We start from the raw sequence: 121,896 nt of genomic DNA on the forward strand, positions 1-121,896 counted from the left end.
AGATCAAACCAGTCAATTTTAAAGGAAGTCAACCCTGAATATTCATTGGAAGGACTGATGTTGAAGCTGAATCTCCAATACTTTGGCCACTTGATGCGAAGAGCTGATTCACTGGAAAAGACCCCGATGCTGGGAAAGACTGAAGGCAAAAGGAGAAAGGAGTGGCAGAGGATGAGATGATTAAATAACATCACCGACTCAAAGCATATGAAATTGAACAAACTTAATCAACTTAGCAACTGAACAACAACTCTATGAAATAGCCTAATTTTGACTCCTTTTGTCATTGTTGCTGCTGTCATTGTTGTTTATGGTAAAATATATATAATTTATTGTTTTAATAGTTCAGTGCATTAAGTACATTCACAATGTTGTGCAAACAACACTGCGTGCATGCTCAATGGCTAAGTCGTATCTGACTCTTTGCAACCACCTGGACTGTAGCCCACCAGGCTCCTCTGTCCATGGAATTTCCCAGGCAAGAATTCTGGAGTGAGTGGCCATTGCCTTCTACCGGGTATCTTCTCCACCCAGTGGTCAAACCTGTGGCTCCTGTTGCCTCTCCTGCATTGCAGGCATGTTCTTTACCACTGCCACCTGGGATGAGTCACTATCCATTTCCAGAATTTCCCATTATTTCAAACATAAGCCCATTAAACAATCACTTCCCCTTCTACTCTCCCGGCAGCCCTTAATATCCACTGTTCTTTCTGTCTCTCTGAGTGTGACAATTCTAGGTATCTCATATAAGTGAAATCATACAATATTTGTCCCTTTGTATCTAACTTTTTTTCACCTAGTATAAGGTTTCAATGTTAATCCATGTTGTACCCTATTTCAGAATTTCCTTCCTTTGTACAATAATTATTCCATTGTATATATGTACCAACATTATAGAGCAAGATTAATTAAGATGGTGGACATGCGCTCATCTTCTCCTGTGAGAACGCCAAAACTACAACTCGCTACTGAACAACCATCAACAGGAGAATGCCGGGTCCCACCAAAAAAAGATACCCCATGTCCAAGAGCAAAGGAGAAGCCCCAGCAAGACAGTAGGAGGGGCAAAATTGCATTTAGAATCAAACCCCTTACCTGCCAGAGACGCTCAGAGGGCTCAAACAAACCTTGTGCACGCCAGGACCCAGAGACCCCACAAAGACTGAGCCAGAACTGGGTTTAGGTGTCTCCTGCGAAGGTACGGGTCAGCAATGGCCTGCCGCATAGGCAAGGGCTCTGGGTGCAGCAGACCAAAAGTGAAAACAACACCCAGTTGTGGATGTGACTGGTGATGGAAGGAAAGTCCAACGCTGAAAAGAGCAATATTGCATAGGAACCTGGAATGTTAGGTCCACAAATCAAGGGAAATTGGAAATGGTCAAACAGGAGATGCCAAGAGTGAACATTGACATTTTAGGAAAAAGCGAACTAAAATGGACTGGAATGGGTGAATTTAACTGAGATGACCATTCTATCGACTGTTGTGGGCAGACCTCCTTAGAAGAAATGGAGTAGCCAGCAGAGTAAAGAAAAGAGTCCAAAATGCAGTACTTGGATGCAATCTCAGAAGCGACAGAATGATCTCTATTCATTTCCAAGGCAAACCACTCAATATCACAGTAATCCATGTCTATGCCCCAACCAGTAATGCTGAAGAAGCTGAAGCTGAATGGTTCTATGAAGCCCTACAAGACCTTTTAGAACTAACAGCCTTTAGATGTCCTTTTCATTATAGGGGACTGGGATGCAAAAGTAGGAAGTCAAGAGATACCTGAAGTAACAGGCAAATTTGGCCTTGGAGTACAAAATGAAGCAGGTCACAGGCTAGTAGAGTTTTGCCATGAGAACGCACTGGTCATAGAAAACACCCTCTTCCAACAACACAAGCGAAGACTCTACACATGGACATCACCAGATGGTCAATACTGAAATCAGCCAAAGATGAAGAAGTTCTATACAGTCAGCAAAAACAAGACTGGGGGCTGACTGTGGCTCAGATCATGAACTCCTTATCACCAAATTCAGACTTAAATTGAAGAAAGTAGGGAAAACCACTAGACCATTCAGGTATGACTTAAATCAAATCCCTTATGAATATACAGTGGAAGTGACAAATAGATTCAAAGGATTAGATCTGATAGAGTGCCTGAAGAACTATGGGCGGAGGTTCATGACACTGTACAAGAGACAGGGATCAAGTCCGTCCCCAAGAAAAAGAAATGCAAAAAGGCGAAATGGTTGTTTGAGGACGCCTTACAAATAGCTAAGAAAAGAAGAGAAGCTAAAGGCAAAGGAGAAAAGGAAAGATATACTAATTTGAATGCAGAGTTCCAAAGAATAGCAAGGAGAGATAAGAAAGCCTTCCTCAGTGATCAATGCAAAAAAATAGAGGAAAATAATAGAATGGGAAAGACTGGCAATCTATTCTAGAAAATTAGAGATACCAAGGGAACAGTTCATGCAAAGATGGGCACAATAAAGGACAGAAATGGTATGGACCTAAGAGAAGCAGAAGATATTAAGAAGCGGTGGCAAGAATACACAGAGGAACTATACCAAAAAGATCTTCATGCCCCAGATAACCACGATGGTGTGATCACTCACCTAGAACCAGACATCCTGGAGTCCAAAGTCAAGTGGGCCTTAGGAAGAATCACTATGAAGAAAGCTAGTGGAGGTGATGAAATTCCAGCTGAGCTATTTCAAATCCTAAAAGATGATGCTGTGAAAGTGCTGCACTCAATATGCCAGCAAATTTGGAAAACTCAGCAGTGGCCACAAGACTGGAAAAAGTCAGCTTCCATTCAAATCCCAAAGAAGAGCAAATGCCAAAGAATGTTCAAACTACCACACATATGCACTCATCTCACACGCTAGCAAAGTAATGCTCAAAAATCCTTCAAGCTAGGCTTCAACAGTACATGAACTGAGAATTTCCAGATGTTCAAGCTGGATTTAGAAAAGATAGAGGAACCAGAGATCAAATTGCCAACATCTGTTGGATCATAGAAAAAGCAATAGAATTCCAGAAAAACATCTACTTCTGCTTTATTGACTATGCCAAGCCTTTGATTGTGTGGATCACAACAAACTGTGGAAAATTCTTAAAGAGATGGGAATACCAGACCACCTGACCTGCCTCTTGAGAAATATGTATGCAGGTCAAGAAAGAACAGTTAGAACTGGACATGGAACAACAGACTGGTTCCAAATAGGAAAAAGAGTACGTCAAGGCTGTATATTGTCACCCTGCTTATTTAACTTATATGCAGAGTACATCATGCAAAATGCTGGGCTGGATGAAGCACAAGCTGGAATCAAGATTGCCGGGAGAAATATCAATAACCTCAGATATGCAGATGACACCACCCTTATGGCAGAAATTGAAGAAGAACTAAAGAGGCTCTTGATGAAAGTGAAAGGGGAGAATAAAAAAATTGGCTTAAAACTCAACATTCAGAAAACTAAGATCATGGCATCTGGTCCAATCACTTCATGGCAAGTAGATGGTGAAACAATGGAAACAGTGAAGACTTTATTTTTTGGGGCTCCAAAATCACTGCAGATGGTGATTGCAGCCATGAAATTAAAAGATGCTTGCTCCTTGGAAGAAAAGCTATGACCAACCTAGACAGCATATTAAAAAGCAGAGACATTACTTTGCCAACAAAGGTCCGTCTAGTCAAAGCTATGGTTTTTCCAGTAGTCATGTACGGATGTGAGAGGTGGACTATAAAGAAAATTGAGTGCCAAAGTATTGATGCTTTTGATCTGTGTTGTTGGAGAAGACTCTTGAGAGTCTCTTGGACTGCAAGGAGATCCATCCAGTCCATCCTAAAGGAAATCAGTCCTAAATACTCATTGGAAGGACTGATGCTGAAGCTGAAACTCCGACATTTTGGCCACCTGACGTGAAGAAGTGACTCATTGGAAAAGACCCTGATTCTGGGAAAGATTGAAGGCAGGAAGAGAAGGGAGTGACAGAGGATGAGATGGTTGGATAGCATCACCAACTCGATGGACATGAGTTTGCATAAGCCCCGGGAGTTGATGATATATAAGGAAGCCTGGCACGCTGTGGTCCGTGGGGTCACAAAGAGTCATACACGACTGAGCAACCGAACTGAACTGAACTGATATATGTACCACATATTGCTTATCCATTCATACGTTGATGGACATTTGGATTGTTTTCACCTTTTGGTCACTGTAAACAATGCTGCTTTGAAAATTGGTTACAAGAATCTGTTTGACTCCTTGCTTTGAATTATATTGGTTGACTCCTTGTTTTGAATTCTTGGGCCTACACCTAAGAGTGGAATTGTTGGGTGATATGGTAATTGTATATTAAACTTTTCAAGGAACTATGAAACTGCTTTTCATAGCAGCTTCATTATTTTGTTATAGTTTTCTTTAAAAAAAAAAACAAGAACAGTTATTGTGGCTTTATTTCTGATCAGAACATTTTAAAAATATGCTCTTTTAAGAAAACTGGAGTGCAAAGATAAGATTTTTATAAAAATATATAATCCCATATCCTCTAAAACTCTTCACATGTTGATAAATGTTCTTTCTGAATTTCTTTTTATGACAACTGTTTCTCTAAATAAAGGTTTTGTTACCATGGAATCCTAAACATGTTTTTGAAGGAATAGTATTTTAGAGTTGTGCTTGCCTTAAATATACACGATTTTTCAAATAATTTGCAGCCGTCAGAAATTACGTTTATGAGAACTGTGTAATAACAATAATAGTAGTAAAAAAAACTCTACCCTCTATTGACTACTATATTTCAGAAACTTTTCACATGCCGACCCTATTCCTTAACCCTGTTTTGGCTTTCCCACTGATGGGCCAGGTTTCACCAGCTGTGTGGTCTTGGACAAGTACCCACCTTGCCTGTTCCTAAATTTCCTCCCCTGTGAAAACAATGCTCCTATTATCACCCACCGCCTGAGTCTCAAAGCATTCAAATGTGATGATCCATGTAAGGCACTTGGAATAAAACCTGGCACACCACAAGCATTCCAGACATGCCTTTTCACCAAGTAAATTCCAGGTCCCCTGAAAATTTAAACATGAAAAAGAAAATCAAACTATGACAGTAGTAGAAGAAAATTCAAGTGAACACTTTTATAACCCTGGGGCTGAAGAAGAGTTTCTAAGCATGCTATCAGAGGCAGAGACAACAAAAGAAAAGGATTATTAGAACTGACAACACAATAAAAATCATTTTTGAATGGCAGAAAACACCAAAAAGTTAGAAGATGAACAATAATTTAGGGAAAAAATTGTAACAAATTTGACAGACTGAAAGCTCTTTAGTATACAACGAGCTTCAATAACTTAAAACAATACAAACGCTGAAAGGTATTTTCCTAGAAAAAGTAGACAGAAGATAATAAGCAGCAAAGCAAGACAGTCTCATGTGGCCAGTTTTTCTGTGGGGACATTCTGATGAGCCCTGCTGACACAACTGCTCTAGTGCAGCTGCGGTTTCCCCAGGGTTCCGTCCCAATGCACAGTCCAATTCAGTCTCCAGGCCTGCTCTCTCTCCTCACCTTCAGTCCAGAGGACTTTCACTTTCCATCTGAGTCCTTTCTGCATTGCTTACATTTTCTTTTCTGAAAGTGTTACTTCTAATCTGAAAACAGTAAAAAAAAAAAAAATCATCTTTATAAAAGAGATTTTATGATACTAAATATATTTGCATACTCAAATCCTGAAAGAAAAGTTGGCTTTAGTTGAGCTTTTTTCCTCTATAGTCTGGAGCTGAGGATAAAGAATCTTATGTTCTAAATGCTTTCCTTCTCTATATCTATGGATACATATATAAAAACATCTAGATAGATAGACATATGTCTATACATCAGATTCATTCATTAATTCACTGATAAGTACCTACAAGCACCTACTGTGTGCCAGGTACTCTGCTGGTCATAGGAAATCTAGTGATGAACTAAAAACAGACCCTCCCACCATGGAACAGACAGTCTGGTTGAGGGAGGAGCAGGCAAAAAGGAAGGAAATATTCAGGTTAATAACATATTATTAAGTGTAAAGAAAAATGAAGCAAAGAAAGGACACAGAGAATGGCAGGGGCTGCTGTTTTAGATTAAATGGTCAGGAAGGCCTCTCTAATGAAATGATATTTGAAGAGAGGCGTGAAAGAGGTGAGAGAGGGAGCTCTAAGGATCTTTGAGATCATTCTAGGCTAAGAGAACAGCAATAGCAAAGGCCGCTAAGCAGGAGTGAGCCAGGTGTGTTTGAGGAACATCCAAATCACCAGAGTGGCTGGAGCAGATGGATAAAGAGGGACGGCAGTTGGAGATGAGCTCAGAAACATAAGAGTTGGGGCAAGCCAGGCAGGGCTGTAACATCCTGGTAACAACTTTGGATTTTATTCTAAGAGTCTGAGAAAGTTGACATTATCAGGAAAGAGCAAACCCACAAAAAACGGAGGTATCTATTCTTCACATTTTTAAATGAAGAAGAGAGTAATTTCCATTAAAACAAATGGCCCCAGGTTATATGTGATTATAGACTCAAATGGTGCCCAATCCCTGACCCTCTTTCACTGCCCCATCACTGATACCTGTGCCTCAAACTGCAGGAGTTAACAATAGGGAAATCTCATGCTTGCATGTTGTGGGTAGAGAGTTCACACAGCAGGCTTGGTAACTTACTCCTTGCCTGTCTCCAACAGAACCATGACTGATCCTTAGCCAACCCAAAAGAATGTGTCTGTCAGAGTGTTCTTTATATCACCAATGGATTGATGATTTTGTTGTGTACACCTGGAGTAGCAGTCACTGTTGTATCATCTTGTTAGGGTTGCTTTGCACAGAAATATCAAGATTGATGACGTGAACCCGTTTTCATTGCTTGAGTCAACTAGAATGTTAGGGTGCTGAGTTTTCTGGTTATGGCCAGTTGTTGACAATGGAAAATTATGAACACACAAATAAGTAGACTTATTGTGGTGAGCATTTTACAATATATACAAATATTAAATCATTATGCTGTACATCTGAAACTAGTATGTTATATGCCAATTACACCTCAATAAAAATAAAAATTCTACAGCTAAAAAGAAAATGAAATCATAAAAATTTATAGAATGTAGCTAAAGCAATTGTTAGAAGAAAGTTTATAGCACTAAATGCCTATACTAGAAAACATTAAGGACTTGGAAACAATGACCTTAGCTTTCACATTAAAAAATTAAAAAGGATTTCCCTGGTGGTCTAGTGGTTAGGACTCTGTGCTTCCACTGCAGGGGGAATGGGCTTGATCCCTGGTCAAGGAACTAAGATCCTGCATGCTTCATGGTGTGGCCAAAAAAGAAATTAAGATAAAAAACAAATTAAAGTAAGAAAATAAACCCAAAGTAAAGATGACAGAATTCAAACACTGTGAAAACAGAAAAACAAAGAAAAGCTGGTTCTTTGAGAATGTCAATAAACTATAATACATAGATCCTACAAATATTGTGTCTAAAATGATCCCCATTGATGCCTGCCTCCCAGTATTCATGCCCCTGTGTAGTCCTCTCCCCTTGAGTGTGAAGTGACCTAGTGACTTGCTTCTAACCAGTAAAATATGGCAAAGGCAGGGGGATGTCACTTCTATAACAAGGCTATGACTCCATCTTGCTACCCTCTATGGCTGACTTGAATGAAACAAGCTGCCGTGCTGGAGAGATAACATGGCAAAGAACTGAGGGCCCCTCTGGCCAACATCCAGCAAAAAATTGAGGACCTCAGTTCAACAACCCCCAAGGAACTGAATCCTGTTAACACTCATATGAGCATAGAATTGGATTCTTCCCTAGTCAAGTCTTCAGATGAGACCCTGGCCCTAGCTGACACTTTGATTACAGCCTTATGGGAGACCTTGAACTGAGGATCCAGCTAGTGAAAGTGAAAGTGTTAAGTTGCTCAGTCGTGTCCAACTTTGTGACCCCATGGACTGTAGCCTGCCAGGCAAAAATACTGGAGTGGGCTGCCATTCTCTTCTCCAGGGGATCTTCCCTACCCAGGGATAGAACCTGGGTCTCCTGTCTCCTACACTGCAGATTCTTTACCGTCTGAGCCACCAGGGAAGCCCAGCTAAGCTGTACCCAAATTCCTGAACTGCACAATCTGTGAGACAATAAATATGTATTGTTTTAAGCTGTTAAGTTTTGGGTAATTTATTATTTAGAAATAGCTAAGTAGTATGAATGTAAAATGATAAGAAAATACTATCAACAGCTTTATGATAATAAATTTGACAATGAAAAGGATAAACGGAAAATTTTGTTTAAATACACAAAGTATCAAAGCTCATTCAAGAAGAAATCAGGAGCTTCCCTGGTGGTCCCGGGGTTAAAATCTGCCTTGCAATGCAAGGGACACCAGTTTGGTCCCTGATCTGGGACGATTCCACATTCCCCAGAGCAACTAAGCCTGTGTGCCATAACTACTGAGCCCAGGCTCTACAGCCTGTGCTCTGCAACAAGAAGCCACTGCAGTGAAAAGTCCATGTGCTGCAATGAAGAGTAGCCCCCACACACTACAGCTAGACAGAGCTTGAGTGCAGCAACGAAGACCCAGTGCAGCTAAAAATATATCAATAAATCTTAAAAAAAAGAAATCAGCAACAGACATATGGAGACTGGTGGGGAGGGTGGGATGAATTGAGAGACTGGGACTGACAAATATACACTAGTACGATAAAATAGATAAATAATGAGAACCTACTGTATAGCACAGGGAGTTCTACTTAATGCTCTGTAGTGACCTAAATGGGAAGGAAATCCAAAAAAGAAAAAAAAGAGATATAAGTATACACGTGGCTGATTCACTTTGCTGTACAGCAGAAACTAACACAACATTGTAAGGCAACTATACTCCAATAAAAATTAACTTAAAATATTTTTTAAAAAGCCTCCAAAAGAAGAAATCAACAACCCAACTAGCCATACAACTATTACAAAAATTAATTTGTAGTTTAAAAACTTTTCCACAAAAGAAACTTTAGGCCCAGATTGCCAAAATCTGCTGAATCATCGAAAAAGCAAGAGAGTTCCAGAAAAACATCTATTTCTGCTTTATTGACTATGCCAAAGCCTTTGACTGTGTGGATCACAATAAACTGTGGACAATTCTTTAAGAGATGGCAATACCAGACCACCTGACCTCCCTCTTGAGAAACCTGTAGGCAGGTCAGGAAGCAACAGTTAGAACTGGACATGGAACAACAGACTGGTTCCAAATAGGAAAAGGAGTACGTCAAGGCTGTATACTGTCACCCTGCTTATTTAACTTATATGCAGAGTACACCATGAGAAACTCTGGGCTGGAAGAAGCACAAGCTGGAATCAAGATTGCCGGGAGAAATATCAATAACCTCAGATATGCAGATGACACCACCCTTATGGCAGAAAGTGAAGAGGAACTAAAAAGCCCCTTGATGAAGGTGAAAGAAGAGAGTGAAAAAGTTGGCTTAAAACTCAACATTCAGAAACCAAAGATTATGGCATCTGGTCCCATCACTTCATGGGAAATAGATGGGGAAACAGTGCAAACAGTGTCAGACTTTATTTTTCTGGGCTCCAAAATCACTGCAGATGGTGACTGCAGCCATGAAATTAAAAGACACTTACTCCTTGGAAGGAAAGTTGTGACCAACCTAGACAGCGTATTGAAAAGCAGAGACATTACTTTGTCAACAAAGGTCCGTCTAGTCAAGGCTATGGTTTTTCCAGTGGTCATGTATGGATGTGAGAGTTGGACTGTGAAGGCGGCTGAGCGCCAAAGAATTGATGCTTTTGAACTGTGGTGTTGGAGAAGACTCTTGAGAGTCCCTTGGACTGCAAGGAGATCCAACCAGTTCATTCTGAAGGAGATCAGCCCTGGGATTTCTTTGGAAGGAATGATGCTAAAGCTGAAACTCCAGAACTTTGGCCACCTCATGAGAAGAGTTGACTCATTGGAAAAGACTCTGATGCTGGGAGGTATTGGGGGCAGGAGGAGAAGGGGACGACAGAGGATAAGATGGCTGAATGGCATCACTGACTCGATGGATGTGAGTCTGAGTGAACTCCGGGAGTTGGTGATGGACAGGGAGGCCTGGCATGCTGCGATTCATGGGTCTCAAAGAGTCGGACACGACTGAGCGACTGAACTGAACTGAACTGAACTTATGTCACTGGTGAATGTTCGTAAACATTTAGTAAGAAATTATTGCAGTTCTACACAAACTCTTCCAGAAAATAGAAGCTACCGAATTACTTTCCAGCCCATTCTGTGAGACCTGCATTACTCCAGAATCAAAATCAAAGACATTATAAGAAAGAAAACAAAGAACAAGATTCATCAAGAACTTATATGCAAAAATTTTTAGCAAAATTTTATTAAGTAAAGTCTGCTGCTGCTGCTGCTAAGTCACGTCAGTCGTGTCCGACTCTGTGCGACCCCATAGACGGCAGCCCAACAGACTCCCCCATCCCTGGGATTCTATAGGCAAGAATACTGGAGTGAGTTGCCATTTCCTTCTCCAGTGCATGAAAGTGAAAAGTGAAAGTGAACTCGCTCAGTCGTGTCCGACTCTTCACGACCCCAGGGACTGCAGCCTACCAGGCTCCTCCATCCATGGGATTTCCCAGGCAATAGTACTGAAGTGGGGTGCCATTGCCTTCTTCAAAGTAAAGTCTAACAATATGTAAAAAAGATGCTTCATCATGACTACATGGGATTTATCTGAAGAATGCAAATTATGTTTGACTATCAAAAATCAATCACTGTAATCAAAACAGTATAGCACTGGCACAAAAACAGACATATAAATCAATAGAAGAGGATAGAAAGCCCAGAAATAAACCCATGCACTTAAGATCAATTAATGCACAACAAGGGCTTCCCGGGTAGCTCAGCTGGTAAATGCAGGAGACCCCAGTTGGACTTCCTGGGTCAGGAAGTTCCCCTGGAGAAGGGATAGGCTACCCACTCCAGTATTCTTGGGCTTCCCTGGTGGCTCAGATGGTAAAGAATCCACCTGCAATGTGGGAGACCTGGGTTTGATCCCTGGGTTGAGAAGATCCCCTGGAGGAGGGCATGGCAACCCACTCCAGTATTCTTGCCTGGAGAATCGCCATGCAAAGAGGAGCCTGGCGGGCTACAGTCCATGGGGTCACAAAAGAGTCGGACACGACTGAATGACTAAGTACACAGCACAGTGTGCAACAAAGGAGACAAGAATATACAATGGAGAAAAGACAGTCTCCTCAATAAGTGGTGCTGGTAAAACTGCACAGCTATATGTAAAAGAATGAAATTAGAACAGTCTCTAACACCATATATAAAAATAAACTCAAAATACATTAAAGACCTACATGTAAAACCGGATAATATAAAACCCCTAGAGGAAAACATAGGCAGAAGACTCTTTGACATAAATCACAGCAACATTTTTTTGGGGGGATTGTCTCCTATAGTAAAGGAAATAAAAACAAAAATAAACAAATGAGACCTTATTAAACTTGAAAGCTTTTGCACAGCAAAAGAACCCATAAACAAAATGAAAAGCCAACCCACAGAATGGGCAGAAATATTTGCAAATGATGTGACCAACAAGTAGTTAATTTCCAAAATACACAAACAGCTGATACAGCTTAATATCAAAAAAACAAACAACCCAATCAAAAAATGAGCAGGAGATCTAAATAGACATTTCTTCAGAGAAGACATACAGATGGCCAAATGAAAAGATGCTCAATGTCACTCATTACTAGAGAAATACAAATCAAAACTATACTGAGGTATCACTTCACACCATTCAGGATGACCACCATCAAAAAGTCTACAAACAATAAATGCTGGAGAGGGTGTGGAGAACAAGAAACTCTCCTACACTGTTGGTAGAAATGTAAATTGGTGCAGTCACTACTGAGAACGGTATGGAAGTTCCTTAAGAAACTAAAAATAGAACTACCATAGATCCCACAATCCCATTCCTGGGCATATATCCAGAGAAAACTGTACTTTGAAAAGATACAAGTACTCCAGTGTTCATAGTAGCACTATTTACAATAGTTAAGACATGGAAGCAACCTAAATGTACATCAATAAGTGGATAAAGAAGATGTGGTACATACAACATATTACTCAGTCATAAAAAAGAATGAAATACTGCCATTTGCAGCAACATTGATGGACCCACAGATTATCATAGTAAGTGAAGTCAGTCAGAGAAAAACAAATATATGGTATCACTTCGTGGAATCTTAAAAAATTATATAAATGAACTTGTTTATAAGACAGAAATAGACTCACAGACATAGAAAGCAAACTTTTGGTTACCAAAGGGGAAAGTAGAGGGAAGGGATAAATTTGGAGTCTGGGATTAACAAATACACACTATTATATACTAAACAAATTAGTAACAAGGACCTACTGTATAGCACAGGGAACTATATTCAATATTTTGTAGCAACCTATATGGGAAAAGAATCTGAAAAAGAATATATACACACACATGTGTATATATATAACTGAATAAATTTGCAGTACACCTAAAATTAACACGACATTAGAAGTCAATCATACTTCAATTAAAAAATCAATTAAAAACAAAAAATTTAAAGAATATGTATATGTATAACTAAATCACTTTACTGTACACTTAAAACTAATACAACATTGCAAATTATACTTCAATTATAAAAAGAAAATCACTATAATTCACCATATTAATAAAAGAATAAAGAAAATACATAGTCATCTCATTAGACACAGAAAGCATTGGACAAAAGCATAAAATTTCTTAGCAAAAGCATAAAATCTCTTAGAATAGAAGGGGTCTTCCTCAGTCTGAAGAAAATCCTATAGCTAACATCATATTTAATAAGAAACTGAATGATTTTCCCTTAACATCAGGAAGAAATCAAAGCTATCCACTTTTACCACTTGTATTCAATATTATACTAAAAATTCTAGTCAGAGCAGTAAGACAAGAAAAAATGCATCTAGGGTAGAAAGGAAAATGTTAAGTTCTTATTATTCAAAGATGATAAATTGTTGAAACTGAAAATTTTAAAGAATGTATTAATTAATACAAGAAAGCTACAACAACTAACAGCATATAAGGCTGTAAGGCTCATTATAGCATATAAAGTCAATATACAAGAGTCAATTGTATTTTCATATATTAGACAGACATTTAGATTTTCAAAATAATTTAAAATTGCATCAAAATATGAAATACTTAGGGATAGATGGAATGAAAAATGTGCAAGACCTAGACATTGAAAACTATAAGACTATGAAAGATCACTAAGCAAAATTAAAGACGGGTTAAATAGAAAAAGATACTCTCCTCATGAGCTAGAAGACTCAATATTGATATGATGTCAGTTCTCCTCGAGTTGAGAAATAGATTCAACACAATACCAACCAAAATCCTAGGAGGCTTTCCAGTAAAAATTGATAAACTGATTCTAAAATTCAAAACTGATATGCAAAGGATCTAGAATAGACAAACAATTTTGAAAAAGAATGGCAAAGTTAAAGACTTATACTATCTGATTTCAAGATTTATCATAAAGGTACAGTAATCAAGATGTAATAGTATTGCCGGAAGGATAGACACAGTGATCAACAGAACAGATGGTCCAGAAGTTGACCCATACATGTACGGTCAACTGATTTTCCACTGAGGTGACAAGGATAATATTTTCAATAAATGATGCTGTAAAATTGGATAATCTTACACACACACAAAAATCACTTCACTCATTTTATGTTTCATATAGCAATAAACTCAAAATGAATCATAGACCTAAAGGTTAAATATTTCTTGAAATGTTATGTAGCAGTTAATTTCTGATACAAAAGGATTCTATGGTATAAAAAATGTAAAGAATTAGATTCTTCTCTTGAAGATGAATAATTTATAATATCCAATCAAAAACTGAGAAATTCAACAATAAACAAATCTGCATAATTTGGTTTCACCCAGTAATCACAAATATATTTGATCATGGAGCTGTGTGATACTAGCACACTAGTAATATTCTATAAAATACACTTTGGAAACCATGGTCTTGTTCCAAACTTTTGCTTTACACACGAGGAATGGGATATCTAGATAGAGTGATTCACTTGACCAAGACCACTTGAATAATGGAAGATGTCTCCAGGCCGAAATCTTCTGCTCCTTGTATTACACAACAGATTATCATTTTCTTTCAGTTTAGTGTATGCCTTGAAGGCTTCATTAAACAAGTGTTGCTTGTATTTCTGTGTTTCCACTACTCCACGGACTGTCTGTATTATATCACTTAACAGCATAGAGTACAATCACTTGTCTTTCCCATGGACTTCAAGCACTCCTGCCCAGGGAATGTGGACTAATCATTTTTCTTTTGTCCACGCAGTTCCAGTGACTTGAATACAACAGAATATCAATAAATGTTTCACAAATGAAAGGAGGGGGCAGATTCCACGCAGTTCCAGTGACTTGAATACAACAGAATATCAATAAATGTTTCACAAATGAAAGGAGGGGGCAGATTCCACGCAGTTCCAGTGACTTGAATACAACAGAATATCAATAAATGTTTCACAAATGAAAGGAGGGGGCAGATTTCTATGTAAACAGTCCAAGGACAAGTTGTCCTTGGACAAGACTATCTAAGACTATAAGACTCCAAGATGGAAAAAAGATACTGAGCAAAAGTGATACCACGGAGGGAGATAGGACTGGTGGGAAATTAAGAACAGCACAGCAAGAAATCAGGAAAGAAGAAACAATTAGATACAGTGGTATCTTTAATTCAGAGAAGATATTTGGTTCAGGACAGCTGGTACCTTACTGCATAATTAGCTATGCTAAAGGCCAAGAAAATGCCTTGCTCCATGCAAAAAAAAAAAGGCACAGTAAGACATAATAACATTAAAATAATCATTTCAGTTAGGTAACATTGGATATATATCATAAGTAGAGATTCAATATATTGAAGGAAATCATTTCAAGCTTGTTATTCTCAAAATAAAAGTATTAGAATATATGAAAACAAAAGCACATCACAAAAAGAAGGACTTCCCTGGTGGTACAGGGGATAAGAATCCGCCTGTCAATGTAGGGGACAAAGGTTCAATCCCTGGTCGAGAAGACTCCACAAGCCTGCAGAGCAACTGAAGTCCATGGACTACAATTAGTGAGCCTGTGCTCTAGTGCCTGCAAGCCGCAACTACGGAGCCCGTTTACCTAGAGCCCATGCTCCACAACAAGAGAAGCCACCCCAATGAGAAGTCCATGCAGCTCAGCAACCAGTAGCCCCCACTCATCACAACTAGAGATAGCCTGCAGGAAGCAACAAAGAGTCAGCGCAACCAAAAATAAATAAACGAAAGAAACTAATATTTATTGAGCCTGACAAACTCTTGACAGACATACCCCATTAGGCCTCATAACTACCCTGTGAGGTAAATATCTCCCCTTGCCTTTAAAAAGATTTGAGAAACTGAGGCGTTCTGTTTTCTAATAATCTGAATTCTGCCATAAGAATCTGGGTTGACCCAGTTTTTTTCTCAATAATTCCCCAAACCAAGAAAAACCTCTTAATGTAGGGAGCTTCTCCAATGTCTCTAATTTTACAGACAGTTTAATTTTCCTGACTTACACAACCTTTGGTTGAGCACTTTAAAAAAATGGTTAAGAGGTCCATATCTTGCTCAGAACAAACTGCAGGAATTCAAAACAGCTGCCTCTCCAAGGAGCATCCAAGGCTGTTGAGTTCCCAACATGGTTTGTACCAAAATCAATTTGTAACTTTTCATGGGAACAGAAGTAAAAAGAGGAATGAGTGTTTATAGAGTGCTTAATAAATTCCAGATATCCTACTAAACAATTTATAAAGCTTCTTTTATGTAATTCTCACACTCCCCTTACAGATAAGACAGACCTTGCTTCTGTAATGTTGATAAAAATTTACGTTTCAAAAGTTTGAAAAACAAAGTACAAAAATGGGCTAAATGTTTAATAATGGAGTTAGTCATAAATACACAGAAAGTAAACTTCAAGACAGCACTACTCTAGGAATAAAAATCTCATTTAATTTTAAATCTAAAATTCTATTCATTTGTATCATTTACTTCATTAACATTTTAAATAATAGTCCACAAATATATGGCAAATGCATTGAGTGATAGTATTTCCCAACAATACGGTGGTTCTGTTTTGAAAAACTAGTCGCTTACATGAGAGATTTTAAGATCGTTAAATTTGCATTGTAATTTTTTGCCTCTGAGCTTCATTTCGGAAGAAAGAAAATCTCACTACATTTACTCTACATTTACATATATGCAGTCAAAATTGTGTCCAATGACACTACCACACACAGTGAAGATTCACCATATGACAGTTCGATAGAACAAGTGTTGATTCTGCCTCTTATGCAGCAGTTAACAACAAAATTCAACCATTTAGTAACAAAAAATATCAGCCAAAACCAAGGGGGTTTTTAGGGTATTAAATTATTTCCTGTGTCAAAAATAAAAAGCCAAAACAGTCTTAAAAGTGCCCAGTTAAAACTGGCTGAAAATTCTAGCCCTGTACTTTCTTATAACTGACATCTTTCAGATGTCACCTGCATGCCTGCTAAGTCGCTTCAGTAGTGTCTGACTCTTTGCGACCCTATGGACCATAGCCTGCCAGGCTCCTCTGTCCATGGAAATTCTCCAGACAAGAACACTGGAGTGGGCTATAATTTGCTTCTCCGGAGGAATCTTCCCCATCCAGGGATCGAACCGGGTCTTTTACATCTCCTACATTGGCAGGCAGGTTCTTTATCACTAGCGCCACCTGGGAAGCCCAGATAGCATTAACTGTATTAATCTGATCTTGGAGAAGGGAATTGAAAGGGATACTGAAAAAAAAAAAAAAAATTAACCTTTTTTTCAGATAATACCTCAAATACCTAAATTCCTAATAAGTATCAGGGTCAGAGAGTGACTCATGATTCCACTGTTTTCAACTGGTTAAATCAAATAACCCCTCTGGCAGTCAAGTTTTAAATCTGCAAGTCTAGACATTACATCAAAATTCAGATGTCCGAGTCAGGGAAGCTGGACTCTGGCCCCGAGAACTTCTGCTCAAAGCAGATGGAATTCAAGCTGCATAATCTCCAGATCGCTTTTTTCCCCCACTGTTTTCTTTCCTTTTTTTGTTTGTAAACTTCCGCAGCATTCCAAGATGCCGCGGAAAGTTCTCATACCGAAATGAAGTGGAGCAGGTTGTTCAGCTCCTAGGTCCCTACAGTGGCCACGCGCTGCTGCTGAGTTTCATCTTAGGACCCCTTCCAGCAGGTCCTAAACTGGGGAAAGAGGTTCAGTGAGAGACCACCAAAACCAGAGTGGGGAGTGGGCAGATGGAGCAGGGCGTCGGGAAAGAGGAAGAAGGTTGGGGGCGCCGGGCTGATTCCCAAAGTCCCCTACTAGTTCCCAAAGCGGTGCGGGCGGGAGGCGGAAGAGCCCAGGCCGGGTGAGAGGTCAGTTGGGCATCCCTGCCAGCTGGGCAGCAGCGGCGGCGAGGAGAGACAAGAAGTGACCCCTTCGCCCCTCAAGGATAGAATGGCCCTGATGCTGGGAAGGCGCCTGTGGCAGGGCCAGGTCCGAGCGGCCGCCGGATATCCTCAACGGTGCCCTGGAGTCGGAAAGCGGGTCCAAGGAGCGTTGTTAAAAAGAAAACAACGTCTCGCTGTCGCCCAGCATCCTCCTCCCTTGGCTTGGCTTCCTCCCACTTTTGCCGTCGTGCCCGCGGCCGACCAGCTCGGCACATACCGAGGCCACAAGGCTCGCTGGGTTCGAAAACCGTGCTCTGGCCCACGCGCCCCCGAGCCCTGGCCCCGGCCCCAGACCCCCACGTCGCCCGCAAACTCGCGATCCTGGACTCACGGCCCCCATCCCTCCCCAGTGCAGATGGGGCCAGGGGTTCCCCGCGGTAGCGTGGGAGTAGGGGCGCGGGCCAGGGTCACTCCTCTCCCCGTCGCCAGTCCGAAACTGCCAGTCGCCCCAAAGTCGCATCCAGCCACCCGGATTCCAGTTCCTTGAGTGGGGAGAGCGCCTCTGGTTCACCCAGAGCAGGGGCTCTAAGTCCAGGCGAGGGAGGCGGCCCACCGTCCGGGTCGCCCCTTCCTCCAGGGCAAGGGGGCCGTCCCCGAGAACAGAGCTGGTGGGCCGCCTCGGGCGGGCATTTTTGTCGCTGGGGTGGTCTCAGCACCGGTTTGGCCCCAGCGCCCGTTCAGGCGGGCCCCCTTCGCCTAGAAGAACCCCTGGTTAACCCATTAGTCCCCGCCTCGCTGGCGCCACCTGCGCGGGGGAAGTAGGGACCCGCCGGAGGCTGAGGGGCGGGGGGCGCAGAAAGGCCGGCGGGAATCTGAAGCGGGGGGGAGGGGAAGGGAGATGCTGCACAGCCGGAGGACAAAGCCGCCTGTAGGGGAGGGCGGGGCGGCCGAGAGGCTTGTAGGCCCCTGGGGAGTGCGGGGCGACGGGCACCGGGGCGCCTCCCCTCTTCTGCTCTTCCAGCTACTTCCTCTGTCCCGAAGCGGAGCCAGAAGGAGATGCAGCTGCGGACGCATCTGGATCGGCTGCCCAGGCCATTGATGGCTGCCGTCCCCGAGCCAGCGGCTCTGGCTGCTGGCGACTCAGGCCTGGGCCGGCTACGCTGCGCTTGGCGAAGAAGATGCGCGCGTGAGTGAAGGGAGGCCAGGCTACCTCGGCCTACCCTCGGAGTAGGTTTAGGTTGATCACATTCGGTGCGGAGCCCAGTGCAGAATAAAGGGCAGAAACTCCCTCAAACTCGACAAAGCAGTGTGGGCTTCAGGTTTCCAAACACAGCACTCACTGAGCCCCTCACGCCCAGAATCATTTCCTCCCACCAGAATCCAACTTTTCATCCTTTGAATAACAATTGATTCAGAGGGAGAAATAGCCAGCTCCCCATAACCGCAGTCACGGGGACTTCTGTGTGGGTACTGACTGGGAGAATTTTTCATAGTTAACATGTCACAGAACTTGCAGTGGGACCAGTCCTTGGAAATGGATCAGGACGGTCCTCTTCATTTTACCATGGAGAACGAGATAGGTTCTATTACATAGCCCCTATCTGGCACAACTTCTGAACTTGGCTTGAGGAAGAACCCGAAAACGGAGGAGAAAGAAAAGATAACTGAACCTCCATTCAGTTCAATTCAGAATTCAGGAAGAAATACCAGTGACAGACAGTCACCTTTGGGGTCAGTGAATTCAGTAAAGAATGGTAAGGCCCAGGCAGAATAGGCTGCTGAGAAGGAAAACACATCCAGAGTAATGAATTCAAGAAACAGCATGGCAAGAAGGAGCCATTGGTACTCTGAGCTGGATGGAAACAAGGAGGTTGATTCAATGGAAAATATACTTTCTTAAAATGGGAGTGGTCCCGCAGGGAAGGCAACTGTAGCTTTGTTGTTGTTTAGGCGCTAAACTGTGTCCAACTCTTTGCGACCCCATGGACTGTAGCCTGCTAGGCTCCTCTGTCCATGGGATTTCCCAGTCAAGAATACTGGCATAGGTTGTCATTCCCTTCTCCAGGAGATTTTCATGATGCTGTCAACAGCTAACCCAAGACCCTGTACCAGACAGACCCTGTGGTAACTTCCCCAATATCCTCTCCTTATCTTGGTGGCCACCTCCTGTTCCTTAATGTCACATCCTTGCCCTAACTCCCTCCTGGAACATATGATTCCAATCTTAGCAAATTAGCATAATTCAAATCCAAATTAATCAGCCTTGTCCCATTCCTTGCCACTGGCTGGCTCTGAGCATAATCTAATTGGGGCAGGTGAGAGTAGCAATTTCCTGGGGCTTTGGAGGAACTTTTTCTTTCATTATCTGGAGGAGTGTTTCAGAAGCAAGCAACCGCCTCCACTTCATGTGCTCAAAGAAACAAAGAGCCCCTGAGAACTGCGGGCAGCCATGTATCGGCAGTAAGAAAGAGCCAAGTCAAAATAAAGCACACATCAAGAAGCACAAGCAGGAAGAAATCTGACTCTGGTCAGATTTTTGAGCCTCTGAATCAAGCAGCTTTTGAGTCTAGGTCTACCCTTATTGATTAGGGTAGTGAGATTTGAGTTTTCTGTTACATTGTCATTTTGCGTTTCTATCTAATACAGGCCCAATGATCATTTTTGATAGCAAAGACCCAAGCATCAAATGAGCAGATGGATTAAATAACTTTTGAGGCCCTATCCCAGTGATAAGAGACTACCACATTTGAGTGGTAGAGCTAAAAGGAAATCCTGGAGAAGGAGGAAGCCTGTAACCTGATCTGAGGGATTCACGTTTGCTTTCAAGAGTAATGAACAGCCAACTTCTCACCCTTTACAGACAACTGATTCAGAGGGAGAAACAGCCATCTACCCAAATCCTCAGTCATGGCGAGTGACTCCTGTGAGGGACTGATTGGTAGAACTTTTCATAGCTATTGTGGCCCACAATATTTTTATTTTATACTTTCTTTTTCTTAGTAGACTGCAAATCCCATGAAAGCTGGGGTTGCCAGGCATTTTTGTATAACATACTACAAAGCAGACACTCAAAAAAGGGGAGCTGGAATGAAATCTATCAATCATTTGACATTATAACAGAAAAAATTTATGCCACAATGCAGTCTTTGCATGTGTCATTTTAAATTATTTTTAATGACACATTTTATTATTCCCACCAGGGGATTTCCTATAATAACTCTGTACGCTTGGGACTAGAGGGAACAATGTGATTAAAAAAATTGTTTAATAGCAATCAAACCCTTCAGTTCATGACATGTCAGTTATCACTGAACTAAAATCCAAGATTTAGGGGGCTTCCCTGGTGGCTCAGTGGTGAAGAATCCGCCTAATGCAGGGGACACAGGTTTGATCCCTGATCTGGGAAGAGCCCACATGCCAAGGAGCAATTAAGCCTTTGTGCCACAACTATACCCTATGCTCTAGAGCCTGGGAGCCACAACTACTGAGCCCATGTGCCACAACTACTGAAGCCCACATGCCCTAGAGCCTGTGCTCCACAACAAGAGAAGCTACCACAATGAGAAGCTTGTGCACCACAACTGGAGAAAAGCCCTCACAGCAACTATATATATATATAAAAGACTTATGAGGTCAGTTAAAAAAAAAATCCAAGATTTAAATCTACGTTATCATAAGCCAGTTGATTCCCAACTATTCTCCTCTATCAGCCAGCAAGAAAATCCCATCTCTGGGATTCCCTGCTAGAAAACTTATTTAGATTTACTCTCTGAACATTGGTAGATACAAAGATTCCTGTAAACCTTGCTAGTATTCTTGTTTATTTTTATTAAGGTAAAATTCACATCACATACAATGAACCATTTTAAAGTGTTCAATTTGGTGGCATCTAGTACATTTACAATGCTATGCAGCCATCACCCCCATCCAGTTCCAAATCCTCTCATTATCCCAGAAGAACACTCCATACCTGGTAAACACTCACTCCCCATTCACCTCTCCATCCATGCCTTGGCAACCACTAATCTGCTATCTATCTTTATGCACTTGATATTCTGGATATTTCACATTAAGAAAAATCATACAATATATGACCTTTGTGACCTATTGCATAGCACATGGAACTCTACTCAATGTTATATGCCAGCCTGGATGGGAGAGGAGTTTGGAGGGAGAATAGATACATGTGTATGTATGGCTGAGTCCCTTTGCTGTTCACCTGAAATTATCACAGCATTGTTAATTGGCTATGCCCCAATACAAAATAAAAAAGTTTAAAGTTTGAAAAAAATAAAAAATACATATGACCATTCTGTCTAGTTTCTTTCATTGGGCATTATAATTCAAGAACAAAAAGATAAACAGTCACGTTAAAAAATGGGTAACGGAAAAAACTGGGCAAAGAACTTACACAGACATTTCACCAAAAATGGCTAATAAACACATAAAAAGATGTTTGACATTCTAATGCAAATCAAAACTACACCGAGACACCACTTCACATCCACTACCATGCATATTCAAAAGAAAAGAGAAAATAACAAGTTGGTGAAAATGCAGAGCAACTGGAAGACCTTTGCATTGCTAACGGAACAGTAAAATGATGCAGTCATTGTGGGAAACCAATTTGACAGTTCCTCAAAAGTTAACACATAATTATTTTCTCAGTCTGCTTGGTTGACTTAAACAATAGACATTTATTTCTCACCATTCTGAAGGCTGTGAAGTCCAAGATCAAGGTGCCAGCCAATTTCATTCCCAGTTAGAGCCCTCTTCCTGGCTCACAGACAGCTGCTTTCTTGTATTCTTCACATAGGAGGAGAGAAATCAAGAGGAGAAGGTTTCTTCTTATAAGGACACACTAATCTCATCATGTGGGCTATACTCTCATGACTTCATCTAAACTTACCTCTCAAAGCCCCCACCTCCAAATACCATCACATTGAGGGTTAGGGTTTCAACATATGAATTTTAGGAAGACAAATATTTAATCCATAGCAAAGCCATACAATCCATCAATTCCACTTCTGTATATATGCTCAAAAGAATTGATAGCAGAGACTCAAACAAGTGTGTGTACACTCATGTTCATAATAGCGTTATTCACAATAGCCAAAAGGTCAAATGTCCATCGACAGATAAATGGGCAAACAAAATATGGTATACATGTACAATGGAATATTATTCAGCTTTAAAAACCAAAGGAGGGCTACTTCTCTAGTGCTTCAGTGGTAAAGAATCTGCCTGCCAACGCAGGAGACATGGGTTGGATCCCTGATCCAGGAAGACCCCACATGCTGCGGAGCAACTAAGCCTGTGGGCCACAACTATTGAGCCTGTGTTCTAGAGCCCAGGAGCCACAACCACTGAAGCCTGCATGCCCTAGAGCCCCGTGCTCTGCAACAAGAGATGCCACCACAATGAGAAGCCCACGCACCACAACTAGAGTGTAGCCCCTGCTTGCCACAACCAGAGAAAAGCCTGCACAGCAACAAAAACTCAACATAGACAAAAATACATAAATACTTAAAAAAAATGAATGGGATTCTGATACATGCTACAACGTGGACAAAACTTGAAAACACTACACTAAGTGAATAAGCTAGACACGAAAGGACACCTACTATGTGGTTCCACTTATATGAGTTATCTACATTACACAAATTTATAGAAAAAGAAAGTACAATAGAGGTTACCAGGCACTGAGAGGCAACAGAAATGTGTAGTTATTGCTTAAGGGTTACAGTTTTTCTCGTTTGGGGTGATGAAAAAGTTGTGAAATAAGATAGTGGTGATGGTAACACAATAATATGAATTCATTTAATGCCACTGTATCATAAACTTAAAATGGATAAAATGGCTTTATGTTATACATATTTTGCCACTATTAAAAATAGCATAATACACCAAAAACCACTGTACGGTACTCTTTAAGTCAGAAAATCCATTATATACAAATTATATCTCAATAAAGCTCTTTTGAAAAATCCATTATCACTCCTTCTAAAAAGGTATCATCAAGGAAAAAGTACTTAAGAATATATTTATATATTTAATCAAGAAATGCAAGATTTGTACACTGGAAAATGCAAACTATTCTTGAAAGAAATTAACAAAGATCTAAATAAGCAGAAAGTCAGCCCAATTTAATAGAGAGATAGTATGGTTAAGACAGTAATTCTTCCCAAATTGATCTTCAGTTTGATGAAAGAACTATCAAAATACCTTTTTTATAGAAGTAGATGGGCTTATCCTAAATTTCATGTGGAATTCCAAAAGACCTTGACTAGACAAAACAATTTTGGAAAAGAAGAACTATGGTGAAGGATTCATACTACTCAATTACACAACTTAGTATAAAGCTGCAGTAATAAAAACAGTGTTGTTTCTCTATAAGGAAGGAAAATATATAACAGTGAAATAAAATGAGAATCCGGAGGTAAGCTATATCAGCAAGGGTGACCCTGATTCAATGGGAAAAAATAGTGTTTTCTGCATATCATTCTGTGACAATATAGATGCTTATATACAAAAGAACATACTGATATTCAGCCCCTACCTCAAACCATATATAAAATTCACTCAGATGGTTCAAAACCTGAAATATAACCTAAAACTATAAAAATTTAGAAGGAAACATAAGTTAAATCTTTGTGACTTTGGATTAGGAAATGATTTCTTAATTATGATACCAAAAGTACAAGCACGGAAAGAAAAAGTAAATGCCTTGGACTTCATCAAATAAACAATGTTTGTTTTTATGAAGTTAATGGTCCCCGAAGATCCTTTCCTAGTTGTACCATTTCGTTAAGGATAATAAAATGATGACATTCTATCATTTCTTCTCCATTTATCAACTAGAATATTTTATAAAGAGAAACATCCTCTTATAACTCTGTGGTTATCTTCAAGTACAATATGCCTTATGAAAGGCAAGATAAATACATCCTCATTCTCTTTTATTTTCTAGTTTTTAAAATGAGTTGATTCCCTAGTGTTGTTTTACAGTATCAATCTGACCTAAAGCACTGAAATAGATTTGATATGTTTCAATCCAATAGTTACTATTCTCATTGATATTCAGATTTTCCCCTCTTTGAACAACAGGAGGGATCTTCAGGTTGCTCCTGAATTCTTTTTAGCAAGATCCAGTGATCACTGATACTTTTCTGATATGACAAGATGTTTCAGGATCACACTGTAATTTCCTGCTCCAATCCTAGAGACAACTATACCTCCAAGGAGACCTGGAAAAGATGATTTTTAATGGCTACATCTTTTGAATGTACTGCTTATTCAACTAGTCTGCTATTTGGAGGGAAAGAGCTATAGATAGTTTCTGTAACTATTCTATATTATAAATTAAATACTGAGCTATTTTATAGAAATAGCATGTACAAGTGAGTGATAATAACCTTATAACTGTTTTTCTCTATTATTTAACATTGATATTTAACAAAAGCCTAGTCAATTGACCGATTTGGGGCCTAACCTATTGTTTTCCTGAAGTTAGGAGTCTCTGAAGATCTTTTCCTCCTTGTACCACTTCTTTAAGGATAACAAAATGATGACATTCTATCAATTCTATAATGATAAATATTTGTTATTATAGACATTCACCTACTATAGACATTTGCTTCTACAGTGGGACTTGCAAACAATGAATCAAAAGGTGGAAGAAAAAAATAATTAGGAAAATAAAAGGTAGCAGCAAACATGAAATAAAACCTCCAGAGAGGAAATTAAGTATATTTTAGGCCCTAATACTCATCAGCCTCGAAGGATATTCTGCTTTTTCCTGGAACTATAATCCCTCTAACAGCCCTGGACATTTCATCACCAGTCAAGAGGATAACTGTATGCGCGTGTTCAGTCATGTCCCACTCTGTGACCCTGTTGTCTGTAGCCCGCCAGGCTCTGCTGTCCGTGGAATTTTCCAGGTAAGAATACTGGAGTGGGTTGCCATTTCCTCCTCCAGGGGATCTTCCACACCCAGGGATCAAACCCAGATTTCTTTATGTCTTCTCCATTGGCAGGTGGATTCTTTACGACTAGTGCCACCTGGGAAGCCCACTACATGCTATAAGAAGGTCTAACATTGAAAAACTGATTGTACCAAGTGCTAGTGAAGTTGTGGAGGAGCTCTCATACATTGTTGAAGAGAGTGTAAAATCACTCAACCATTGTGGAAAATAGTTTGGTAGTTTCTTTAAAAGTGAAACAGGGGGACTTCCTTGGTGGTCCAGTGGCTAAGACTCTGTGCTCCCAATGCGAGGGGCCAGGTTCCATCCCTGGTCAGGGAACTAGATCCCACATGCCCGAACTAAAGATCTCACATGCCTCAACAAAGATCGGAGATTCCACATGTCGCAGCTAAGACCTGGTGCAGTGTAATATTTTTTGAAGTGAAACATATTACTACCATATGAGCCAGCTATTCTACCCTATGTATTTACCAAACATAAATGAAACCATATATCTACACAAAGATTTGTATATAACTGTCCCAAGCAGCTCTATTTGTAATAGCTTAAAACTGGAACAACTGAAGTGTCTAGCAGAATACTATTCAGCAGCAGGAAGGAAGAACTACTGATACATGCATAAGATTGAGTGAATTTCAAAGTAAGTGTTGAGTGAAAGAAACCATGCAAAAATGAGTACAGTAGAGGATAACACTGGGTAGGAATATAACTGAAAGGTGTTTTTTGTTAACCTTTATTGCAGGGAGCTCACTTCTTGTTCACCTATGCAAGAAGCTTTTACCTAGGAAACTTACCCCTTATTCTTAAGAATTATAAACAGAAAGCACTCTCTCCCAACCATGCCAAATTCCTTATTTGGTTGCTTGGCAGTAGGTGTATTGGCTGAAATGTTAGAGTGAATTAAGCTGTCTTATACTTGAAGTACTCTCCAGAGGAAAGCCAGCACATATTTTCAAATTTTCTTTTTTTTTATGTATTTCTTTATTTAAGATTTGTTTAATCCGTATTTTGAAAGGAACGCAAGTCCGATTCTATGGGTTAAAGGTGTTGGTCAAAGTTAATTAGGTATAAGTAGTTGCAATTCATAGGTCTATTAGGGGAAAAAAGACTTTATTCTATAGTTAAAAGAGAAAGCCACTCACCCCTCAAATTATAAAGACCTTGGAATTATAAATTATAAATTATAAAGGCTTGGAATGCTTGCACAGAACTCAGCGTGCTGGAAACTGTGTAGAGTTTACATGTTCTGCTGTTACGCAATTTTTATCTACCATGTCAAAACTGTTGTACATGTATTCCTCTCAGCCATTATGTTCATTTTCCTTTTTGTTCATTTTCTTAACTGCAGAGAGAGGGGCATGTGGATGAGCAGAGTTGCCAGATAAAATACAGGACATACTCATACTAAAAAAAGGAGTCATTGTTTATCTTGAAATTCAAATTTAACTGAGAGTCTTGTGTTTTTATTGGTTAAATCTGACAACCCTAAGGATCAGTAGAGAGTAACAGTGACTAATCTCGGGAAGTTAAAAAGGACTACATATTGTACAAGGTAGCGTAGCACTTCTAAAACTTTAATAGAGTGTACATATGTATTATCTGGAATGCTCGTTGAAAAACAGATTCTGATTCTGAGGATCTGCAGCAGAATCTGAATTTCTAACAGTTGATGCCAATGATGCTGGTTTCCGGACTACAGTTTGAGCAAGGCTCTAATGGAAATTTGAGTGTGTGAGTGTGTGTGTGTGTGCACGTGTGTGTGTGTGTGCACGTGTTTTGGCTGCCCAGCATATGAACTTCCTTTCTGAGCATAAGGAATTCACCAACATAATTCTTGAAGGAACGTGGAGCCTGGCTCTTACTATGAAAGCAGAAGGAAGATGTCAAATACTCATTTTACCAGACTGCTTTGCAGCCTGGATTTAGTTCCATAATCTACACGGGGATTTAGTTCCATGATATACACAAAGCAAAAGGCAAAGGAGAAAGGAAAAGATATACCCAACTGAATGCAGTTCAGTTCAGTCACTAAGTCGTGTCCAACTCTTTGGCACCCCATGAACCACAGCACGCCAGGCCTTCCTGTCCATCACCAACTCCTGGAGTCCACCCAAACCCATGTCCATTGAGTTGGTGATGCCATCCAACCATCTCATCCCCTGTCGTCTCCTTCTCCTGCTGCCCTCAATCTTTCCCAGCATCAGAGTCTTCTCCAATGAGTCAGCTCTTCACATCAGGTGGCCAAAGTATTGGAGTCTCAGCTTCTGCATCAGTCCTTCAAATGAATATTCAGGACTGATTTCCTTTAGGATGGACTGGTTGGATCCCCTTGCAATCCAAGGGACTCTCAAGAGTCTTCACCAACACCACAGTTCAAAAGCATCAATTCTTCGGCACTCAGCTTTCTTTATAGTCCAACTCTCACATCCATACATGACCACTGGAAAAACCATAGCCTTGACCAGACGGACCTTTGTTGACAAAGTAATGTCTCTGCTTTTTAAATATGCTGTCTAGGTTGGTCATAACTTTCCTTCCAAGGAGTAAGCGTCTTTTAATTTCATGGCTGCAATCACCATCCGCAGTGATTTTGGAGCCCAGAAAAATAAAGTCTGACACTGTTTCCCCATCTATTCGCCATGAAGTGATGGGACCGGAAAACAATAGAATGGGAAAGACTAGAGATTTTTTTCAAGAAAATTAGAGATACCAAGGCAGCATTCCATGCAAAGATGGGCACAATAAAGGACAGAAATAGTATGAATGAAAGAGAAGCAGAAGAGATTACGAAGAGGTGGCAAGAATACACAGAAGAACTGTAAAAAAAAGGTCTTAATGATCCAGATAAGCACAATGGTGTGGTCACTTATCTAGAGCCAGACATTCTGGAGTGTGAAGGCAAGTGGGCCATAGGAAGCATCACTATGAACAAAGCTAGTGGAGGTGATGGAATTCCAGCTGAACTATTTCAAATCCTAAAATATGATGCTGTGGAAGTGCTGCACTCAACATGCCAGCAAATTTGGAAAACTCAGCAGTGGCCACAGGACTGTAAAAAGTCAGCTTTCATTCCAAACCCAAAGAAGAGCAAATGCCAAAGAATGTTCAAACTACCACACATATGCACTCATCTCACACGCTAGCAAAGTAATGCTCAAAATCCTTCAAGCTAGGCTTCAACAGTACATGAACTGAGAACTTCCAGATGTTCAAGCTAGATTTAGAAAAGGCAGAGGAATCAGCGATCAAATTGCCAACATCTGTTGGATCATAGAAAAAGCAATAGAATTCCAGAAAAACATCTACTTCTGTTTATTGACCATGCCAAAGCCTTTGACTGTGTGGATCACAACAAACTTTGGAAAATTCTTAAAGAGATGGGAATACCAGACCACCTGACCTGCTTCCTGAGAAATCTGCATGCAGGTCAAGAAGCAACAGTTATAACTGGACATGTAACAATGGACTGGTTCCCAATAGGAAAAGGAGTACGTCAAGGCTGTATATTGTCATCCTGCTTTTTAACTTTTATGCAGAGTACATCATGCAAAATGCCGGACTGGATGAAGCAGAAGCTAGAATCACGATTGCTGGGAGAAATGTCAATAACCTCAAATATGCAGATGATACAACCCTAATGGCAGAACGTGAAGAGGAACTAAAGTGCCTTGTGATGAAGGTGAAAGAGAAGAATGAAAAAGCTGGTTTGAAACTTAACATTCAAAAAATGAAGATCATGGTATCCGGTCCCATCACTTCATGGCAAATAGATGGGGGAAAAAATGGAGATAGTGGCAGATTTTATTTTCTTGGTCTCCAAAATCACTGCAGACAGTGACTGCAACCATGAAATTAAAAGACACTTGCTCCTTGGAAGAAAAGCTATGGCAAATCTAGACGTGTATTCAAAAGCAAAGACATCACTTTGAGGACAAAAGTCTGTCTAGTCAAAGCTATGGTGTTTCCAATAGTCATGTATGGATGTAATAGCTGGACTATAAAGAAAGCTGAGCGCCGAAGAATTGATGCTTCGAACTGTGGTGCTGGAGAAGGCTCTTGAGAGTCCCTTGGACAGTAAGGAGATCAAACCAGCCAATCGTAAAGGAAATCAGTCCTGAATATTCATTGGAAGGACTGATGCTGAAGCTGAAGCTCCAATACTTTGGCCACCTGATGTGAACAGCCGACTCATTTGAAAAGACCCTGATGCTGGGAAAGATTGAAGGCAGGAGGAGAAGGGAGTGACAGAGGATGAGATGGTTGGATGGCATCATCGACTTAATGGACACAAAAATCTGGAAGATAGTAAAGGACAGGGAAGCCTGACGTGCTGCAATCTATGGGGTTGCAAAGAATCAGACACGACTGAGCAACTGAACAACGAAAACATGGGGCCAATCAGAAGCACCTACATAGGAATTTGAGTCAAGAACTAGTAACATATTAACTATGAAAGTAGTGAGTTTTCTCTCTTGCAACAGCCCCAGTTTCGAACTGGTCAAATTGTAAACCCAAGGTGGCAGTGGTGATAAAGGAAGGGGCAGAGTCCAGGATACCTGGGAACATCAGGAACAGCAGTCTTCCCATTGGGTGGAATCTGCAGTGTGATTTTGAGCATTGTTCCTAGCTGCCCAGCTCTGAGCTTACTTCCTAATCCTCATAATGATTCTGTAAGCTGTTCATTTCCTTTTCTTACCTTAATCACTCAGAATTGGTATTTGTTGCTTGAAACTAAGCACTCTGATCAAGTCAAAGGCTCTGCCAGAGGCTAGCTGGCTTGCACAGCCCCACCAACTGGCATGTGAGATGAGGTCTAGGTCACCACTCAGTGAGATCTTTGCTTCACAGAGTGAAGACATTTCTGAGAGAGGGGCAACCTCCACTTGTGATAGGGTATCTATTTCCTGACATACACGTCTCTGTCCCTTCTTTTATTAGTACCTCTGGTGATGGCTGGACTTCCTAGGTGGCGCTAGTGGTAAAGAACCCACCTGCCAACACAGGAGACTTGGGTTCGATCCCTGGTCAGGAAAATCCCCTAGAGGAGGGCATGGCAATCCACTCCAGTATTCTTGCCTGGAGAATCCCATAAACAGGGGAGCCTTAACACACAGCAATTTAGCACACACGTACGCTGGTGATGACTGGTCTTGGTTTAATAGAACTAGATTCATTCACATGCTAACCCTGTCACTAACTAGTTAGTTATGTGATTTGGGGCAAATCACTTAGTCTCCATTTCCTTGACTGTTAAAGGAGGACAAGATTATCTGATTATTCACTTATTCACATTACTTCATAATTATTTTTACAACCTTATTAAGATACAAATTGCATATTCTAAAATTCACCCATTTCAAGGGGAATTTATGGGAGAATGGATACATGTATATGTATGGCCGAGTCCCTTTGCTGTCCAACTGAAACTATCACAACATTGTTAATTGGCTATACTCCAATATAAAATAAAAAGTTTTTTTAAACTATAAATAAAATTCACCAATTTCAAGTGTACAATTGAATGACTTTTAGTAAATTTACCAAATTGTTCAACCATCACCATAACCTAGTTTTAGAACATTTCGTCTCCCCAATAAGGTCCCTCAGGCCTATTTACAGTTAGTTCATCCCCATATTCACCCTCAGGGCTGAGCAACCACTAATTTATTTTCTGTGTCTATAGATTTGCTTTTTCTGGCCATTTTAAATAAATAGAACCATACAGTCATAATTATTTGTTACACAAGGTTTTTCTGCTCTACAACCAGTTTCCAAAAGGCCTGTATCTAAGGACAGAAATCAGTAAAACTGAAAACAGGAAAACAATAAAGAAAATCCATGAAACAAAGAGCTGGGTCTTTTAAAAGATCGATCAAATTCACAAACCTCTACCAAGTCTGACAAAGAAAAGACACAATTACCAATATCAGGAATGAAGCAGGTAGTTATCACTACAGATCCTGCAGACATCAAAAGGAGAGAAAGCAAATATTGCAAGCAATTCTAGAGTTTAGGTGAAATAGCCCAATTGCTTGAAAATCACAAACGAAACTCATTAAGGACAAAAAAGTTACTGTGAATACTCCTATAACTACGAAAAAATGTTAATTCAAAAAAAAAAAAAAGAATGTTAATTCATAATTTAAAACCTTCTCAAAAAGAAATTCCAGGCTCAGATAGTTTTACTGAGTAATTACGGGGGCTTCCCTTGTGGCTCAGACAGTAAAGAATCTGCCTGCCAGGGTTCGATCCCTGGGTTGGGAACTGAATAATCATACCAAACATTTAAGTGAAAATACCATTTCTATGCAACCTCCTCCAGAAAAGAAAACAGGAGCTAACACTTCTCAACTTATTTTATGAGACCGGTATTACCCTAATACCAAAACCAGACAACGAGCACAAAACAGAAACTACAGACCAATATCTCCCATGAATTTAGACACAAAAATCTTCAACAAAATCTTCCAACAATAGACTAAAAAATTATGAAACAAATTACAACCATGTGGGCTTTATTCCATGTACAAAAGCTGGTTAAACATTTAAAGATCATTCAGTGTAACCAGCCATGTGATCAGTCCCTCACTCCTGTTCTACTATTCGCAACCCCACGGGACTGTAGACCATCAGGTTCCTCTGTGCATGGAATTTTCCAGGCAAGAATACTGGAGTGGGTCGCCATTTCCTTCGCCAGGGATTCTTTCCGACCCAGGGATCGAACCCACATCTCCTGCATGGGCAGGAGGATTCTTTACCACTGAGCCACCTGGGAAGCCCCATAATCAACCACATCAATAGGTTAAAGAAGAAAAATCCAATGAGCATGTCAATTGACATAGCAAAGCATTTGGCCAAATTTAACCCCCATTCATATAAAAAGGAATAGAGAGGAACTTTCTCAGTTTGGTAAAGAATATCTACAAAAACCTACAGCTAACATTATGCTTCACAGTGACAGAACAGCATACTTAACCATAGAAGAATGAATGCTTTCCCCGGGGTCGCGGAATCCACCCAGGAAGACTGTGGCACTAGGAGAGAAGCTGCGGTCCAGTCCACTCGCCTCCCTTTGCCCTAGCCTCTCGGAGAACGACCGGCCCGTAAAGCGGGACTACTTGTCCTTCCGCCTGGTCCTGCGCAGCCGGAGGTATGAGGGTCTGGGGCCCCAGCCCAGTTGTCTGCCGGAAAGACTGGCAGGAGAGTGAAAGTGAAGTCACTCAGTCGTGTCCGACTCTGCGACCCCATGGACTGTAGCCCCGCAGGCTCCTCGGTCCATGGGATTTTCCAGGCATGAATACTGGAGTGGGTTGCTATTTCCTTCTCCAGGGGATCTTCCCGACCCAAGGATCGAACCTGGGTCTCCCACATTGTAGGTAGACGCTTTACCGTCTGAGCTACCAGGGAAGCAGGAGATCAGCATAGGGCTAATCCAGAATCGTCTCATACGAGCAGCCTCAACCCCCATGGACACTCCCCTTCCCACCAGCTTGTTTGCTTGCCTTTTTTCCTTTCTCTCTTTTTCTGTTTTTCTTTCTAACTTCCTCACCGATTCTCCTTTGAACCTTCTCCAGTTGTTGACCCTGTCTTCTAAACACATTTATAATTCTCTCTAAAGTGAAGATGAATGAGCAAAAACAGTGTTCGTTAATATAGTAATTAGCATGTTTGTCAAGGTTTACACTAAGCATTCCACCACCGTCCAGGCTTTCCTAACAGACCGCATGTAAAGCGGTGCCATAGACACTTCTCGTTGAGGAAAAAGACTGTACCTTTCATAATTCTTTAGAGACTCCGTGGACTCTTTCAACATTCTTGAGTGTTCTCTTTTAAGAGAGTCTTAAATTGGTAAATTCCTCACTTGGTTTTCGGCTGTGGTTCATTCAGAACATTTGATATCTTGTTTTTTTAATATCTGAGAGGGGAAAAACAGCACTACCACCTCTTGCACACATTTGCAGACCTATGAGGCAATTGATATACACATTTGAAGGAGGCAAACACTAAACTGTGCCTTGTTTTCTCACTTGCATTATGTTCTCCTGAGACTGTGGCTTACCTGTAGGCCCATGCCATTGGTATGGGTAATTAGCAGCCTAATAAGAGGGAATAAAGAAAGTGCTATCAAAACAAGTAGTACAAAGACCTAAATGTAAGGCTAGCCTCTTAGAGGAAACATAGGCAGAACAGTCTTTGACGTAAATCTCGGCAAGATATTTTTTGATCCACTTCCTAGAGTAATGGAAATAAAAACAAAAATAAACAAATGGGACCTAATTAAATTTAAAAGCTTTTGCACAGCAAGGGAAACTATAAACAAAACTAAAAGACAACCCATAGAATGGGAGAAAATATTTGCAAACAGAAGCTAACAAGGAATTAATCTCCAAAATATACAGGTAGCTCAGGCAGCTCTGTGTCAAAAAAAAAAAAAAAGAAATTAACCCAACAAAAATGGGCAGAAGATCTGAATAGACATTTCTTCAAAGATGTGCAGATGGCCAAAAAGCACATGAAAAGATGTTCAACGTAGCTAATTATTAGATAAATGCAAATCAAAACTGCAATGTGGTATCACCTCACACCAGTCAGAATGGCCATCATCAAAAAAGTCTACACAAAAACCAAAAAAGTCTACAAACAATAAATGGTGGAAAGGGTGTGGAGAAAGTGCTGGTACAACCACTATGGAGACTAGTATGGAGGTTCCTTAAGAAACTAAAAATAGAACTACCATATAATCTAGCAATATCAGTCCTTTGCATATATCCAGAGAAAATAATAATTCAAAAAGATACATGCACCCCAAAGTTCATTGCAGCACTATTTGCAATAACCAGGACATAGAAGCAACCATGGGGTCACAAAGAGTTGGACACGACTGAGCGACTTCACTTTCACTTTTCTTTTTTTTTTCTTTTCACTTTTCACTTTCATGCGTTGGAGAAGGAAATGGCAACCCACTCCAGTGTTCTTGCCTGGAGAATCCCAGGGACGGGGGAGCCTGGTGGGCTGCCATCTATGGGGTCGCACAGAGTCAGATACAACTGAAGCGACTTAACAGCAGCAGCAGAAGCAACCTAAATGTCCATCAACAGAGGACTGGATAAAGAAGATGTGGTACATATATACAATGGAATATTACTCAGCCATTAAAAAGAATAAAATAATGCCATTTGCAGGAACATGGATGGACCTAAAGAGTGTCATACCGAGTGAAGTAAGTCAGACAGAGAAGGGGAAGTATGACATCCCTTATATGTGGAATCTAAAAAGAAATGATACAAAACCTAACTTACTTACAAAACAAACAGACTCACAGATTTCAAGAACAAGCTTATGTTGCTGGGGGGAAGGATAGGGCGAAGGGATAGTTAGGGAGTTTGGGATGGGCATGTACACACTGCTATATTTTAAATGGATAACCCACTCCAGTATTCTTGCCTGGGAAATCTTATGGACAGAAGAGCCTGGCAGGCTACAGTCCATAGGGTCACAAAGAGTCAGACAAGGCTTAGCAACTGAGCGTGCATGCACATTCTAAGAACAATATACTAGGAAGACACTGCTAATTCAATCAGGTTCCACACCTGCATGCACTTCACATTCTGGTGGGGGAACTTTGTTTCTCCCACAAGACTTGACTTGATCTACAAACAATAAATGCTGGAGAAGGTGTGGAAAAAAAGGAACCCTCTTACACTGTTGGTGGGAATGAAAACTAGTACAGCCACTATGGAGAACAGTGTGGAAATTCCTTAAAAAACTGGAAATAGAACTGCCATATGATCCAGCAATCCCATGGCTGGGCATACACACCAAGGAAACCAAAATTGAAAGAGACATGTGTACCCCAATGTTCATTGCAGCACTGTTTATAATAGCCAGGACATGGAAGCAACCTAGATGTCCATTGGCAGACAAATGGATAAGAAAGCTGTGGTACATATACACAATGGAGTATTACTCAGCCATAAAAATAATGCATTTGAATGTGTTCTAATGAGGTGGATGAAACCGGAGCCTATTACACAGAGTGAAGTAAGTCAGAAAGAAAAACACCAATACAGTATACTAACGCATATATATGGAATTTAAAAAGATGGTAACGATGACCCTATATGCGAGACAACAAAAGAGACACAGATGTAAAAAACAGTCTTTTGGACTCTGGGAGAAGGCGAGGGTGGGATGATTTGAGAGGGTAGCATTGAAATTTGTATATTATCATATGTGAAGCTAGTCCAGGTTCAATGCATGAGACAAGGTGCTCAGGGCTGGTGCACTGGGATGACTCTGGGGGATGGGATGGGGAGGGAGGTAGGAGGGAGGGTCCAGATTGGGAACACATGTACACCCATGGCTGATTCATGTGAATGTATGGCAAAAACCACAATATTGCAAAGTAATTAGCCTCCAATTAAAATAAATTAAATAATTTTTAAAAAAGACTTGACTTAATAATCATGGCTCTCTCAGAGAGACCAGAATGGAGACAGAACCTAACAGCAATGGTGAGTCATAAACTCTATACAGTAAAAACCCATATTTTAATCCTTTATGAACAGCTACTATTATTAGTCTAAATTATTTTGATCTTGATATAATTCAGGTGGCATAACAGACTAGGGTTCAATTCCTGGATCAGGAAGATCACCTGAAGGAGGGCATGGCATCCACACCAGTATTCTTGCCTAGAGAATTGCATGGACAGAGGAGCCTGGTAGGCTACAGTCCATAGGGTCACACAGAGTCAGGCACAACTGAAGTGACTTAGCATGCACACATCACAAGTACATTGTCTGACACTACATTTATCTTGTTGGAAACCATAATTGTCTGAAACAATGGCCTCAGTGAAAAATGTGATATGATATAATTCAGATATAATTCACATATATAATGCTCCAAGAATATTGGAGTGTGTTGCCACGCCCTTGTCCGGGGATCTTCCCAACCCAGGAATCAAACCTGTGTCTCTTACATCTCCTGTATTGGTAGGTAGGTTCTTTACCACTAGTCCCACCTGGGAAGGTGGTACTTGTGGTACTAATGCTTTATTAACGATATGCCATGTCATCTGAGTGGGCTAGGCCATGGATGGGTGATTACAGCAAAAATGTTGCCTGTATGTGATCCAAGTTTATGTATAATCAGAGTCATTACCCTTTATCTGCTCATAGTCAGGAATCTACCAGATTATTCAGCAGAATGATTTGTAGATGCATCATCAGGCAATAAAATATTTACTATTACCCACCCTCCTTTGGCTACACTTGATGGAGGATATATAGTAAAATAAAAGTTTGTTTTCTTTTTTTATGCTTCAACATTCACCGAGTTATCATTTCCGTTTTTGCTCTTAGGGAAACAATCTCCAGGGGAAAAAAAAAAAAAAGGACTACATTATATAGAAATAAAAAACTGCTTTGTTGTATTTTGTACTTATAGTATTTCTGCTCCAGATAATATCATGGACCCTTGGTGTCTAATTTATCCTGACAGTGTCTAAAGTGGAAGTAAAGCAATTCAGAAATATGAGTCTGAGAAGGTGGATGCAGCAGAAGTGAAATGAGAACGTTTAAATGAAAATATAAACCACAGTCAATCTGAATGAATTCCTCTAGCACCTTGCTTCAGGAAAAAATCTGTAAGGGTCTTAATGATTGCTTCACTCACAACAAAGTGCACAACCCCAAGTGAGTCACTTAATCTCTGTGTCATAGTGTCTTTGATTTTACAACAGGGTTAGTAGGACCAAAATGCACCTATACTTATAGGAGAAAAGAGAATCACACTATTTCTGAAATGTGCCTAATAATTGTCAATCAATTATCAAGAGAAATTTATGGAGCCCTGGATACATCCTTCATTATATGCCCAAGTCCTGGTAAGCACTTTACATATAAATGCTCAAGAAATCTTTATTGCATGTATGAATGAGAAAATAAATCAATGAGCCATCTACTATGTGCCAGGCACCTGAGATACATTCCTGCCTTCAATGAACTATTTAGTAATTATGTAGCCAAATAAGACATTCATAGATAATGTTATTTAGTCATTTAACATAGTAAACGCCAAATGAATGTTATCATCCATCATCTTCAAACTAGAATTTCCAGATTCTCAACTTCATTTTGATTCCTTCCCTAAAATTTACCAGCTTAAGAATATGCCTATGATTTTATCACAGAGAAATATTTGAGGATGTTTAAAGACTTTCAAAAATAGAAATGTATTTCATGAGGATAAAATTCTGTAGAGAAATGGAATGAAAATGTAAGTTCAAAAGGAAGAAAGAAAAATATAAAACATTTCCATCATTCCCCAAAATTTCCTCATGCCTCAACCTTTTGAATCTCTCCTTCCATCCCCAGCTCAAGTACAGGTACTCATTGATCTGTGCATTCTGTCATTACAGATTCGTTTGCATTCTGGGATTTTAACCAAATGGAGTCACACTCTATGTATTTTTCTAATGACTTCTTTCAGTAAGCATGGTGGTTTTAAGATGCATTTATATTGTTTCATGCATTAATAATTGTTCCTTTTTATTGATGCTTTCTGTTTTGAGGATATACCCCAATTTCCATTGGATACCACAATTTGTTTATCCATTCATCTGTTGATACACATTTGGGTTGTTCCCAGTTTGGGCTCTTACAAACAGAATTGCTACGAACATTTGCATACAAGTCAATTTGAACATATGTTTTCATTTCTCACAGATGCATATCTGGAAGTGGAATAGCTGGATCATATTGTAGGCTTATGTTAAAGTTTTTCAGAAACTGTCAAAATGCTTTCCAAATTGGTCGTAACCATGGTACATTTCCACAAGCAGAGTATGAGATTTCCAGTTGCTGCACATCCTTGCTAACACTTGATATGGTCAGTTTTTAAATTTTTGTCTATTCTAATGGGTATGTGGTGGTATCTCAATGTGGCTTTTTATTTGCTTTCCCCCAAGACTAATGACTTCAAGTATTTTTTCATGACCTTATTGGCCATTTCTCTCTTCTTTTTGTGAAATGTATGTTGAAATATTTTTTGCATTGTTATTTTATCTTATTATTATTGACTGTGTGTGTGCATATTCTGGATATTTTCTTTGATATATGTATTCTGAATATTTTTCCCAGTATCTGGCTTGCCTTTTCTTTTTCTCAATGGTGCATTTAAAAAAAAAAAACTTACTGGAGTTTTGCATTTGTGTTATACCTATAGATTTGGGGAGAATTGTCACTTAACATTATTGAATCATGGTACATTTCTGTACTTTTTAATTTCCCTCAGTTTTGTTTTGCAATTTCCAAGTAGAGAAATTCAATCAGATTTATTTATAAATATTTTACATTTAGTGCTATTGTGAATAGATTTGTTTTTTGAGTTTCATTTCCAATTGTTTGTTCTTGGTATTGTTGCTGTTGTTCAGTTGCTAAGTCATGTCTGACTGATGATCCCATGGAGTGCAGCATGCCAGGCCTCCCTTCTTTTACTATCTCCCAGAGTTTGCTCAAACTCATGTCCATTGAGTCGGTGAGCCATCTGAACAGCTCATCCTCTGTTTCCCCCTTCTCCTAATGCCCTCAACCTTTCCCAGCATCAGGGGCTTTTCCAATGAGTTGGCTTTTCACAACTGGTGGCCAAAGTATTGGAGCTTCAACTTCAACATCAGTCCTTCCAATGAATAGTCAGGACCAATTTCCTTTACAATTGACTGGTTTGATCTCCTTGCAGTCCAAGGGACTCTCAAGAGTCTTCTCCAGCACCACAATTCGAAAGCATCCATTCTTCAGCGCCCAGCTTTCTTTATGGTCCAACTCTCACATCCATACATGACTACTGGAAAAACCATAGCTCTGACTAAATGGACCTTTGTCAGCAAAGTGATGTCTCTGCTTTTGAATACACTGTCTAGGTTTGTCATAGCTTTTCTTCCAAGCAGCAGGAGTCTTTTAATTTAGTGGTTTCTGTCACTGTACACAGTAATTTTGGAGCCCAAGAAAATAAAATCTGTCACTGTTTCCACTTTTTCCCCATCTATTTGCCATGAAGTGATGGGACCGGATGCCATAATTTTAGTTGTTTGACTGTTGAGTTTTAAACCAGCTTTTTCACTCTCCTCTTTAACCCTCATCAAGAAGCTCTTTAGTTCCTTTTGCTTTCTGCCATTAGAGTTGGTATCAGTTCAATTCAGTCACTCAGTCGTGTCCAACTCTCTGCGACTCCATGGACTGCAGCACGCTAGGCTTCCCTGTCCATTACCAACTCCTGGAGCTTACTCAAACTCATGTCCATTGAGTCGGTGAGATGCCATCCAACCATCTCATCCTCTGTCATCCCCTTCTCCTCCCACCTTCAATCTTTCCCAGCATCAGGGTCTTTTCCAATGAGTCAGTTCTTTGCATCAGGTGGCCAAAGCATTGGAGTTTCAGCTTCAGCATCAGTCCTTCCAATGAATATTCAGGACTGAGTTCCTTTAGGATGGACTGGTTGGATCTCCTTGCTGTCCAAAGAACTCTCAAGAGTCTTCTCTAATACCACAGTTCAAAACCATCAATTCTTCAGTGCTCAGCTTTCTTTATAGTCCACCTCTCACATCCATACATGACTAATAGAAAAACCATAGGACTAGACTGACCTTTTTTGCAAAAGTTGGTATATAAGGATGCAACTGATTTTCTACATTAACCCTGTATTCTGTGACCTTGCTAAGTTCACTTATTAGTTCTAACATTTGTTTTCTAGATTCTCGGATTTTCTACATTAATAATCGTATCATCTACAAATAGGGATTTAAAAAATCTCAGTGCTTTCAATTTCTTTCTTTCTTTTCAATGCCTGGGACCTTCAATACCATGTTGAATACAAGAGAAGATAGTAGCATCCTTGCCTTGTTCCCATCTTAAGAAAGAACAATTCAATCTTTTGCCATCAATTATGATGCTAGCTATTGGTGTTTCATAGATGCTCTTTATTCATTTGAGGAAGTATTTTTTTTTTTACTATTTCTAATTTTCTGAAAATTTTAGTGATGAGTGGACATTGGATTTTGTCATATGCTCTTTCTACATCTATTGAAATGATTGTGTGGATTTTCTTTTTTATCCTGTTAATGTGGTGAATTACATTGATGGATTTTTGAATGTTAAATTAACCTTGCATTCTGGAATAAACCCTACTTAGTCCAGAGGTGGTTGATGGGGTACAGTCCATGTGGTCACAAAGAGCGGGACACAACTGAGGGATTGAGCATGCCTGCAAGCAGAGTCTTGAAGTATGATTCTTTATTTAGTAATGTTTTGTTAAGGATTTTTGTGCCTATATATATGAAGGATATTGATATGTAATTTTATTTTTACAGTATCTTTCACATGTCTTGGTGTTAAGGCTATGCTAGCCTTACAAAATGAGCTAGACGGTATTCCCTCTTCCTGTTTTCTGGAATGTGTTTGTAAAATTGGTGCTATTCAGTGATGAAGCCATGCACTTTTCTTTTGGAAAAGTTTTTTAGTAACAAATTCAACTTGTTTAATAGATAGAGGGATACTCAGACTTTCTGCTTCTTGTATCTATTTTGGTAAACTATATTTTTCAATAAATTTGTCCTTTTCATCCATGTTGAATATGTTGACATAATGTCATTCACAACGTTTTCTTATTATCCTTTAACCACTGTAGACTCTATGGTGACAACCTTTAGCTGTAATTGTCATTACTATATATGCATTATGCAATGTATGATAACATGTGATAGATTTATTATTGTTAAAATTAACTAGTATATAAATATTTTAAAAATCTTAATATAAAAATGTTACAAGTAACTTAAATAAACAAAAACTCCTTGGTGTCTTCAATTAAATTTTTTAAGGTTGCAAAGGGCTTCTGAAAACCACTGATGTATATAATATTCCAATGTCTCTATGTGCCATTATTTATCTATCTATTCTATGGCTGATGGACAATTGGTTTTTCTAGAGGTTTTGGTTATTACAAACAAAATACGATGGGTATTTTTGCATATATCTCAGGGTGGATGTATATACTCATTGCTCTTAGATATCTAAAAGTGGAATGGCTAGGTCTCCTGGTATTAGTATTTTTAAATGGATAGTGGTGAATATAAAACTCTGTTGAAATCAGATTCATTTGAATATATTTCAAAGATAATATTCTGTAACACATATTTATGCAAAGGGTGTCAGTTTTAAATTCATCTTCAGCTCATTGCTCTTCTTACTTGACACATTCCCCTTGGTGAGTTCATACACAAGCTGCTGCTGCTGCTAAGTTGCTTCAGTCGTGTCCGACTCTGTGCGACCCCATAGATGGCAGCCCACCAGGCTCCCCCATCCCTGGGATTCTCCAGGCAAGAACACTGGAGTGGGTTGCCATTTCCTTCTCCAGTGCACGGAAGTGAAAAGTGAAAGTGAAGTCGTTCAGTCGTGTCCGACTCCTAGCGACCCCATGGACTGCAGCCCAGCAGGCCCCTCCGTCTATGGGATTTTCCAGGCAAGAGTACTGGTGTGGGGTGCCATTGCCTTCTCCGCATACACACGCTAATCTGTCCCAAATCTTTTTCTCCAACTCAGAATTATCTCTTGAGTATTAGACTTCTATGTATGACAAATTGCTGGACATCTCAATGTCCCATTCATGATCCACAGCACAACAACCCAAACATATCTTAAATGGAACTTGAAACTGGCTATTCTTCCCATATTCTCTACCCAGAAGCCCACACTAGAGAACTGGGCCTCATCTTAATTTTTTTTTTGAGATGGCAGGTGATTTTTATTTTTCTTTCTTTTTTTTTAAATTTTATTTTATTTTTAAACTTTACATAATTGTATTAGTTTTGCCAAATATCGGTATGTTTAAAATGTCTTCCTCTTGGGTACGTCTGGCTTCATTGTACACTGTGTAGACTACACATCCATTCCCCCTTCTTAGCAAAAGTGAGCATTCAAGTTTCCACTTAAAATCTAAAGAAAAAAAAAAAAGGTCAAAGCTTATTTTCTCATAAATTTCCTTGTGACTAGAACAAGAAGGCAAAAAGGAAAACCGTAACTGAGAATTAGCACACCCTCTGAGCTGGCTGTCAAGAACTGGAAGGACGCATCCAGGAAACACATATAACTGGAAAGTGTTGGGCACTCGGGGGAGGAACTGAGGGGGCTGCCAGGAAAAACAACAACAACAACAAAAAGAATCTCATCTTTGTATTTCAAACATCTTGGGCGCCAGGAGGAGAAGGCAATGGCAACCCACTCCAGTACTCTCGCCTGGAAAACCCCATGGTTGGAGGAGCCTGGTAGGCCACATTCCATGGTGTCACTAAGACTCAGACACAACTGAGCGACTTCACTCTCACTTTTCCTTTCATGTATTGCAGAAGGTAATGGCAACCCACTCCAGTGTTCTTGCCTGGAGAATCCCAGGGACGGGGAAACCTGGTAGGCTGCAGCCTATGGGGTCGCACAGAGTCAGACACGACTGAAGCGACTTAGCAGCAGCAGCAGAGCCCCAGAATACCAGTTTGATTTTGGGAGGAGCACACCACGGGGGAGGTAGCCCATTGGGTCCAAACACAGAGAGAGGTTCAAAAACAGACAACTGTGCTCCTGAGAGCGAGGCGAAGCATCCTCCCAGCGCCGTGGGCTGAGATGCTGATGATGCGTGTTGGGATTGCGAGGCCGGCCTAAGCTCGGCCGCCAGTGGTTGGGCCTCATCTTAGGTTCCATCTTCATACTTAATCCCCACAACCAGGCAGTCACCAAATCCTCTCAGTTTTTCTGCCTAAATGTTACTTAAGTTCTTCTTTTCTGCCATCCTATTGTCACTGTCCTTTTTATTTCCTTCTATACCACCACAAAGGTATCCTAATTAGTCTCCAAGCATCTAGCCTTTTTTCTGCTATCTTAACCAATACTTTAATTTTTTTTAAGTTACAAGTGTAAAATAATAGCAAAAGGGAAAAGAAAGATATCAGTTACTGAGTTTCTACACTTTATCAGGTACTGTGCTAGGCACATATTACCTATATTACCATATGTTATTTAAAAACGGTCCTGTGGAGTAGATCTTTTCCCCTATTTTAAAAATGAGGAAACAAAGACTCAGAGTAAATTACTTACAAATACTACTATTTTACAGATGTGGATAATAAATAGGAGAGGTCTAATTTAAAATCAGGTCTCTGGTTGATGCATATAGCCTTAATTCCTTCAAGTCTCTCTTCCACTTTGAGTCCAGCGAGATCAAAGTAAATCACAAATCTGCACTTCATTCTTCCATAAAAATTTTCAATGGCTCCCTATGTCTGTCCACAGGGTTAAAGTCCAAGTTCCTGTGCAAGGTATTCAATGCCCTGGTTCATCTACCCCTCCCTCACCCCCATCTACGTCTTCATCTAATTTCCCTCCACTGGCCCTTACTCATAAGTAATACTGTGTGATTTCTCATTCTCTTGAATATATTTTGCGGCTTTGTGTCAGTTTAATCCCTTGGAAAAGCAGATGTCAGATGGGACTGGACGTGCAAAATATTTATTGGAAGAACCATTTTTAAAGCATAAAAAGGGAGCAAGCAAGAAGAGGTGGGAAGAGCTTAGAAACCATGTTACAAGTCTGACACTTGTAAAAGAAAAGAGGAAAGATCAAGTAGGAAGAGCCTTATAATGCGATGCAGTTCTAAGAAAGTCTTGGACAAGGTGGATGCGGAGTACTCAAGCAAAAATTTCGCATTAAAAGAATCTCATAATAGGCAGGAATGGACTGGTACTAGTAACCATGCTGTGCCCAGTCATATTCTGAGAATTCCCCAGGGGGAAGCATGGCCTGGTGGAAAAGCTGCAATGGACTCAAAGGTACTATAGCTAGAGTCTGTCGGTCATCAATGATCTCCAAAGCAGGTTCTCTCACAGCGAGATCTGAGCGGACTATTGATGTGACTGCTACATGATCTTATTCCTATAGGATTTGTCCATTCTTCTCTCTACTACTATAATTTAAGCTGAGCCATCAGGTCCTTCAGGAAGCCTTCCCTGACACACCCAGGCTGTGTCAGGAGCTCTCTTGGAGCATAGTTCTATTATAGCACTATTATACTTATGCATCTGTTTCTACTACTCGAACACAAGCAACTTGAAGGCAAGGAATGTGTCCCATTTTTCACAATATTCCCAACACATGACCTTGTGCTCACTTAGCATTTGTTCCATGAATGAATGAGTAAATGAATAAATAAATACCCAAACTCAGTTCTCTTACCCCGATGCATATCTGCTCTAAGCAAACTGGTCCATTGATTGAGTCATGGAAGCATTATTTTTGTTTATGTCTCCTTGTTTTCCTTCATGTCTCTCATCTTACCTAATTCTCTTCTCTGTCTTATTGAGTTCTGTTCATCCTGTAAGACTGTGCTTTGTCTAAACTCAGCTTAAGACCGGGTCTTTCACATTTATTTCCATCTGCTCTAGTTTCCTATTCTCTGAATTCTCACTGTACTTGACAGCCTGAACCATATACGTGATCAAAGAGCTCTTGCATTGCTCACTAATTATTTCTGGGGTTTTGAACCTAGTTTGCCAATTGGATGGTAATACCATAAGAGAAGGGTCTATGTTGTATCCCCCCTTCCCTATCCTCCCTTTAATATAGAGCATAATGCAAAGTACTGAGTACAAAATTTTAAACCTTTCAACAAAGTCAGTGTCTGCATACAGTTACCAGAGGAGTGTGAAACTCTCTTTTCCTAGAAATTACTGTATATAAGTGGGTTGACCATCCTTGAAACTTGTTCAAGAGCCCTCTACTGCCAAGAGGTTCGATCAGAAACGTGAAGGACACAGAAACACTTAACTGAGATCTTAGCTGCTGCTGCTGCTAAGTCGCTTCAGTCGTGTCCGACTCTGTGCGACCCCATAGACCGCAGCCCACCAGTCTCCCCATCCTTGGGATTCTCCAGGCAAGAACACTGGAATGGGTTGCCATTTCCTTCTCCAATGTATGAAAGTGAAAAGTGAAAGGGAAGTCGCTCAGTCGTGTCCAACTCTTAGCGACCCCATGGACTGCAGCCTACCAGGCTCCTCCGTCCATGGGATTTTCCAGGCAAGAGTACTGGAGTGGGGTGCCATTGTCTTCTCCGCTGAGATCTTAGAGGCCTACGTAATTATATTTTTCCCACCAAAATTTATCTGACAAGAATGATTTTTTTCTTTTTTAATTTTTTTAAAATTTTATTTTATTTAACTTTACAATATTGTGTTGGTTTTGCCATATATCAAAATGAATCCGCCACAGGTATACATGTGTTCCCCATCCTGAACCCTCCTCCTTCCTCCCTCCCCATCCCATCCTTCTGGGTCGTCCCAGTGCACCAGCCCCAAGCATCCAGTATTGTGCATCGAACCTGGACTGGCGACTCATTTCATATATGATATTATACATATTTCAATGCCATTCTCCCAAATCATCCCAACCTCTCCCTCTCCCACAGAGTCCAAAAGACTGTTCTATACATCAGTGTCTCTTTTGCTTTCTCGTATACACGGTTATTGTTACCATCTTTCTAAATTCCATATATATGCGTTAGTATACTGTATTGGTGTTTTTCTTTCTGGCTTACTTCACTCTGTATAATAGGCTCCAGTTTCATCCACCTCATTAGAACTGATTCAAATGTATTCTTTTTAATGGCTGAGTAATACTCCATTGTGTATATGTACCACAGCTTTCTTATCCATTCGTCTGCCAATGGACATCTAGGTTGCTTCCATGTCCTGGCTATTGTAAACAGTGCTGTGATGAACATTGGGGTACACATGTCTCTTTCAATTCTAGTTTCCTCAGCGTGTATGCCCAGCAGTGGGATTGCTGGATCATAAGGCAGTTCTATTTCCAGTTTTTTAAGGAATCTCCACACTGTTCTCCATAGTGGCTGTACTAGTTTGCATTCCCACCAACAGTGTAAGAGGGTTCCGTTTTCTCCACACCCTGTCCAGCATTTATTGCTTGTAGACTTTTGGATCGCAGCCAGTCTGACTGGCATGAAATGGTACCTCATAGTGGTTTTGATTTGCATTTCTCTGATAATGAGTGATGTTGAGCATCTTTTCATGTGTTTGTTAGCCATCTTTATGTCTTCTTTGGAGAAATGTCTATTTAGTTCTTTGGCCCATTTTTTGATTGGGTCATTTATTTTTCTGGAATTGAGCTGTAGGAGTTGCTTGTATATTTTTGAGATTAGTTGTTTGTCAGTTGCTTCATTTGCTATTATTTTCTCCCATTCGGAAGGCTGTCTTCTCACCTTGCTTATAGTTTCCTTTGTTGTGCAGAAGCTTTTAAGTTTAATTAGGTCCCATTTGTTTCTTTTTGCTTTTATTTCCAGTATTCTGGGAGGTGGGTCATAGAGGATCCTGCTCTGATATATGTTGGAGAGTGTTTTGCCTATGTTTTCCTCTAGGAGTTTTATACTTTATGTTCTTACGTTTAGATCTTTAATCCATTTTGAGTTTATTTTTGTGTATGGTGTTAGAAAGTGCTCTAGTTTCATTCTTTTACAAGTGGTTGACCAGTTTTCCCAGCACCACTTGTTAAAGAGATTGTCTTTAATCCATTGTATATTCTTCCCTCCTTTGTCAAAGATAAGGTGTCCATATCTGCGTGGATTTATCTCTGGGCTTTCTATTTTGTTCCATTGATCTATATTTCTGTCTTTGTGCCAGTACCATACTGTCTTGATGACTGTGGCTTTGTAGTAGAGCCTGAAGTCAGGAGGTTGATTCCTCCAGTTCCATTCTTCTTTTGATTTTTTTCTTAATGAGAGATTCATTCTAATTACTCTATTACACTTCTTCTACATGTAGGTAGCATTGTTTGATATTCCTCTGTTATTTAATATGCCCCCAAGAATCTCCGATCCCAGCATATACGATCTATTCAGTCATTAATTCATTCAACATATATTTGCTGAACATCTGAAGAGATAGGTCAGTATAATGGCTAAGGTTCCAGATACTAGAACCAGAATGTCTGGGTTCAAATCCTGGCTTTATCACTTCCTAGTTGTGTGAATGCAAACAAAGTACTTAGCATCTTTGTGCCATCTGTAAATGGGATAATAAAAAAGAATACATACATTGTATTGAATAATCAATATTATAAATTGCTGAGAACAGTGTTGGCACAAAACAAGTGCTATATATAATTTTTAGTTATATAAACTATCACAATTGTAATCATTACTATATACCCACTTTCTTTACTGCTGCTTCTCCCTTCTTCTTGCATACAACTTCTTCCATTCACTAAAATGTTCTGAGAGGATATTTTCTCTAGAAGGCCCCTCTCTCATAGTCAGCATACATTATTGGGAACTTTGGTTACTCAATCAGATGTACTACTTGATATCTTTGTTTTTCTTCATACAATGAGAAACAGAACAGGAAAATTTTAATGTGTGACCATTGAGTACAAATAGGAAGAGTATTAATTAGATTGGAAATAAGAAATGTGAAAGTTTTAGTCTCTCAGTTGTTTCTGACTCTTTGTGACCCCGTGGACTGTACCCTGCCAGGCTCCTCTGTCCATGAAATTCACCAGGCAAGAATACTGGAGTGAGTTGCCATTCCTTTCTCCAGGGGATCTTCCTAACCCAGGGATCGAACCAGGGTGTCCTGCATTGCAGGCAGATTTTTACCATTTGAGCCACAATGAGTGTATGGAAATAAGGAGACCTCGGTTCTAGTACTTGTCCTGTCATTTTTCTCTGCCCTTTGTGCAATATTGGACAACTCTTTTTAATCTTTTCAATTTTCCGTTAAAAGAAGCAACAGTTAGAACCGAACATGGAACAAACTGCTTCAAAATTGGGAAAGGAGTACATCAAGGCTATGTATTGTCACCTTGCTTATTTAACTTATATGCAGAGTACATCATACAAAATGACGGGCTGGATGAAGCTCAAGCTGGAATCAAGATTTCTGGGAGAAACATCAATAACCTCAGATATGCAGATGACACTACCCTTATGGCAGAAAGCGAAGAGGAAATAAGAACCTCTTGATGAAAGTGAAAGAGGAGACTGAAAAAGCTGGTTTAAAACTCAACATTAAAAAAACTAAGATCATGGCATCTGGTCCCATCAATCATGACAAATAGATGGGGGAAAAGTGGAAATAGTAACAGACTTTATTTTCTTGGGCTCCAAAATCACTGCAGATGGTGACTGCAGCCATGAAATTAAAAGACACTTGCTCATTGGAAGAAAAGCTATGACAAACCTAGATAGTGTATTCAAAAGCAGAGACATCACTTTGCTGACAAAAGTCCATCTAGTCAAAGCTATGGTTTTTCCAGTAGTCATGTATGGATGTGAGAGTTGGACCATAAAAAGGTTGAGTGCTGAAGAATTGATGCTTTTGAACTGTGGTGCTGGAGAAGACTCTTGAGAGTCCCTTGATCAGCAAGGCAATCAAACCAGTCAATCGTAAAGGAAATTGGTCCTGAAGGAAGGGCTGATGCTGAAGCTCCAATACTTTGGCCACCTGATGTGAAGAGCCGACTCATTGGTAAAGATCCTAATGCTGGGGAAGATTGAAGGCAGGAAGAGAAGGGGACAACAGAAGATGAGATGGTTGGATGGCATTACTGACTCAATGGACATGACTTTGGGCAAACTCTGGGAGATTATGAAGGACAGGGAAGCCTGACGTGCTGCAGTCCATGGTGTTGCAAAGAGCTGGACATGACTGAGTGACTGGATAGCAGCAATTTTCCATTGACTCATTTTTAAAATTAGTTAGTTGGTCTAGAACAATAGTTTCCAAACGTTTATTATTTATTTGTATCAGTGGAAACTTTTTTCACATAAATATTAGATAGGAGGTCAAAATATAAACATGGAGTTGCTGCTTTAGTTAAAGAGAAGATGAAGAGCTTCCAGAGACACCTGTTAGTTAAGCATTGGGCCATAGGCACTGGAAGCACAGAATTGAATCAGTGTTGTGCTAGCAAATCAGTTCTCCTAGAGAAAGTAAACCTTGATCAGTAATTTTCCTACCATAACCAACCTTCAAGGCATAAGAATTGCCATGCTCTACTGTGTGCAAACAAACACTCTTTAGGAATAAAACCAGTTCATGAGCCCAGGTCAGCTAATTACAATACCTACCTAGCAAAGAGCAAGTCTCTGAAGGTTATGCTAGAGGTAGGTGAGATTTCAGAGAAAAATAAGGGCAAGCTGCTAAGCTGTTTCAGTCGTGTCCAACTCTATGCAACCCCATAGACGGCAGCCCACCAGGCTCCCCCGTCCCTGGGATTCTCCAGGCAAGAACACTGGAGTGGGTTGCCATTTCCTTCTCCAATGCATGAAAGGGAAAAGTGAAAGTGAAGTCGCTCAGTCGTGTCCAACTCTCAGCGACCCCATGGACTGCAGCCTACCAGGCTCCTCCGTCCATGGGATTTTCCAGGCAAGAGTACTGGAGTGGGGTGCCATTGAGGTAAGAATAAAAAGACATAGAAAGAGACGGTCTCTGGAGAATGCAAACTCGGGGACGTGTCATAAACACACAAAAGCATCATGAATTTCCAGGATACTGGAGTGTGTTGGCAGTAGGGGAAGAGACATGGAAAGGGAAGAAGAAAAAGGCATTGCAGACAAACTTCTTTCACAATGTCACCATTTTGCTTGGAAATGGCCTTTTTTAACTAGTGGAGGGAAAATGGAATCAAGGGTATCCCACAAAAGATGCAACATTCAAATGTTTTTCTACTTGAATTTGGATTTTTTTTAATTTACATTTGAATATATGTTGTAGGAGTTCTCTTGAAAGTAAATATGACATGACTCAGGAGAAGTTGAGTAACTAGTTTTCTTCTCCTGCTTTGCTATTCAATTACTTGCTGAAGCCCTGATTCATGTTATCAACCATTATTTTTCAATTTTATATTTAATTTTTCCATAATCTCCATCAGCCTGCCTATTAGTAGCTACTCCTCCATTTGTATTGACAACTGACCTTTTCTCTTTTTTGTGTAGAGTGCAAAATCTAAAATCTACTTCCAACTAATAGTGTTGAGTAAGCCTCTCCTATATATAAATGGAAACTCAACTGCTCACTTGGCACTTCTTAGTATAGGAAGGAGAGTAATGTGAGATTGAAAGGATGTCTCAGACTTCCCTGGTGGTCCACTGGATAGGTGTCCACCTGCCAATGAAGGAGACATGGGTTCCATCCCCCGTCTGGAAATATTCTACATGCCATGGCAACTAAGCAGGTGCATCACAGCTGCTGAAGCTCAAGTGCTCTACAGCCCATACTCCATAAGAGAAGCCACCGCAATGAGAAGCTGATGCATCAAAACTAGAGAAAGCCCATGTGCAACAATGAAGATCCAGAGCAGCCAAAAATAAATAAATAAATACTTTTTTTAAAGCAAGCAAACCATGAATAGTTACTTTAAATGACTCAATAAATTTATTTTTTAGAAAGAAAGTTTGTTTTTGTAGACAAACTCAATGAAAGGTATAAAGATATCCATGAAGCTGTGGATTAGGTGATTTAGGTATAAACCATCAGTACTCTTATACTGAGGCTGTAGTTGCTCAATAAAGTTATTGATATCAGGACATTGAGAGTATGTGCTAAGTCATGTCAGTTGTGTCTGACTCATTGCAACCCTTTGAACTGTAGCCCACCAAGTTCCTCTGTCCATGGGATTCTCCAGGCCTGAATACTGGAGTGCCCTTCTCCAGAGGATCTTTCTGACCCAGGGATTGAACCCGTGTCTCTTACGTCTCCTCCATTGGCAGGAGGATTCTTTATTACTAGCACCACCTGGGAAGGGAACAGAGAAATGAGGCAAGTGGGACAATGCTTAAGTGTTAAAGCTTTATTTATTTATTGCAATCAGTGACTTTATTCAAACTCAAATTACCCTCTTTATGCTACTGCTGCTAAGTCTCTTCAGTCGTGTCCGACTCTGTGCGACCCCACAGACGGCAGCCTACCAGGCTCCCCCGTCCTTGGGATTCTCCAGGCAAGAACACTGGAGTGGGCTGCCATTTCCTTCTCCAGTGCATGAAAGTGAAAAGTGAAAGTGAAGTCGCTCAGTCTTGTCCGACTCCTAGCGATCCCATGGACTGCAGCCCAGCAGGCCCCTCCGTCCATGGGATTTTCCAGGCAAAAGTACTGGAGTGGGTTGCCATTGCCTTCTCCGACCCTCTTTATTGCTATTGCTATTGCTAAGTCACTTCAGTCGTGTCCGACTCTGTGTGGCCCCATAGACGGCAGCCCACCAGGCTCCCCTGTCCCTGGGATTCTCCAGGCAAGAACACTGGAGTGGGCTGCCATTTCCTTCTCCAATGACCCTCTTTATAGGAGAGGGTAATTACATATTACATATACATATTAACTACCATGTCCCTACCCACCCACTACCCCTCACCACAGTCCTAGGCTACCACTAGTCTACTTTTTAACTATGCATGGTAGTTTATATGTAGAGGATTTCTGGAAATTGACCATGGTGATGGTCATTGATATCTGTGATTATGATTCAAAAACTGAATTGTACACTTTAAATAAATGAATTGTATATGTGAACTGTATCTCAATAAAGTTGTTTTTTTAAAAAGTCTTATACACCAATGTTCATAGCTGCATTAATAATAATAGACCAAAAGTGGAAACAACCCAAATATCCATCAGCTGAAGAGTGGATAAACAAAAAATGGTACGTCTATACAGTAAAATATTATGCAGTCATTAAAAAGGAATGGACTACTGATACAGGGTACTACATGATGAACCTACCTCAAAAACTTATGGTAAGTAAAAGAAGCTAGACACAAAGAGCTACATACTGTGATCCCATCTATGTGCAATGTCCAGAATAGGTAGATCTGCAGAGACACACAATTGTTCCTGGGGATGTGGGTAGAAGGGACTTGGGAGTGGCTATTAACAAGTATGGGATTTCTTTTGGGGGATGATGGAAATTTTCTTATTAGACAATGGAGATAACTATACAATATTGTGAGTATATTAGAGATCACTGTACTATACACTTTAAAATGGTGAATTTTTACGTTAGTTTATCTCAGTTTAAAAACTGCCCCCAAAAAGGCTATACAGGAGTGAATCCTGATTAATGGTTCAGTTCAGTTTAGTTCAGTCACTCAGTTGTGTCTGACTCTTTGCAACCCCATGAATCGTAGCACGCCAGGCCTCCCTGTCCATCACCAGCTCCCGGAATTCACTCAGACTCACGTCCATCGAGTCAGTGATGTCATCCAGCCATCTCATCCTCTGTCGTCCCCTTCTCCTCCTGCCCCCAATCCCTCCCAGCATCAGAGTCTTTTCCAATGAGTCAACTCTTCGCATGAGGTGGCCAAAGTACTGGAGTTTCAGCTTTTAGCATCATTCCTTCCAAAGAAATCTCAGGGCTGATCTCCTTCAGAATGGACTGGTTGGATCTCCTTGCAGTCCAAGGGACTCTCAAGAGTCTTCTCCAACACCAAAGTTCAAAAGATTAATGGTAGTCCTGGGTGAAATAAAGGAACATGGGGACAGTTAGTCAAAAGAACCAGAAGCCTGGAGAGGAGTTTTAAGGACAGACTAGTCAAAATCATCCAAATAATTTCCCATGTGCTTATTCCATTCTCACCAGGCATCTTTTTTTATTATAATTTGGTTTCTTATGTACATTTCCTTTTGAAAGAAAATTTGCTGACCAGAGTTTCCCAATCTTCTTTGCTATTATATTTTTCAATAAAATAAAGGATAAATTGGATTAGAATTTTGGTTTGGTTCATCCCTCTGAGGCAGATTGACTCTCCTTCCTCCTAATTTTAGTTTAGATGTGCAGGCTCAGACACTTATACAGAATTTGAGAAAACTTCATTATTCAAGGGACCCTCACGGAAAACACAGGGGCCAAAATGGTCAGGACTTTCTTGAGAGGCAGAGTGAGTGCATTAGGCCTTTACTGTCTCTAAGGGGTGGGACTCATTAGCTGTAGATTTGCAAGTTTTAAATTTCCCTCTTGCACCAAAGGAAGAAGCAGAGGGCTGGAGAGTTGTGAGTTTGAAATTTCCCACCCGCACTGAAAGAGAACGTACCATGACTGTAAACTTCCTAGTTTTAAATTTCCTGCTGACAACAAAGGAGAGGGCACTGAGCTTTCTTATCAGCCCATCAAGAAGGAGGGGCCACCTGTATGAAAGTGAAAGTGTTACTCAGTCAGGTTTGACTCTGTGACCCCAAGGACTGTAGCCTGCCAGTCTACAGGAGCCCACCAGGCTCCTCTGTTCATGGGAATTCTCCAGGCAAGAATACTGCTGTGAGTTGCCATTCCCTTCTCCAGGGGATCTTCCAGGTCTCCTGTACTGCAGGCAGATTGTTTACTGTTTGAGTCACCAGGGAGTGAAGTGAAAGTTGCTCAGTCCTGTCCGACTGTTTGAGACCCCATGGACTATACAGTCCATGGAATTCTCCAGGCAGAGTGGCTGGCCTTTCCCCTCTCCAGGCAATCTTCCCAACCCAGGGATCGAATCCAGGTCTCCCACATTGAAGGCGTATTCTTTACCAGCTGAGTCACCAGGGAAGCCCATGGCTAATTCATGTTGATATTTGGCAGAAACCAAAAAATTCTGTAAAGCAATTATCCCTCAATTAAAAAATAAATTTAAAGTTTAAAAAAAAAAATAGAGGTGGGAACAACCTATGAATACTTTAAGATTCTGGAACTTTAAACTTTCCATGTTGGTTATTTTGATTATTTTCTGTCTTTCCTTGTAAAGCTTATTATCAGAACCAGTAGCAAACAGCAGTATAGGTGAGAAAGAAGACATTTGCTCAAATAGAATTGGTACAGTTCAGTGGCTGATTGAACTTAACATGCATAGTAGTTCCTTAACTATTGAGGCAAGGTTTTAAGTCTTGGTAACTCTTGTGAGGATGACCACTAGTGCCATAGACCTTATGAGGAAAATCGGGAGAGGAAACTTTATATACTGTTATACATTGTTTAGAATATGTTTCTGCAAGCAGAATCTTGGCAAGTGTTTTTCTTAACATTTTAATTATCATAGACATCTATATGACAGAGTTAGGAATAACTGAGAGATGCAACCAAAATCATATTTTAAAAACATATTTAATCAATTATTTAAATAAATATTCCTCTTACCCAACTGGTTGATGTCTTCACCCCTTGGGTACAGTATTTTTCAAACTGGAGCGTCCAGCTCCTACACACTGGGAAGACCTAGAATTCACGTTTCCACGTGCTCAGATTTGATGCGCAGCCCTGATTTCCGGTTTGCAATGCGGGTTGGACAGTGGGCTGACCGAGGTGATCTGCTTCAGCCCCAGACCCTCGCCCTGACCCACGGCTTGTGACCCACAGCCCACCACCCACAAGCAGCGGACCGTTGACTTCGAGAATGTGTAAAGCCTTGCACATGTCTACGCCCGCCCTCCCTGGTCAATTAGAAAAGAAACCCGGATGTTTGGGGGGCGGGGGGAGAAGGTGGCGTCTACCCATGAGGCAGCGCGCTTAGTTATATACTTCTGCCCTCTTCTGAGGCACTCATTCCGCTCTGAGAGTCGCCGCGGGCCGTCGCTGTGGCTGCAGTCGCCGCCTAATGTTTTCGCGCTCCTCCCTTCCCTCCTCCTCTTTCTCCTCCTCCGAGTCCCAGTCAGGCTGACCTGCCCCGCTCGCGGTAAGTGTCCCCCGCCTGCGCCGCGCGGAAGCAGGCAGGGGCTCTCCCGCGAGGCTGTGGCCACTTTGCTCTGAGGGCAGTTTAGGTGGCCCGGCTATGAGGACTGGGTCGAGGGTCTGGATGCTGGCATAGGTCGCCAGGCTGCCCCAGGGTGCGGGGGAGGGGACGGACTTGGCGCGGTGGCGGGTGGGCCACCATCTTGCGCCAGCCCGGCGGGGGAGGCATCTCGGAAAGGTAGTTGCTTGGCGGCAGCGTTTGGCCACCCTCAGGCCGACAGCGTTTGGTCACCCTCAGGTCGGAGCCGCGCGGGTTGCTGCTGCTCCCTCCTCACCTTCGGGGGCCTAAGTGTCGGTCTGTCCCAGCCTGGTTTTGGCTTTTCTTTCTGGAGGCAACTCCCTTTGGTCTTTTGTACATATGATGCCGATGTTTGGCGAGACCCGCCCACCCTCAAGGCTCTTCAGTGTTGGGAATAGAGGGGAGAGAGGGTCCCGAACTTTCTGGCTCCTGGCCCCCTTGGGCCCCTCCTTTCTGTGCTGATTCCCCCCACCCAGGTTACTGGTCATTCAGTGCTTACACCCTTGTTCTTGGCAAAGGAACCTCTCTCCTCCGTCGTAGAAATCGTGCTCCATTCCGTTATTGTCTAGAGGAGAAGAGCCCTGAGGAGAAACGTGGAGTTAGAGACACAGTTTTTTAACTGTGATCGTTGCAGGTTTTACTTAATGAGATGGAAAAAATTATCTCATTCTGAGGTTTTATCTTTCTCTAGACACGGAGGGAGTTCCTCTTAACTTATCTCAAGTTTTAATGCTATTTTAAAAGGAGAGATCGGAGAAGAAAGTGTCAAGTGAACGAACTAGCTTCTTCTACATCCAAGGAGTTCTCTTTGTTTGCAAGGATTTTTTAGGTTTGTTTTTTCTTTTTTAAATCTGTGAACTTAAGTTTTGCTTTTATTATTTTTAGGTTTGAACAGTGATTTTTAATGTCTTTTAGTGCCATTAAACATAAAATTAAAACTGAGAGGTAGAGTTTTAACCACAAAATTCTCGTCTTAGCATTTGTGATGTGTCCTGCTTTGGGGGGTTACAGTGAAAATTCAAACTGTCTCCTTAAGCAGAAACTTTACTAAGCCTATGAAGACACCCATTTGCTTATAAAATCAAGGCCCTTGATGTGTTAACATTGGGACAAATCCCACTACAGTTGTGTCTTGCATTTATACATTTCATTGCCATCACCTCCTTTGAGGTGGGCTGCGGGGTGTTGATAGAACTGTTTTGAAGTTGAGGAAACAACCTCAAGGAGATTTTACCCTTAGTCCTGTGGTTAAGAGTGATAGAACCAATTCTTGAACCTAGGTCTTCTGACTTCTTAGCCAATGCTCAGTCCACTGTATTATGATCCACTTTTTGTGAGAGTGGTTAAGGAGGAAAAGCAAGTAGACTCACCTAAAACATATAGGTAGCATTTTTCCATTTTCTTCTCCTTTATATTTAAAATATTTAAGACTTCATACCAAAACAACATTGTAAATCAGTTATACTTCAGTAAAAATTTGAAAAAAAGAATATGTATCTTTTCAACTTCTTAGTATTAAAATAGTATTATTTCCAAGTATGTTGAAAATTTGAAAAAAGTTCTGTGTTGAAGGGGTCCAAATTTCAGCTTCTCCTCTTCAACCCATTTTCATCAGTTCAGTTTTCTAGTCCAATCTAATTTTTTCAGCCTAGGGTTTTACTCCTTGGCAACAGCTTTTTTAGTGGAAAAAGAGTAGGGGAATGGATGTCTATTTCTGTACCTCCTCTTCTCTTCAATTTGTTTTCTTTATTCAAGAGAGCATTTAGAACCATACCCAAGTATTTCTGTTGTTCTTATTATACAGGGAAAATACCTAAATGATTAACAATTTTTGTAAATAGAAAATAACCCATAGTTTTAGTGACAGATAAGATATTTATTGGATATTTATATTGAAAATATGTTTTATTTCAAAAGTGCTTTTTTGAAGGTCAGAAGTATTTCACATATTCACTAAATATGTAACCCTGAATATTTTTCTTTTTGCTTTAGAGAAGGACTTAAAATATACATGATTTTCAGTCAGGTTGTTTTAAATAGTGACTCAAGAAGGACTTGGTTTTCTCCATGATTTGTATCAAAAGTGTATCTAGGCCTTTTTAATTCATTCCTTGCAAAGTAGTTTTCTTTTAAGAAGTGTTTTTAATAACCGTATATCAAGAAAAGTAGCCATCCCTACATACCATCTGGGTCCAATGGACTATTTTTCTTTCATCTTTTGTATTTTAAGTCATTTTAGAAATAATAGCATAAGAATAAAAAATAGTGAAACCAGTTTTATTAGATAAGTATTAATAAGACATGGTGTACTCCTTTGTATGTTCTTAGAAAAACAAAAAAACATTTCAGAAATTGCTAAAAGTATCCAATTGTGTTTTTACTAGGACAGATCCTAAAGACATTTGCAAAAATGTAAATCGGTGTTATTAGATTTTTTGTTTTTGAAAATAGTTATTTTAATTAAAAGTATTTATATGGGCATGTGATGGGCTTTTTGTTACTTTAAATAAGTTAATATATATTTAATTTTTTCCTCAGTTTCAGTTTCTAATATGGTAAGTATAAATAGATATAATCCACATAAACAAAAAGCTCATTGGAGTTGTCAGTAAGTTTTAAGAATGAAGAGTGGGCCTGAGATAAAAACTTAGAGAACTACTAATCTGGCGTTCTTTATTTGTGACAATATTTTATCAGTTCTATACATGAACTAGAATTTTTGTTTCTTTTTAGTGTTTATATTCATCAACTTGTATGACTTTTAGTAAAGAAGGAAATGTTGAGCAAAATAAGGCAAATTACTGTATAATAATTTTTCATGTGCTTTATTTAATCTTATAGTAGTGCTGCAAGAAAGGTATTACTGTTTTCATTTTACAGATAGAAGAACTAAGTTCAAAGAAATCAATTAAATATCCTATAGGTTTGACAACCAGAAAGTGGTAGACTTCAAATTCCCTCTCAGTTGTTCAGCTCCTATGTCTAGTGTTCCCATAATTGTGCTCCGTATCTTTACTTGATATTTTCCCTAGTGGTTTAGTTTTACTCCTATAAAATATGAATCAACAATATATACTTCTTGAGGTTACTTTAGAAATTAGTGATTATAGAATATCTTATGAAACTTCAATGAAGTATTTGTTACATAATTTGGCTTTGAAAGGTCCACTGTGCACTAGTCTTTTCTCCAGGTTGTATCTTTTACATATGAATTGCGATAAAAACATCTCCTTAGAGATAAAATCTTTACTCTGAATATGATATAAAAATTACTTTGCAGAAAGTATATTTTATTAGAATGGTGGTCCATCTCAAAAGCTAATGTTAAAATGTTTTAAAATATAGACAAGCTTTGCAAAATATTATGCTAATAATTTTAAATCTTAATGTCAAGTAGCTGTTTTCTACATATAGATGAATTATGAAAGTAAACTGAGACAAAAGTTGAAAACTTAAATTAGGGAAGAAATATTAAAATTATTAAAGATCAAAAAAAAATTATTAAAGATCTGCTCAAAAATGTACATAGACTCAAAATATACCTGTGTTCAGGCTTTCAAAAAATAACTTCCACAATATAAAAACTTGGACAAAGACAAGACGATGAGTCTATGTTTTTCTTCTAAATTATATATGATTTGTTCCTAAGACCTGGTTTGAGAGTTTGAATTGTTTCTAGGTGCCAGTGAAGTTGTCTAATAAACCAAGGTATAATACAGTGTTTCTTGGATTTGAGTACAGTACCAATTAATTCCTATTATAAGGAAAACATTTTCACAGATACCCTCTTACTTAAAATATTTAAAAAATCTTAGAATTCTTGTACAGCCATAAAATAATCAGGACTGCAAAATCAGTGCTATTCAAATCAACCTTACAACATTGAATAATACACTTTGATGAAACAATGTCACTGACTACTTCAATTGAGTTTTTCACACCCATAATTCCTATCTATCTAGGCAGTAGCAAGATTTTTGTATTTAAACTTTTTCAGTACCTTCATTTCTCTGTACAAACTGTTATTTTTCCTTTTATTTAGTACAAATACATCATTTAGATATTCTTTCTCTCTGTTCTTTTATTAGGTACCAGCAGTAAAAGTAATAGTACTTGATGACAATGCAGTAGTAAATATAGACAAAAACATGAGTACTGATACAATAAACCAATTCAACTCTGAGTGTTTACCCAGAGGACACAAAAACACTAACTCAAAAAGATATCTGCACCCCCATGTTCACTGCAGCATTATTATAATGTTATTATTGTAATAACCAAGACATGGAAAAATCTAAGTGTCCGTCTTTGGATGAATGAATAGAGAAAATATGGAATATTATTCAGCTATTAAAATGAAGGAAATCCTGCCATTTGCAACAACATGAATGGACCTTTAGGGAATTATGCTAAGTCAGACAAAGAAAAATAACTTGTGATCTCCCTTGTATGTGGAATCTTTAAAACATACACACACTTCATAGATACAGAACACAGATTGGGGGAGGGGAGGACAAAATTGGGTGGAGGTGGTCAAAAGGTACAAACTTCTAATTACAGAATAAGTCCTGGGGATGTAATATAGTGTGGTGTGACTATAATTAATAAGACTGTGCTGGGTATTTGAAAGTTGCTAAGAGAGCAGGGGGCTTCCCAGTGGTAAAAGAATCCTCCTGCCAATGCAGGAGATGCAGGTTCAGTCAGTGAGTGGAGAAGATCCCCTGGAGTAGGAAGTGGCAACCAATTCCTGTATTCTTGCCTGAAAAATTCCATGACAGAGGAGGCTGGCAGGCTACAGTCCATGGGGTTGAAAAGAATCAGAAACAACTGAGCACACGTGCTACTGCAAGAGAGGAGCTCTTAAAAGATCTCATCACACACACACACACTCACAACAACTGTAGTGATAGATGTTAGTTAGACTTAACTCTGGTGATCATTTTGCAATATATACACGTGTCACATCAGAACTTGAATGTCTCCCTGTTCTACCTTCTTTTTCTCTACTCTGTAATCTTATGGCTTTGCTATTCTTTGTTGGTGTCTTTCTTAGGTAGTCTTTCTCCATGTAGTGATTTCCATCACCACCAGGCTTATATCCTATCAGCTTATTATATGCCTAACAGCTTTATTCAGCTATAATTCACATAGTGTACAATTCACCCATTTGAAGTGTGCAATTCAATGATTTTAGTACATCCACAGTGCTGTGCAATTATCACCACAGTCAATTTTAAAACATTTTCATCACCCTGTGAAGAAACCTCATATCCATTAGGAGTCACTCATTTACCCCCCAATCCTCCCAGCTGTAAGCAACCACTACTTCACTTTCTGTTTTTATGAATTTTCCATTTCTGGAGATTTCATATAAATGAAATCATACAATATGTAGTCTTTCTCACTAGCTTCTTTCAGTTAGTATAATCTCAAGATCCATCCATCCATCCATTTTGTAGTATGTACCAGTACTTCATTCTTTCTATGACCATATTATTCCCTTGTATAGGTATATCACATTTTGTTTCTCCTTTAATCAGGCATTTGTGTCATTCACTTTTTTGCTGTTACCAATAGTACTGCTATGAATGTTCATCTACATGTTTTTGCATGGACAAACGTGTTCAATTCTCTCTTGCTAGGAGTGGAATTGCTGGGTTATGTGTTAACTTTTTGCCTCTTCATACTGTTTAGGGGGAAAAGGGAGAAGAGGGCAGCAGAGGATGAGATGGTTAGATAGCATCACTGATTCAGTGGACATGGATTTGAGCAAACTCCGGGAGATAGTGAAGGACAGGGAAGCCTGTTGTGCTACAGTCCATGTTGTCGCAAAAAGTTGGACACGACTTAGCTAAGGAAACAAGAACAAATGTTAATTTTAAGTCTTAAGTTTGTGACTGCCAAAGTTTTTTCCACAGTGTCTGCATCATTTTATATTCTTACCAGCAATATATGAAGGTTCCAGTTTCTCCATATGCTGGCCAACACGTTAATTAATCTGTTCTTTTTAGTTACAACCATCCTAGTGAGTATGAAATGGCATCTTAATATTTTCAAGTATTTCATCTTGTAAAATGCACATAACATATAATTTACTATTGTAATTCTTTAAATCCACAGATTTTTTTTAATTTTTGTAGAATTAACTCTTAAAAGATAGCTGAATTTCAGATGTATAAGAGCTGAAACAAGAAATATATATATATATATATTATAATTATTTATACATGCAGTCTCCAGAAACTGAATGGATTATGCTCCAAGAGGTCTTTCATTAGTCAGTTACTTGAAATTAATTTTCCCCCACATAAGACCAGTCTATTGAATTTGGGCATAGTATCCCTACCTGACGGAAAAGGCAATGGCAACCCACTCCAGTACTCTTGCCTGGAAAATCCCATGGATGGAGGAGCCTGGTAGGCTGCAGTCCATGGGGTCGCTAGGAATCAGACACGACTGAGCGACTTCACTTTCACTTTTCACTTTCATGCCTTGGAGAAGGAAATGGCAACCCACTCCAGTGTTCTTGCCTGAAGAATCCCAGGGATGGGGAATCTGGTGGGCTGCCATCTATGGGGTCGCACAGAGTCGGATACGACTGAAGCAACTTAGCAGCAGCAGCAGCAGCATCCCTACCTGAGTCAGTAGCTGAGGTGGAGAGTTCTCTTCTGCTTATTTTGGTGTCAACTCTGGGTTGCAAAAAAAAACTCTGGGTTGCAGAACAGGGAGACCATTTGGAGTTGCTATTATATGAATGCTAAGATACTCCTTACATATTTTGCTAGATATTCCATTTCTCTAACAAATGACTTAATTTCTCATAGCATTCTTTGCCTTGCCACCAAAGCTCTGAAGTGATGATCTGAGAGTTTTTTGTGGTAATCGTTTTGGGGAGGCTTAACTGCTTTATTGGGTAACGTAGCTTTAGACTAAAGTTATGATTCTAATGGCATCTGAGAGTGTTTATGAACATACTGATTGAGGCTCCTTGGTGGCTGCTATTGGCCTCAAAAACTATCTCTGTAGTCATAGGCAGTAGATATGACTTGTTTATATAGACTACTTGTACATTTAGTACTAATGTAGACCTTTTGTACCAAACAATGTTGTTTATGATCATTTAATAAAAGGGTTCTGTTTGAATTTCAAAGGCTGTACAGTGGTGACTCTTAAAAAATACTTTCTATTCTTCATAGCAGTAGGTCCTTAATGCTGAGCAAGAATTGTCATGAATCTATCTACTTGACATATGCATTAACCTTAATTCTAGTTTAGGGACAAGCCATAACTATTCAAATAATTGAGTTCAGGGGTTTCAGTAGCCACACCTCAGAACTAGGGATTCACTAGAGGATTTTATAATGGTAATTCAGACATTTCTACCAGTTACTTCTTCTGGAGTTAGTTTTTTTTTTCCCTTTGATCTAATGATTAAAGGAAATGATTTGGAATTGGAAGAAGCAAGAAAGCTTGCTTTTGCTAGTCTGAGGATAAAGAAATATGTGGAGACTCGGTTAACTGTTTATCTTAATACTTTAGATTATTGATGTTTAAGTTTTAACTTTTTTAAATAGCTGAAAAATTTTTAAGCATCTTACCTTGTATGTAAAAAATATGGTATGTGCATGAGATTTCAGAACAGAAGTTACTGTTTTAAAAAACCAATTTAAATGTTTTTTGAAAATGTTTAAATATTTTAAAAAGCCAAAAGAAACATAGACATTAGGTCATAAACTTGTGAAAGTAAGTACTATAATTTATCTATCAATATTTCCCCTTGAATTGAGCACATTATATTGAGTGCAGAAGGCAATGAGTAATTTTTTAATGAATTAATCTATGATAATAAAATGTGTCCAACTAGTTTTCTGTTCCTTTCAGTTAGCATTGGTAAGAGACCAAAAAAAGGCCTAAAAGTTTCTTTTGAATGCATTTTAAAAATAATATTATTTCTGAAGTGTGAAGAATAATAGTTAAAAATTAATGTTACTTACCATTTCAAACTCAGATTTACTAAAACATGTATTATAGGGTGATTACTCATTTTTATAGGATGCCTTTCAAAAATTATTTGTAATTAAATACTTTGTCAGAGTTCTTCAAGTAATAAATGCTATTTACATTCAGGATTTTATTTAAAAATTTTTCATTCATTCAGGAATGAACCAGTTATGAAAACTGAGTAGTATGTATATATCAAACTCAAAAGGTAGACTGTTTATAGAGAAAAATATTTAATGTGTGAACATGTAACAAATCCACCCTAATAGTAAGTATCTTTACTTTATAGGGCAGAAAACTAAGACCTAACTTGCTACCTTGTCTGGAGTCACATGGTGAGTTTCTGGAAATTGAAATTATACCCAAAGATTTTTGAAACCTGAATATCATGTTTCAGTATATTTGGTGTTACTTAAAGTAATTCATAAAATTGATTGATGTCATGTGTTAGTGCTTAGGTGACTCTGCAACTTGATGGACGACGACACCTCTTTTCAACCAAAAGGTAAGTATTGCTGCTGCAAGTGATACTAGTATTCTTGGCTCTTGTATTGATAACCTTGCTTCATGAGAAAATGTGAGAGACGGAGGTGGGCATATTGAAAAAAAAAAAAAAAACCTCTTAAATTTATTGTAGTAATCTGTGTAGTTGCTAAGTCGTGTTTGACTCTTTGCAACCCCGTGGACTGTAGCCTGCCAGGCTCCCTGGTCCATGGGATTCTCCAGACAAGAATACTGGAGTGGGTTGCCATGTCCTCTTCCAGGATTGTAGTAATACTATAGTAAAAAAAAGAACTACATACAATAAAAATGTCAATAAAATAGGAATGAGGTGTTTCTTCCTCATCTCCAGAGTTAACTATTATATATGTTTGGTATACATAATCACAAACTTTTTTCTATGTGTAGACACAAATATAAATTATTTCTAAATAAGATCATACTATATATACTATTACATGCCCTTAAAATTTTTTACTCATCAATCTATCTTGAATATAGTGATAGTGTCAGTACCCAGTTAATAAAAATGTGGAAGACTTATGTATCTATATATTAAGACCATGGTATTAACACAGATATAATTTTTTTATTATCAGTATACATGGGTCTCTCATTTTTTTTAAATTTGGCATTCCCTGACTTTGCCTAGTTTCTTACCCCTTATATTACCATATGTTAAGTGCTTACTGCATATCCAATAGACTGCTGTTTGTAGGAGGAAACGTAAAGGAAGAAGAAACTATGTTCTTTACTACCAAGGAGCTTACTTTGGAGTTAGACATGTACAATGATATATGGCAGAAAAGAAACCAATATTATAAAGCAATTATCCTTCAATTAAAAATAAATAAATTTAAAAAAAGAAACAGCGAGGGACTTCCCTGGTTGTCCAGTAGTTAAGAATCAACTTGCCAATGCAGGGGACACAGGTTCGATCCCTGGTCCAGGAAAATGGGGACAGCTAAGACGGCTCACCCAAACTGTTGAAGCCTGGGCCCTCTAGAGCCCATGATCTGCCACAAGTGAAGCCACCAAAATGAGAAGCCTGCTCACCACAACTAGAGAAAGCCCATGTGCAACAATGAAGACCCAGCACAGCCAAATAAATAAAATCGATTAGATTAAAAAATAAATGAAAGATAAATTTTAAATAGCATTATCTAATGTAAAAAAAGGATCTCATCATCTAAGTCAGAACCCTGGAGTTATTAGTTTGTTTTGTTTTTATCTTTTCAGAGTTGTCACCCCATCCACATCTCACTTCATATATCTAGCTAAGAGTGAGAGAGCAAGCAATAGAGGAGGTGTGCATACTGGGCCTCTGTACTCCCTGTTTTTTTTTTTTTTCTCACAACATCCACTTTTCAATAGTTGTTAGAAATAATTAATTCCATGTTTCTAAAATTTTGAAATACCACTGTCTCTTGAATCATCAGTTTTTGCCATTATCTAATGATTTTTCCATCTCAAGGAATAGCAGGATTTTAATTTTCTTACACTTAACCACCACCTAAGCATCTCCTAATGGCACCCCACTCCAGTACTCTTGCCTGGAGGTCCCATGGACGGAGGAGCCTGGTAGACTCCAGTCCATGGGGTCGCTAAGAGTCGGACATGACTGAGCGACTTCACTTTCACTTTTCACTTTCATGTATTGGAGAAGGAAATGGCAACCCACTCCAGTGTTCTTGCCTGGAGAATTTCAGGGACAGCGGAGCCTGGTGGGCTGCCATCTATGGGATCGCACAGAGTCGGACACGACTGAAGCGACTTAGCAGCAGCAGCAAGCATCTCCCAATGTAGTTATTTCTCAATTTCTAGTTAAATCATATTTGATGTCTTTATTGTGATGCCCACATAACAAACATTGTTTGCTGATATATCCACCAAATTAAATTTTTTTGGTTTTTAAAATTCACTAAGTTTTACTAGAATCTATAGCCAAGTCCTCTCACACCCTTCTGGCACCTCTTGATTTTCTACATGGTAAAACTTGTCAGATAATCTAACAATTTGATTGTGTGTGCGTGTGCGTGCATGTGTTTGGTCTCCTAGAGACATTCCTCCTGGGAGTAATGTTCAATTCTACTCTGGCTGGTTGCTCTCTAGACTTGAAAAAGCTATTGCCCTGGGACTTTCTTTGTCTTTGATTGTGTTGAATGTCATGTTTTCTGCATTCCGTTGTCTTCCTCCTTAAGTCTCATATTTTGATATGGTCTTCCTAAGAAAATAAGGGTGAATGGGAGGTAAATTTTGTGTTATGTTACTGGCCTTTATTCTTTTTTTTTTTTTTGCTATCTAATGCACATCCATTTATTTTACAATTACAAAAGAAATCACCCACCCTCTGCCCCATCCCCCCAAAACAGTCTCTTTTTACAAACACTTAAAAACTAAAACCAAATGAAGATAGACAAGTTAATTTCAGTACAATTATTTTTAATGAAGCTGTCATAATTAGAGTTTAAATTTCTTGCAAGTGACCAATGTCCAAGTGCTGTGCTTAGTTGCTCAGTCCAGTCCGACTCTTTGTGACACCATGGACTGTAGCCCACCAGGCTTCTCTGTCCCTGAGGATTCTCCAGGCAAGAATACTGGAGTGGGTTGCCATGCCCTCCTCCAGGGGATCTTCCCAACCCAGGGATTGAACCTGGGCCTCCCACATTGTATGTGGATTCTTAGCATCTGAGCCACCAGGGAAGCCCAATGTCCAAGTGACTTATAGGGAAATCCTGATTACAAGTTAGCAAATTCTAGTACAAAAATAGCCTGTGTGCTGGAATAGGCTTTCCTTTTACATAGGGACTTCCCTGATAGCTCAGTTGGTAAACAATCTGCCTGCAGTGCAGGAGACACCGGTTAGATTCCTGGGTCAGGAAGATTCCCTGGAGAAGGAATAGGCTACCCACTCCAGTATTCTGGCCTGGAGAATCCCATGGACTGTACAGTCTGTGGGGTTGCAAAGAGTCAGACACAACTGAGCGACTTTGACTTTCACTTACATAGGCCTCAGGTTAGTCTACATAATCCCCTAATGTCTCGGGTTTTTTTTCTTCACAAATGGCTCATTCATCATAGCTGAAGCAGTCTGGCACCCCTGATGGTGTCTGGGCTGGGTCTGCCTGGGCCCATGCTGAAGACAGCAGGCCTGGGCATGCATCACTGGTCTGGGGGAAGCAGGGTAGAGACCCAACTCCACTCCAAGCCCTGGAAGGAGGGAAGAGTTGTGAGCAGAGCTGCCTAGGACAGGGGCTCTGTGCAGGACAGCCCACCTCCTGTGGCCTTGGTGGCCAGTACAGCCCTGCCCTCTGTGTGCACGGAGGAAGTGGGCAGGCTAATTGTCCGTAAGGAGATTGAGCTTCTCCTGGCACTCAGTGAACAGGTGCTAGAAGCAGAAGTTCTGTGGACTCCCACTGACTTCAGTGGAACTGTGATCCAGCCCCAGTAAGTCCTTGCACTATTTCCGGGAGTTGGTATTCAAACCCTTTGTTCACGAGGTAATGTGCACAAGAGGAGGTACTGTGAGAGAGGGGGTACCACGAGAAGGGGGGAGGGGTATCACAAGAGAGGAGATACCACGAGAGAGAACGTACAGTGCGAGAGCAGGAACCACGTGTAGAGGCGGTACTATATGAGAGGACATAACTGCATAGCGGAGCGAGTGGCGGTACCATAAGAGGGGTGTACTGCGAGAGAGGTGGGTACCGTGAGAGAGGTGGGTACTGTGAGAGGATGTACTGTGCAAGAGTGGGTACCACGTGTAGAGACAGTACCGTGTGAGAGGACATAGTGCGCATAGGCCGGTGGTGCTACTGCAAGAGAGAGGGTAAGCATGAGGTGGGGGGAGGGGTAGTGTGAGGTGGGGGAGGGGGAGGGTGAGAGGAGATATCACGAGAGAGAACGCACCGTGCGAGAGTGGAAACCAATTGTAGAGGCGGTACCGCGTGAGAGGACATACTGCGCATAGCAGACCCAGTGGCGGTACCGCAAAAGAGGGGTGTACTGCGAGAGAGGTGGGTATAGCGAGAGAGGATGTACTGTGCAACAGTGGTACTGCGTGTAGAGGCAGTACCGTGTGAGAGGACATCCTGCGCATAGGCCAGTGGTGCTATTGCGGGGGGAGGGGTAGGGCGAGAGGAGATATCGCGAGAGAGAACACACTGTGCGAGAGTGGGAACCAATTGTAGAGGCAGTACTGCATGAGAGGACATACTGCGCATAGCAGAGCCAGTGGCGGTACCACAGAAGAGGGGTGTACTGTGAGAGAGGTAGGTATAGCGAAAGAGGATGTACTGTGCGACAGCGGTACAGCGTGTAGAGGCAGTACCGTGTGAGAGGACATCCTGCACATAGGTCAGTGGTGCTATTGCGGGGCTGGGAGGGGGGGGGGACCACGAGGCAGGGAGGGGTAGCACGAGGTGGGGGAGGGGTAGCGTGAGAGGAGATATCACGAGAGAACGTACCGTGCGAGAGCGGGAACCAATTGTAGAGGCGGTACCACATGAGCGGACATACTGCACATAGCAGGGCCAGTGGCGGTACCTCAAAAGAGGGGTATACTGTGAGAGAGGTGGGTATAGTGAAAGAGGATGTACCGCGAGAGAGCGGTACCGCGTGTAGAGGCAGTACCGTGTGAGGACATCCTGCCCATAGGTCAGTGGCGGTATTGCGGGATGGGGGGGGACCACGAGGCAGGGAGGGGTAGCGCGAGATGGGGGTGGGGGTGAGAGGAAATATCGCGAGAGAATGTACCGTGCGAGAGCGGGAACCAATTGTAGAGGCGGTACCGCGTGAGAGGACATACTGCGCATAGCAGGGCCAGTGGCGGTACTGCAAAAGAGGGGTATACTGTGAGAGAGGTGGGTATAGCGAAAGAGGATGTACCACGAGACAGCGGTACCGCGTGTAGAGGCAGTACCATGTGAGGACATCCTGCCCATAGGTCAGTGGCGGTATTGCGGGATGGGGGGGTGACCACGAGGCAGGGAGGGGTAGCGCGAGATGGGGGTGGGGGTGAGAGGAAATATCGCGAGAGAACGTACCGTGCGAGAGCGGGAACCAATTGTAGAGGCGGTACCGCGTGAGAGGACATACTGCGCATAGCAGGGCCAGTGGCGGTACTGCAAAAGAGGGGTATACTGTGAGAGAGGTGGGTATAGCGAAAGAGGATGTACCACGAGACAGCGGTACCGCGTGTAGAGGCAGTACCGTGTGAGGACATCCTGCCCATAGGTCAGTGGCGGTATTGCGGGATGGGGGGGTGACCACGAGGCAGGGAGGGGTAGCGCGAGATGGGGGTGGGGGTGAGAGGAAATATCGCGAGAGAATGTACCGTGCGAGAGCGGGAACCAATTGTAGAGGCGGTACCGCGTGAGAGGACATACTGTGCATAGCAGGGCCAGTGGCGGTACTGCAAAAGAGGGGGTATACTGTGAGAGAGGTGGGTATAGCGAAAGAGGATGTACCACGAGACAGCGGTACCGCGTGTAGAGGCAGTACCGTGTGAGGACATCCTGCCCATAGGTCAGTGGCGGTATTGCGGGATAGGGGGGTGACCACGAGGCAGGGAGGGGTAGCGCGAGATTGGGGGGGGGGGGTGAGAGGAAATATCGCGAGAGAATGTACCGTGCGAGAGCGGGAACCAATTGTAGAGGCGGTACCGCGTGAGAGGACATACTGTGCATAGCAGGGCCAGTGGCGGTACCGCAAAAGAGGGGTATACTGTGAGAGAGGTGGGTATAGCGAAAGAGGATGTACCGCGAGAGAGCGGTACCGCGTGTAGAGGCAGTACCGTGTGAGGACATCCTGCCCATAGGTCAGTGGCGGTATTGCGGGATGGGGGGGGGGGACCACGAGGCAGGGAGGGGTAGCGCGAGATGGGGGTGGGGGTGAGAGGAAATATCGCGAGAAAATGTACCGTGCGAGAGCGGGAACCAATTGTAGAGGCGGTACCGCGTGAGAGGACATACTGCGCATAGCAGGGCCAGTGGCGGTACTGCAAAAGAGGGGTATACTGTGAGAGAGGTGGGTATAGCGAAAGAGGATGTACCACGAGACAGCGGTACCGCGTGTAGAGGCAGTACCGTGTGAGGACATCCTGCCCATAGGTCAGTGGCGGTATTGCGGGATGGGGGGGTGACCACGAGGCATGGAGGGGTAGCGCGAGATGGGGGTGGGGGTGAGAGGAAATATCGCGAGAGAATGTACCGTGCAAGAGCGGGAACCAATTGTAGAGGTGGTACCGCGTGAGAGGACATACTGCGCATAGCAGGGCCAGTGGCGGTACCGCAAAAGGGTATACTGTGAGAGAGGTGGGTATAGCGAAAGAGGATGTACCACGAGACAGCGGTACCGCGTGTAGAGGCAGTACCGTGTGAGGACATCCTGCCCATAGGTCAGTGGCGGTATTGCGGGATGGGGGGGTGACCACAAGGCAGGGAGGGGTAGCGCGAGATGGGGGTGGGGGTGAGAGGAAATATCGCGAGAGAATGTACCGTGCGAGAGCGGGAACCAATTGTAGAGGCGGTACCGCGTGAGAGGACATACTGCGCATAGCAGGGCCAGTGGCGGTACTGCAAAAGAGGGGTATACTGTGAGAGAGGTGGGTATAGCGAAAGAGGATGTACTGCGCGACAGCGGTACCACGTGTAGAGGCAGTACCGTGTGAGGACATCGTGCGCATAGGTCAGTGGCGGTATTGCGGGATGGGGGGGTGACCACGAGGCAGGGAGGGGTAGCGCGAGATGGGGGTGGGGGTGAGAGGAAATATCGCGAGAGAATGTACCGTGCGAGAGCGGGAACCAATTGTAGAGGCGGTACCGCGTGAGAGGACATACTGCGCATAGCAGGGCCAGTGGCGGTACTGCAAAAGAGGGGTATACTGTGAGAGAGGTGGGTATAGCGAAAGAGGATGTACCACGAGACAGCGGTACCGCGTGTAGAGGCAGTACCGTGTGAGGACATCCTGCCCATAGGTCAGTGGCGGTATTGCGGGATGGGGGGGTGACCACGAGGCAGGGAGGGGTAGCGCGAGATGGGGGTGGGGGTGAGAGGAAATATCGCGAGAAAATGTACCGTGCGAGAGCGGGAACCAATTGTAGAGGCGGTACCGCGTGAGAGGACATACTGTGCATAGCAGGGCCAGTGGCGGTACTGCAAAAGAGGGGTATACTGTGAGAGAGGTGGGTATAGCGAAAGAGGATGTACCACGAGACAGCGGTACCGCGTGTAGAGGCAGTACCGTGTGAGGACATCCTGCCCATAGGTCAGTGGCGGTATTGCGGGATGGGGGGGTGACCACGAGGCAGGGAGGGGTAGCGCAAGATGGGGGTGGGGGTGAGAGGAAATATCGCGAGAGAATGTACCGTGCGAGAGCGGGAACCAATTGTAGAGGTGGTACCGCGTGAGAGGACATACTGCGCATAGCAGGGCCAGTGGCAGTACTGCAAAAGAGGGGTATACTGTGAGAGAGGTGGGTATAGCGAAAGAGGATGTACCGCGAGACAGCGGTACCGCGTGTAGAGGCAGTACCGTGTGAGGACATCCTGCCCATAGGTCAGTGGCGGTATTGCGGGATGGGGGGGTGACCACGAGGCAGGGAGGGGTAGCGCGAGATTGGGGGGGGGGGGGTGAGAGGAAATATCGCGAGAGAACGTACCGTGCGAGAGCGGGAACCAATTGTAGAGGCGGTACCGCGTGAGAGGACATACTGCGCATAGCAGGGCCAGTGGCGGTACCACAGAAGAGGGGTGTACTGTGAGAGAGGTAGGTATAGCGAGAGAGGATGTACTGCGCGACAGCGGTACCACGTGTAGAGGCAGTACCGTGTGAGGACATCGTGCGCATAGGTCAGTGGTGCTATTGCGGGGCGGTGGGGGGGAAGCACGAGGTGGGGGAGGGGTAGCGCGAGAGAGAACGTACCGTGCGAGAGCGGGAACCAATTGTAGAGGTGGTACCGCGTGAGAGGACATACTGTGCTTAACAGAGCTAGTGGCGGTACTTATGGGTGGAGCAAAGGATTAGTGCACCTGTGACCTGACTGTCCAGGTAGGCTAGAGTGGTCTCTTAAAGCCCCATGTAAGGCATGGAGAAGAGGTAGGCCGCCTGACTCCCCAGCAGGTGGAGGCGCGGCCCTGGCCTGTGGCTAATGGTTGGTAGCACAGCATGGCGTCCATGGCCGGCAGGCAGCTCCTGAAGTCTGCGCACTGGCGCAGTGAGTCCTGTTTGTCAGAGACCAGGTTACACACGGACAGCGACAGGATGATGTAGTAGGCCTTGCTGTCCAACAGGTTCATCACGGGAATCTCGTGCAGCATCAGCAAGACCTGAGACACCAATATGTCGCTTCCTGCCGGGACGGAGCAGAGCGACTCCTCGTTGCTAATCTTTATTTATTTTTTTTTTATTCTTGATGAAAGAGTATATAATTTTATGCTTGACAAAAATTGTGTCTGGGTATAGAATGCTAAATTGAAAAATTATTTTCACTAAGATTTTTGAAATCACTTTTCTAACGTTTTCCTCTCTCAGATTTTAGGATATTCTGTTTATCTCCAGCATTTTGAAATTTCATGACTTGTCCATCTACTGTAGGTTTTTTCTTGATTATTGTGCTAGGTGCTAGTGGGTCCTTATATTTGGAGAATTTATGTCCTTTAGAACTGGGAATTTTTTTCTTGTATTTTTCCTTTTATTATGTTCCCTGTCCTTTTTCTTTTCTTTTCTGGGACTTCTATTAGGTGAGTTGTAGTTTTGAAATGATTTATCGCAATTTTTCTTCTTTATTTAGTATAGGTATATTTGTTGTCTTTTAGTTCCACTTATGGGATATTTGGGGCTTCCCGGGTGGCTCAGCAGTGAAGAATCCGCCTACACTGTGGGAGCTGCTGGAGAGAGACCCTGGAGGAGGGCAAGGCAACCCCCTTCCAGTATTCTTGCCGGGAGCATCCCTGGGACAGAGGAACCTGGGAGGCTACTGTCCATAGGGTCACAAAGAGTTGGACATGATTGAAGCGATTTAGCACTGCACTGTGTGTGCGTGTGCTGATGGCATGGGATATTTACTCAATTTTGGCACTTTATTTTTCATCACTGAATTTTGGCTATTTTGTTTTTAATCTTTTAGCTTTGTGACTATTAATTTTCATAGCATTCCTGTCTTACACCTTTAAAATGTTAGTTATAATCTCTAATATTTTTTGTTTTCAGTATTACCTGTGTTTTAATATCCTTTGATCTGTTTTATTGCTTTGGTCTTTCACATTGGAGATTTTAATCATACTTCTGGTGATTATTGGGTGTCTGTCCAATATTTAAAAATGAGACACTAAGGTGCCTCCTGGTAGGTCTTCTGTATTATAGTAACAAAAGGGAGATAAACTGAGAAGCAGCAGCAACAGGTGAGAGAGATAATAGGAAAACTGAACCAGATTCAGGGATACTAGGCACAGGGCCAAGACCTACAGAAGTGTCTGGGGTTTTTTTTTGAGATAAGAGTTAGGTACCCTCTTTTGTGAATATAATTGTATTCTAGCAATAAAATTAAAACTCAGTTTGACTGGATTTGATTGTTTCTAAAATTTATTAGCCACTAAATAACTACTGTCATCTATTATCTTCCTAGCTAGCTTAATTTTACTAGTTTTAGATCTTAGAGATTGGGTTCTGAGTTTCATACTTTTGTTACCATTTCTGACTTTTAAAATGTCAGTTCAATAATTGCTATTAGATTTAGTAAAGAACATCTTAAATATCATACTATGGATTACAAGAAAATATTTAGAAAAATAAAATTGGGTTCTCTTTTTTAAAATTAGATAGTTCCAAAATGGCAGAACTGTTTATGGAATGTGAAGAAGAGGAGTTGGAACCGTGGCAGAAGAAAGTAGAAACACCACAGGAAGAGGATGATGAGCTGATCTTTGTTGGAGCGGTACCAGGTTCAAAATCACCCACTTCAAGTAAGCATTTACTTTCAGTGAAGCAAAGTTTTAACATGTTGTTTCTAGTGGAAAACGTGGGACTGTCTTATATGTCCTTGGTATACTATAAGGTGCTGGATGTGAGAGGAGAGTATAGTGGTCAGTAACAGTTTGTGAGAATCAGAAGGAGAATATGGTTAGGAACTTAAAAAAGGAGGTGTGAGAGGTAAAAATATGTGAGAGAAAAGGAAAATGTTAACTGAGTTACCTAAACGTTAAGATTGCCTAACAGCATTGTAGACCTTTTGAGATTAGAAATAATAATTTTATTGGAGCCAAGTCATCTATTTACCTGTTTATTTGTTAATATTTCTTTTTTCCCTTAAGCCTAAATGTACCTAGAAAAGGAAGTATTGGAATGCTTTGTTTAAAACATCAGACTACTAAATAAGTTTGTGTTAGTCTCTGATGGAGTTTCTGACACCCAGTCAACTGCCTCATCAGTGTTTTCTTGATTCATGTCTACAAAATATAAAGGCTCTGGTTTGTATATCAACATGAGTAGTAGCTTCTGGCCACACCCATCTTTTCAGCAAGTTCTGATTATATTCATGAATATACAGTGGCTTGATTTTCAGCCAGTATACTAGGATGATGCAGGCAGTTAGCACACTTAATCCTCATGGCTCTGGGAGAATGTCAGATACCTTTGTGGATTTCTGTTAATTAGATTTGATGTTGTTATAATGTAAAAGTGAAGATATTAATGACACTTGTTAAATGTCCAATCAATTCCCTGGTGGCTCAGAAAGTAAAGAATCTGCCTGCAATGCAGGAAACCTGGATTTGGTCCTTGGGTTAGGAAGATAGATTCTCCTGGAGAAGGGAATGGCAATCCACTACTCCAGTATTCCTGTCCAGAGAATTCCATGGAAAGAGGAGCCTGGTGGGATACAGTCTATGAGTGAGTGAGTGAAGTTGGTCTTGTCCAACTCTTTGCTACCCCATGGACTGTAACCTACCAGGTTCCTTCGTCCATGGGATTTTCCAGGCAAGAATACTGGAGTGGGTTGCCATTTCCTTCTGCAGGAGATCTTCCTGACCGGGGATTGAACCCCGGTCTCCCACACTGTAGGCAGATACTTTACCATCTGAGCCACCAGGGAAGTCCAAACAGAGTCCATGGGGTCACCACAAAGAGTAGGACACAACTGAGTGGCTAATGCTAAAACTAACAACAAAAAGTCCAATTAGGATTGTGTAAAATTCAGAGGAACAACATATTTAGTTTTAGTGGCGAATGAAGGAACAGAGTCTTTCTCATTATATGTATTTCTGTTAAGCCAGGAGAATTTACCGAAGAATGTAGCCATCATACCAATATTTTATTATGGCTGTGCATATTAGTGTGGTTTAGAGAAAGATTAATTTTCTGAAAGCCTAGTTCTTGTTTCCCTGTCTCTAAACTTGGAATAGCACTTCTATTCAGTTATCAAAGGTAGAATAATTTAGTTTAATTCTTAGTATCATTTCCTGTGGCAAACTGAGAGATGCTAAGTGGAGTGCCACTTCAGTGAAGTAGGCATGTTGATATATTTGCTGCTGATAGAGGAGCAGAATATTAAATTATCGTAATGTTTCCATAGTCACTGTGATGATTTTTATATTGAAGTATTAACCATAGTTAAAAGTTATTCAAATCATCTTATTGACATTGGATGTATATCAGTTGGAAATAACTATTACTCAGCTAGAATAATGTGTATTAGATAATATGTATTAGTAGTGATTCTGTCAAAAAGAAATTTGACCCTGGTGAAATTTCTTTTCTAAATAACCCAGAATTTAAATGATTCTGTTAGTGTCTTATGTGTGAGTCATAAAATATTTTAGCATATGGAAATGAGCTAAATATTTTAAAAGAAACTACTATAAAAGGGGAATAAAAACTTGTGTTTGATGGACTGCAGTCACCAAAAAGTACTATAGAAATTGTTTAATGGCTTGGATAAATACATGTATCTTGAATTTCTAAATGAAAACAATACCAACTTATTTGAATGAACAGATTTTTCTTCTAAAAGACTTTTGTAGTGCTTACTCATAGAGCACTTCATATGATAAAACAGCCCTACTTTGGTGTGACTATACAATTATTTTATGAGATCTAGTTATTTTATACTAGGAGTGGAAAAGGGAAATTTTTTGATGTCTTAATGGGATTTTTTTTCTGCTTTGTACCTTTTCTTGACTAGCAATTTTAGGTAAATCTCTATTCTTCCAAATTTTCATTTGATTCCTCAATAACCTAGAAGTTACGGGTTCACATGCATACAACAGTGAGCAATCTTAGACTGATCCAGAAGATCATGTCAGGCTCAAATTGACTTTTGGTGTAGTGAGTAGATATGAGATACTTTTATAAACTCTAGATTCACTTTAGTCTCTGATGGTATCCCTGTCAGTAGTCAAGAGCAATGGTACAGATAATCCATCAGCTTGCCCATGATGAAACTTGCAGGCTTTTAGGGGTGTGAATGTGACATGGAGTTTGGGAAAGGGCTTGATTTCAAGTCACAGTAACCCAAGTCTGTATACAACCTTGTCAACCATTAAAAGAAAGCAATATGCTTCAAGTATTGCTTATATATAGATTTGGGGGGGAAAGTTTTTCTACTATCATAATATATACTTTCACTGAAATAAGTTTTTAAATAAAGATAATTGTCATAGATATTGTGAACAGGGGTAATCCCAGCTCATCTGCAAAGGAAATAAAGAATGAGACAGAGTCAAGGTATAGTATTGTTGTATTACTTTAAAATTAAAGTAAAATATCATGGTAGAATTGTTGTGTAGAAAAATAGTATTTGTGTAATTTTAAAATACAGGTATTGCTGATGCTTTCATGCCTTTAGGTGAACTCGATGAAGACTCTTCAAGTCCAGAGGCTGCCTTTCCTAGATTTCATCCTGAGTCTCAATCTTCAAGTCCAGAGGCTGCCTTTCCTAGATTTCATCCTGAGTCTAGGTCTTCATATAACTCTGATATGGCTCAGAACGTGTCTAAACCTGTAAGTGTTTTTAAAACTACACAATTAGCACAGGGACACATTAGATGTTATAATACCCAGTTAGAATTGTGGACTATCATAGCTAGTTATCATCCCAATAGAAACATAATCACTGTCAGAAAATGTCACCATTTTTATGATAGTGCAACTGATACCCAAAATAATAGCGTCAGGAACTAACTATTCAACCTGTCAATAAATCACATAGTATGCTTAAATTGGTATAATATTGAAAACTATGCTATCTAAAAGTATAATCAGTAATGAATATTGCATAATGGCAAAGTTCTTAAGATAGATGAACTGGGTATTCTTAATTGGGAAGATTTTTCCAAGGTCGTTATTGCTGTTTATTTTGAAAACATACTTGGATATGTTTTTAAACTTTTAACTGAAATAATCGATAATGGTAATATTTACCATTTGTTAGTCTGTCAGTATGGTTAAGTCTTAGTTCTAAATGCTGTATATAAATTAATCTGTTTTAATTCTTACGACTTCCTTATGAGGTAAGCACAGTTATTTCTCCCATTTTATAGTTGAAACTGAGGCTCAGAGAGTCTAAATGATGCATCATGGCCGATAATGATGGATCTGGGATTTCAATCCAGGTTAACCCAAAGTTTTTAAAATATGCACATCCATACATGCATTTAAATATATACTGGTGCCTCAAACAGTAAAGAATCTGCCTGTAATGCAGGAGACCCGAGTTCCATCCCTTGGTTGGAAAGATCCCCTGGAGAAGGGAATGGCAACCAACTCCACTATTCTTGCCTAGAGAATTCTGTGGACAGAGGAGCCTGGTGGGATACAGTCCACGGGATCACAGAGGGTCAGACCCAACTGCGCAACTAACACTTCTACTTTCATACGTACATTTAAGTATATGCTTTTAAAAACAGAAGCATCATCTTAGAGCAGTGATGTATTTCACAGACCACTGGGGTTCCCTGGGACTCTTTCAGGGGGCCTATGAGGTCAAAACCGTTGTCTTAGTAACACTAAGACCTTTGCCCTTTTTACTCTGTCAACATTTGCGCTAGTGGTGTAAAGGCAATGCACCTGAAACTGCTGGTGGCTTAATATGGATCAAGGCCGTGATACCCAACGGTACTAGTAGTTTTCAGATTGGTGATCACCAGGCACTCACAATAGAAAAATTTCACTTTCACTTAAGAATATCCTTGAAGAAGTAATCAATTGTTTCTAATTTTATTAACTTTTGACCTTTGAATATACTTCTTTTTTAAATATTCTGTGTGATGAAATGGGTAGTATGCATAAAGCATTTCTATATCTGCAGTATGAAGTTTCCCTTGAGGAAAAGCACTTGTGAGAATGAATCACAAACTGAACTGGCTGGTTTTTTTTTTTTAAATAGAATTCAACTTTTACTTGAAAGGATGACTGACAAAGCACCATGGAGTGAGTTACTGCTGCATAACAATAGCACCACAAACTTAGCAGCTTAAAGTGATATATATTTATTTCATGGTTTCTGTGAGTCAGTAATTAGGGTATGGCCTAACTGGGTCCTCTGCTGGGGCAGACTGCAATCAGTGTGTCAGGTAGAGAGAGCTGGAGTATCATTTAATACTGCTTCCAGGCTCACATGGTTGTTGGCAGTATCCAGTTCTTTGTGGGTTGTCAGACTGAAGGCATCAATTCTTGCTGCTGTCAACTGGAGACTGTCCTCAGTTTCCTCCTGTGTAAGCCTTCCTAGCATGACTTGGTTGCTTCCTCAAAGCCAGCAAGGCAAAGATGGGCTTCAAAGAACACTTCCTACAGACCTTAAAAGGAGTTTTAACGTTGCATTTCTGTACATCTAATGCATACTATCTTCTTAGCCATTAGTGTAATTCCTTTGATAAAGATAATATATTCAGAAAGTATTGGGACCAAAAAATGCACTTGTTTCTTGCCCATATATATAGATGTATATTTTTTTTAATTTGGTGTTTGTTTATTTTGGTTACATTGAATATAGATTTGCTGAACAGTTTTGATGTTATTACTTATTTTTTTAATAAAATTTGTATTGTTAAAAAAAAAAAAAAACATAATCATGTACATCCTGTTGCTTTGGCCAAATTCCCTTGGTTAGAAGCAACCACAGGTCCTACCCACACTCAAGGGGAAATTAGACAAGTGTATAAATATCAGGAGGAAATCGTGGAGGCCACCTTTAAGATGTTTGGCACACACGGTGTTTCAGTACTCAGAAATACACAAAACCTGCCTCTCATGGAAGAAAACTGATAGTATTCTTGCCAGTGATTAAATTTGGCCTTGCAAGCAAGAAAAAGTCATTTTCTGAAAACTAGTATCTTTATTCTGAAATTATCATCAGTAATAATATGAGCCCTGGACTAATATTCCAAGGAACCTGGATTGAGAATGAAACTCTAATGCTGATTCTTTGTTCCTAAGTAGAGCATTGTCACAACCTCTGTGAGCCTCACTTTCTTCATTTCTAAAATAAGAACCTTTACCCAGACCACTGGATCTCAAACTTGGATCCTCTAAGTATCCACAGGCTGTTGTTTTTTTTTTTTGTTTTTTTTTTTAACGTGGACTATTTGAATTTGTTAACAGATTTGTTTTTGTTTTATTTTGGGCAAAAGCCTTGGTTTTGGCAGAGAGGCCTGTGGGATCTTAGCTCCCGGACCAGGAATCAAACCCGTTCACCCTTCATTGGAAGGACATACCTTAATCACTGAACCACCAGGGAAGTCCCTCCGCAGACTGTTCTTAAGAATAGGTGTACCTAAAGATTTCAGACTACAAAAAATGCAAAAATTATTTTATTTTAGCTAGAATCAGATGAACTCGGTAATTTTCTCATGCTCTAGTAAGCAGCTTGGCATTTAGGGAAAACAAATCAAGGAATTCTTTGGCAGTCCAGTGGTTAGGACTTGGCGCTTTCACTGCCATGAGCTTGGGTTCAATCCCTGGTCAGGGAACTAAGATCCCATAAGCTGCACAAGGCTAAAAAAAAAGAGGAAAAAAAACAAGGAAAAACAAACCACACACACACACACAAAAATAAGGAAACATTATTATTTAAATACAGATAGAGACTTCCCTGGCAGCCCAGTGGTTGAGACTTTGCCTTCCAATTCAGAAGGTGCTGAATTGATCCCTGGTTGGGGAGCTAAGATCCCATATGTCTCCAGGCCAAAAAACCAAAACATAAAACAGAAGCAATCTTGTAAAAAATTAAATAAAGATTTTAAAAATGTCCAAAAAAATCTGTAAAAAAAAAAAAAAAAACTACAAATGCAGTTATATGAAAATCATTCCTTTGTTGGACCCAGGGAGGAAGAATAATATGACATGGGTATCTTTTGTGTTACAAAAGTTAGAAACTAGAGCTCATCCAAACTCAGAATTTTTTGTTTCTGTGGACACAGTTGTTTAATCAGAGTTCCTTAATCAGGTTCACAATCCTAGGGAGCTTTTTAGAAATAGAGATTTTTTGTCAGTTGGTCTGGAGTGAGACCTGGGCATAATAGATTAAAAAAAAGTAACCTCTCCAGGTGATTATGTAGCCACAGTTGAGGATGACATATATTCTCAAATGAATTGAGAATCCTGTGTAAGGGAATTTTCTCTGAAATTTTTAAACCTGTCTTTAACCTCAGTAACTCTTTGGGACAGGCGGGGAGACTATTATTCCTTTTAAAGTAAGTGTGAAAAAAAGTGTGATATAGTATAAACTGTTCAATATATTGTTATTATTTTTGCTTTCAGAAGCCAATTATTTAAAGAATTTTTAAATAATAAAAAGTATTTTATATTTACCTATATTAAAAAAGTAAGAAAGAAAGTAAATGTGATATTGTTAAAGGCACAGACTTTGTAGTAAGGCTAACTTGGGTTCTATAATCCAGCTTCATCAATAACAAGCTGGGTTGTATTGGGAACCTTACTTAACCATACTTAACTTTAATTTGCCTATTTATTTGTATAAATAAATGTAAATATTTATATAAATATAGGAGGTCATTTTAGGTCTTCATTAGTACTGCTATGACAGCTGCTTAATAGAATACTTGTATAGATCTTCCTTGACTTATGATGGGGTTACATCCTAATAAACCCATCACAAGTTGAAAATGCATTTAATACACTTAACCTTACCAAGCCTAGCCTATGTTAAATTTTCTCAGAACACTTACATTTGCCTACAGCTTGGCAAAATCATCTGACACAAAGTCTGTTGCAATAATGTATTAAATATCTGATGTAATTTTTTGAGTACTGTACTGAAAGTGAAAAACAAAATGGTTTTAAGTATATTGGTTGTTTGCCCTCATGATTACGTGGCTGACTGGGAGCTGTGGCTTGCTGTCACTGCCCAGTATTAAACCACATCTCACTAGCCTGAGAAAAGATCAAAATTTGAAGTACGGTTTCTGCTGAATGCTTGTCACTGTCACAGCATCACAATGCGGAAAATCGTAGGTTGAACCATTGTAGGTCTGGGACAGTCTGTACTGTGAAAGAGGCAAGTATATTTTAAGTTAACAGTAATTGGTGACTTTTATTTCAGTTGCAGAAGAATAATTTGAATCTCAAAAGTGACTTGCCAAAGGTTCCACAGTCAAATAAATGGACAGGTCTTCTGAATCCCAGTCCATCACGTTTTGTACTTACTGATGTATTTGGTATCTTTCTGAACTGCTTTATGAGATGTTAAAAAAATCCCAATCTGAGAATTATTTTAACAAGTTATTTGTTGGTTTAAGAATGTATCTGCTCTCTGAAATGGTGGTGCTTAATTGACCAGAATTATCACCTAGGAAAGGACTTAAAGTATGAACTTTGGAAGAAATATTAAAGAACTATTTGTGGAGTTGCTGGTGAATATTTTCCGTATTTCTCCAAATATTTAGAGAAAATACCTTGGAGTAAGATTGTGCTTGGTTACAATTAAGTGATATGGCTATTACTGATTTTCTATAATAGGTTTTAAGGCTGAAATGCAGAAATCTGCGTGTTATGCCTCAAATTCTAGGAATGGAATGGTTTATGTAACTTCGATATGTCTCCATAACTTCTTAATAGTTAGTCTTTGTCAACAGAAAACTTAGTAGCAAAGTAAAATTCTTAATACCTGATTTGTCTCTCAACTTGTTAGCACAAAACATGCAAGCAAGATCCTTATATTCCCACGATAAAGGTGTAATATGTATGGGGTTTCGTGTTCGGAGGAGGAGGTTCAGAAGAAATAAGAAAATTTTGTTTTCTATGGATGGTTAGTATGATATATAGAGTCTGTTAATCAGGACTATATTTTAAATACAGGTATCTGTACCTTTTTTTTTCACCAAACTTTATATTGGAAACATTTCTTTTTGTCATTGGCTATTTCTAAAAATCATAATATTGCATGATAGTTTATTTATGTAACCATTCCACCATTGTTGGACATAAAGGTTTTCAATTTTTACAATTATAAATGATTCTCCACTAAATATTTTCATTTTCTTAGCATGTATAAATACTTGGAAGTGAAATACTTAGAATGATTGGCTCAAAGGATATAAACTCTTATAAAGCCCTCAGTAGATAACTGCCAAAATTTTCTTGCAGAAAAGTTGTACCAATATATAACCTTTACTTTGTTGGTAATATTATTTTTCATTTTAATGGTTTATCTAAAACTAACTTAACTTCTAGAAAAATTACAAATATAATCCAGAGAGTTCTCTTGTACTCTTTACTCAGTAGATGCTGGCTGTGACAGCAAGTAATAATTATTTTTATTTTATAACTTATTAGTAATTGAATCATTAAGTGTATATTTACGGTATTGATGTACAGTTAAATTTACCTTTATAACTTATTGCAGGATTTTGCAAAGAATTCATCACAAGTTGGGTTAGATGAGTCTTCAGACTTACCATTCTCCTGGAGCCAGAATACAGTACCACTGTCCCAAGATGGATCAACAATTTATATAGAAGGTTTGGTTTTGGCACTTTTTGTAAACATAGTAAAAAAGATACTTGATGAATATACCTACACAGTGAGTTTCTATTTTGAAGCCTATATCTTCATGTTACATTTTTCACATATTGTAAAATGGAATCTGGGGCTTCCCAGGTGGCTCAGTGGGTAAAGAATCTTCCTTCAATGCAGGAGACACAAGAGACACGGGTTCAGAGACACGGGGTTCTCTTCCTGGGTCAGGAAGATCCCTTGGAGGAGGAAATGGCAACCCACTCCAGTATTCTTCCCTGGAGAATCCCATAGACAGAGGAGCCTGATGGGCTGCAGTCCATAGGGTCACAAACAGTCTGAGCACATATGCATGCAGAAGGGACTCTTAACTGTTCCTGAATGCCTTTCTTGAGTGATTTTCTATAAAATCATATTTAATGATAGAATATTTTCTTTCTTTTTATTAAGTCGGCTAACATATATTCTTTGAGCACTTTGGCAAATATATTACTTGGAAGACCATTAGTGTGAGAAAAAGCACATGGTTATAGTTGATTTCAATTAAAGAAGAATTACAGTTCTTCGATTTATACGATAACAAAGTTCTTCATTAACCTGAAATAGTATGCCATGAAGGAGTTTTACCTAGTCAAAAAATTCCCTGTTATCAAAGCAGTTATGTTAGCAAATTAGACGTATATCACTAAGTGGAGAAAGGTACACAGAAATTTTTGTGACTGTTTAAATTGTTTATAAACAAATTAGTATATATTTGCCAAATCAAAATAGAATTTATAGTAATATGTGTGCCAAAAATATTTTCCCTTGACAATACTTGGTTTGATAGTCACTTATGTAGGCATCACTTACCTAGTTAGTAAAATAGCCAAGGACCAAAATAAATAAGGAGATGAAATAGATGTCTGAATTTGGTTTTATGAAGCACCATAGTCTTTAATCATAGAAAAAAAATTCTGAATTCTTAAAGCCTCTACTCTCTCTCTCTGTTACCATACTGCAAGAGTGAAACTTAGCCCAGGTGGTAAATGGGTTATAGTTGATTAGAAAGATAGAGGCTTGAGCCTCTGTATTTTTGTAGCCTTTATTAAGTAACCTAACTAATCTCTTTACACCTCAATTCTCTCATATTATTAAAATAGATATTTTTATTTTCTCACATAATGCATTCATTCTCCAGACCTGAAATCAACCATTTAGCTATATAATTTTGATTCTTGCTCGACTTATCTCGGGGCTTTTTTGAGGCTCAGATAAGTGAAAAGTGAGAAATGTATTAAAGCTTTAAAAGACAGTAAACATTGTTAGAATTGATGTCAGTGAGGCAGCAGTGAGTGTTGGCATGAAGTGAGATTGGGATTCCCTGCCCAGTAATTGAACCTGGGTAGCCTGGGTTGAAAGCCAGGAATCCTAGCCACCAGACCAGCAAGGGCTAGAGGCTAGAAGCTATTTTTCCTTGGATCTTTGTCCCACAATGAAAAATGCAATTATGACAGAGGCAAAAATATGCAGGTACAAAGTTTATTACTAGAGACAGTACATAAATAAGTCAGAGAGCACATAGATAAACAGTTTGTTTAGTTGAGATGGAAGCAAGGCAGAGATGCACACCCAGAGAGAAAGAGTATGAGTGTGTCCCCCTAAGGAGGAGGACCGCAGTAAAGAGGAGGTTAAGTCATTTATATAGGTCAGTTCTTCTGGGTCTTTGTTTACCTTTAGCCAGTTATCTGGTTTCTTTTTCCACACTTGACCCCCTAGGGCCCTCTCAACGTACATTAGCAACTTTTTCCCAAGATGGTTTCTGGCCCAGATGCCCTTAGCATCACATACTGTGGGGTGGTGCCCTCTCCTTTTTGACCCCCAAGGAGCCTTTCTGTACATGTGAGATGTCTCCCTTGCCCGGAGGATGGGAAATATATGACCTCCTGATCTCTTAATGGGGTTTAGTTCCACTCTGTCCCTGCCAGTGTCTGGTTATTTACCCTCTTCTTGTTGCTGGTTTTTACATCATGGTTTAGAATTCAAAGTATAGATAGAAGTCCAGTTATAAATATGTGGTCCCAGAGCCTGTTTGTCTCTTGCTTCAGGAAATGTAAACAAGGGCTAGTAATGAATGTCCGGCCTGGAGCTCATTATCTTCTCACCCCAGGAAGTGTGAACAGGGGACCAGCTATAAATGCCTAGCCTGGAGCCCATCTGTCTCCTGCCTTGGAATGATAATTATGATAATGTGTACTATGTGTTCAGAATCATGCTTAATGGACCCCTGTCTAGGACGACCATACGTTCTTGGAGAGGGCTGGATTTGAACTTGATTTTGAAGGAGGAGAGCAGTATTTTTTATTGGTTCTGTTGAAGATAGTGAATAGCACAAGCCAAAGCCAACAGAGATAAGTAAGCTGAATCAGAATTTAAAGCTTGAGCTCAGAGCGATCTTGTTTAACTTGGTGGTTTATGCATGCTGTAAAAATTATTATATATAAAACAGCCTGTTGGATAACAGTTGCCTAGTTCAAATAGCAGCGCCCGTTGGTTGTTCAGTTAACCTGAGCATCTGAGAAGAATGCTAGTGTGATTACACAGAAATTAGTTCTAAGTACCTGCAATAAAACCGTCAGTAATCATGTGTTTGAAGATGGGGAAGAATCATTTCTGTGTTATCTCAAAGAATGAAATGTAGCTTTGACAGAGGAACCCACTAATGCAATACTCTTTTCCTTGCATATTATCTATTCTGTTTCTGTTATTAGTATAGAGTTGGAAGCATTAAGTTAAATGCAGGTTTAGAATCTTTATCACAAAGTACGTTTGTGTATGCTCCGTCATGTTGGACTCTTTGTGACCCCATGGACTGTAGCCCACCCAGCTCCTCTGTCCATGGAATTTTCCAGGCAAGAATACTGGAGTGAGTTGGCACTGTCTACCCCAGGAGATCTTCCCCACCCAAGGATCGAACCTGTGTCTCCTGCATTGGCAGGCGAATTCTTTACTACTGCTCCACCTGGGAAGCCCAATTATGTGGTATTTTCAAAAGGGACTTTTTCTGGATCTGGTTACAGTCTAAATAGCCCCACTTTTACAAATACCCTCAATCACATAATTCTTTAACCTTTAAGGTTATGGTTTTCAAACTCAAAGCTATTCTTAGCAATGAAATCTCTATTCAAACAAAATTTTTGTGTAAAAATCTAATTTAAAAAAATACGAGGACAATGTCTCTATCTGTGCCCACTCTATTCCCTAAAATGGAACCATTAGGCTCAGAGAAACATAGTTTGAAAGCTATCATACTAACTCCAAACCTTGTCATATGAATAACTGAGGTATCGACATTCAAAATACTTGAGATTAGTTGGTTCTACTTTGCCCATAGGAATTATATAGATAGTGTAAACTACCCATCAGGTTGTTAAGTGGGAAAAGAATCAACTCCGTTTTCCATTAGATATCTTGGGACTTTTTCTAAGTATCTTAAGGAGTTTCTGTATGTTTTTAGATTAGAGTATAAGTTTATTTGAAAGCATTTTTAGAATTCTTTTGCATAAAAAGTTTATCTCATGAATTGTTCAAACTGTGTAATCCATAATGGCTGTTGTGCAGTTTCTACCTATTGATCATACAAATTTTGATCATTCTTTATTTTCAGTTGTATGATATCGTAGTTCAATTATATTACCTTTATTTCCAAAGTATTCTTACTTAATTTTAAGTGTAAGGCCATTTTAGTAGTAGTTGTAAGCAGTATTCTAAACCAATTTCAAATATCTTTCCCACTATTTTAATCATTATAGGTCTAGATGAAACTCTGCCTAAAATAAAACATTCTGACATTATTAAAATAATCACTGTTAATCCAAAGACCAGCGAAAGTGTTTCTGAAATAAATCCTTGTGCTTCACTGTCTTTAACTAATTGTTCTTCAGCAACATCTTCTTATCTCATGTGGTCAAAAGGTAAATATGAATCGAGCATAAAAAAGAAGCTGTATTATTTATACATAAATTTCAGAAATGATGATAAATTTTAAAACTGCTGTTATTGGTTGGATTTAAGGTTAAAAAAGAAGAATTTGAGTCATAAAACTCCTTTATTTTAGGTACACATACCTTATCAACTGCCACTAGAACTGGAACATTTTTTGTAAGAGCTTGTCCGAAGTGCAATGTTCAGTTCAATCTTTTGGATCCTTTGAAATACCACATGAAGGTAAAACATTTTTGAAATTTTATTTTTAAAAATATTAACAAATGTCTGAAAATTTTAGTATTAAAATATTAAGAATTGATGTATAGTAAATGCTAATTTGTCCAGATATTTAGATAAGAAACCTTCTCACTGGTATTTTCATATAACTTAAGTAAAAATTGATATTCATAATGATACCTTTATAAGAGATTTAAAAATCCTTCCAAATAAATTTTAAAAATTAGATTTATGTATACTACATACTATAGTTTAATTTTTAATGAAATATATTAATCAGAATATTTTATTGATTAGATCGTGCCATTCTTCAAACTCTTATAAAACAAGTCTTTTTATTGATGCTCAATCTTCCATGTAATTTAATTCTTTTTTTTTTTTTTACATTATTTTCTGTCCACGGTGATATATGTATGACTTTGAGCACTCAGCCATAAACTCCTTATGGTGGAGCATTTCATATGAAATGATAGCTTTAACTCACAGATTACAGTTTGTGTAGTGTTATAAATTAATTCTAGCTTTATATTGGTGTAAGAAGCTCTTGAAATTAAGTTTTAGGTAATTTTCAAAGTGCTAATGAAAATATTTAAATATTTTAGTAGATGCTGCACCATTCTACACATCTGTGCAAAGATAGTCTGTATTCTTTTTGTATGCCCAGTATAAATGGCAGGAAGCGGGAAAGGAAGGAAGAAAAATGGCAGTGTAGAAAATAATGCAGGAAAGAAAATCGAGAAGAAAGTAAGGCAAAGGAAGCTATGTAGGAAAAGTTGTTGCTCACTATTTCAAAGATTGGCTTTTTTTTCATTCAAATTCAACATTTTGCCAAAAAAATGTAGAAAAGAAACATCCTAGAATTCCAAATACAGTCTCTTTATTCTTGGGCAGAACTGTATTTGGTTTCTACCACTCTTCTAACTCCCTGAATATGACTTCTGTTAACTGGACTTTGGGCTTTGGTTTTTTAAGTAAAGAAGTAACTTCTACAATGTTTTCAGATTTTCTATTTATGCAATATTGTGTGGAGACACTTGGTGTTTTTATGTTTTTCATAATAAATGGAGAGAGAAAAGAAAAGAAGTTTTTTATCTTTATTTAATTTGGGAGTAATATGGTCACATGATTCAAAAAGCATAAGAGGGAATACAGTGAAAAACATCACCCATGACTCCTGTATGCCTAGTTCCCAGTACAACTCACAAAGGAAATATTAACTTGTTTTGTATCTTCTTTGATTTTCTCTGCATATACAGGCACACATGAATGTTCTTATTTTTCATTTGTTATTATACAGAAATCCTAGCATATTATATATACTTCTGCACCTAGGGAAAGTGGCAAACATTCTCTAACTTGCAGCTTTTATTTATTGTTTGTTTGTTTATGATTAAAACTATGGGAGACTGTATTTCCACATGAGCAAGCCTGTATCTCACTTTTAAAAGAAATATAAAAGGCTTTTTTTTTTCTCTTTCAGGTTTGTTGCCCAGACATGGTAGATGTATTTATGGAAATGATTAAAGTAGAGCTTTCAAACATTGAACAAAATACGACTGGTGCAGAGACAGGAAAATTGATTATGTTAGTTAGTGACTTTTACTATGGAAGACATGAAGGAAATTTTGATGATGACGAAAAGACTTACACAACCTTTAAATGCTTCAGTTGCTTGAAAGTTCTTAAAAATAATATTAGGTATGTAAATATTCTATTTCAGTTTGAAAATTGAGTGCTACAGATGTAAATATTGTATTTCCTTTTCTGTGCCATCTTAGGAAAGCAATTTTAACTTTTTACTAAGAATAAAGGGAGATTTTCATGTTGAAAAGCTCATCGTTTCTTCCATGTTTAGGAGTTTGACACTTGGATCCATTTAGTTGTATTTCTTTCAGATACCTTAAGAAAGGACAAAATTTATTTTAAGCTAGGGGAAATTCTATTTATTTTTTAACTGCTTCTGGTCTTACTTTTCCTATCAAAGGAAGAACTACTTTATCCAACTTGACCTCTCCATGTCTGTCTTATTTAATATTCTAATTTTACAATTCATATTTATAATTTTCAGTACATTTGCCTTGAGAAACAGTGATTTTTTTAAATCTTCTTTAAAGAAGTACTAGTTCTAAGCAGCATGTCTGCTTTGATTTTATAATTTAACACATTTTAAAAGTAGAGATTTAACTCTGGATGGAATTCTGAAATTATACATGTTTGCTTTAAATTTTAGAAACTTGTACTTAACAGTCTTTGAGTTATATGGCATATTACATATCTGTTATCCTAAGTGAGATAGTAACAAGGCTTATTGATTAGCATTTTTTAATTGGCTATATATCCTGACATTTTTCCAATATTATAAAAAAATTCAGATAGCAAAATGGAAAAAATTTTAGTGAACATACCTGTATATTTACCAACTCAATTCTACCATTAACATTTTACTATATGTACATTGCTACATATCTATTTATCCATAGACCCATCTGATTTTTTATAATTTTCAGAGTGAATTGCAGACATCAAGGCACTTCCCTTAGGTGAGATGCATATATGTATACGTATGTCTGTACCTCTATTGTGAAACACACGCATATAAACTTTTAAAAATATTTACCCTTGAAAACCATAATTTATAACTAGCATCCCTAAGTATTCTATAAGTAGGTAATTTCTAAGCCTAGCATTTATTTTCTGCTGAATTCTTGGGTCCAAAATGAAGTACTTATAAAAACACTGGAATACACTGTTCAGTTCAGTTGCTAAGTTGTGTCCCGACTCTTCCAACCCCATGAATCACAGCACGCCAGGCCTCCCTGTCCATCACCAACTCCCAGAGTTCACTCAGACTCATGTCCATCGAGTCAGTGATGCCATCCAGCCATCTCATCCTCTGTCGTCCCCTTCTCCTCCTGCCCCCAATCCCTCCCAGCATCAGAGTCTTTTCCAATGAGTCAACTCTTCACATGAGGTGGCCAAAGTACTGGAGTTTCAGCTTTAGCATCATTGCCTCCAAAGAAATCCCAGGGCTGATCTCCTTCAGAATGGACTGGTTGGATCTCCTTGCAGTCCAAGGGACTCTCAAGAGTCTTCTCCAACACCACAGTTCAAAAGCATCAATTCCTCGGTGCTCAGCCTTCTTCACAGTCCAACTTTCATATGCATACATGACCACAGGAAAAACCATAGCCTTGACTAGACAGACCTTTGTTGGCAAAGTAATGTCTCTGCTTTTGAATGTGCTATCTAGGTTGGTCATAACTTTCCTTCCAAGGAGTAAGCATCTTTTAATTTCATGGCTGCAGTCACCATCTGCAGTGATTTTGGAGCCCAGAAAAATAAAGTCTGCCACTGTTTCCACTGTTTCCCCATCTATTCCCCATGAAGTGATGGGACCGGATGCCATGATCTTCATTTTCTGAATGTTGAGCTTTAAGCCAACTTTTTCACTCTCCACTTTCACTTTCATCAAGAGGCTTTTGAGTTCCTCTTCACTTTCTGCCATAAGGGTGGTGTCATCTGCATATCTGAGGTTATTGATATTTCTCCCGGCAATCTTGATTCCAGCTCGTGCTTCTTCCAGTCCAGCGTTTCTCATGGTGTACTCTGCATATAAGTTAAATAAGCAGGGTGACAATATACAGCCTTGATGTACTCCTTTTCCTATTTGGAACCAGTCTGTTGTTCCATGTCCAGTTCTAACTTGCTGCCTGACCTGCATACAGATTTCTCAAGAGGCAGGTCAGCTGGTCTGGTATTCCCATCTCTTGAAGAATTGTCCACAGTTTATTGTGATCCACACAGTCAAAGGCTTTGGCATAGTCAGTAAAGCAGAAATAGATGTTTTTCTGAAACCCTCTTGTTTTTTCCATGATCCAGCGGATGTTGGCAATTTGATCTCTGGTTCCTCTGCCTTTTCTTTTTTTTTTTTTTTCCTCTCCCTTTTCTAAAGCCAGCTTGAACATCAGGAAGTTCACGGTTCACGTATTGCTGAAGCCTGGCTTGGAGAATTTTGAGCATTACTAGTGTGTGAGATGAGTGCAATTGTGTGGTAGTTTGAGCATTCTTTGGCATTGCCTTTCTTTGGGATTGGAATGAAAACTGACCTTTTCCAGTCCTGTGGCCACTGCTGAGTTTTCCAAATTTGCTGGCATATTGAGTGCAGCACTTTCACAGCATCATCTTTCAGGATATAAGCCTAAAACAATTGTGAATGCAACATTTATGATAGCACTTTATAGTTTTGAGAGACCTTTGACATATATTATTCATATGTGTTTTCATACTTCTTTACCTCCTTTTATCAAGCCGTACCAGCTGTCAGTTGTTGAGGGTCCCAGTAGCTTTAATAGAAGAGAAGTTGTGGTTTGAGATATAACACTGAAACAATATTATGATAGAACTTTCTGACCTCCTTCCATATTATCACTCTTATAGTAAAATACATTAGAAAATAATGTTAGTAGATTTGGCAAAATGCATAGAAAAGTGGTTCACTAGTTAAGTTCCTTGTTATGTGTATGTGTATACTCAGTCATGTCTGGCTCTTTGCAGCCCCATGGCCTGGATCCTGCCAGTTTCTTCTGTCCATGGGATTTCCCAGGCAAGAATACTGGAGCAGATTGCCATTTCCTTCTCCAGGGGATCTTTCCAACCCAGGGATCGAACCTGTGTCTCTTGCACCTCCTGCTCTGCAGGTGGATTCTTTATCACTAGCGCCACCTGCAAAGCTGAAATATTATGTATCTGATATTAGAAGTTCTTCCATCGTTAGCTTTTTGGCTTTTCTTTAATGAGATTAGCCCATTTAATATTAACACGAAGTTTGCTTTGTTTTTTTATTTTCATTTCAAAAGACTGACTACAGATTTCTAGATAATCAGAATATCTGGAAATTTTAAACCAAGCATATTTTGTAAAACCTAGGAATGTTGTGGCATTTTGGACATACTTTTAGTAAATGAAACTGAACCAGTAAACACTGGATAACCAAAGATGCTATATGTATTAAGTAACATTATTTACCTTAATGATAAAAACTAGGATGGCAAATTGATGGTTTTAAAAGATGGTAGATGCTAACAGCTCAAGATTTTCTCAGCCCTGTCGAAAAATGGTAGGATATTTTTTCCTACAATGAGTGTCACCAAAACCAGTTAGAGCTATTTTATTCTGAGAATAGACTCCTGAGGGGTTTTCTTTTTTTCATATCTCCACCTGCTGGTTTAAGAAGTGTGAGCTGCTGATAAGGGCAGGGTAATAACTAAGGGATAGCTAACTGATTAACAGAATTTATTTTTCTGGGTGTGCTGTGAAACAAGATCTTAATTCCCTGACCAAGTATTGAACCTGTGCCCCCCTGCAGTGAAAGTCAGAGTCCTAACCACTGGACCATCAGAGACTTCCCAACATTATTTATACGAATAAATTTTACTGAAGTTATGAGCTGAAAAGTTAATGGCTAATGATCTTTAAATGTAAATTCTTAGGCAAGACTAGGATTTTTAAAAAATATTTAAATAGAGATGATGTTAAAATGAAAGGAGGACTAAACGATACTTCAAAGCAAACCATGAGCAACTCTAAACAGAAGTGATGTTTTATAGATGTGAAGAGATAAATGTTAAAACCTCCATAATGATTATTGTCTAGGTTACAGACATCATTACTTCATTTCATGATTATTTCCTTTGGGGACTCGGTGACTAGCTGTTAATATTTGACCCAGACTAAAGATTGTAATTTTGATTAAATAACTTTACTTTGAAATTCAACAAAACATTTCAGTAAGCCCTTTGAAATAGATAGGCCTGTTTATATTGTACTCTGTGCCATTGAAGGTCATAGTTGTCATAAGAAACCTTTTAGGGAATCTGACAGAGCAGAATGTAGAACTGAAAAATGCACAGTAGGTGCTACAGAGGGAACAATCTGCAAGTTAGAAAGAACCATTTGTTCTAACAGTAAATGTGTCATTAAATAAAAAGATTCTTGTAATTATAGGTGTTAAAATTGCTATTAACATGCATTTAGAAACCAAGACACAAATAAAAATACTAATAATTTGTCTTCTAAGCATCTGAAAGCTATTGTATATTGCTGAGGCCATCTCATGATTTTGTAGCTGCTTTTGGTGGTAAAGTTTCCATCTTTTAAGTATTTATTTTAAAATGTAGATAGTATTTCATGTACAGAAAAGAGGCCTGTTTTTCTTTACAAAAAAAATTTAAATCTGAAATAATGGTGAAGCTAATTAGTGGTTCAGTTCAGTTCAGTCACTCAGTTGTGTCCGACTCTTGGCGACCCCATGAATCGCAGCACACCAGGTCTCCCTGTCCATCACCAACTCCCGGAGTTCACTCAAACTCATGTCCGTCGAGTCGGTGATGCCATCCAGCCATCTCATTCTCTGTTGTCCCCTTCTCCTCCTGCCCGCAATCCTTCCCAGCATCAGGGTCTTTTCCAATGAGTCAACTCTTTGCATGAGATGGCCAAAGTATTGGAGTTTCAGGGGGTTATTTTAAAACAAAAGATGCAAACTGTTTACTGATGCACTTAATGAAAGTGATTATTTGAAGTGCACGCTTTTGAGAAGACTCGAAGTGAGTCCCCAGAGCCCTCTGACATCTTCCAAAGGAAGGTCTTACTACGAGGCTGGAAGGATAATCAGGGTACCACCTGAGAGCTCTGTCCCTCCCCAACTTAGTGGCCCACCAGAAACAAGTGCAAGTTATTACTAACTCGTGATGAATATGAGTGAGTCCCTGCAGTTTACCAGTATAAACGACAGGATGGCTGTTAAAGCACTGGTGTCAGGCTCCGAAGCAAACCCACCATGGCCAAGCCAAAGGGACTGCAGTCCGGGAGAGCCTCTCACAAATCAGTGGAATGTAACTGAGAGATCAAAAACCAAGGTCCCTTACAAATTAACAGAGATCGGAGTCAGATGTTATAAAGGGTAGAAAATATCCAGCAGCTCTAGAGGAAACAAATTGCTTGAGTTCCAGCTTCAAGGAAGAGCTGAATCATATGTGATCTCTCTTGATTGAACTGCTAAAGCATTATATCAAAAAACAAGAAAATGTGAGATTGTAAAGCTTTTGGAATTATGAATTGTAAAAGAGCAAATAATTTGAATAGCAAGTGTGAAAAAAATATCGAGAGGATTGATGGCTTTGGAGGTGTTATTTTGAGTAATGCACCTGCATTTTTAACATGTAAGTTCAGATACTTGTGAGATTTGTCTTTGGTTATACATTTGAATATTTGTACCTGTTGACTATCATGTGTAGGTTTATGAACCACATGAAGCATCATTTGGAACTTGAGAAGCAAAACACTGAGAGTTGGGAAAACCACACCACCTGCCAGCACTGCTACCGTCAGTACCCAACGCCATTCCAACTGCAGTGTCATATTGAGAGTACACATACTCCCCTTGAGTTTTCTAGTAAGTCACAGTTTTATTAACTCTTGAACATGAATGATTTTGATTAGCTAACCTATCGGGCATCCTTAAGAATTCTGATGGAAAAATAAGAATAAGAAATAGATTTGGTAATTTGGGGAAAGCTTGAAAGCATATTTTAACTTGTATAAACTTTTCAATACAATTACTTACTGAAGTTGAAGTCCTACTTGTAATATCCTTGGCATAACTCATGCATTGTACATAGGTGGCAAATTAGAAAACTCAGATCCCCTACTTCGTGGGGATATGAAATAGGTGGTTTTCATTTATATTCTAATAAGAAAAGTAACTGCCTATTGCAATAGTTAAAATCACAGAGTCTGGACTTAGATTGAATTCAAATCTCAGCTCTGCCTCTTAAAACGGCTGTGAGATGACAGGCAAGTTACTTAATCTTTCTGGGCCTCAAGTCCCTTATCTGACAAAAGGGGATAAGGTTAACAGTACTGCTCTCAGTGATGGTATGAGAATAAAGCAAACTAATAATAAGTAAAGTCCTTAGAACAGCATCACAAAGTTAACAACTGTAAAATTGTTGGAACCGCCGTCAACGCTACTATTATTATTTGTTGCTATGGATGTACAAATTGAATCTTTGATTTATATACATCTTTAAAACGGTGTAATGTGTGTTCTTCCACTTTCAGCTATTTGTAAAATCTGTGAATTATCATTTGACACTGAACATATTCTTCTGCAACATATGAAGGACACTCATAAACCTGGTGAAATGCCATATATTTGCCAGGTACACAGACATTTTATTGTATATCTAGCTATTTGTTTAATTTTCATGAAATAGTACTGTTCTTTTGATTTTTTTAAACCATTTAAATAAAAATGAGTTACCAAAATGAAGAACCTCTTTAGTATTTGAAACTCTTGGTTTAACCCATGTATGTGTGGTGGTGGGTTGGATTTGATCGTTGGACCATAGTTTGCTGACCCCTGTACTAGGCAGACAAAAAGCCCTGCTGGAGAAAGACAAACATATAGGCTTTCTTACCCTGTAGGGAAGACTATGGACATGGTAGAGAAATAGGAATTACTGTTAGTTATGAGAAACTCAAGTAAAGGCTTTTAGGCCAGTATTTTTCCAAAATTTGAAGTGGTTCCCAATAAGATAGCAAGATAAAGATAAACTGCCTGTGTTATAATCTGTATGCTATTTAAAATCCAAAGAAGAGAATGCTCCATTTCATGTTAACAGGAAAAACTTTATAGATCAAGGGGTATCAGAGCTTGAAAATTCAAGTCAAGCTGGGGACAGTAGATTTGAAAAGGAGGAGGGAAGCTATGGATGTTTAGAAATATATCCCTAAACTTTGCAAGACAATTTTTCTGTTTCAGAAATCATCTGTATTACTTGTAGTATCAGGATCCGTGGTTGTATAAGCAGCAGAGCTGAATTTGTAGTACATAATATTATTCTAAACAAATGAGTTATTGTTCCTGCTTTTATATAATTGCATATCATTTATAATTTTTCAAGTTAAATTAGCTCTTCTTTATATTTCTAGGTTTGCCAGTTTAGATCATCATCATTTACTGATGTAGAAACTCATTTTAGAGTGTCCCATGAAAATACTAAGAACTTGCTGTGTCCATTTTGCCTCAAAGTTAGTAGGATGGCAACTCCCTACATGAATCATTACATGAAGCATCAGGTAAGATGCAGCAGTTCTTATTTGTTCATTTTGCCTTAGTGAAAAGGTTATATATCTAAAACTTAGAACATTGGTTAGATTCATTCTAGAAGGAAAGCAAGTGAAAGTGAAGTGAAAGTGTTAGTCGCTCAGGTGGCAACTCTTTGCGACCCCATGGACTGTAGAGGCTGCCAGGCTCCTCTGTCCATGGGATTCTCCAGGCAAGAATACTGGAGTGGGTTCCCTTCGCCAGGGAATCTTCCCAACCCAGAGATCAAACTCAGGTCTCCTGAATTGCAGGAAGATTCTTTACTGTCTGAGCCACCAGGGAAACAGAAGGAAAGCAAAGTTGTTCCAAATAACAGAATTAATTTACAATTTATGCTGAAATACTTGTGAAGCTTCCACTTCTTTTCCTTGTCTGCTTCTTGGTGGTGATGAGGCTCACTAATAGTGAAATTTATAAAAGGTAAGTAGAAGTAAGCAGCCTAAAGTGGAGGGGAAGAGGAAAGATGAATGGAATATTTATGTTGGATATTTCAAAGGTTTAAGAATGGTAAGAATAAAAAAAAAAAAAAGGTAAGAATAGGAATTATTTTAAAGGTAGTTAATCAAGATCACGGGCTTCCCTGGTTGCTCAGATGGTAAAGACACCACCTGCAATGTGAGAGACCTGGGTTCGATGCCTGGGTTGGGAAGATCCCCTGGAGGAGGGCATGGCAACCCGCTCCAGTGTTCTTGGACTGGAGAACCCCATGGACAGAGGAGCCTGGCAGCCTATAGTCCATGGGGTTGCAAAGAGTCAGACATGACTGAGTGATTAAGCACAGCACAATCAAGATCAAGGAAAAGGATAAGTTTTTAACTGAGGTAAGATTGAGGATTCATAATACTTTGTTTTCCTCTTTTCAAACTTCATTTCCACTTTCTAACCCATTTTTTATTACGAGAAGACATGTGGTTATCATCAGAGATCCAGAATGGTCTCTTGCAGCAGCAAGTGACAAAGGAAACAGCAGTGACACATTTGTAGATGTGAACTATGACAAAGAACTGTGTTTAGGTTGTAACTTGTTTCTTGGATGATTTTGGACACTTCTGTTTGGTAATTTCTGGGATATAGGTACTAGTGCTTGCTCCTTTCCCTTAAATTTTCATTTTATGCTTGCTGGTTCTTTTTCCTGACGCAATTAGACTATCTTTTATGTGGGCTGAAAACTTTGATAAAACAGTGAGCCTATTCTTAAGTGTTTGAAAGAGCAGTCAGACATTTGCCAAAATCAGAAGTCAGTGAATTTACTGAATCTGATAATATAATCAAGTTTTGTCTTCTCACTGATCAGTTCATCACATTTTCTTATTATCAAATGCATTATCCATGGTCATTTTTTTCAGCACTTGTGCTAATGTTGCTTTCAGTTCCAGTCATTAGATGATCATGAAATCAACTTATAGGTGTTAATTGGAAAAAAATCATAAAAACAGAGTATCCAGATACATTGAGGATCACCTTTGTTCTGTCAACACGCTTGGTTTTTTGTGTTTTTTTTTTTTTTGGTCCTGGTATTTCACCTCACTATTATTTGCTGTTTGGATAAGGTGTCCTACACTGGGTGTGACTGGTGGTTGGGTGATTCCAGGTCTTGTATTGAAGTGGTTTACTTTGTGTGAGTGAGTTCTTACTATTTGATACTCCCTAGGGTTAGGAGTGGAGAAGGCAGTGACACCCCACTCCAGTACTCTTGCCTGGGAAATCCCATGGACAGAGGAGCCTGGTAGGCTACAGTCCATGGGGTCGCAAAGAGTCTGACATGACTGAGCGACTTCACTTTCACTTTTCACTTTCCTGCACTGGAGAAGGAAATGGCAACCCACTCCAGTATGCTTGCCTGGAGAATCCCAAGGATGGGAGCCTGGTGGGCCACTGTCTCTGGGGTCACACAGAGTCGGACACGACTGACGTGACTTAGCAGCAGCAGCAGCAGCAGCAGGGTTAGGAGTTCTCTGGTTGTGTAGGGTCTTGGAGTCAGTGCTCCCACTCGAAAGGCTCAGGGCTGGATCACTGGCCAGGAACAGTGTTACAACAGGTGCTTTGTTATGGCATTGTTAGATTAAAATAAATATCCAAAAAAGAGAAACCAAAGGTTAACCCCAGACAAATGACAGTTACACTGTCACACAAATAATAATTAAAATAATGGAATATACACATATATTCCAATACTGTTACAAACCTATAGCAAAATCTTTCTATTCAAGTTTCCCCAGCAGTGTTCCATCAGATACCAAGTAGATAGATGGTCTACTCTACAATTGTTCCTGGAAAAAGAAATTCAGTAAATGGCTGAACTTACAAAATAGCTTTTTATTTTTAATAGAATTTTTCAGAGCTTTTCACGTGCTAAAACTACTTAAAAGATCATAAATTTCCAAGCAAAGACTACGGTATATGTTGTTTCCAAAACTTATTTAACCATTAAATCCTTCGTTTGCACAATACATTTTAACATCTCTTGAGGAATAGAGCTTGTGAAACACTGATCTTGGTGCTATTTTATCTTTTGACCTTTGATTTTGAAAGAAAGACTTAATGAACATGAGTTTGAGCATATTCTGGGAGATAGTGAAGGACACAAAAACCTGGGGTGCTGCAGTCCATGGGGTCTCAAGGAGTCAAAAACAACTTAGAGACTCAACAACAAAGAGATGTAAAGCAGTAGCTTTATTTTTTTGCAAAACTTTGACCATAACTCTTTTTCTTGTGCTTTACTAAGCTCCAGAGTGAGGTGTGGATGTGAAAAGAGTAATAGATGCTTAGTTAGAAAGGTAAAGAGATGGATGGGCCTGCTGTGTGGACTATTTCTCCCAAGTGGTTTAACCTGATCTGTAATCAGTCTTCATAGTGTGAGTTGTGTGTCTTAACTTGCCACGTAAATAGGAAAGTGTTAATCCAGCAAGTCTGAGTTGCTCAAATCATGCACATTTTCATGCCTACTTGTATAACTGGCCCTTGGCTAACTCCTGGAAACTGAGCCTTTGTTATTAACTGATAAGTGTTTTACATGCCTGAAACCTTGGGCCATGTTGTACCAGCTTTTCTAGATCATTTGTGCAAGAATATGATTGTGGTGAATTCCTGCTTTTCTTCTGGGAATCTGAAGATTTGGTGACTGAAGCTCATAAAAAACCTGGACTTTTAGACTCAAAATATCTTCCTTAGAAAACAAAACAAAACCCCCCAAAATTCACACTTGTTACTACAATTGGTTGCTGGGGGATTGATGAGCATGTCCTGTGCAACTCTACTGGGAGAGGGCACTTGGAAACTGGTATCAGTATCCACCAGATTTCACCTCATGCACTTTTTTCGTGTATTAATCCTGTTCTATATCCTGTCACTGTAATAAATCATAGCTGTGAGTATAACAACTTTCAAGCCCTATAAGTCCTTCTACTGAGTCATCAAACCAGGGAGTACTGACACACCACGGGTGCCCATTTGTTTTGTAAGTTTGGCATACCTACCAGGTAGGTGGTCAGCAGTCAGTAGAGGAAAGAATATTAATAAGAAGGATCATCAGACATCCTTCAAAGTATTTGCAGTTTGTATAATTGTTCATGAAGGACTTGAAAATTATAGCTGAGCAAGTTTATAAGCTTGTAATTAAGATACTATTAGGGCAATTTTAGACAAAAATTGTTGAATTCTTTATATAAATGTGGGTCATTTTGTTCTTTTTGAAGACTTTGGTTGTAACCTTTTCCTTAAATTAATATGTTGTTATGTATTGAGTGATTTTAGAGCTAGCAATAGTTTGTACAACTTTTAAGAAATAATGAAGGATTTCACTTGTGTTAAATAGCCTCATTAGATCTTTATAGTAATAACAAGCAGTTAATGTATCACTTGCAGTTAACATATCACTTGCTGTGCAATAGTCACTAGTGCTTTTACTTGGATTATCTTGTTTAATCCTCACAACCACTTTATGAACCAAGTAAGTAATCATTTCCATTTCACATATAAGGAAACAAAGCTTTATAGAGAGTAAGTTAATTTGCCCAATGTCACATTCTCTAATAATTGGCAAAGCCAAAAATTGACCTATGTCCCGAACTTTTACTGAAGAGTCATTCTTTTTTTTGCTTTTTATTTTTTTATTTATTTATTTTTTTTAAATTTTATTTTATTTTTAAACTTTACATAATTGTATTAGTTTTGCCAAATATCAAAATGAATCCGCCACAGGCATACATGTGTTCCCCATCCTGAACCCTCCTCCCTCCTCCCTCCCCACACCATCCCTCTGGGTCGTCCCAGTGCACCAGCCGGCATTAGATCTAAAGGCAAGTATTACAGATAGCCACAATTAGCCTTGAAGACCCTCAGATCACCCAGACAATATAATATCTTTGTCAAAAAGTTCAATACAGTTTTTTCTGTATTCCTTGGAATAGGTCACCATTTTTTGGTTGAACATCATGTTATTTTAAAAATGTACTGTATTATTCTTAGCACATCACAAGCATACATGTAATAAGAGATATGAAAGACTTGAGTCCAACTAAGGGAATCATCAATGTCCTCATCTCAGGGCTCTGAGTAAATGCTCAATAAATGGAATGGCAGATATTTCAAACTAGTTTAATTGTGCCTGCTTCTCATATGTACTGTCATTCTCTTGCTGCCTACCTCACTGTTTATTTAACAGATATTTATTTAATGCCTAATACATGCCAGGGACTGTTTTATACAAGTGACCAAAACAGTTTGTGCTTTCTGAAATTTGCATTATGGGGGGGAAAGAGAGAATGAGAATGCATATTATGTCTGAATGTATGTGTATTCAAGCACGTGATAAGTACCATAGGAAGGAAATACAGGAGGCAAGGGAATGCCAGGGCTTAAGAGGTGAAAGAGCAGTTTCTCAGGTTTTTTTTTTTTTTTTTAATGTATATATGGGGTGGTCAAAGAAGTCTCTCCAGAGGAAATAAGGGAGTAAGCCATGTGGCCATCTGGAAGTGAATGTTGCAGGCAGAGGAACCAGTCGGCAGTGAGGTGAGCATATATCTAGATGTTCAAGGAGCAACAAGGAGTCCAGTGTGTCTGGCACATGGTAAACAAGTGAGAGGAAGAGTAGTAGGAACTGAGGTTGTAGCGAGAGAAAGTGGGGAAGATACTGTAGGTCCTTGGAAGCCACGGTCAGGATTTGGGAGTGTTACGGAAAGCCATTAGAGTGCTTAAGCACATGAGAGATCATTCTGGCAGCCGTGGAGAGAAGAGATTGTTGGGAGAAAAGAGTAGAAACCAGGAGAAGGTAGGAGACTGCCATGAGAGTCCAGGTGAGTGACTTGAACTGATCTGGTGGCAGTGGTAGAGGTGATGAAAAGTGGAAAGACTATGGTTTTATCAATGGGGTGGGTGTGGGGCATGAGAGAAGGAGTTGAGTGACCAATTTCTTTCATCCTGAGCAGCTGCAAAAGAGTGACGTTCCCATATATTGAGATATTGGAGAGACTAGGGAAGGAACAGATTTTTTGCAGGGTGGATGGGGGAAAATCTGGAGTTTAATTTTGTCCATGTGAATGAAATGCATGCTAGATACCAAATAGTGATGTTGAGTAGGCAGTTGGATGAATGCTATTTGAAATCATGAAATTAGATGAGATATAAGTACAAGCAGAGAAGAGATTTCTGGCAGCTATATCTGAGCAATTTTCTGTCATGTTGTCTTGCCATCTGCTTCTTGACTTTTTTTTCCCTCTTTCCCCTCTCTTGAGCACATACAGGTGAATTTATGTTGGCTATACCCGTGATATGATCCAATTAACATTACTTCTAAATAAGATGAAACCAAAATAGTACTACAAATGCATTATAGTTACATAGTGCTTTGAACTTAGTAAAGAATTTGCATTTCTCCAATGCCTGTTATGCACCAGTAATGTCTAGATAGTTCCATATATGTGATTTCATTGGATTTTCCTAAATGGTTACTTGTGTTTTAAGTGGAAATGATGAGCCTGTGGAAACACACTTCTAGAGAAAACATTCTTTTGTATTTTTAGGTTGTTCCAAATTTACAAATAAATATAAAATACATCTTTTAATGGACAAGTGCATGTACATAAAAATTGCAGTTGCTGATATGTAGTAGAAAAACCACTAAGTAGCTATGAGCAAGTGTCTTACATGTCTCTCGGGTCCTATTTCCTATTGGTAAAAAAAATAAAAGGATCAGCTTTGAGAAGGAACATGGTCGAGGAGTTCTCAAATAGTAGATTCAGATCAGTTGTTTTGATTTATGCTTCTGTAGCCATGCTGTCCAATATCACTAGCCACATGTGTCTATTTAAATTAGTTTAAAATTAAAATTTAATAAAATGTAAAACTCCATTCCCTGTTGCACTTGCCACATTTCAAGTGCTCAATAACCACATGTGGCAGTGGATGCCACTTCAGATAGTGCAGCTGTAAAACGTCATCACTGTTTAAAGTCCTGTTGGACAAACATTGCTTTATACAACCATTTCTATAACGTAACTTTGTGGGGAGTTATCTGGTTAAATTTGCTTAATTTTAGAAAGTTCACTTTATTTTACCAACTTGCAAAACAAATGGAAATAACATTATTGATCTTTTCAAAAACAAAATGTAATATAGCTAGCTCATTTTCACATGTCATATGTTTGAATAGTTTATACTTCACATTTATATTTAAACAAACTCATACTACAAATAGCATAGGACTTGTCCCATTGTAATCTAATTGATATAATTATATTGATTACCTGTATGATAACAAATACTTTGAAACCCAAATACTAATGTAAGAAGTACTTTTTAAAAATGAAATGTTTTGGTATTATTTATGATAACGAGGTGGTAAAATTCTGGCTTTTAAATTCTTAAGCTCTTAGAATTAAGAGCAATTTCTGATCCTGGGATTTGTGGTGGTAGAAATTATTCTTTCTAATATTATTTCTAATATTTTCTGTAAACAGAAGAAAGGAATTCATCGTTGCTCACAGTGCAGACTACAATTTTTGACCTACAAGGAGAAACTGGTTCACAAGCTCGAACATCGGACATTTATAAAGCCTAAAGAGCTGGAGGGATTGCCTCCTGGTACAAAAGTGAGTTGTGTTTTTTTCCCCCTGGTATTCTTTTTTTTATGTTTATTTTTGGCTTCTTTATTTTTAATTGAAGGATAATTGCTTTACAATATTGTGTGGGTTTCTGCCATACATCAACATGAATCAGCCACAGATGCTGCTCTCTCCGTTTGTCCCACGCTCTCCTTTCTCCCGTGTCTGCAAGTCTGTTCTCTCTGTCTGCATCCCCCAAAAAGTGAATTTTAAATAGGTTGTATTCTAACGTTATATGACAATAGAAATAAACCCCTTATAATATTAAAAATTGACTTCTGGTTGTCATGAAAAAAATTTTTTAGGTTTTATCATTCTTATGCTTAGAAAATTTTCTACCCATTGTTTTTTGAGTTGATTGAAATGTGCTATATTGGAGCATATTCATTAGTAGTGAGTGCAACTAGATGAACTGTAGACTGAGTCAGTGTGTTGTTTCAATATTCTATAGTCTGTTTTTGAGCTTTTCCAGTTGGCAGCTTATATGTCTGCTTCAGCTGGGGAGGAATCATGTTTAATTTATCTTTGTGTCTCCAACATCTGTTATAATGCCTGGAATGCCATGGTTTGTTGAAGTTAGTATTACTGAAACTACTCTTAGAGAAGCAAGTTCTCTTGATTAACATTGCTGTGTTAAGTGAGCAAACATACATCTGACTACAAATTTCATTTTCCCTATTTGCCTTATGTACATCTGTTTTCTCTCACTTCTTTATATAAAGTCAGCTTTTGACTGTTTGCTCCAGTGGAGAGATACATAATCCAAAGTGAAATAATTCCCAAACACTTACATATTTTGAGTACTAACCTTTGAATGTGAGTATGTCTGCTATTTGAGTTCATTAAAATAATGGAAAGAGAGCTCTGAAGCTCTAGAGGGAGAGAAGCTATCCAGTATCTTTCCCTATAGGCCATTCATTCCATGCTGGAAGAAGACATGCAGAATTCTAATTATTAGTATAAGCAGTGAAATCCTCTCTCATATCTTCCCTTATTAATAATAATAGTAATAATTAGTATAGTATAATAATAATAAAAATGATTGTTCAGTTTGGTCACTCAGTAGTGTACGAGTCTTTGCGACCCCATGGACTATAGCATGCCAGGCCTCCCTGTCCATCACCAACTCCTGGAGCTTGCTCAAACTCATGTCCATCGAGTCGGTGATGCCATCCAATCATCTCATCCTCTGTTGTCTCCTTCTCCTCCCACCTTCAGTCTTTCCCAGCATCAGGGTCTTTTTCAGTGAGGCAGTTCTTCACATCAGGTGGCCAAAGTATTGGAGCTTCGGCTTCAGCATCAGTCCTTCCAGTGAATGTTTAGGACCGATTCCCTTTAGGATGGACTGCTTGGATCTCCTTGCTGTCCAAGGGACTCTCAGGAGTCTTCTCCAACACCACAGATGAAAAGCATCAGTTCTTCAGTGCCCCACTTGTTAGCACTTCAGAATTACGTTTTCAGTGTGCTTTTTCATTCATTCTATGATTTAATCCCTGTAACAAACCAATGAGGTAGAGAAGGCAGGTATTATTCCCATATTACAGATGAGGAGGCTTAGGATAAGTTACTTACTCAAGGTCACATGGCTAGGAAGAGGTAGTATTGAAAGTTAAGCTCAGGTTTTTTGACTCCTATTTCAGCGCTTTTTGTATGATACTAAGCCACAAGTATTTCATAGGCCTTCCTCATTTGCTGTTCCTTAAGTACATGGCAGTGGTATAATCAAGTTATTAAAGAAAATGTTAATAGGTAACTTTTTCACTATTAATCAAATGGGTATAATCAAACATTTATTTTTCTGAATATTAAATGATAAATTTTTTATTAGCTCCCTCTAAGAAAATTGAGTATTACCATGCTGTATGATGAATTGCTGTAACTGCCACAGTAACCTTTGGAACCATAAATCCTGCTCGATGAACTCCCAGAGAGAGCAGGTCACATTTACTGGAGATCTGTTCATTTGTTTTTAGAGGGGTGTAGGTACTTTTTTTTTAATTGAAGTATAATTGATGTACAATATTATATGTTTGGAGTGTGACATAGTGATTGTGGAGATCTGTTTTATAGTTACCAAGGAGTTATGCAGGCCTTTCCAGAGTTATCTCAGGATTTGAGATTTAAAATTTGACCTCTAGCTATTCAGTTATATCAGAACATAAAATAGCCATAGGATGAGCTCTTTTAACCTATTAAAATTTATGTTAACATATAAATGCCATCAATACAAAACCAGTATTACTGCAGTAAATAAATACTGAGGTGAATTTCATTTAATTGGTATGACTATTTATAGAATAAGAGCTGACTCATTGGAAAAGACTCTGATGCTGGGAAAGATTGAGGGCAGGAGAAGGGGGCTACAGAGGAGGAGATGGTTGAATGACATCATCAAATCATTGGACATGAGTTTGGGCAAACTCCAGGAGATAAGTGAAGGACAGGGAAGCCTGGCATCCTGCAGTCCATGGGGTTGCAGAGAGTCAGACAGGATTCAGTGACTGAACAACAACAAAAATTTAGAGTGAACAGGAGACTTCTTTGATTGTAGTTTATACTTAGATAGGACTTCCCTGGTGGCTCAGACGGTAAAGTGTCTGTCTACAATGTGGGAGATCTGGGTTCAATCCCTGGGTTGGGAAGATCCCCTGGAGAAGAAAATGGCAATCCACTCTAGTACTATTGCCTGGAAAATCCCATAGACAGAGAGAGGAGCCTGGTAGGCTACAGTCCATGGGGTCGCAAAGAGTCAGACACGACTGAGCGACTTCACTTTATACTTAGATATTTAACTTTTTGTATGGCAGTGATTTTTTTTCTGGTAACAGCTTTGTTAACATGTAATTCATATACCTTGCATACAATTTACCCATTTAAAGTATACAATACATTGGTTTTTAGCATATTCACAGAGTTGTGAAAACATCACTACAATATATTTAAGAACATTTTGTCACCCCATATCCATTAGCACCCACTCCCAATTTCCCCTCCACAACAACAAACTTTAACCTGTTTTCTGTCCCTATGAATTTTCCTGTTCTAGACATTTCATATAAATGGAACCATATAGTATCTACAATATGTGATCCTTTATGGCTGATTTCTTTCACTTAGTATAATGTTTCTGAGGTTCCTCCATGAGGTTCATCCTGTAGCTTGTATCAGTGCTTCATTCTCTTTTAAGACTGTATTAGTACTTATGTATCAGTACGTTTATGGCTGAATATTATTCCATTGTATGAATATACCATATTTTATTTATTCACTCATCAATTGGTGAGCATTTGGCTTGTCTCTGTTTTTTGGCTATAATGAATAATGCTGTCGGGAAATTTCATGTGCAAATTTTTGTATGGACATTTCCCTTGAGTGAAATTGCTAGGAGTGGAATACCTAAGGGTTATATAATGATTCTTATGTTTAACATTTTTTAAAGAACTGCCAAACTGTTTTCCAAAACTACTGTACCATTGTACATTCCCACCAGCAATATATGAAGGCTGAAATTTCTCCACCATCCTGTCAGCACATGTTGCTACCTGTCTTTTTCATTATAGCCATTTAGTTGGTCTAAAGTGATGTATTACTGGAGTTTTGATTTCCATTTCCTTACTGACTAATGATGTTGAGCATCTTTTCACATGCTTGTTTCATATGTATATTTTCTTTGAAGAAATGCCTATTCAGATCATTTGCCCATTTGTTAATTGGGTTGTCTTTTATTGAGTTGTAAGTTATGCTGTATACATGTCCCTTATTAGAGATATGATTTGCAAATATTTCCTCTCATTCTGTGGTCATCTTTTCATTTTCTTAACAATGTCCTTTGAAGTACAAAAGTTTTCATTTTTGTGAAGTCCATTTACCTGTTCTTTCTTTGGTTTCTTGTGCTTTTAGTATCATACCTAAGAAATCATTGCCTAACCCAAGGTCATGAAGATTTACTCCTATGTTTTCTTCTAAGAGTTTTTGCAGTTTTAGCTCTTACAATCTGGTCTTTGATACATTTTGGATTAATTTTTGTATTTAGTATGAGGTAGGGTCCAAATTCATTCTTTGGCAGGTAGATATCCAGCTGTCCTAGCACCATTTGTTGGTAAGACTATTGTTTTCCCCTTGAATTATTTTGGCACCCTTGTCAAAAACCAATTATGCTTTGCATAAAGTGTGATTTTTTAATATTAATGTGATGATTAATTTTCTAAAAGTATATATTACCTTTATTTTTATAGGTCACTATCCGAGCTTCAATTGAATCTCTTCATTCAGGACCATCAACTTCCAAGAGTATTCTATCTTCCAGTACTTCTTCAAGCACTTGTCTTCAGGTCTCACCTTCAACGTCTAAAACTACAACTACTGGAAGTTCTCCAAGATCTAATGCAAATGAATATAAGACAAGAAAGTTTCGTGCAACTACATCCACTGAAAGTAAGCCTAGTACAAGTAAGGAACGTGCAGCTAAATGCAGAGCAAAAACCTCTTACAAGCCAAAGAAAAAGCGCAACAGGAGAAATAAAATCAGCGTAGCTTTGAAGAACTTAAGGTAATATCTTCTATTCCTGATATACATTTCTATTTCAATATTAAATATTCAAGGTTATTTTAATATAGCTTACCATATCACCAGGTAATGCACATTTACATGATAATCACTTATCTGGCATAAAGGCCAAGAAAATAAATAAAAAGATACTTTTTACTAGTGCTGAACAGAACTTGAATTACTGTACTTATTTTATAATTGCCATCTTCTACACTAATCTTATAATTTGTGCTTATATCTTATGATAGTTGAATTGGTTTATGTGATCCTTTTTATTCCAAGGAAACATTAACTGATATTAGAGTTTTTACTCTAGCTTATTGTTTCAAAGTAGATTTTCAAATTCCAAGTCTGTATTTAAAGACTTAGTTTAAACGTCTTGACTCCAATTAATACAACATGAATAAGTCTTTACCTTATTTTTTGGTTTTACAATGTATTTTAATCATTTTTTTCTGTCTCCATAAGGTGTCGGGGAGTATACACGTGCATTGAATGTCATACCAAAATAAAAGATTTTGCAAGCCACTTTTCATTATTTACACGCTGTAATTTTTGCAAATACAGCACTAACTGTAACAAAGCCTTTGTTAATCATATGCTGAGGTGAGTTAAACATGTACACAGCCAGTCAAAACTACCATTCAAGATAACTTGGTTTTTGAAAACAAAGCCACTTTGTCACATCAAGGATCTAAAAAGATCTAGCAACAGGGAACTTCTAGGATATTACCCAATACTATTTTCCAGCATAATAACTCATGAAATTAGTGGGACAAAATTTTTAGAAACAGTTAGGCTAATGAAATTAGAATAGGTTTGGTAGGGAAGTTATTTTTCTAAGTCTTTCAAAAAGTGATCCATAAAATTTCAAATGTTCCAAAATATCTTATCAAATAAGTGCCTATAACTATGCGGTGTTCCCCACTTCAAAGCAATCTCTTTTAGAGACTTCAGCTTTGTCAAAAATGCTAGGAACATCATCAGTGCTCACATGCTCACTCTCTCGTGTTCTTTATCTCTCATTCTCCCTCTAACCCTCTGTCCATTTGTTTTTCAAGGCCTCCATCTTTTCATTCATTTGATGAAATGTGAAATGAGACTGTAGGAATAGTCCAGTCATGACATTACTGTTGGAATTCTTTTTCATATGTCAATTATTTTACATTATTTGAGCACCTACCATGTACTCTATGCTAGAGAAAGACTTCAAAGCTCACATTACTTTCGTTTGAATCTTATTGGTACTCTATTCCTTCAGTACGGATTTTTCTAAATAAAAATTGTTCAGATACAAATATGCTAATTTGATTATTCAAATGGAGGTAGGTCCATTTATTTTCAGTCAGAAATAAGATAAAACCAATAAAAGAGGTTTCTTGGAGCTTATAATAAAGGGTCAAGTACCTTTACTCTGCCTGTCTTACTTTATGGTCATAGTTAGCTACCACTTTGAAGAATTTGCCCACATTTTTTAATGCCTTCAGCACTTAACTCTCAGTGTTTTTTTCCCCTTGATGATTCCCCAGCCCGACTTTATTGTACCTTGACTTTAATGCCAGCACTTCACATCCACCTGTAAGGCATTAAAAAATGCCACCATCCAATGTTACCTTGTCATATAAAATATTCATTCATTTTGAAATCTCATTACTTCTAGACTTTTAGTCTTGGCTCCACTTTTCAGTCCAGTATCACCAAATCTAATCTTATAGTTAACTTCAGCCTCAAAGTCGTCTGTTGTGAATCTTGCTTTGTTTTTTCTTCTAGAATCCTTCATATATACAGCCATGCTTACCTTGCTATCCTTGACTCTCTTACCCTCTTTGATCTTTGCTCAGTTCTAGACTGTGCTTGATTTAGTCAGCTTTGAATTTATGACCTTTAATTTTAATGTGGTCGTCTCTTTTAAGAATACTTACTTGGTTTTGTCTACAACATCTGTGTAGATGCTTTTCAGTACCTTCAGGATTTTATTCTAGTCTCTCAGTTGTTAACCTTCAGTTCAGTGCAGTTCAGTTAAGTCGCTCAGTCGTGTCCAGCTCTTTGCAACTCCATGAATTGAAGCACGCCAGGCCTCCCTGTCCATCACCAACTCCCAGAGTTCACTCAGACTCATGTCCATCGAGTCAGTGATGCCATCCAGCCATCTCATCCTCTGTCGTCCCCTTCTCCTCCTGCCCCCAATCCCTCCCAGCATCAGAGTCTTTTCCAATGAGTCAACTCTTGGCATGAGGTGGCCAAAGTACTGGAGTGTCACCTTTAGCATCATTGCCTCCAAAGAAATCCCAGGGCTGATCTCCTTCAGAATGGACTGATTGGATCTCCTTGGAGTCTTCAAGGGACTCTCTGAAGAGTCTTCTCCAACACCACAGTTCAAAAGCATCAATTCTTCAACACTCAGCCGCCTTCACAGTCCCAACTCTCACATCCATACATGACCACAGGAAAAACTATAGCCTTGACTAGACGGACCTTTGTTGGCAAAGTAATGTCTCTGCTTTTGAATATGCTGTCTAGGTTGGTCATACCTTTTCTTCCAAGGAGTAAGAGTCTTTTAATTTCCTGGCTGCAATCACCATCTGCAGTGATTTTGGAGCCCAAAAAATAAAGTCTGACACTGTTTCCACTGTTTCCCCATCTATTTCCCAGGAAGTGATGGGACCAGATGCCATGACCTTCGTTTTCTGAATGTTGAGCTTTAAGCCAACTTTTTCACTCTCCTCTTTCACTTTCATCAAGAGGCTTTTTAGTTCCTTTTCACTTTCTGCCATAAGGGTGGTGTCATCTGCATATCTGAGGTTATTGATATTTCTCCCAGCAATCTTGATTCCAGCTTGTGCTGCTTCCAGTCCAGCGTTTCTCATGATGTACTCTGCATATAAGTTAAATAAACAGGGTGACAATATACAGCCTTAAGTACTCCTTTTCCTATTTGGAACCAGTCTGTTGTTCCATGTCCAGTTCTAACTGTTGCTTCCTGACCTACATATAGGTTTCTCAAGAGGCAGGTCAGGTGGTCTGGTATACCCATCTCTTGAAGAATTGTCCACAGTTTATTGTGATCCACACAGTCAAAGGCTTTGGCATAGTCAATAAAGCAGAAATAAATGTTTTTTGGGAACTCTCTTACTTTTTCCATGATCCAACAGATGTTGGCAATTTGATCTCTGGTTCCTCTGCCTTTTCTAAAACCAGCTTGAACATCTGGAAGTCCACGGTTCACTATTGCTGAAGCCTGGCTTGGAGAATTTTGAGCATTACTTTACTAGCATGTGAGATGAGTGCAATTGTGCAGTACTTTGAACATTCTTTGGCATTGCCTTTCTTTGGGATTGGAATGAAAACTGACCTTTTCCAGTCCTATGGCCACTGCTGAGTTTTCCAAATTTGCTGGCATATTGAGTGCAGCACTTTCACAGCATCATCTTTCAGGATTTGAAATAGCTCAACTGGAATTCCATCACCTCCACTAGCTTTGTTAGTAGTGATGTTTTCTAAGGCCCACTTGACTTCACATTCCAGAATGTCTGGCTCTAGGTCAGTGATCACACCATCATGATTATCTGGGTTGTGAAGATCTTTTTTGTACAGTTCTTCTGTATATTCTTGCCACCTCTTCTTAATATCTTCTGCTTCTGTTAGGTCCATACCATTTCTGTCCTTTATCAAGCCCATCTTTGCATGAAATGTTCCCTTGGTATCTCTAGTTTTCTTGAAGAGATCTCTAGTCTTCCCCATTCTGTTTTTCTCTATTTGTTTGCATTGATCGCTGAGGAAGGCTTTCTTATCTCTCCTTGCTATTCTTTGGAACTCTGCATTCAGATGCTTATATCTTTCCTTTTCTCCTTTGCTTTTTGCTTCTCTTTTTTTCACAGCTATTTGTAAAGCCTCCCCAGACAGCCATTTTGCTTTTTTGCATCTCTTTTCCATGGGAATGGTCTTGATCCCTGTCTCCTGTACAATGTCACGAACCTCATTCCATAGTTCATCAGGCACTCTTATCTATCAGATCTAGACCCTTAAATCTATTTCTCACTTCCACTGTATAATCATAAAGGATTTGATTTAGGTCATATCTGAATGGTCTAGTGGTTTAATTACTAATTACTCAGAGGTCATCTTTTTCATTTTTCCCAAGGTTAACCTTTTTCTACTTCAAATCTTCTCTTTCATCCAGACATTAATCTCAGAAAAAGACATGTCCATTTTTTCAAAGTTAGTTTTGCCCCTCATCTCCTCCATTTTCTCCATAATCTTATGCACCCTCATTTAATCTTTTTCTCTGTACCACATTCCTTCTGCCTACAAATATTTTCAGGGTTTTTGTTTTTGTTTTTTTTTAGTATGAGGGAGAGTTGCCTTTATTTTGCATATTTTCTTGTCTTCCTTTCACTGTCAACATTTGTAAAACGTACTCTTTTATATCTTATGTTGTCATTTCTTTACCCTTTGTAATTTGCATATCACCCCCATCTTAATCAGTTCAAGCTGCCCCTTTCAAGATTATCAATCATGTCCTAATCACTAAATGTATTCACTGCTTTTCATTCTTACTCTTCTATGACTTCATTGAGTATTTAATACTTCTCATCAGTCACTTTTGAAACTCTTCTCAAGTTCTCCTAAACGATTACCACAATTTTTTTCTTTTTTGCTGCTCCTCTATTTCATTACCTTTTCTTTCTTCAGCTCTTCTTGCCTCTTTGCATTTCTTTTCTTGGTACCTTAACCACTCTGAGAGTTTCATATTTTACCTTTCAACTGTGAATCCTCCAATTTCAATGCTGAGTTTTCCTGAGATCCAACTCTTCATCTCAAACTATTGGATAGATCATGGGACACAAATGGTCAAACATTTTTGTCTGTCTAGGATCCAAGCTATTATTACCTCCTCCCCTTTAAGCTCAGTCTGTCTCAGTGCATCATTTGCATAAATGTGGAGCATCACCTGGAAATAATACACTTTTAAGTTTCTGAAGCCTATGGTGTTCTCCTGATCTGGCACCATTCATCATGGCTTCCTGAAAATCTGTCTTTCCGTAATTTACCACTCTGCCTCACAACTACTGCAGTGGTTCTGCACCTATGCCTCAGTTGTTCCAAACCAGACTCCAGCCACCCTTTCTCTGAGTATACTGCTGGGGGGAATGCTGGTCTCTTACTCTGTGCCAAACACATGGCTGCTCCAACAGGGCTTTAATTCTGCCCTGAATTTATAGGAGATTAAATTGAAAATTATCTTTGGTGTTCCTTAAGTTCATGGATCATTCTGTCCTCTCCCATTTGCCATAGGGTCCTCAACTGTGTTGTGGGACCTCTGGCCCCATTCTACCCCAGAAATATCCCCAACTGGCCCTAGGCTTCCTTCATAAACTTTCTAATTTCCAGTGAGCCCCAAGCCTGTACTGCATTATCATCAGGGACACTTACTCATCGTTCGGCTCATATAGAACTGAAATTGTCCACTTCTACTCTTCTAAGGGCTTTGTAAGTCTCTCTGTGTTTCCCCTACTTCATTCATGCCTTGCTTCCTTGGTTGTCTCAAGTACCTCCCCTTAATTGGATACCCTCACTCTGACTCAGTGTGGACTTTTGTCATAAGATTGAGCCCTGTACATACAGAAGCTTCGTTTTCTCAGAGGTCAAGTACCTTTATTCTCAGCCCATACCAACTCTGTATGGGCCCCTCATACAGGGCCCCCTCAGAAGTCAAGCCCCTCAAAATAATTGATCTTCCCCAGTGTATAGTTTGTCCCATATTCCATAGAGTGACTTTTTCTTATTCTTCGTTGTTTGGCATGCTTCTCTCCTTCCCTCTCATTTTACTTTCTATGAAGTATCTGATCACTGTGGTCCCTCATAGGAATCAGTTGTTATTTTTTAAGTTCTGTACTATTCAGCTATTCTGCCTCATATTAAATATGTGTCTGTCTTACCTACCTGAGAGAGTGGTTCTTTGTATTCACCATGGCATCTATTCTGAGGACTTTTTCTTGGGGGGGATAGGTAGTCATTCTTTTCCCATGTATACATGGTATGTTGATGGATAGTTAACATGTGTTTAAGGATATCCATTGAATTGATGTGTTGCCTAGTTTGGGTCTGTCGGTGCAAACTAGGGTTAGTACAGTTTCAGTAAGTTTTTCAGATGATTAGTTTGTGTAAGAATCATCTGAAAATCTTATTGAAACTGATTTCTGGGCACCAGCACCAGAGATTAATTCAGTAGGTCTGGAGTGGGAGCTGAGACTTTGTATTCAGTATTTCTAATAAGCTCCCAGGTGATGCAGATGCTGCTGTTCCTATGGACCACACTTTGAGTAATACTGTGCTATGCCAAAAGAAAATGAAAGTGTTAGTCGCTTAGGCATGTGCAACTCTTAACAACCCCATGGATTGTAGCCCACCAGGCTCTGTCTATGGACTTCTCCAGGCAAAAATACTAGGGTGGGGAGCCACTCCCTTCTCCAGGGGATCTTTCCGACCCAGGGATCGAACCCAGATCTGCATTTGCAGGCAGATTCTTTGCCTTCTGAGCCACCAAGGATCCTGGCTAATTCTGCCTGACTTTCTAATACAGGAAAGCTTTCCTTATCAACTTAAAAGGCAATATAGAAGCTGTTAACATTGACTGCAAAATTTTGTTAGTGGTTTTCTGTTCTGTGCGTAGAGGAAGTATTGTTTTAACTCGAGTTCTGCTTCCTTTAATTGATGTTCTTTAAAAGCTCTTCCAGTAATTGCAGAAGATTCTTTAAGTGTTTAATTTTACTGATGGTAGTGTCACTTGGCCTAAGAAACAGTTTCTTCCAGGGTCCCCAGGCTAAGTATATTGATTAGAAAGTAATAAATAATAATTATTCCTAACAGTTTATATATATATATATCATTAGCAAGTAACTTTTAAATTGTTCTCAACTCTTATTAAGTGAAAAAATTAATTTGATGCTCTTTGCATGTTTAACTCGTTATTTTTTTTATAGTAGGGAAGTATAATTTAAGATTATTCTCAGGGAAATATGTTAAAAATATTTAAATACAATGATAACATGAAATGTAAGATAAAAATCTTGAATTAAACAAATGCTAATAGAATTTTATAATTTAAATTGTGGTCTTTTATTCAAAACTAGGAAACTAAGCATAGGCTTGAAAAATTGTCATAAAATTAATTAATGACTTACTGTATAATAAAATTTCATTTGTTTCTTGTCTTTCTAGCTCTCATACCAGCCAGCCAGCTAAACGAGTCTCTATTTTTAAGAAGCGTTGTAGAACTCTCAGGTAAGTAATTTTTTTTTTAATTCTCTCTATAGTAACTTTTTAACCTGATGCTGGAGTGCCTAGTTTGGAAAATGATTGCTACTGGACATAATAGAGTTCTATTCATTATATCCTTAGATCAAAGAGGGGATTACCTAATATTCTCCAGCTAAACTTTGTTTCAGTGATATTAGGCATTAAGATGAAACTTTCATGAATTTGCATTATAAGATTTAAAAATAAGGCTCTCCAGCAATATTTGAATATTTAAAAGACTTTTAAGATAGTTGACAAAGTGACTAACACACTTTTATTTTTGAAATAAAAATACACAACTTGTTTACTATTCCGAGGAATTGTGAACATTTCTGAAAGGATTGATCATTAATGTTGGTGCTACTACACACAATTAGCTCAGAATTCACTAGGGACCATTTTTTCACATTCTTCTAATTCCTTTTCACTCCATTTTCCTTTGGTTAATTATTTTGTTATTGCTATCATTGCTATTTGAGATACCAGTGTCAAGGTCTTTATATTGATAGCATCAGGCTAAGACATAGACTTAAGTTTAGCCAACACTTGTTTTAATGCTTTGGGTTAGTGGAAAAGGAGAAGAGGGGATGCTGTGACTCAGGATCTTGTATTTTGATCTCTTCTGCCTCATTTGCTCTTCCCCAGATACCTGCATGGGTAGCTAGCTCTGTCGCCTCCTTTAGATCTCTCCTTGACCACCCCATTTAAAATACCATCCTTTCCCCAGGCCCACTCCTGACACTCCCTATCTCCCTTTCTTGCTTTGTTTTTACTTCATGGCAACTTTTTACTGTTCAATAGATTGTATATTTCATCCACTTGTTTACTGTCTGTATCTTCTCACTAGAATGTGTATGAGTTGGATATTTGGCTATGCCAGACATTTGCTGGGCATTCAGTAGTGGCCTGGCATATGGTAGGCTTCTGTGAATATTTACTGAGTAAATTAATATTGAAAGTGACATATGTGGAGTGTGTAGATGATAGACCAATAATAGCTCATAGAAAGAGGAAAGTTTTATTCCATTTTTTAAAAATATATCAGTGAAATTTTAAAACTATTGCTAAATTCAAGGAATTAGGAAATACCAATTAACTTTATCTAGATGTTAACATTTAGTAAAAAATTTTTATAATAATGAAAAGGATTTATTAATTCTAAAGATGAGAATTTAATTTGATTTTTATCTCACTATTGTCAAACTGAGTTGTGTGCTTGGTTCTCAGATTTAATTGTACGACTTTTTTTCTCACATAGGGTGGGTCTCAAATTTAAATAGAAAATTGGTGATTTTCTGTGTATGGAAATTTTCATACTTAAAATTTTAAGAATAGTAAATTTATAATTGTTATTTTATTAAAATTCAGTGTGTGTTTTTAAATTCATTGTACATCTATCATGTATAACACAAGGTAGCAAATTCTGTGAAGATGACAGTGATGAAGTAGGCTTGGTACCAACCTTCAAGGAATGTACAATTTATAAGATGTGAACATAAGTAACTACAAAAATTAATACAGGGAGGTTTGTAATAAGTGTAATGAGAGTTACTGATTTGAAGAGAAAGAGACGTTTCTACTTTTAAGAACAGGCACAGGGGCATTTTGGTTGGAAAAACAGCATGAATGAAATTTAAGAAAGGAAAAAAGCAAATGATAAGCACAGTGAATGACAAGTAGTGCAGTTGGGATGAAGCATGAAGTTCATACAACATAGTACTAAGTTCAGAGTCTGGGAATAGTTTAGAGCTTAGATCCAGACTGTGGAATCCTTGAAAAAGCCTAGGGAATTTGGACTTAATTTGAAGATGTTGGGAAAGCCATTGGTGCTTCGTGTGGAATCAAGGATACGAAAGGAAGATCAATTTGGAGGGGTATACAAGGTGAGTTGTAGCTACATGAGGCATGTGCATTCTTAGTCGCTCAGTCATGTCCAACTCTTTACAACCCCATTGGCCTGCCAGGCTCCTCTGTCCACGGAATTTTCCAGGCAGGAGTACTGGAGTGGGTTGCCATTCCCTTCTCCATGGATCTTCCCCACCCAGGGATCAAACCCAAGTCTCCTGTGTCTCCTGCCTTGCCAGGCAGATTCTTTACCACTAAGCCACCTGGGAAGCCCACATGAGGCACATAGACTGATTAAGACTGATTTAATAAGATAATCTGGGTTGAAGTGGTATCACACCACATTTAAGAATATGGGCTCTAGAATCAAAAGGTTCAGTTTCAGACCTGGTCCTGACCTTGGTAAGTTATTAAACCTGAACCTGTCCTCTCTAAAAAAAAGTTAAAATTATAGCACCTACCTCTTTGGGTTGTTACACAGTATAGGTGAGATGATATATCTAAAACTTCAGCCTACACAGAGTAAGTGCTCAATAAATTGCTAATATTGAATATTATAAAATTTTTCAAATAGTGACTGTCTTAAGGGAAAAAGAGTCAGAAATAGCTACAGTTCTGAGCATTTATGTCAGGGGCATGGCATCGTTAAGGAGACCAGTCAGGAGGAATGACTTTTCCCAGGTAAGGAGGAAAGTACACGACTTGAGTTTCATGAAGATCATTTCTAATGTGACAACTCAGTGTAAATATCCAATAGGCTGTTAAGAGTAAAGCTGCAAGGGAGAAGTTAGTCTAAACTATGCTATGAATTTATTCCTATACAGGTAAAGTACTTAATTTTAAAGTATTTAAAATTTAAAGTATTTAATTTTAAAATGAACTGCAAAAGTATATTTATGCTTTGTTAATAAGCTGATAATTGCATGATTTATGTTTACATAATTTATTTTTAAGACCTCATTTCTTCTCTGATTTTATCATCATTTAAATAGGACATTAGATTGTAGGCTTCACAGAGTATCCTTTTTTGTTCACTCTTATACTTGTAACACAAATACATTCTAGTAGTACAGAGTATGTAAAGAAGGTTCTCAGTGAATGTATAGTGAATGGATGAATCTTGCTTTGCTGATGGGCAAAGGCAGAGAAAGATTGTGCCTTGCACAAGTTATACAAGTTGTTAGTGGAGTCCTGACTGGGTTTTAGTTCTCTCTTCACTCATAGCTTTTAGAAACCACATGAGAGGGAACTAGAGAAGGAAATGGCAACCCACTCCAGTACTCTTGGCTGGGAGATCCCATGGACAGAGGAGCCTGGCGGGCTACAGTCCATAGGGTTGCAAAGAGTTGGACACAACAGAGCGACTAAACAACAGCGAGGAGAGGGAACAGCATATACAGCATTAAATGTTCACATAATATAGACATGACTATGCCATTTTCTAGAGACATATTTATACCCTTTCATATATATTGGGCTTATATAACAAAATTTGGAAATGGTGGTCACAACACACACACAAAAAAGTTATTATGTGGAAAAATAATAATTGAATTTGTGTATGGATTTTTTTTTAAAACAAAAACCTTTTCTGTCTTATTTTTTTTTTAATAGGGGCATTACTCTAGTGTGCCTTAAATGTGATTTCCTGGCTGATTCTTCTACTCTGGATCGTATGGCTAAACACTTAAGTCAACGTAAAACTCACACTTGCCAAGTTATTATAGAGACTCGTAAGTATATATAATTGTGTTAACTTTAGATTTCTGATACTTATTCCAGTGGTTTTGATCAACCACAGAACAGGCTCTTAGATATTAATAGTTTCATTCCTCATACATTCTTTAAAAACATTTTATTTTATATTGAAGTATAGTTAATTTACAATGTTATATTAGTCTGGTGATTTAATTATACGTATATATACACATATATTATACATACACATATATAATTGACTGATTTAATTATACATAAATAGATTCTTTTCATTACAGTTTATTGCAAGATATAAATATAGTTCCCAGTGCTATACAGTTGGAACCTTCTTCTTTATCTATTTTGTATATGGTAGTTTATATTTGCTAATCCCGAACTCCTAATTTATCCTTTCCCTCCCTTTCCCCTTCTCATTCCTCATATATTGTATTTTAAATGTAAAACTTTTTCTAATTTCAGTTCCTGAAGGTACCTCAGCTGTGAACCCATTTCTGCGTAAGTTTAATATTCATTCAGTGCATTTTTCTTTGATGGATTTTAGCAGTATTGCATTTATTGAATGTATCACTAATAGAAATGAAAAATATTAAATATTTTGTTTTTGTTTTTGTTTTTAAAGCCTCTTGTTGAAATAGATTCCTGCTCTATGGAGCTCGTGCAACCTGGTGCAAGAAAAGTTGGAATTTCCTAAGTTCAAAGTTCTGATGTGTTTTCTCATAAAAAAGCAATTAAACAGCCAAGTTCATGACACTAGTTCTCGTTATTCAGCTCTTTTCAGCTGTCGGATGGCACTAGAATCTTATTCCACCTTATCTTTGTGTCAGGTTAACATACCTTAACATAAACTTTTTTCCTGTTGGCTCTCTTCAGAAATAACTTTTGTTGCTATGGTCTTTTCTTGCTTTGCTTAAAATAATTCATGTTTTTCTCCGCTATACTTGCTTTCAGACTACTGCGTTCCAAATGATGTGACTGTTCATCTTTTTTGTCTGTTTTGTCTGGTTTCTTAGTTAGTTTCTTAGGAGATTACATTACATTTTTAGGTCAGATAGTTATCTTTTTCTTCATTCCTTGTCTGTCATTGTTCTATTTTTCATATCTTTCAGATGCAGAAGCAACACAGAAATTTCAAATAAAGTCCAGGGTATTCCTGGTCCGTGTCCCCCTTCGATGGACACGTCTGATGCCTGTCCTCTCTTTCCAAGGAATGTGAATTATTTGACTGTGAGACCTCCTCTAGATTTTGGCCTTAAGAAATCAAATCTTAGGGAGAGTCCCTTCCTTCATGACTGGCCTCCTATAAGACTGATGCTAATTTGGCCAGAGATGACCTCAAGGCCCACCAAATAGAGCACAACTTTCTGCTGGGGGCTTTGGTTCTTGATCTTAAGCTCATGGGTTGATTCTGACCAAGAAAAGCCCATCAGATCAATGCTTCAACATCCAAGTTGAAGTTGGATCATTCTGGCTGCTGCTCTTTTATCTTCCTCTAGTGTGCATGCAGTCCAGGGAATATAAAAACTGGTTATATAGGGAACCAAGGTAACTTTTACTTTCATGTTCTTGAAGTTTCTGAAGTTACAGTTCCAAAATCAGTTAGTTTTACTGTTGTTGTTTAAAGTTTTTTCCAGTATTAGACTTATTCAGCAATACTACTATTCAATTTTTTTTATTTTTTTAGTCTAATTTAATTTTGTTATCTTTGTTTTATGTTGTCTTTGCCAAATTTATTAATGTCTGTTTTGTTATATCCTCTTTTCTTTCTTCTCTTTAAAACTTGTTTTGTGTTCATTTTCTTTCGTTAATAACTCAAAAAAATCCTTTGAATTCCCTACAGATTTTATGTAGCTACCCATTGGCAGCTTCTTAATTTGGTAATTATTCAGACCACTAGACGTTATTACATCCACTGTCTATCTTGGAACTATTGTTATCTTAGTGATTGTGGGTTCAAAGGCATGAAGAATTGGCAAAGAACACTTCCTACAGACCTTAAAAGGAGTTTTAACGTTGCATTTCTGTACATCTAATGCATACTATCTTCTTAGCCATTAGTGTAATTCCTTTGATAAAGATAATATATTCAGAAAGTATTGGGACCAAAAAATGCACTTGTTTCTTGCCCATATATATATATAGATGTATATTTTTTTTAATTTGGTGTTTGTTTATTTTGGTTACATTGAATATAGATTTGCTGAACAGTTTTGATGTTATTACTTATTTTTTTAATAAAATTTGTATTGTTAAAGTGCCTCTGGAATTATTTTCTAATAAAGAACTTCGAATAAAAGCTGTAGATTTCCATACATCTAGGAGCATTTCTTTGCTTCTTACATGGAAGCCTGATTACTTGGCCTACAGACTGAGTGCTTTATTCAATCTATCTTGTAGTTTTTCCTTCAGCACAGTTAAAAGCTCACTATGTATACTTTAGGGATTCCCAGATAGCTCAGTGGTGAAGAAGCCACCTGCCAATGCAGGATGTGCAGTTTCGATTCCTGGGTCAGGAAGACCCCCTGGAAAAGGAAATGGCAACCCACTCCAGTATTCTTGCCTGGAGAATCCCATGGACAGAGGAGCCTGGTGGGGTGTGAGCAACAGTCCATGGGATTGTAAAGAGCCACACACAAGCACCCACATGCATCCATCATCCATCCATGTATACTTCCGTAATTTTGAGAACTTTGAAGACTGGCAGGAGTCCCTTTATAATTTTAATAACCATGAAGCCACGTGGACAGGCTGAGAAGTTGTTTGACTCAATCATGAGTGAGTTTTATTTTTCCCTCTAAACATTGGAACTTCTTGAACTGTACTTTGAAACTTTGTTTGAGCTGCTATACTACTAACCTGTTATAAGAATACCATAGACTGGGTGTCTTGTAAACAATAGAAATTTATTTATTTCTCACTATACTGGAGGTTGGAAGTCAGTGAACAAGGTGCTGGCAGATTCAGTCTGTTGAGGACCCCTTCCTGGTTCATAGACAATTGTCTTCTTGCTGTGTCCTCACATGGTGGAAAGGACAAGAGTTCTCTAGGGCCTTAGTTAACAAGGGCATTAATCTGATTGACTTGGGCTCTACCCTCTAGACCTAATTACCTAATGAGGCCCCACCTCCAGTACCATCACAACTGGGGATTAGGTTTCAACATATGAATTTGGCTGGGAAAAGGGACACAAATACTCAACCTAC

The 121,896-nt window shown here is 39.1% G+C and overlaps 1 protein-coding gene and 1 long non-coding RNA gene across 13 annotated transcripts; one reads left to right on the top strand and one right to left on the bottom strand.

The window, feature by feature from the left end:
• Nucleotides 1-51,422: 51,422 nt before the first annotated feature.
• LOC147341431 (uncharacterized) lies at nucleotides 51,423-55,076 on the bottom strand. The gene is made up of 2 exons (XR_015158706.1): nucleotides 54,738-55,076; nucleotides 51,423-53,090 (listed from the first exon to the last, which is right to left on the bottom strand). It is a non-coding gene; the product is annotated as an uncharacterized LOC147341431 (long non-coding RNA).
• Nucleotides 54,860-120,947, top strand: ZNF280C (zinc finger protein 280C). 12 transcript variants are annotated; one of them, XM_086387175.1, is made up of 20 exons: nucleotides 54,860-55,272; nucleotides 56,039-56,176; nucleotides 63,638-63,683; nucleotides 63,800-63,853; nucleotides 73,668-73,811; nucleotides 76,691-76,845; nucleotides 82,706-82,820; nucleotides 86,607-86,768; nucleotides 86,912-87,021; nucleotides 88,499-88,716; nucleotides 94,311-94,468; nucleotides 95,137-95,237; nucleotides 96,010-96,156; nucleotides 103,141-103,272; nucleotides 107,520-107,833; nucleotides 108,302-108,439; nucleotides 115,055-115,117; nucleotides 118,592-118,710; nucleotides 119,156-119,191; nucleotides 119,316-120,947. In XM_086387175.1, the coding sequence occupies exons 4-20, from the start codon at nucleotides 63,823-63,825 to the stop codon at nucleotides 119,324-119,326; spliced, it is 2,154 nt and encodes a 717-aa protein (XP_086243301.1). In that variant the 5' UTR covers nucleotides 54,860-55,272; nucleotides 56,039-56,176; nucleotides 63,638-63,683; nucleotides 63,800-63,822; the 3' UTR covers nucleotides 119,327-120,947. The 12 variants fall into 12 exon arrangements, with proteins under 12 accessions (XP_086243301.1, XP_086243299.1, XP_086243300.1 ...); XM_086387174.1 differs by having other exon boundaries at nucleotides 54,973-55,272; nucleotides 56,092-56,176; XM_086387177.1 differs by having other exon boundaries at nucleotides 55,041-55,272; nucleotides 56,092-56,176; nucleotides 63,807-63,853.
• The last annotated feature ends 949 nt before the right edge of the window (nucleotides 120,948-121,896 follow it).

Source organism: Bos grunniens, chromosome X (assembly GCF_055505025.1).
Source record: "Bos grunniens cultivar Pamir isolate PY7600 chromosome X, Bosgru_T2T1.0, whole genome shotgun sequence".
Classification (NCBI taxonomy): Eukaryota; Metazoa; Chordata; class Mammalia; order Artiodactyla; family Bovidae; genus Bos; species Bos grunniens.

Excerpts from the sequence above, each read along its gene's own strand:
- ZNF280C (XM_086387175.1), top strand. The coding sequence starts at position 63,823 with ATGGACGACGACACCTCTTTTCAACCAAAAG. Across the intron at positions 73,812-76,690 it reads TTCAAAATCACCCACTTCAA|GTGAACTCGATGAAGACTCT; the intron begins GTAAGCATTTAC and ends TCATGCCTTTAG. Across the intron at positions 96,157-103,140 it reads ATCATTACATGAAGCATCAG|AAGAAAGGAATTCATCGTTG; the intron begins GTAAGATGCAGC and ends TTCTGTAAACAG.